The 144,179-nt window shown below is 37.4% G+C and overlaps 1 protein-coding gene across 3 annotated transcripts; it reads left to right on the forward strand.

Moving 5' to 3' along the window:
* Positions 1-12,654: 12,654 nt before the first annotated feature.
* Positions 12,655-89,572, forward strand: TFEC (transcription factor EC). 3 transcript variants are annotated; one of them, XR_003990683.1, is made up of 9 exons: positions 12,655-12,711; positions 38,743-38,994; positions 41,348-41,443; positions 60,008-60,122; positions 60,991-61,047; positions 62,140-62,215; positions 70,391-70,538; positions 71,469-73,718; positions 89,561-89,572. XR_003990683.1 is itself a non-coding variant. In XM_030480445.1 (8 exons), the coding sequence occupies exons 2-8, from the start codon at positions 38,914-38,916 to the stop codon at positions 71,847-71,849; spliced, it is 954 nt and encodes a 317-aa protein (XP_030336305.1). In that variant the 5' UTR covers positions 12,655-12,711; positions 38,743-38,913; the 3' UTR covers positions 71,850-75,811. The 3 variants fall into 3 exon arrangements, 2 of the variants coding, with proteins under 2 accessions (XP_030336305.1, XP_030336306.1); XM_030480445.1 differs by lacking the exon at positions 89,561-89,572 and having other exon boundaries at positions 71,469-75,811; XM_030480446.1 differs by lacking the exon at positions 89,561-89,572 and having other exon boundaries at positions 60,994-61,047; positions 71,469-75,811.
* Positions 89,573-144,179: the final 54,607 nt, after the last annotated feature.

Consider the following 144,179-nt stretch of genomic DNA (forward strand, 5'->3'; position numbering starts at 1 on the left):
CAAATCTACAAAAATGTTTTGTATTCTTATTTGAAATCTTAATACCAAGAGAGGACTCCATGTGTGCAGGCCTATTTTAAGCACAGTTTCTACTGAAAGAAGTGCTGATGGCATATCAGAAGTGATTCCCTCACTGCTGCTCTACAGTTAATGGGCCACTCTTCTGATAACAGCAGTATTGTTTCTAAAAATGTGCTAACCCTCTACAGATAGAAACCTCTTTCTCTGCATTATGCCCATTGATTCAAAAAACAATACTAAAACACTTCTCTGTGGAACATGGATTTGAAAGAAATAAGTCAACTGGAATTTATTCTCAAAAATGGCAAAAGAAAAAGACAATCTACTAGAAGAGGTAGGTTCTTGCCAATCATTTTTTCTCCTTATTATTTAGTAGAACCTAGTAAATATATATATATATCATCCCCCTCCACACATACATATATCTGCCTAAATTATCTTGTATATGTATGTGTGAATGTACGGAAGTGTATGGAAAAGTCAGAAGCTGTGAGGGGTAGCCCATTGTCACTCCATTGTATGACACAGTAAATATGCATATGAGGAGTCAATGTGTGCTGCCTAAGAGTCTAATCTGGCTATTCCTAATGGATCAGCAACAGTTTCATTACAGAAAAAAGGATTCCTTCACATATAGCACCTGGTAGTCAAATAAACAGCATATGATGGCTCTTAATGTATTGCAATACAGTATTCACCACATTTGCACTTTTATTTAAAACAAGAAAGCTAGTGGCTAGAATTGACACACTGGTTATTGTTACAGAAGGTAAATATACAAAATTAAACTCTAGATCAGATATGCCTAGATCAGATGCTTAGATGAGGCACATTAAGCTGAGATTCTCAAAAAGGCCTGCATGACTTAGAAATGTAGTCCCCATGTCATCAATTCATTAATGAGTGCCAAATTATGCAGCAAACAGGCAAATACATAATTTTCTTCATTCAAGGATACCTAGATCTCTCTTATGTGTCAACAACATTCATGTAGTTAGTTAAACTGAACTACACTACCAATTATTTTTTCTACGCTTGTTTCTCTCACAGTTGGAAGATGAAAGTGGATTTTCTTTATAATTCTGTCTTTCCTTTAAAAAATATTATTAGTCTTTTATGCAGTTTCATTGCTGTCATTGTTGGCCATATGCAGCTGTTCAGTTCACTGGTTTTCTTCGCAGCTTTTAAGTTCATCATGCATGTTAGTTTTTTCAGAAAGTATTTCTGAAATACTCACTGAAAAGAGAATTTTCCCAGGTGAAGTAATAAATGGCACCCTTCAAGACTTCAACAGATATAATACACATCTTTAATTCAATGTGTTTCAGTAAGCAAGTTACTATAATTCCTATTATTAGATATCAGCTGGCAACTAGATCATACGAGACACTGACAGTATGTTTAAACACACCCTAATACTTCAGATACTTAAAGGAAGGATTTAAGCTTCCCTTCACCAACTTGAATTCCATTTTAGTGTAGAGTGATTCATACCTGATTTTCAAGTTGTTTTTTTCTTTTTTTTTCTCCAGTATTTTTAATGTCAGTCTTTTACTGTAACACTTTCATTCCTACACACGACCTTGCCTAAAATCTTTTCTACATTTTCTGACTGCTATTTACTACATATTAAAATCACTGAAATTATATTCTCAATCATATCAATTCTTAACTTTCAGTTAATGTTAACATCAGGGAGTTGTTCCACAAGAATTTTTCACATTATGAAAAAATGCAATGGTTTCTCAAAATAATAAGATTTGCTTAAAAAGTATTATTACTTCTGTATCTTCATATCATTGTAATGATGTGGTCTTGTAGCTTTTCTGGGATTCAAAAGATACCATGGTGACTTCGTAACTTCTCTGAAGTCAGTTTAGAGTTTTGTATTTTGGGTAAAAAAACCCTTAAATTTCTATCTAATTAGATTCAATAACTATGTTTGCTTTTCATTTTTGTAAGGAAGTATACTACAGAACTCCAGTTTTCTTTCTGTTATCTCCCATGGGGATAAAGTCTGTGGTGGTTCTTCAGGTTGTGTTTTACTAAATAAACAAGAAACTTTTGAATATGCCACATAGTGAAGCAGTTTACGGGGAGGCTCAGTTTCAAAGCATCATCCATCACTTTCCCAAGGCAGCAGTATCTGATCATTTTCAGCATAGCTTCCTGAAGAAATGTGGCAATTTTTGATGACAGTTGCCACCTGTTTGCTTATCATCAAACTTTCCTTCCACCTTGATAGTTTTTGAACTTGCAGGCCAATTTCAACAGATGTGCCTTGAGGTAACATGGAAATCCACAGGTAGGAAAAAAAAGCATAAATCATACCACAGGGAAGGAAAGCTCTTAAAGACTCTGCAGTCATGAGCAAAGGCAGCTGGTATACGTGGGCTCTCGGGTTTACATGGAGCTCTGGCTCAGGAGCCTGTGTGCTGCAAGCTCCCTTCCCAGACAGCAGATGTGATCAACCCTTGGAAGGCACAGTGCAGTGATCATCAGAATCCAAAACAGGGTAACTGAGAGTCCTGTGAAAGATAATTTGAAGGGAAATATAACAGAAATCCGTAGGAAACAGCACTGTATTGATTTCACTATTCATAGTCTATCTTTTAATATAAAAGATGAAAATTATATTGTGCATATGTAACGTCGTAAGAAAAGGGACAACTGCTACATTTTATTTACCATATTTCTTCAGCTCACACTCATTTTGAGGCTGATAGTCTGGTGTCTATTTTTGTACTGCAGGTTATTAAGGTAGTGTAACAAATCAATGCTTTTGGCTGGTGTGTTGGGTTTTGAACCAGGTTTTGTAAATTAGTTGTGATGTTTACAATGTTCCACATATGAAAATAGACATCCTCTTCCTCCAAAAACTTGAGATGCCTCATTTACTTCATCAGAGTCATGTGCAATGCAGAAAGTTCATGGAAAATGCATAGCAATAATAATAATAATTCCTGTAAATATTATTCAGACAAAGTTCCTAATCAGTCGCAATAAATTAAAAGCAGAATGGTAGGCTTTTGCAACTTTTTAAATAAAATATACTGCTTATTAGCTAAGAGATACAATCTAAAAATAAGATGCAATTGCCAGGGAAAAAGCTCAATTTCTGAATTGCGTTACTGAAAGAAGAGAGATGCATTAATGTGACTAGTTTCAGAATCATGTAATATTCTCGCTGTATTTAGCAGACAGCTAACTTTGGACATCAGCATTTTAAATGAATTTAAGAAGAAGGGTGATATAATCTTTAATGTATCTTATTTATTGTATTACTGAGAAGATATTTAGTTTGTTTCCACTTCGGAAAAACAAGTGGTTTTAGACTAATAATGCTCAGTTTATACAAGGTTGGGATACTCAGGTTGAAGTCCGCCAGGGCAACATAATTTACATACAGTTAAGAATTTTCTCCAAGCAATTTTGTTGCTGTTTGCACTTCAAGTTCAAATCAATTGCTCTTGTACGGAATTAACCCCTATTTTTGTTCTCTGCTGTACTCCATATCTAGTGCAAGTTTAATTTATGTCATGGCTCTTGAAGGTCATTTAGTAAAGTGTTCTGATTTAGGAGTTAAATGTTAGTCTGTAAACTGTAATAAGCCTATTCACATATGAATTTCTGTTCTTCCTGATTAGTTCGGGGGGAAATAATTTACGTTTCATACCACTCTATTTATAGAGAAAGGATTCTGGATGTCCAAACTTAGTTACTACACAGGAGATGGGATTTCTGAAAGACCTCTGCACTGGGCTGCTCCTGTGGAAGTTGTAAGGAATAGCTGTTGACCTCAGCAATAGAGCACTTTCAGAAGCCTCAGCCATGACTGAAAGAGCTTGTAGTCAGAAGTTATTGGATAATTCTGGTTTCTTCAACCAGATCAGTGCCCCAGTGCGCAAAGCATTATACAGACATAGTGAACCACTTCCTTAAGGGCCTTACAGCTAAAAAGGACTTTATTGACAGAAAGCACATCTTAGACTTCTGAAGTCTCAATGTCAAATCCAGCAATACAAAAAAATGTGGAGAGGATAGCAGTAATCATTCAATGCAGATACTTAAATTGCATGTTTTTTTAAGTGCTGTTGGCAATGCCTTGCTTTTCTACACTAAAAAAGTAGTTGGTAATATATTCAAAATAAAGAACTGTTCCCTGAAATAAAGAGCTGTTCTCAGCTCTGGGGCTCACTTAAAGAAATGGGGCTGGGGGTTCTGGAAAGTACTGAAATATTTCTGTAACAATTAAATCCTCCTTAAAAAATGGGACTCTGTGCAAAATATTTTTTGTTGAATTCTTCAGTATAGAAAAGCAGTATTTAGAAATTTGGAAAACTGATGTATAGAAATTATCTGGTGCACAGAGTCTTCAAGTTCTCCCCTGTCTTGCCCCAGAGTGGGTTATTTCATCCCTGCTTGAAATGACATGATGTGGTTCAGGAGAGTGAGGCACCAACCTGTGTGGTCAGATGCCCCCACAACTGGAGATTGTGTGATAGTGCCTTAAATCAACAGCAGTATAAGTAGTCATGCCAACTGTTTTTCAAGTGAGAGAGGAGAAAGCAGTGGGATAAAGCAGCCACCTGCTGAGCTGTGGATAGTCTTCTGTAAGCAGCTCTCTGAGGTTAGATCTTTGAGGACTAGAGCTCCTCCTAGCCTCCTCTACCTGGTGAAGGTGGTCCTCAGCACAGTGTCCGATCACACAATATATGGTGGCTTCCCCTCTTGTGTGAGCATTATCAAGGGATTCAGAAATTGGAGGCCAGTTTATGGATTTGGCATAAATCTGTCTCTCTCTAAGGAATAACTCTTTAGTAATAATTGATCCTTTTGAATTTTTAAATTTATAGTAGTACAAGCCCAACTCTGCACCATTCATTCAAGGTACTTTTCTGCTTAAGAGTTAAATAACATTCTTCTATTCCTATAAACTGTTCTTTGAAGAGAAATGACTTGATATCTGGTTTATCTTAATTATATATTAATGAAACAGAAACCTTATGTTTGGTCTATTTAATGAGGAAAAACTCAAGTCATGGAGCATAAAAGATCCATATTTTACGCATGGACACAACTATGCAAAAATAGATTACTTCATAGAACTCTTTGGGTTTTAGTTTTGATGCTAATGTAGCTTATGAAACCAAATTTGAAATGGAATGCTTAATAACTATGAATTCATAGGTGATGAGGTTTGCATTAGTCCAGTCAACAGGTCAGTCTAAGAAGTAAGGCCAGAGACTGTAATTTGTTTAGACTAACAGAAATGTTTTGCACACCATTCACCTGAAGATGAAGCTTGGGTGGTTCTGAATACATATGCAAAGTATAACTCGTTTCACAGAATGGTGATTAATAACTTTCTGTTCGGACTTTGTATAGGGAAAGAAGCACCATCTTAAGCTTATTTAGATTCTTGTGGCAGAAAAATGAAATCTATAAACAAACTTTCTTTCTTTGATCTTCCTCAACTACCCGATGCTCCTGGGTGTTTTACAAATTCGTATATAAGACTCCTGTAATTATTGAGCTGTTCTTTTGACCTGGTTGCTTGAAGGGTATCAGATTTCTGTTATCTGCAAATGGAGATTAGCAGTCAGATCACCTGAAGTGCTAAAACACTGTTAATTTTTTTAAAACAGATTTATTACAAAATCTCCCCCCTCCCTTCCCCCCTCCACCTTGGACTTCAGTATTCACTTATAACTCATTGCAGTATCTGTTTGGTGTAGTTTGAGGATGACATTCCCTGAGTAAAATTTTACTTAGCGCTCTAATATCTGCAGTACGATGTTATAAACTAACTAGTGTCTCAAAAAAAAAATAAAAAATTACTTAGGTACCTAATATAATGATTTAAAATAATTAGAGCATGTTCTCTGTGGCTGCTGTTTTCTGTTTATTTATTTCAGTGACCACTTTCTTAAAGGACTTCACTGAAACTCAGAGTACTCTCCAAGGACTTAATTTTACATCTTTTCTTTAGCTTCCAGCTTTTCAGACAGAGCCATCGATTTCACAGTTCCCAGTCACATGGCAGTGACTATGAGGACCTAAAATTACTGACATTGCCTACATCGGAACTACTTAAAAAGTAGGGTATACCTAATTGTGAATAGGCATGGTCCTAACTGTGCCCCTTCTGATTTGTGGTCCCAAACTATTGTCCCAAATTCCTAATTTTCGAGGGTTGTAGGAGCAGGAGTGTGGGTATCTGTGGAAGCAGATCAAGAAAAATAGAATTAGTGCCCAAACCCAGGAAACAGACATCTTTCTGATTCTGGGTGAAAATGAAGAGAGTCAAAAGCATGCATTTTCTGGAACTGGAAGCCCTTGAACAGTTTTTGAGTTTGCAAACAGGAGCCTGGGCTTTGACCTCGCAGAACAGAAAGTGTTTATATCCCTTTTTTTTGTATTCACATGATTACAGTTTATTCCTTTTTTGTTATGAAATTTTGGACATGGAAGTATTCCTAGCACTAATATCAACAAAGAAATGTGATATTTTCCTTTTTTTAACTACAAATCTAGTCCTAGAAATTGTCCCTTAATGTATAAAGTGATATCTACCTCTCAATTCAAGAAAGATCCTTTCTGATAAAAATGAAGAGTGGGGAGGCGCAGGGAGAGGAAAAATGACATATTGCAAAATATTTCTTAGTTATGCACATGTAATAAAGGTACTAAACACTATCCTTTTAAATAAAGAGACAAGCATGTGGGGTCGCAAATACCAGCGACCTCCACAAAGAATGAAGAAGACAATTGTAAAACATTATCTTTCCAGTTCACAAATATTCTTCGGTCTCTGTTGTACAAGCCTGAGTGAAAACATTTTAGGCAAAGCTTTAAAAGAACCTGGAGGATTGTACAAAAATGCCAAGAATTGGATTAATTGGCATAATACAAGGTGGCTGGGCACAGTTGGGGAAAGTGTCAGTGTAGGGAGAATCCCCACCAAGTAAGACTGTCTGTGCAATTAGCTATCTGAACTCTAACCCTTCCAGAATAATTAATGAATAACAGAGGGGATCAAGACAAAGACACAAAGTGATTTGGTGGGTGCTAGCAAGTAATACATCAAAGAATGCTGGTAATTGGCCCTGTGGCTTTCATTCTTTGCCCTATTTCTTTCAATTCATTGACTCAAAATAATGGGTTCAGGTTCATTATCAACAGGTTTTAGCTGCAAGAGCACAACACTTCAACAAAGCTATGATTGTAGCAGTGCTGGTGGCTAAGTAAAAAGTTGTAGACTGTAGCACACTCCCTTGAAAGGGAAAGTAGGAGCATAGTCATAGGCTTTGTCTTACATGAAACACTTCGTATTCATGAATTTGCTCTGAGCTTTCTAAGACTTGGTGTTCATTGAGGTTACAATGCTGGAATACAGTTGGTATGGGCAGGTATGTATGACTCTGCTTCAAACCCTATTGTAGCAGCAGTATCTATATTCTGTTCCTTCAGCTGTAAGACATGAAATAGAATTCTTGACATCATGTGTCACATGTACATGACATTATCTGCATACTAATGGAGACAGTTTAGACCCTTTCCTCCTTCCCCCCCTCCTATCCCCTGTTTTAGTGGCATTGCAGGAAAAGGAAAAATGGTTATTTTTAATCTGTAAAAATATATTCCTGATCTGCAGAATTTTACAATTTTACTCAGGGGATTGATTTTTTTTTTTTTTTGGCCAAAATCAGAAATGGAATCTCCACTCTTCTGTTTTCCTGTTGTAAGATGTTGATTTAGCTGCTGAGGATGTACTTAGTTAGTTAGAATAGCTTTTCAGAAAGAATAATAGAAGCAGCAGAATAATAGAGCAGTCATCTTCAATGAGTGAATGATATGTATGAGTGAATGATATGTATGAGTGAATGATGTGCTCTGCTGTTTAATTTTGCCATGATTGTTTTGCCCTATTTACAGGCTATAGCATATGTTGTTTGTTATTTTATTACCATCACATTAAATACAATTGCATTTACAGTTAAAAACTACCCTTTCGTTTAGTATTTGAGAAACTTGAGAATTAGTCGAAATTTTAGAAGCATGCTTATGAGCACAAATGAATGTAAAATTATTTTTCTTTGAAGTTAAGAGACGGAATTTGGGCTCACAGCAAATACGCAAAATGCTGTACCTGTTTTAAACACCAAACTGTGCTCCACATTCTTATGGAAACTTCCCATTATCTCTGTCAAGTCTGTTAGCATGTAGCTGCTGGTGCAGTTATTGGCTGTCTAAGTCTTACAGGTCAGATTCTGATCTCCATTATATGAGTGTCTTTTTGAAATAGCTTGAACAAAATTTATGCAGAATTTCATTTCAAGAAGAGAACTGTATTTTTTAATTATGAAATCATAAAGTAAAATCTTGAATAATAAAGTTAGATAAAAAGTTTCTGATACAACTTGTGGTATTTCATTTTGATCTGAGTCACGCTTCTGAGTATAACAATTGTGTATGAAATAGTCAAATAAAGGCGTGATTTACCAGTGTATAAATACAACTATAAATATGATACGCTCACAGCAACCTTCCCCCCACCTTTAAAAGCACTCATACTATTTGAAATAATATTGTCATAGATCTGTGTTCTTTGTTGTTATCTTCTATCAATCATGCAGATAGATATCTCTATTAAAATATATGCTTTATCTATAATTTTGTCTGTGCCATGGACAAAAGTATTCAGGTTCTGGAAAAGCTTTATTAGCATATATTCCAAGTTGAATAGTTGATTTTTATAAATTCTAAGTAACACTTCTTAGAATTTGCTAAAAATTTTAAATATTTATAGTAGGACACTGCTTAGCACTGGGAACAGCACTACAAGCCTAGTGTGACAAAGCTGTTTGTTAGTCAGAGTGTTTTCTTTCCCCCTTCCCTGATTCCAGCTGGTTTTAGTAAAGGTTTTTAGTGTATATCTCAGCACGACTTAGACAATATATGAAACACTTTGAGACAATTTCAAGATTGTTGTTCTTTTAAGTTTGAATTCTAGTACTTATGGAGGCTTTTTATAGCACTGAGAAAGTCTTTTCAACTGTTCACATTGGGGCATGGATGCCATAAATACGTCATCTTCACAGTAATTAATGTTAAAGATGGCAAGCAAACAGTAAACTGTGATTTATTTTAGTCTTGCCACTGTTTTAGGTTGTTAAAATAAATATTTAAAAACTATTTGTTTTTGAAGAACCATACTCACAGTGCCTTCTGTCACACGTATAATTCAAGATCCTGAGTTAACAAAATATTGGTTGCTCTTGTCCCCAGGGTTCTCACACTTTTTCAGAAAGTTGCTCCTCTCTTTGTATAATTTTACCTTCAAGTGAATAACAAGACTTTGGGGGAGAAGGAAAATCGTTATTGAAAACACACACAGACTTGATCAAAATAACTTTGATGGCTAGAATTGTGAGAACAGTCATTCTCTTCCTTTGACAGGTATTTTTTGGTCTGAGATTTGTGGGCACTAATATTGATTTAGAAAGCTCTGTCGCTCAATTTTAAATGAAATGTAAAACTTTTCCATTTTATCACTTATCAACCTCCACAAAAGAGCAGCTTTTGCAGGGAAAAGCTGTATTCTCACTTTGGGTATCACAATGCATTTATGATGTAGGGCTTATCTAAACAGCTTCCCTTTATGTGACTGGGAAAGAAAGCCTATATTCATTTAGGGTTAAAGTTCTGACTGTAGCAGCCGGATACAAATCTGGATCCTAGGCCGGGATTTGAGATCTGGACCCCCTTGAGGGAATCCTTTCGGGCAGGTACCACCTACTTTTCTCCTCTCTCCTGGAAGCGACAATGGTAGAAGGGTATTCCCTGCTCTCCCTCTCCTGCAAGCATCTGTGCCCCTGGCACCCACTCTTCTCCAGAGAAACAGCTGCAAGCTAAACAAGCCTGGGCAGTTGCTTGGGCCCTTGTTTTCCCAGAATTTTTCCCAGAAACACACAGGGAGTGCATATTTTCTACCCCTGGTGATCGAAATTACTCTTATACACCAGAAATGGATTAGGTTTAATAACAGAACTAACCATATATGGGAAAGGCAGAGGAAGAGAAGCTGAGGGACAGACCTGTCTCTCAAATGTACTCAGTTCCTGTCTTTTAGTGAGAACAGGAACAACTCCAGGCTTTTAAGGGCATTTAACAGATGAGAATTAGAATATACCCCATTGCATTGCTTTCTGATAAAAAGTGCATGAAGGCTGAAAAGGAGAGGGGAGCCTTGGCTGCTGAAGGTCAGTTCCTGTTTCAAAGGCTGACCTCCTTTGAAAAGAGGTCTCCCTGCCTAGTGTTCCCATAGGAAGGGACCAAGGGGCTGGATCCATGCTGGCCTGCGGTCAGGGAAGTGCTGAGCTTCCATTCAAATCACTGTTACCTGAAAAAAAAGGCATTTCAGCATACCCTTAGGTGTCTTTGACTAAACACTGTATGCTTTGTAAAGCATAGAGTCTTCGTTTGGCTGATACTATGTGCTTGAATATTTCAAAGGCTGTAAACTTTGCAAAACCCAGACTCTTTTTAAACATAAATTTTTATCTTCATTTGGTGTGGTTTCATTTGGCCTGTTATCCACTGCACACTGCCTTACCAGGACTACCAATAAAACAAGGCCTACCTGGGTTTGGGAAAGAAAATCATGTATTTCTAAAGGTTTTAAGTGCCAGAAAGGGAAAAGCATAGAATAGCAAGAATCAGACTGAAGGATTGCAATGTGTGTTTCTGAGTTTTCTTCCTAAACTGTGTCATATACTAACTTTATTACCAAGCCTCTCAAAGATGATGATAATTACAAGAGTAAAACCTTTTGAGATTCTTAGGTGAAAGATTTATGTAGTATGGACATATTACAATAATGACATTTTAATGTAATGATTTCTCTAACAGTGAAAAAATCAAATGTCCATAGCTTGGGGAGGGGAGAGAGCTAACCTCTGCTATCAATGTTTGTACTTTGGAGAAAGTACATTTCTTCAACAAAAAGAATAAGTAATTAACTCTGGGACTCAGGAAAAAGGGTGGCAGGATGCTGGAGGGCACAGGGGTGCTGAAGAAAGAGTTCTGATCAGCTATTTCTGATGGAATTCAGTTAGGTGGAAGCCAGAAACAACAGAAAACACTCCAGGAGAATGTATTAGATATTGTATCTGCTAACATGTCACTGGCCAGCTGAGAAGAGTGTGACTAGTCCACCTCTCCCCTAAGGCCAGGCTTTCTATTTCCATCCCCTTGGCCACCCTGACCTCCATGATGCTTTTATATCACTTGCTAGAATTTTCTCTGGCTGGAGGTCCAAATAGATTTTCTGATGAAAAAAACCCCAACTTCCGCGAACATTATCTTGTTTGTGGAGCTCTGAATCCATCTCAGCTTTCCAAGTGCCCTGTAGGGAGCCGGGCTGTCCCTATCTGGAACAGAGCTCAGGTGAACGCAAATGCAGGTGCTATGTTTTTGGGTTTTTTTAAGTTTTACAGTGCTGTGAGAATAGCAATGACATTTTCAGCAGCTTTAAGAGAAAGCAGCTCTGTTTCAGTGTCTGGGGTGGACAAAGTCCAAGTGTTTCATCTCTATCTGATGTTTTTTGTCCCTGTATAACGTTTTGACATACTGGACCTCTTTCTTGCTAGTGAGATCAGAGATTTTCAGTATTATCACTAAAAATTGTGAGCTGCTGTTTGAACCTCAGCCCTCTTTGGCTTTAGTTTTGTGTGATGCACAAGTGTTTTACCTTCTTTCAAATGAAGAATAATTAAAACAGGAAAATACCATGCTAGTTGTAGGTCATCTGTCATTGCTTGTGGATCCCAATTCTTGCTTCTCATGAAGGGCTAGATGAATCTATTACTCTGACATTACACAGAGAATGATACAGTGTGAGAGAAAAAGGGTGCTTCCCAAACAGGAATCAGGGATCTAACTCCCACCTTTGAAAGTATTTGAATGTGAAGATTCAAATATGCCCATAGCACTTACAACAGTTATAAAAAGTGGGCTTAAAAGAGACAAAATCGCCTCCCTCAAGGCTTTAACATATAGGCACCACTTTAAGAAAGAAAAAAAAGCTTAAGGGACTTAGTGTGATTTCAAGTTATTCGTAATTTGGAGAAAATCATTGCATTACAAAAGCCTATCCTGATTACAGAACTTTTTAATCTCAGTCTAAGATAAACATGTCTTCAACACTGCATACACCTAAGTTGCCCTTTTAAATACCCTAAACCTTGATCCATATTCAGGACTTCTTTTCTCGAGTGTCCCTGCTGTGATGAAAGTATCATCTCAGCTCGTATTAATTTTGTCTCAGTACACAGAATCATATTATGCTATAGCTTTTGGAGCAGGTTTTCTCATATATTTCAGAGAATTTTAAAGCTGTTAAAGTAATAGCTAAAATTTCCACCTCACTACCAAAAAACTTTTCATTTGTGAGAGGAAAGTGGTGTTACACAAACTTTGCCCTGAGCAATTGTCTTTAGCAGCCATCGAAAGTCAAATATAGAACCAAATTTCTAGTAGTTCCTTAAGACGAGAGAACCTTGTCCCCACCCTTCATGGGAAGGAAAGCAGGATCTGTGAAACCCCCGGCTGCTTGCTTCACTCAGCATTACTGACCTCCAGCCAGCCGGTCATGTCTGCCACCAGCAGTATGAGTAAGGAGCGAGGGTAAGTACAGGGTCAGGCAAGTACCTGCCTCCAGGGATTGTTCTGCTTCTTGGTAGTGGGGACAGCTAGGTGGCAGGGTCTAACCTGGGCTCAGGGACAACAGGAGAGGGTGCAGGGCCTTGCAGTGGTAGTGGAAGCCCTGGAGAGAACCCGACCACCCATCTCTGCTTGGAGGGCAGGACCCCGCTTCCCAGCAGGGGTGTGTGAGAGCAGCAACTGCACAACAAGGCTTAATCGTGTAGTCATTAATAATTGATTTTAATGCTCGTGTTTTAACTGCCATTGAAGTTGCAGTGTATTTTTGTGGCAGGAACTGGTTGGTTAAAAAGATATTTTCAATGCCATCTGGATTTGGACTGCATTACAATTAAACTATTGTACTTATATAGCCATAGCATTGTACCATAGCTAACTGGGTTTAAGTTAGACCATTAACTTAATAAACTACTTTCTGAGGAGGTAAGAAGATTTCATTTCCCTGTTATATAAAATGAAATTTGTTGTACTACATAAAACAGTACATGCTTTTTACTGCTGTTTTACACAAAGCATCTTTTGAGTTCAGTGGAAGTTTTGCTGACAAATTCAGAGCAAGACTGTATTCAAATGATATTTACATCACACCCCATTTTTCTATTATGCAGCTTACCCCTTCCACTCATCCATTTTATATTTAATTATGAAATTATTTAAAGAACTATGAGGGCTTTAGCAATCATGTATGTACAAATGTTAAGTCCGTGTATAGGCATCTATATTCATTCACAATTAAACTCTCCACCAGAAAAAAACTTGATTCTAAATATAGAGAATTTGTCCCCAGGGGAAAGGAAAATAAAACCAACTGATCTAAGGAAAAAACCAATAACGCCTCTCTGTCCCCCAAACCTATAATTACTATTAGGTATCTAAAGAATTTAATCATACTTGGTCTTTTTGCCTCCACAGTCATGGAAAAATCTCTCAAATCTGAATGTCCAAAATGTGGTTGAATTTTCAAAGCCCGAAAGTGATTTAAAAGCATGGTCTACAATAACATCAGTGGGGACTGGCATTCTTGAGTCACTTTCATGGTTCTCACAAGAATATCCTGAATGTATAATTTCACATCAAAGTCAATACGCTTCCTGCAATGCTGAGGGGAGCAATTGACTTTTGGAGAGCAATACACAAAGGTATTCTAGTACTATCGTGGCAACTGACAGGAACGAGTACTAGTTTAGATACCTAATTTTAAATCAAGGTTAATGAAAAAAATCCATACTTATTTATCCCAGATTGTATTATAAAGCTGCTTGTAGTTAGCTCATCTTTTCTAGGTCATTCTGAAAGTTTGACATCTGGGCTAAGCCAGTTGTCATTGTGCAGAAGCAAGATCTAACATAAAGCAATCGACCCAGTTGTTTTGGACATAATCAGGACAAAACTCCCTAATTTCATCCAAAACTTGTATTCTGGAACCACCATGCATTTGTACAGAAGAAACAGCAAAAAAAGGAAAAAATGGTAACAAGGTTAGAATTGAAGACCTACTAAGTGCTCCCCAACCTCAATAATGCCCAACATTTTTGCTGAGTGGGAGAAGACAAATGTGACCACCAGTCTTGGGGAATAATGCTTCCTAGACACTTAGGTAGTCCACTTCTTAGGGTAACTGGTTATGTTGGATGAATGCAGATGTGAGGGTGTACATAATTGTAAATGCAAATGTATTTAGGAAAATGAAGGTGTAAATTATAAGTTTCTAAACCAGGTCAGTAAAAGGCAAGGTTATCTTTGGGCTGTGATTTGCCCAGGCATGTTGTGTTTTAATCTATCACTCTTAAGTTGCTTCACGTTTATAGAGTTGTACTGCCAGTGCATAAGACTGTAAATTTTCTCTAGCAGTTGTTTTCCCTACCCCAAACAAGAAAGGGAACATCTCTGTGCGGATCCTTTTGCACATAGGCATACAAGTGTTGTCTTACTGGAGTGCTGCAAAGCCACCTTAAAGCAGTAAGTGGTGAGCAAGAGGATCAGGATTTGTTTTGCAGTCATTCTGTTATTTTTGGAGGCTTCTTGAGACTGTACTAGTACATTGCCCATCTAGAAGATAGATAATCCGGGCTGGGTAATGTTGTGGTCACATCTGCGTGTAACTGGCCTTGTTCTAGTGAGACAGATTCTGCTGAGTCGTGCAAGCAGGGGAAGCAGCACGGGGCTGCAGGCTGTTGTCAGCACAAGGCTGGGAACTGAACAAAGTCTTCCTAAAAGCAATAATTATACCATGGTTCAGTAAAGGAGGGCTTGCAAAACCAGGCATAACCAAGAACAAAATAACCTTGCTGAACAAGCAGCTGTACCCATTGAGATCTATTAACTTTTCATCTCAGCAGAGACTATATAGGTGTGTTCAAAACCTGTTGTTTGATGTTTCTTTCAGGAAAAAATAAAGTGTAGGCTAAGGAGAAGTTGCTTCTCAAGTCTCAGGCTACACATGTTGTAGGAGATACTTGTTTTCGTCAGTTTCACCTGATGTTTCACAGCCTCTCTACTTCAGAGGCTGCCCAGTTTACATAAATGGAATCCTCCTTTTCATCTCCCTGATGGCTAGATGTGCTGCAAAGGCTTTAGGGGATGAAGTGAAATATTGCGGCTGAAAATAATTTTTCCCTATTTGGGTGTTTGATGAATTGGGACTTTGAAATGAAGAGTAAATCTGTTCAACTAAAACAAATCCAACCAAATTCAGATAAAAATTTACTTAGACTTGCATTACGTATCTAAATGGACACACAAGCTGCATTAGAGATATTTCATCAGCTCTCATGTCTGTGTCCAGAAGTTATATGTCTTAGCCTGAATTACTAATGCCAGCTTTTCTTCATAACAAATGGAGTAGAGGAGAGAACTCTGGAGACCTTTGTGAAGTTCTCAGCTAGTTAGTCTATGGCTAGTCAAAAAAATCACATCCAGGAGATTTCTCAGGTAGACATGTCAAACTTTGAAGTGTATAAACTTGGGCAAGATGAATTCTGACAGGCAAAAATCCATGGCAAGAAATAGGGCTTGCCTTGAAGAATTTATCATGTATCTGGGAAAGGCAGGCAAAAGGGCAGCAGAGAGGTGGCAGGAATTGGCCAAAGCGACCCGGTCCCTCGGTCATTGCTTGAGAATACACCCTTGCTGTCCCAAGACAAAGTTCTTCACCATATATCTTGGATCTATTTTAATCTAGTGTATATTAGTAATTTTGTCATGCTCTTCTGAACTTCCTTGTTAGGTGAGAGCCTTAAGCAACAGCTGAAAGCCTGAGGGTGGGGTGGGGAAACGGAGAAGGAAGGATGAGAGGAGATTTCTCACACTTTACAGCCTACTCTGAAAAAGGAAGTGCTGAAAGTTTTGCAAGATAATCAGACCCTCAAAAAAAGTTCATCCCGTTTTGCAGCCAGTTTCAGAGCCCATCTAATGGATGCAGTGAGCCATACACAGTTCCATTGCAAAACAGTTCAGCAATGGACTTCATTGCAGCTGCTCACACTTGTACTGATTTGAAAATGGCCAAATAAACAAGGGAAACTTTATTTTTACTGATTATTGTAGTAATTGGTGGTGACAGTGCTGTAAGTGGAAATTCACAATCTGCAGCATACGGGTTATGGTTTGGAAATGTGGAAATCAGTTTTCCACATCACTTTCAGATCACTTTGCAGTTTGTCTTTTCTAAATTTCTATTGGCTAAATGTAATAAATATGCCTGATAAGCATGAAATTATCTAGTTTTGGTTTTTTTTCAGAAGTGCAATTTCTTTCGCTGCATCATAGATGTTATGTGAATGTAAACACAAGGCGTGAGTGGATTATACTGACAATCTTCAATATCAGATGTGTCCCGCACTGGGAAAAAAAAGAGGGAAAGCAGAAAAAAAAGTCAAAATAGTTTCAAAATCAGGCAATTCACCACCCAACTAAAACATGGCTGAGATGTGGCAGTCTCAAAAGATGAGAATTAGGGATTATTTGTAGAATTAAATAAAAGAAAGATGTTGATAAAATTTAGAAACATCAGTATTCCAGATGTTTACTTAAAAAAAATTTAACCTGTGAATCAAGTAAATTTCCCCTCCTCGTTCTGAAATGAGTTTTCTAATGAAAAACATGAATGTTCTTTTTAATCTTAACTTTCCTCAATCTTCAGTCTCTGGGCTTGACATCTATTTTAAAAAAAGGTCTAAAAATAGGGCAGTGAAATGTAATGACTTTGAGCAATAATGGCATGACTCAGACTACTTTTTCTTAGAATCCACTGTCAACTCAGACTAAGGGTGGCCTCTGTTCAGTTTTAATTGCTAACGTTAGGCTATCTTTCTTGCAGAACTTTGGTAAAGACAGCTCAAATTTTTGTTGTATAAATTATGGTGCCATATAAACTTTAATTAAAGAGATCCAGATACTTAGTTACTGTATCTCAGGATTTAATGAAATGAGTTATAGCAAGTCATGATCTCAGCCAATGTGATCAGCATACAAAGATAAGGATTGTTGTTTACCTTACTCATGGGAGAGAACTCCAAAACCATATAACTGGCTGCATCTGTAGCTTATTGGCATTAATGTATTTAATGATGATAAAACAAAGCCTTACCACTGCAGCATGGGAAATTTTCAAGTTCTGGTTTCATAAATGTAGCAGGCTCTTTAGGGTAACATAATTCCTGCTGCTGCTATCTGGGTGCTTGAGAACCCACTCAAAGAGGGATGTCTTGAGGTGGGTGGTGGTAGCTGTGAGGTTGGTGCACAGCAAGAGGAGCTGTTTCGGTCTATTTATTTAGGGAGCCACAGGCAGCTGGGAATGGCTTTGCCGCATGTGTGCCAAATGCCCCCCTGGTGTTTTCTGCTCTCTCTCAGAGTGGATGGTGGTGGAGCTGCTGCTCAGAGTACCCATGAGCTGTTCAGCAAGTGGAAAATAAGTTATTCTTTCTTAGAAGAATCCCTGAGAAAAGGCAGAACCTAAATACTGGCTGTCTTCCTTGAGGATAAATCATTTTGGAAGTGCCCGTGGCTCCCACAGGGAATGTATATGTTACCTTAGTGCCTACGGATATTTGATTGTGCTTTATAATGAAGTCCTTGAAAAAAGATGTCCAACCAATTATGAACAGCAACAGGAATTTTAGTTTATCGTCATAGCTACTAACATAATAGCAAGTTAAAATACTCCTGCTTTTTAATTAAACTTAATTAATAATATTTATCTTTTACTTTGATGATCCTGACTCCTATTAATTCTGCAAAACGCTGAAAGGGTTAAAGATGAACTTTAACACAGTAACTTGAAGGAGGATCTTCCTCTCCTTCAAATCATATTTAAATGATAAAGAAGTTAAAAAGAATCTAACAGGGTTAGATCCAAACTGTAGATTTCCTGTTACACTTAATAATGTAACTTTATACATAATGATAAAACTTAATTCTTGTAAATTCAATTTTTGGAATTACCATAATTATTTATACTAGAAAATAATTGAAACAATTGATTTTCTGTTTGAATATTGTTTAAAGTTGACTATTTTTATGCACAAACATTTTTCTCTCAGTTTTTTTATGGGACTTTAATTTTAAAGATATTTCATGTTAGTTTTATTGACTTACTAATTTTTTCCACATTGCTACTTCTGAATTTATACAATTTCAATTAGATTTTATTTTAAATTTTAGCTGAGGAGAAATTATATTATGTATGTATATTAAGGAGCTGTGTCAAGAGTGTGTGACAATGAGGACAATCAAGATTTCATATTTGGAAAATGTCAACAACTTTATTACATGAAATTAAATAAAATAGCTTCAGAGACATACATATTCAGCAGCTACTGGAAGGCTGGGAGTACCATTGTTTTTTTGCTCCTTTTCATCACACAGGTGCAAGGAAATCTGTCAAGGAAATTAAAAATATTGTATTAACGTTGTTATTTAAGATTTTTGAACATAATTTTGTATGCCTGTGGGATTCCTATCACTACAGATGTGCAGACTTTGTGCAAGTGAGGGTTATTCATAACTGAATATTATGGAACACTGAAGTAAAACATTTTCAGAGAGCTCCTATTCAGATCTTTCTATTTCACTGTCACTAACTTTCATCTGGAAGTTGCCAGTCACTAACTTTCAGCTTAGTGAATCCCATCATTATTTCGATTGTCTATACGGCTGTTCTCACGATCATGTAATTTCTCTTCCTTTTCCTGAATACCTGAAAATTGACACAGTTTGAGGCAAGTGTATAAGTTGGACTACTTTTTCTCATTGTTATATTAGCTTAAGCTGCTAAACTAAGCTTGATTTGTCCAAAAAACATAGAAACTCAAGGTTAAATGACCAAACCAAACTCTGATTAAAGATGTTTATATATATATTTAATTAATGAGACAGGATTAAAACAGATATTCACAATGGTGGAAAAGTGAGAGTGAGCAGGCAACCACGCTCATAATTTGAAGCACACAAACAAGGCAGACTTTCATCTCAGTTTGAGGAGAAAACTAATTTAGGAATATCAGTAATCATAATAGGCCTCACTTTCATTTCAGGATATAAAAAATACATGTTGAAGTCAATAAGATTAAGTAATATAATAATATAGCAACTCAGGTGCATGGATAGTTTTGAGATAGGAGTCACACTGAATTAGGAGTCACTGTGCCTTTGTATGTTTACCGTACCTCCTAGATACTTTTAGAAACCCTATCCCTGTAGATATACTTGTGGGAATGTAAAACTTTACATAACATTCTGGATCTAAACTAGTCCATAATTGAAAAACTTTTTTTTTTTTTGTTGTTGTTCTTGGTCTTACTGAGTGCTACTGTTTCAGAATTCCTACATTTAGAGATGCAGGTCTACAAATGTGCTGTAGTTTTGAAAAATTGGCTGCATATATTAACTAGTCCTTTAGTCATGTAGTCCTATTGTGCAAATGTTGCATAAGGTTGTGTGGATTGTAGAGGTAAGCCCCGGTAATTGAATAACTGGTGTTCTAGGTGGATCCTGAGGCGGCAAGCGTTTGCAGTATCTGCCTGCCTTCTTCCCACAGCTCTTTCACTTTCATGAAAAAAATGACTCACACACATAATTATTTTTTTCTGTTAGAAACGTTGAACAGTTGGTGCCAGCCTACATAATGTTGGCTATTATGATGCCTTCCTTTTCATTATCAAAAGGTTCTAAATATTCATAAAAAGTTGACATTATTTCATTAGCCGTTGTAGGTGTAAGAGTAAGCCTGCAGAACAGAGTATCTCTGCTGGATATCTTCAAGAACTTTTCTAAAACATGGCTTCCCACAAGTACAGGAGACCATATAGCAAGGCAATTAACAGGCACTGAATGTGTATTCCCAGTCTCTCATTCCTGCTTTCTTTCTTGTTAGTTCAGATCTCTATTTATTATTACTTCTTTCATAAATCTGTGAGATCCTAATCAAGCACTCCAATAGATAGACAGAAATGGGTGTTTGTCAAATTTCTCAGTCCTTTTGACTCAGTTTTAACAAAGTGGTGTTTATGTATATTGGATTTTTACTGGTATTACAGAACCAAGGATTTCAAATTTTATTTCAAAATCAGAGTTGAGCTCCAGGAGATCAAAAATTTCCAGCCATGTTCAAAAAGAGAGAAATCTGCCACATTGTAATGCTGGTGGTTATAACTATTGGCTGATTGTGCCTCCTGAGCAACTTGTAATGTGGGGCAGAGCTTGGAATTTTGTTCTGAGCTTGTGAAATATATAGTGTGAGGGGTTTCTGGTATACTGTAGGCTCTTACGAATGGCATGGCTATTGAGTGTCCATGAAGTGCAGCTGCATAGATCAAGCAGGTTGCAGGTGATGGGCTGCCAACATGAAGGGAGGTAGATATAAGTGGTGATGATGGGCTGGAACCCCATTTCATTTCTTGCTTGTGCTCTACTACCACTTCTTTGTGCTGCTATAATGCAATAAATAAATAACAATAAAGTTTAATAGACAGCTTTGGCCTGGTGACATTTTTTAGTATATATGGGTGGAGAGCTTACGATGAGAGAGTTAGGATGTGCAAAAATCATCATGTATTTGGCTCATGGAAGAGCTATTGGAAAGAAAGATCCATAAATCTCAGTGTAGTAAGCATTAATCAGTCTGGGGACCTGAGGCATATAGGCAGATGTCTTGGTTTTCACATGAGCTTCAGAGTTATGCTTTCAAGAATAATAACTACTTTCTGAATTTTGGCCTCCTGACCTGAAAGTCTTCTGCTCTCTGGCCATTCAGGCATTGTTGTCAGCCTCAAATACACCATACCTTCTCTCACATCCTATAATGAAACAGAGAGTGCCTGTATTCAAAAGCAAACAAAAATGACACAGTAAAGATGAATCATCAGATTTTTCCCTAAATTCTGTGCTTTGCAATAAAACTCTTGAGGTTTGTGATTCTGTCCAGTATTTACATGTTCCAATGCTAATTTTTATCCATTGTTTTTCACTTTTGCCTGAATTAGCAGCTGCCTTTGAACTCACAGCCTTCAGATCAACAGAATATTTTGTAAGAGCTGCAAATAGATAGAAAGCTTAGCACCTGTACATCACCCTATACAGAGCCACATGCAGTGCATCACTGAGGGGTGAAGCAGACATGCAGAGTGAGCATAGTGTTGCTGAACATTTGTTCTCCCTTCCTTGCCCTTGGTTTAGTGGTTCCAGAAAATGTAATAATGATCCAGCAGGAATAATTTGCATGATCTAGACCCAGAACATTTTTTACATGTACTCTTTGCAGGAACTAAATGACCAGATCTCTTTTTATGGACATTAATTGTTCCTATCCCTCTCTGTATATCGCCTTGCTGCTATAAAGGGCAGGGTTACTTCTGAATTCTGTGTGATATTGTGACTGAGACTAGGTTTTTAAAATATATATATACACATGCATTTTAAAATATATATACACAGGCCTAAATTTTAATCCCAGCTCTGGCTGAACTAGCTTTATATGAACTCCCAATTATTTATTTGTAAAACTCGTGAATAGTTATTATCTTCCAGCATATGAAGCCTTTTGCATGTTAATGGTAGTGAGCATTAGTGAAATATTGGGAACAGTTGGTGGACTTCCTGGGATCACAAGTCTCATTTTCTGGGTCTGGGGTTAGCTGGGACTGGGAGAGGAGCCATGTCTTCCTTGGGTAGATTCATAGTCTGTAGTTTTTCCTATGGCAGGCTGCAAAAGCCATAAATTTGGACAGAACAGGCAGCTGTGCTCCACACAGGGGTTGGGGTCAGGGTCGAGGTGAAACTGTGCATAATTCATTCAGCTGTGGAGTTTTTTGCATGGTAGTTGTTCTGCTACTTGTGTAAACAAAGCTCTTTAAATGTAAGTTTTAGGGTTAAATAGGAAACAACAAATAACATTTTTCTAATAAGTGGAGTCAACTTAGAGGTTCTTGAAATACTTTTTCAGAAAGATATTTTGTGGACATTGTCCACCACTTCATAACAGACTTTTTTCTGAGCTACTAGAACTATCTACGCTTCTTATTCATTAGGCCAGATCCCAGTACTCTGTTCTTCAACTTTCATATAGGTACAAAAGCGTAAAGGAACAAAAAGCCTGAAATATATATATATTTTTTTGGTGTTGAAGACACTGACTTTAAAAAATATAAAAATGTAACTTGTCGTCAGCCATAAGTGGGCTTGGCTGCCTTTGACTCCAGTGCAGTTGCATTGACTGACACAACCTACAGGCCTGAGTCTGAATTTTGTTTTTTAATATTTCTCTCACAGTTTTGAAAGCAAGCCTGCTCTGTGAGTCTTTCTTTTAAAACAAAGAATGCATGCAAAAACATGTCCTCTATGTTCATCAGACATACTGTTGAATTTGGTAGTCCCATCATTTGTAAGCTATATATATCGTTGCTTTAATGCATTCCCTCACTACTTTGATAAAAGTCTTAAGATGTTGCCACTAGTCTTTGGTGTTTCCTTCTGATGTTACAGTACCTCTTCTTTCTCTTCTCTTCCAAAAAATCTGTTTTGCATAAACATGAGCAGTCAAGACATTTCTAGTTAAGGGTAGAAACATCAAGTTCTATCAATAAAAGGACAAAATGAGAAGGTATAGCCAGACTTTTTTATATTCTTGTCAAGCCCTTATAGATAAAAAAATAGCCTGCATGTGTGTTCTCATTGCAAACATATTAAAGCAAACATATTTCACTAGTTTAGAAAAAAACAAAGCAACCTAGACTGCAGTGAATATTCTTGGGATGCAACAATTCATTTTCTAATAAGCTGTTATGGGAACTCTGGGACAATAAATCTTAGACTGGTAAGAAAATACTTGTATGTTCAGGCTTGAACATAAACTACTAGTCTACTAACAGGGATTAATTGGTTATCATACAAGAGAAAAGACCGAATTTTTATATTTAGCTTCAAAGCTGTATGGCTTATCTTGAAAAGTAAAATTGTGTAGTCTGTTTTTTACTGGGAATAAGTAAGGGTTGATGATGATGATGATTACTAATAGTAGTAGTAGTAGTTGGAGAAGAAGAGTTGTTTCAACAAAAGTTCTCAATGAAAAGGTAGTGCCATTGTCCTAATGGGACTGAAATAATCCTTCCCCCAAAGTTTTTCCAGAGTGAAAAAGATATAATAATATTGATAAATAAATATTGTTATTCACATTTAACAAGAAAAGTAGATTAAATGCTTTGCTCAAGGCCATATAGGAAAAATGTAACAACGGCAGGGATTGAATACACAGAACTCCTGAGTGTCAATCCACTGTAATTTAAATTACTGGCAAGTGGTGTGGAAAGAGTGATTTTCCTATGAATGTCATGACTGTTTTGCTGCATTCGGGAAGAACCCTGTGTAGTGGAGCCACAACATGGTCTGGTGATTAAAGAATGTTAAGCCAAGAAATGCCAGCTTGTCATCTTGTTTCTTCCAAGACATACATATCCTTAGGCTAGTGAAAATTTTATTATCAATTCTCAGTAATGTAAATAAGCATAAAATATTATGTCTTGGTTGCAAAACCAAACTATGGTTCACTTCTTAAGGACTTCTTTCACTGCAGAATGCCCTTGACAAACACTGTTTAAAGCTTCAGTCCTACAAGCAATTGCCCATGTAAATATTTCCCTGAAATCAGTGAAAGCCCTTCGTAAGATAAAGTGAGAAAACTGTAGGGAGTTGCAGGATCGGGGCCTAGAAAGGCATTAGCAAGGATAAAGACATTCTTGTACCAATAAGCAGAGATTAAACAAAACCAAACAATCCTCCCACTTTCACCTTGCCCCCCCTTCATGAGATGGAAGTAAGCAGAGACAAAGTAAGCTCCTACTTAGTGAAAGGGAAATTTGGGAATCGGAAATTAGTAGGTTAAATAAAAACTGTGTAACTGTGGAATCAAAAACTATGCAGAGGAACAGAAAATTGCAAGGAATCAAGTGATTCTTGAGAAGTGTCTTGCATCAGACCTCCCAGATGGTGAGCTTTAAAGGTAGGTTTAGGAAACTAATATCTATGTTCATCTCTCATCCTAAAATATCTCCTAAATCCTAGGACTTTTAGACATCCTATACACTGAAATTGAGATCTGTATACTGGGACTGAGAGAAGAAATGTTTACTATGGAGTTTTCTGTGGCTTTTGCTGAATCCTCAAAAAAAAAAAAAAAATCCTAGGTCCTTCACTTCTCAGTATTTGAAGTATGGTTAGTAATCAAAATTAGCTGTTGCTCATGGCTGCTCTTCCATGGCACACCTTTCGCCTCCTATCCATGGCAGTTTTTGCACAGTGGATGCACCCCCTGCACATTTTGTCATAGAATCTCTTTCAAATAATTTTCTGTATACATCCTTGAAACTCTACTGCTGGTATTGCCTTCTTGTCCATGAGGGAGGATGGACTGGGTTTTGCTTCAGTAAAACAGTTAAAGTTTTAAGTTATTTGCCTACCTATTCACTGTGTGGTTCAGAATTTACTGACTTGAAGAAAACATTAGCAACAAAACAACCAGATCTACTTTGGATCCGTTAGATGATCAAAACCCTTGCTGGGAATATCACCGTTTCTTGTTTTGCTGGTAGTCTTTTGTATGATTCCCAGCCCACATGGGCAAAGGACTTCCTGGCTGATGTAGTCCTCTTCAGCTTCAGGTGTGACAATCAGGATCCTTTGTTCTGCGCAAATACAGAAAGTGAGCTAATCAGGATTTTCTGCATCCAAGCTTGTTTTCATATTGAACACATTCTATTCCATTGTTTTGTTTAATAGTTAAGCATTTCTTCTACATAACCACCCAGGACATTTTCTTGTTTATGTTTATTATGGCAGAACTACTTTGTGCTGCTTACTGTCAGGGCCAGTTTTAGATTTGGTGCCTAAGTAAACTATTCTCTCGAAAACTGGAATATAGTCTAAATTTTTTGCTTATTATTACATTCCAGCGTTGTCTGGTTGTTATTGTTTTGTCTACTCGGCTAATCTAATTGCCTTATCTTGGTTTTCCTTTTCTTCTTTTAAGGTTGTTTAGCTTTCATTATAATGACAGACTCGTCTTTCTTTTCTTTCATAGTTTTATTCTACCTATTTTGTTGGTGAAGTTCTCTGGTTTTGCTCTCCCGTATTCTGGCTAGGAATAGAGGGATACCCAAAATACTCTCTAAGTAGAAACTGAACTTAATGTTCTTTGCAGTGCTTAGTCTTCTGACAGCTTTTTATTGAGCTCTATTTTTTCCTACTTACATTACCAGCCTAATCTAGCCATTTAATCTAACTTCTCTAATTTTTCTTGATCATAGTGTTTTCCTCTTTCATAATCATATTAAAGCCAGTTCCCGTCTTCCACCTATTCATCTTGAGTAGGTATTTCCTGCTCTCCCAACTACTCTGAACATTACCTCAAAACTTTCTAACAAATAAGAGGATAATGCCATCTGCAGATCTCAGGTGACTTGGATATTGTCCATTGGTACTGCTATGCTTAGTTCCTTATTCAAGCTTGCAGGAGTAAAGGGGGTTGGTAATATAATTGAAAAGGACATTTTTTACTTACCTTGTCAAATGCGAATTTCAACTCAGCTGCATTATAAATGTTTTCAAAGAGAGGAAATCTACAATAGTGTAAAGTGTACCTTTGGAAATGAAAATGAAACTTCAGTAGTTGACATGTAAATCTTGCTTTAGGAACTGAAACTGAAGGTTGAATTTAGCTAGGCTGGAGACTCATGGATTAATGTGACAACCTAAATTCTTCTGTTAGAGATTCAGCTGTGGGGAGGGGCAACAGGAATTCTGCACTTCAAATAGTGGGATTTCATAATCTTTAGGGAAGAATATTATTGCCCATTATAGAGACCATCCTGATTGTAACAGTGAGCTGTGCACTTGTGCAGCCATGGTCAAAGAAGGAGGGTCAAGGCAAATGAACAGCTCAGAGACCAGCTCAGAGACCAGCACAGCTGCAGTCTGATGCCACTTTTACCTATGTTGTCCTTTCCGTCAGTTTTCTGTAAGAAAGCCTTTCCCTCTCTGGCAAGCATTTATTCATCCATTAAGTCAGTGGGATGGTCCTGAAAGCCACCAGTATAAGGATAAAATCTGGACTTGACTGACCAAAAAAAGGATGTTACCAAAATATATCTGTCTTACATATATCCTCTGCATACAGCAAAGGAAAAGGTCATGAGCACAAGAAAATCTCAGTAATCTCTGTCGTTAAACAACTTTGAAAGAGTGCTGAATAAATTGGGACTGTGAACTGGGATAATTTTTTGATGTTGAAGATAGTTAGCTCACTGTAGATTATAATACTAAAAGACAGAATTCTGTAACAGAATTCTGCCTCTGTGTTTAGGCTTTGTGGCCATTCGAATGGCAAGAGTGATGACAGACTGAAAAAATTATCGTAGGAAACTGCTAACATGGCCATACTATTATGTTATTGATTTCTTTCAGCATCTATTCTTCAGTTAATATGGCATTTGAGACACAGATAGGGTTTTCTTCCTTAAAAGTGCTGTATCATTTCTTCTTCTGTAACTGAAATTCCAGCCAGAGTTAAGGAAATACCCTTATGAACCACTTCTCCTTTCTCTCCCTCTAACCAATTGGATATACACAAACAGCTACATACATAATTCATGGCCAGATTTGTACTAGTCTTTTCTTGTTTGACCTGCTGTGTTCGGGTACCTGGGCTCTGGGGGATGCTGTTGTGTAGAGATGATCAAACTGATAGATATCCAGCCACTGCTGGTAGGTAACTATACTGGCAAACGAATATTACTGAATTTAACTGTATGATGAAAATCAGGCAAATCAGTTTTTGCTTTATTTTGCATGTGTGACAGAATTACAGTTTCATCTCTCATCTTCTTAAGGCAGACCAAAGAGACTACCATTTGCCTTCTTTCTGTAACATGACCTACTGATTATGCTGATAAATGCTAATTAAATCACTTGATAATTAAATAAATTTGTTAATACTAATAAACTCATAAAATCTTAGTGTAAACATTCACAGTCCACCACTTTGTTACAGTACAAACACTGTGACATGTTTTCCTGCTGAAAGTTCTGTGGCAACATACCGAAGACTTTAAAATACTGTTATTGTTACTGAATATTCTTACTTTCAACTAAAAAAATAATTTTGAAGGCAGACAAATTTCACACAGATACATAGCTATGACAATCATTTTCCTAGGCAATTCTAACCTTGCTTATTTTTGACTTGTACATTCCTTTCCACATTAGGACCATTGCTTTTGAAAGACTTGTTCTGTACAATACAGTTTATGATTAATGCTCTTAATAATGACTTACCAGTAGTAATCTTTAATTCCATATTCACACAGAACTCTCATTTAAGATAAATGGGAGTTTCTCTTCATTAATCCCACTAGAATCAATCGTCATTTGTAAATTAACATGTTTTTATTTAGTGGATATTGGCTGAAAACTGTTGAGTAGCTTGAGCTTACCCTAATATCACTCCTCCAGCTCCTTTTCTGTAGTGTCTACTAAGTGCACAATGTTTATTGTACCTGAATTGAAATGGGAATGCTGGAAAGCACAACTCTATCACTGAAGGACATGCACTTGTTTTTGCCAGGCTGCCTTTTGGTTCTATTTATGGTTGTTTTACAGCAGTTCCTGTTCTAAAGGATTCAAAGGCTGATTTCAGAATTTAAGTAATTATAAAAGGAACTGAATTTTGACCTGTTGTACATTAAAAATGGTATTAATGTCTTTTTTTTCTTTTTTTTCTTTTTTTCCCCCTAATTTTGTTACTGCTGAATGGGACATGTTGAGAAATAAGGTTAGTTTGAGCACACATGAAAAGGCAAGACTGCTTGTTCAGTTCAGTACTGAAAGTACCAAAGCTATTTTTGTGTGATTTCCAGTTAACTGTGAAGTACAGCAAAACATAAGTGTTTGGAGCCTTGCACTCTATAAGTGTTCTCTGAATGAATTCTCAGCTTCCCTTGTCCTCTTTAGCAGATGTTTGCCAGTGTTAGGCTGAAAAATATCTTTTCAGACTCAGACATGCAAAACTATAATTCAGAAAAGACTCCTCAAAATAAATTACACAATTTTAAGTGAAAATTAATATTCATTATAATTTTTGGTAATATTAGGTGTTTTTTTCACTAACAGCTATGCTCTTTGTTTAACTCTTACGTGTAAGAATAGTGAGAAACATAAATCTGATGAAATTATTGATATTTCAAAGACTACATAGTTACTGCACTGTAAATCCACTATTCTTACACTCAAAGCAGAAGTGGAAATGTATTGCCAAAAGAATATACTGGTTTGTTATGTGCGTTTTACTGAAAGTAACATTTGCTGACCCCACAAACAGCATGCCAACAGCATCCCAAAGCAAGAACATGGTCAGACTTACTGCTGCTTACAGCCATTGAAACATATTTGAACACAAAATGGACATGGTGGCTTTAAAAAACTGCTCTTAACAACTGATGTGAAATGTTTTTTGTCACTTTTTTCTCATACAGCTATCCTTGATGTGCCATTCCTGTTTCTGATGGAAACATCACCTACTGCTGTCAGCTAACCCAATCTGCTCTGCTTGTATGAAAGCACGCTTTGTGGCCAGATCCTAAGCTGGCTCAGAATGATGTTGCTGCCTTGATTTCACAAAAATCGCGTTGTGAAGCTGAACCTAAGATGCCTACTTTGAAAGCTTCCCCCCTTGCCCTCTTTATCATTCTGAGGCTGAGGAAAGCAATAGATAGCACATTTCTTAGGCTGAATCTGGTTTTATCTGTGTCTTTACAGAAGCTATAACCCTTCACAGACTTAAAATAACTTGTCGAACAGATAAGCCTCCCTGATGTGACTACCTTACCAAACCACCTTATGCCACTGTCTTTGTTTCCTCTGTTTTTGCAGTGCATGGGCTGGGGGGTGCATACCTCAGTATAGTTTGTTTTCAAAGTGAGGGAGGGCTGAAACACACAAAAAAAGGTTAGGAATAAGCAGTGCTGTCATCTGGTGGTGAATTTGTTACCACTTTAAACAAACTGATTGTTCTTTTCAACCAATGGGTTTCACTTTTTTGAGGAAGTTGATGTAGTCCCCTTGGCGTAGAGTCACGAATCTTTCATATTAGAAATAAAACCATTGGTTTTAGCCAAAATTACTAAACCTTTTGAACTTTATTTTTGAAGAAGAATAGCTAACCAGAGATAGGCTTACTATATTCAGGTCTTTTCCTTCTTTATCTTGTGATACCAAAACATGACAAAGTTATTGGAAAGCATATTATAGATGTTATTATCTGTGTGCAAATGCTACTTGTCCAATGGAATGAAGAAGCAAAGACGTACCCCTCCCTCAGAAATATCAGTATACTCAAACGCCAAACTACTATTTTTCTCTTTTATAATTTTACCATCAGTACTTTTTCCTGCAACATATTTGGTGTCCATATCCTTACACACCAGGAAAATATACCTTTTAGATCTAGCTTCCAGGACTGTTTTGTTGTCTGTAACTGAACAGGAGGGATATTACTGCCATCATTGCATCTCAAATTATACAGTGTCTGCTCACCTGGGAAACCAGAAAAAAATATGTAGGAAACAATGAGAAACTTGTTACTTCATGCTCCCTCTTCAAACTTTTTAAGGCTGACCTCTCTGAGTTCTCTTAACCTTTAAAGTGAGATATAAGTGAGAAAATTACATACATGAAACAATTAGAAATCAAAGAACAAACCAGAATTTTTTGAAACTGTTCAGGGCTTTACTAAAGTAGCCATCACATGAGTATTCTTCTTCTTTTGGTTCATTCATTTTGATTTTCACCCACTTGACTTTCTCATCTACGCATAAAGGTAGTACACTACCTACTGTTTCTCTCCAATATTAGATCTATATTCCAAACTTTACCTATGGATAACAAAATAGACTATATGGATATTCATACTACAGTCATCTTTTGTCTGTTCTAAGCACTTTCATCTGACCTAAATAGTTAAAAATGCTGAGATTAAAATAAAAACCTTCATGTCTTCAAACATTTTCATTATTCCTAATCGCTGTATCAGCCTGTGTTATATGAATCCCATATTTTGGAGTAGATTGCTTTCTGATGCATGATATTTGTCAGAAAATCTTGAATCTCTGAATAAAATGCATCATGCTAGTTATGGATTTCCCATGCACTATAACTGTAATTTGTACAGATCTGTGCTAGTTGTTGCAGTTGACAAGTACAGAAAAACTTTAAATGCTGCTGGTTTTTTTTCTTCTACAAGGACTGAACAAACTGTACTGGTGGAAGTTCATTAGCAGAAGATTTTTAACTAAACCCCAGATTATTGTGCTTTCCATACTCAAAACTGATTTTCCTTGAATACAGTTGTGATACCCTCTTCTCCATTTAATAGCATCTTATTAGCTGACCTAATTTGAATAACTTCTGGAGATAGAGACAAGTAGTTAACTAAAGGTATCAGGACCTAGCTCTTTAAGCATAGCTAGCCATACAGAAAAGTTTCTTTCCATTCTTCAGATGCAAGAGTCACATTCACTGTCCTGTAATAACACTAACAACAAAGAGTAACTGGAACATTAAAGATTTATTGTATTCAGAGATGTCATGAATCAGTGAGAGCATGGACAGGGTCACTGTATGGAGTCAAGGATATTAGCTAGGGTTTCATAATTTGATTGTGGTCGATTCTTATGCTTGTGTGGCCTATTAACTGTAGTGGTTGGTTTTATTCAGTTTAGATTTTCAGCTTAAACTTGAACTTAAATCAAAGGGATAGTTTTTGTAAAAATACTTCCCGTAGTTTGCTTTGCTTAACTTTATAGGCTGTTTTTATAGAGCAATGTTTAAAACTTGAGTCTTTCCTGCCAGTGAAGACCACAAAGTCATCGAGACTCATTGTTATTTTAAAACATGACAAGCTGGCCTTAAGACCTTAGGGATCCTTTCTTCAGAAGTCAAGCTGGTGATGGATAAGGAGCCATCAGAGCTGTGTGTATCTTAACTGCAGGAGTTCAATTAAGAAGCCAAGAGTGTCTCAGGTATAGCAGCACAAATGGAAGTGCTTGCTTTGATAACGTCTCTGTAGCTGCTCAGTGCAGGTAGTTGGCTTCCCCCAACTCATTTCTGATTGCACAAGGAGGTTAGCACAGAGGAATACCTGAAAGGACTGAGCTCCATCAGTGTTCAGTGAGTGCTAGAGAATACCACAATGAGAAAATGCTATCAAAATTTCTGCGTCTGCATGGGGAATTGACAGGAAATGGCTAGCTGTAAGATCTAGCCTCTGACAGCAACAGCCCCGAGAGCTCTGCTGCCTTTTTCTCCCTGACAGAAACGCTGTTCTGCTGCTTATTCTGTGCAGAGAAAGTTTTCTTACCCAGCACCGGTTTCTGCAAAGTCTGTTCTGCATTTTTTTGCTCCCACATTCGTCTTGCTTTTCATAATGTTTGGCAGTGTGATGGAGAATTTCCAATTGCTCCCATCCTACCCCACACTTAACAATTACCAGCTATTTTTAGACATTGAGATACCAAAATACAGAAGCAGCAGTCATTGTTGAAGACATGGTCTTTGTCAAAGAACTTTAAAATATTTCTTCTTCAGTCCCTTCACCCTTGAAAGAACATTCACAAGTTCCTGATGAATATGATGTCAAAGGTTAAATAAGATGAAAAATAGTGCATTAGAGTCACATGAGAATTTTTTCTTAACTTGAAAGCTACTGTAAGGCATGTACTAAACACAGCTGTGAGTTGCCAGACTGGATGTCTTTTGCTTTGTGTTCTTTCTTCATGCATATTAATGGAGAAGGTCTCATCTAGTCAGATCAAAGTTCCAATAAGAAAAATATTCACATTCAAAAATTAATTACTGTGGTTAACTTAAGTAATTAATTGACATAATCACACACTCTTTTACAAACTAAACATTAAAGTGAATAGCTACATTATTTGGTGATAGTTTTTAAGATAGAACAGAAGTGTATAATTGCTAAATTAAATTGAAATTTCATTTTATTATGAAATAATTTCACAAATACGCTTTTCTCAAAGTTTCATGGAAAGCGCAGGACAAGCAAACAACTGATGTTCATTTGTAATAGAAGTTAAAAAGGATTATTTCATCACTAAAAATGCTTTTTTCCTAACCCTTAAAATCTATTTGAAAGTCCTCAGAAATAGAGCTAAAGTAATCTATGCTGCGACTGTGTTTCTTATCTTAAAATGGAAATAGACTTTTTTGGAACTTACAGAACGTTTTAATAATTAAAAAGTTCATAATTAGATGCTTATTTTCTGGTACAGTGGTTGAAAAGAACATGAAGCCCTGTAACTCAAACAGTTTCAAAGATGTGTTTTGTTCAGGACTAATGATGAACGATGTGATCCCATCAGAGTGAGAAATTTTACTTCAGAAGCTATTGAAAACACTGGAACAAATTGGCATCTCATATAAATGGCAAACTGTAATGAAGTCTACTGAGTCTGTCCAGTATACTGTGACCATATTTAAGTGTATTATTTTATAGCAGAGATTAAAATATTTATTAAATACAGAGTGAATTTTCATCAAAGAAAAGGTTGCTATTATAATAGTCAGTTCTCAGATCCAAAAATCCATAAAATTTAAACACAAAAAGAGTTATTAGACTGCTCATTCAAATTCCTCTAAAATCACAGGCTTTGTATTCCATTTATTTTTTATTCTAGTACTCAGCTGTGAGTCCAAGAATGTGTGTGATAAAAGCGTATTTTGGATTTGGCTCTCTTGCATTTCTTCCAGAAAGTCATCAACCCTTAACTTGAAGAAAACAGCAGTTAGACCATTTCCTTTTTAGTATTTCACTGTTTATTCACATAATTTCTGAAATGATCTTGCCCAACATTATCCTGTGGCCATTGGCTCTTGCCACACTTTCTGTGCTAGCTGAAAGACCCTGCCACATTCAGCATCTCGCAGAAATTTCACAATTTTCAATTTGACAACAAGAATACATCTGAGTTTCTTTAAACTTCCACTGAAACACCCTTTTCTTGGTCTTCAATTACTTCCATAGTTCTTTTCTGCATCCTCTCAAATTTTTTAATAGTGTTTTAAAAATGTTTACGGTAGAAATATTTTTAGGATTCCATTAATGATCTCTCTTGAGCCATAAGTAAAAGCAGAGTAAAGCCAGGCTCCTATTCTCTACTTCCTTTATGTTGTTTTCTCTTTCTTGCTATAATATCACCTGGACACTCCTGCTGAGTTGAAGGTTTGTTACAACCCCAAATTCTTTACAGAATCATTGCTTCCAATGTTTTCTCCATTCAGTTTTCTCCATTGCTGCATTCTGTATTTCTTCCTTCAGCATATACAGATGTGTATTTGGCTGAATAAGAACACATTTCATTTCAATGGGATCACTACTCTAAAAAATATTTATTCTTTTTAGTTGGTTTAATTTTTCATTAGACCCAAATCACTGATGGAAATATTGAGTAGTACAAGAATGAAGAGCCCTTCTTTTTGGTGCTGAGCCTTTGGTGATTACTTTCTTATGCATGTTCGTTAGCCAATTCTTAATCCAGTTAAAACATACTTTATTGATATTGTGTAGTGCTATATTTTTAATTAGAATATTGAATGATACTAAGTCAAAAGGCACACAAAAGTTGGAGTGTATTATACCTACATGGTTACCTTTGGCAACCTAACTTAAAATCTCATCAAAGAGCAGAAGTAGATTTGTTTGACAAGGCTTATTTTGCACAGAACTATGTTGACTAGCGTTAATTATATTCCTATGTCTTAATAATTTATTAATTGAATATCTTTTCAGTTTTCCTATTATTTCTCCCAGGACTGATGTTCAGCTAAGCAGCTTGGGAGTACAGGTATCACCTGCTTGCCCTTAGAGGAACATCAATACAAGATGTAGCGTTGCTACTTACTGGAATATCATTGACATTGTTCATGCCTCCTTTAGGTCCCCTAAGTATGCCCTTTTTCGTACTTCTGGCATGCTAGGTATTCTTTTACCAATGGGGAAAAAAAAAAAGAAATCTCATCAGCAAATGTGGAAGTAAAATAGTTTATGTAAATAAACTACTGAAGGTCTAGTTATGCCATTGTGCAACATATTGGAAATGAAAGTAAAAGGAGTGTGAATGTGGGAAAAGATGTTACACAACTCCTCTACCACAGTTTTACAACATGATGATGTATGCTCAAATTAGAAAAAGCAGTTGAAGAAGTTTGAGTATGCATCTGTAATTCTGTTATGTTCTTGTTTGTAGAACTGGCTTGTCAGTGAGTTTTAAAATAGAAATAGGTACAGTCAGTTACATGTGCATTGGGACATTTTTGGATTACAAAATCCATCTGAAAGGATGGATTCATTTCTATTCTAGCTTTATTCTGGTGGAATTATAATGTTTGAGTTGGGGCTGGATGCTTTTGGCTCCCTGCATACTTGATGTTTCTGGTTCTAAATAAGCTTTAATTTCACCATTATTAGGAAAGCCGGAAAACAGACAAAAGCAGTGGTAGGAGGGAATGTTTATTGCTGAACTTTATGCTTTCCTTCACTCCTCAAATAATCTGAAATAATTAACATTCAAAGTACAGGACCACAGCCACTGCAAAAGAATGCCTGGGAGGAGAACCAGCCTTTAATCTCAGCAATTTGTTGCCTGGTTACACGTTAAACACACGATTGTCAGAAGACCCTATATAACTCCAGGAGTACTTGGTAGGAGGGGTCAAGTCAGTGACTGTGTCAAGAGCTAGAGCAAATGGGCCAGTAGGACAACACTAAGTCCTGGACTGAGTCAGCATCTGGATTGCCAGGTGGTCACTTGGTGCCCATTTGCCAGAAATCAGGCACATCAACAAGAAGGTAATCCATCTCACCGCCCCTCCCCCCCGAAAAAAATCCCAACGAAACCAAAACAAACAAACAAACAAAAATCCATGGAGATATTTAATAGAAAGTAGTCTGCTGAGAATAGAAGATATTCTTTATCAAATCACACAGCTCGATCTGTGTCAGAGATAAGAACCCAGGTTCCACAGAGGCTTCTGCTTCTTGGATGCTCAACCCTGAAAACCATGTCAGGGTCTTCTTTTAAAACTGTTGTGCTTTAAACAAATGATTAAATATTCATTGACCCTGAGAGAGGGAGAAAAAAAGAAGGTAACCCTATATACAGACTGTTGTGGCAGTAAAGGGGGTGTCAGCATCAACATTGCAGGCCCTTGGTCCAAAGATGCTTTAATTATCTCATATATAGGAGGACTCCTAGACTGGAGAGATTCAGAGACCCTCATCTTAAAATTTCACATAGCCTCTAACTACATTTTCTTGCAAATTATGGGAACTTCTCCAAAGATGAGGAATTAGAAAATTGCTTTCCAAATACTGCTGGAGAATACTAAACTGAGATTATTGGGCAAAATAAAGATGCTTTTAATTTTTCCTCCTGGAATTTCTAGATTTCTTTTGCTTCCTCAGATGCTCAGGGCCTTGTCCAGTCAAGTTTTGAAATGGAGATTCCACAAGGTCTCTGGGCAACCTGTGCCAGTGTTTAGCCACTCTTTTTACACCATTAAAAAGAAGCTGAAAATCAAGTCAATGTTTAATGTTTGTAACTATGGCAGTAGTTATTTAAAAGAGTTTACTTCATCTAAATTTTTCAGAAAACCTAAACTGAAACTTAGCTTAATACTACTGAGATAAGATAATAGAAGTAATCCAGCATCCAAGTGGAAAATCAACCAACCGTGCTTGGTATTTAACACTGCACTATCTGGTTTCATAGAATTATTAAGTTTTTAATTTCTGCTACTATTTCACATGTTGCGTGAGGAGTTTTAACAGTAATTTCTAATTTTTGAGAGTTTGACTTGCAATCTTAGTATTCCTTTAACATAGTAAGTCTTTCTTTCCGTCCATTTATTATACACTACCAGTATGATTATAAAAAAAGGATTCCAGTTCTACTTTGTACAAAAGTGGTTTGACTTTCAAAAGTGCTTAATTTATTATTAGCATTGACTTCTAAGACTTATTTAGACATATAAAAATTATCAAGGATTGCAATTTAGGTACTTTTTGAAAATCAGGGCATAGATAACCTCAGTGGTTCTGCTTTGTAATGACTGCAACTGGCACAGTAAAGGGATGGAAGGATTTGCAAAACCATAGCAACAGATCCCATCAGCGAAGTGTCAGATTCTTTTCCTGTTTGTGGAAGTTCAGGACAGTACTGGGAGGATATAAGCACTGAAAGAATATAATTAAAAAATAGCGCTCCTGATCAAATTGGGTTTTGACTTAGACAGCAGTAAGTTGATTGATTGATTGTCTTTCACAGATCCTCCGTCTGCCTGATGGGATGGTCTTTCAGTGGTTCACTAGAAAATCAGGCTGCACAGAGATTTCCATCTGCCAGTAGCAATCTGAAGTGCAGAGAAAGCAGGAAACAAACTACTGACTTTTCAGCAACCTTCTGTGGCAGAACCCACTTCCTTACAAAAATTCATTAAAAACAAATTTTAAACCAAGGTCGTATAGACTTTGGACACAGCAAATTTCTTGTGTTTCTTATTTAATTTGAAGACACGGTATTCTGGATTTCATGTTTCAGGTAGGCCTGTAGAGTTTCTAAGACAATAGTTCACTTTGTATGGATTCATTCAGTGAGCCTGGAGGCCAGCACAAGCACAGTGTCTGTGGGTGCTTCTGAAACAGCAGCAGAAAACAAGGGTGCATGGCAAATCCCTGCTCTGGCCATAAAACAGGACGTATTTTCTTTCCCTCAACACATTGCATTTTGCCCAGTATCAACACTCTGGTTAAACTGGCATGCAACAGATTTCATGTTTGAATTCTAATTAAAGAAGCTACTTGAGTTTCTAGCTTTCAATATGAGCATAAGTCTGAAGGATTAAATAGATGCATAAGTATATGAATGATCTTGGACAGTTTTACATGTATTTTTACACATGATAAATCAGAGTTTAAATTAACAGTACATTAATCATTTTCTAAAACTAACACAAAGATCTCAGTTAAGACAAGTAGTATCATGATTTAAGTAAATCCTAAATGCACATGTAGTTTTTAAAACCTTACATAGGATGCATATCTTCCTAACATAAAATGGAAAAATCTAAACAGTGTATTTAAGATTTTGTATCAATATTTTAATGGGATATTATTTAATAACTTTAAGGCTTACATCAAAGTAATTAATATTATATTCATTACTGCATGGCTTAATCTGTTTTATATGACTAGAAAATTAGTTTAAAGAAACATAATTAAAATAATTCTAGACATGCCACCATAACATGATTAAAAGTAAAGTAGGTACTGCAATATTGTAAAAAAATATAGCTAATTTAAATGCAAACCCCTTTTATGGGCTATTTATCTCTGCTTATGTATGTTAGGGGAATTAAAAAGAAGTTTGTATAAATGACTGAATATTTTTTTTTTGAGAAAAAAGGTCTGCAAAGCAAGTCTTGTTATTATTTAACAAATATTAATCATGCTTTACACAGAGGCCACTTGAGAAAAATTTATTATGGAAATTTGTGACCAGTCATGCCATAGGAAGAGGAGAAAGCCACAGGGCTGAAATGACAGTAAGGTTTGTGTATGCAGTGCTCCTCTGGTAGTTAAATTACAAGAATGTGACATTGATCTGAAATGGGAGCTGTTTGAAGTAGCAACTGTCAATCTCTGTATTCAAAGGGTAGCCCAAAGTCGTACTCAATTAGCCATTTTGGCATGATCACTCGGTTTATAATATCCTGCCAACTCAGAAAGTGATCTGTCCTCAAGAGGCACTTCAAGAAGACTTCGCAGTTTGATGATAGTGAACAGTCACCCAGAACTACTGCTTGGACTCTTTATTTTATTGTTTGGGGTTTATTGCAAAAGTACAGCAATGCCTCATTTGACTGACTGTACTTATTACAAGGTGAGCCAAATATGTATTTAGATATGAGTGAATGTCTGCTGATGATGATATTACTTAAATTGGTTGGATTATGTTTTTCTTTATGCATTTGTTTACTCTTTTAAGTAAAAAAGAGTTAATACATGGTGACATTAATTTTAAGGTACAGATATGCTTGTAGATTGATTATAATGATCAGTGATTCAGCAGAGATCATTCTTTAATGAGAAGAGAAAAAATTGTAGCATACTTCTGGTCTTTCCTTAGAATTGTTTATCTTTTCTAATTCTATTTTTCTTTGATAATTATTCAGAAGGTTTGTTCAGCTGTGTTAGGGGAAAACAACACACATATAAGAAATGTGTAAGGTGCAAAACTGAAAAAAAAAAGATTAAAGGCTAATAATAATTCAATCCAAGTGTTATTAAAGCTGAATCTATTGTTTTGACATTTAAGTGATCATACAGGTAAATACTGGTACCAGTTACTTGAAACTTCAGCAATTATTTCCATTCATTCCCAGGTACAAACACACTTGGAAAATCAGTCTAGATACCACATACAGCAAAGCCAGAGGCACCAGGTGAAGCAGTACCTGACCCTCGATACCAAGCTGTCCAGCCAGACGCTCTCCCTGTCCCACTCCCACGCAATCCAGCCTGTGGGAGTGACCTCTATCTTAAGAAACGGACACATGCCTCCCATCAGTGACATTGGCACACCAGAAAGCCCCGCTACCAAGCTGCTGGCCCTTGGAGGAGAACATGAAAATGCGGTAGGGCAGGGCTGGTGAAAGGAATGGGGAAATGGGCTTTGTGTTCTTCTACAAAAACATTACATGACCACCTTGCATTGGCAGTGGGCAAGAGATCGTGGAATCATGGAATGGTTTGGGTTGGAAGCGACCTTAAAGGTTGTCTAGTTCTACCTGTCCTGTTATGGGCAGGGACACCTTCCACTAGACCAGGTTGCTCAAAGCCCCATCCAGCCTGGCCTTGAACACTGCCAGGGATGGGGCTGACTTTTTTTACTTTCATAGGGCCTTTGGTTGCAGCACATGTTCCCTTAATCCTTTTGGATTACATGGGTGATTCCCTTGAATCCCTGTTAATAGCTTTTTACATGATCAGGCTTCTGAATTTCTGCCAGTGAAAATGTACTCTTGCATCTTTTTATCTGTGTGTCATATACTGCAGTTCATTTTTTGAATATGTACTTTGCAATGCAAAACTTTTTTTTCAGATGAGACTTATTTCTGTCTAAAAGTATTAAACTAGCCGAATAACAAAGTTAAATACTAATTACCTTAAAGATGTAACTGAAAGAATCACTCATTCATTTTTCAGTTAGCTGATACATTTATATATGGGTTATCTTGGGTAATTTGGCATAGATATGCTAACTTTAGTACCACCATTGATTTTAATAGAGATAGAGCTATTATACAGTGTCAGATTCTCAGCCACTGTGAGATGTAGATCATTAGGGCCTTTAATACTTCAATAGATTTCAAAAGAGGCTGCTTATTAGGTAAAAGGGGAATTCATATAGAAATGAGAAAAGGATATGCTGTATCATATCTTGGGCTTTAACAGAACAGAAAAATCTTGCAAATACACTGTGACCCGTTTGAATATTTGGATGTTATGCAGCTAAGCATGAGGGAACTGGCAAAAATAAACCTAATACTTCCTGGAGAGCTCGCCTGGGGCCCCTCCATTCCTTCTGCATTGAAAACTGAAATTTTATGTCAGATTTATGGATTACTGAAGCCACTAGTCTGCACAGATTATTATTATAGATGGCCTTTGTGGAGGCCTCTGGGGTCACCTCTGTGCTGGCAAGTGCAGCGTGCTGAAACCATTCTTAGGCTGATTTTGGGAATCATGCCAGGAATAACCAGTGCCTGCCATTGTACCACTCTATGACCTGGAGAGCAAGACGTCTGCTTGTAAACCACTCTCCTGAGCTGTGCCTTGTGATGACTGGGAGAGTTATAGCTGGCACTGGCCAAAATCCTCACAGGCATTTTACCAATGATTTGAATAATCCCATCCCAGAGCCTCACGAAATGAGTGACACAGTGTAATTTCCTACAGCAGATGTGCCCTCTGGCTCAGCCTAGGCTATAGTTATATCAATAAATAACATAGAGCCACACACAGGTTAGTGCAGTGAACTGTAGTCATTCATATTGCCTAATTGCCGGGAATTTCTTGGCATCCTTTTGGTCCTGACAGCACTCTGTTAGGCAGGTCTGGGCACAACTCCTAGGACAGCACATGCCTTGTTTTTAGAGATGGAGAGGAGTGTATGTATAAGCTGTGCTGGGCCACGTGGCCTAAAAGCCTGTGTTGAAAAGTCCCTGGCCTATGTGATACTTTCTTTCATTGCATAGGACCCTCTTGAAAAGCCTCAGAGCACAAGTCAACTGCTCCTGCAAATGGTAGTTAACAGTGACAGGTTCATCATGGGATCTTTCCCAGAGTTGTTTTGTGAATGGAACCAGACTAAAATTATCACTGAAAACTCATGCTGCACTTTGTCTGCAAATTATTCACCACTTCATCCCACCTGTTGCATCTGCTTCAGTAGTTTTGATTCAGCTTAGAACAAAAGTGGGACCAAAAGGCTGCCTGGAGAAGTATCCAGTGTATTGCCAAACCAACACAAACCTCTGCCTCCTGAATCTTGAGAGAGGTGTGTAACACCAGATCTTGAATGACTCATGCTCTTGCAGAACCACAGGTTCCTTTCAGCCTTCCTGCACCAATGCAACAATACACTGTGGGTTTGACACATTTGATGAAGGTGACGGATCACAGTTACTACTTAGCAATGCACTCCTTGTCATCTGATCTTGGTGTTGTAATAAGGGGTTAAAAAAGGGGAATGGACTGGTGTTTGGGGGGAAAGAAATGATTTGCTAAACCACGAGAACTGTTTCCACAAGAAGTAAAAAATGTGAATATTGTGAAAAAGTACCTGAAATATTTGAATTTTAAGATATAAACTTCTGAAATTCAATTAATGTAATAAATAATCAAGATTAATTCTTCTATATTTTCAGAGTAACATTTTTCCCACTATTATTTGTAGTGATTGGTCTTAAAATTTTATTTTGTCAGATGGAAGAGGTGATTGAAGACATAATCAATATGGAATCAAGTTTTAATGATGAAGGGATAGGTTGTTCTGAAACTCCTCTACTAATGCAAAGAACTGTAAGTATTCAGTGGAATTTCATCTTGCTGTTTATGATAGAGAATTGTGTTGAGTGATTTAAGCACATGCCACACTTCAGAGGCTAAAGCAATACTGTCAGTGGATTTTTCTCCTTTCTCTTCAGTTGCTTGTCTCTTTTTTTTTTGTTAAGAAATATTACAGGAAAGGGTTCAAATGTGGTGGGACACAACTATTTTAAGTGGTCTGATTAGCATTTGGTGTTCTAGCACAGCACCATGTGTGGTGCATAACCCATTGGAAGTACTAACTCCCATGCAGTACTGTGGAGAAGAGGAGTCTCTGAACCCTAGAAGGCCTTTTAAAGTCTTAAACATCCTTCTACCTTATCTAAAAAAAATCAAAGCTTTCCCATGTAATAGTTTCTACATTACAGTAGTTTCTCCAGTGCCTTATACTGAAGCAAGGTTGGGCTCTATTTCTTGATTTCATAAAGGCAAGTTGCACTTAGGTGAACAATTTCAAGGGCAAAGAAGAAAAATGTAATTTTTCAGATTAAATGCTTTATAGCAATAAATATAACAAATTGTTAATCCTCTGTCATTACAAAAAGACATTACAGAATTATTACAAAGGTTACTTACATTTCCATATGTGTATCACATTTGCAGAGGAAGAATGGACCTTTTCTGGGCACAACACATAGAGCTAATTATTTGTGAAAATAACACAGTATGAACTTTATACAAGAGATGGTTTTTGTCCTCTCAACTCCCATTTATTGTCAGAACCATTTTCCACAGATTTTGTGCTCAGGGCCTTAAAATGGTTACTGATAAAGGAAAACTTCACTCTGGTGAAAGCAGAAGGATTTTCAAAGGCTTTGACAGTATACAAAATTAATTTCAAAATACAGAGTCAGATGCTTGCTTTTAATCACCCACTGGAAGAACATCTTTTTCTGACTACAGAACATCAATGGCTACAAAAATACCTTAGGAGATTAGATCTCTACACCTCTGTGTTGCCCACTACACAGTCCAGTATTAATGGCAATTAATAATTCCATGGATACCTGGCATTTGCATGCCAGTTACAGAACTAATACAGTCAGACTGATTTATACATAGTACAGAACATAGCAAAGAAATGCTCCCTGGAGACTGAATTAATATTTTGGCTCAAATTAACGAGGCAGGGGGGGATCCTTTCAGGTGTGCTACTGTGGGATGGTGATGAGAGGCATGAATTCTGGGTTTTGGATTGGACTCATACTCCCTCAAAACCTTTTAAAACTGGATGATGTTAATCTATGCTAATTCCAGCCTCATTAGCCTTTATCTTCAGCCATGAAGGACATATCTCTCTGAAATGTACTGAATACCCTACTCTTGACAAGCAAGGAAATATGGAATGACTTTTAGGCCTAGCTGGTATTTTACTTGCAAAGATTTGACCCTCCTGCAAGGCCTGTAGGCCAGGTATTTAGATTTTTGTTTGTGCTGAGGAAATCACCAGGGTGCTAGGAAAGCCAGGGTGTGTATTTCCAGATCTCTCTGTGCAATGCTATGGCAAACTAAAGCCAGCCTTCAACAAGTCGTGAGAACTGCATCAGTGTGGAAGCAATCAAGAAGTGTCTTTGCCTCTTCTGTCTTCTCTTTTGTCAATGTATATTCAAAAATATACAAAAGAAATGGGCATATGGAAGTGTTTTCAGGCATTTAGCTCTTGACTCGCAGTTTTATGACATCTTTCAGGCAACATCCTAAATCTGCCTGTAAAATTTTGGTCATAAGCTGTGCTATAGAGAAAAAGAGGCAGGTAGAATAGAAGTTTTTTAGATCCAGTTTTTCATTACCACACGAAGTGTAATGACATTTTCTTTAGCTGAGTTAAAATGTGTATGTTACAACAGTGTTAGACTAGGAAATATGACCAGGAATGAGAAAGAAGAGGAACTGGGTTTGTGCTGTACTTAAAAAAAGACTCATAATACCTCTTACATACTTCTGCACAAGGTGCCTGGCTATGGTGGCTACCATCAACATAGTGAGACTGTGAAATTACAAGTGAGACCGAGTAGCTCGTGTACCTGGTTGATTCAGTCTTTGCATCCTCTTTATTCTTCTCCAGTGTTTTTTTCCTCCTCCGTATTGTCTTGGATTTGCCTAAACTGTGAAAAAACAAAAAAAAAAAAACCAAAAAAAAGAACAACAACCTAAAAAAAAACCTGATTCTCTTCACTTTCAGAATGTGGTACAAGGCTTGGGTGTTTTTTTCAGCAAAATCTTTTCTTCAACAGGCCAAGTTCATGAAGACATTTTCTTTTCTCAATATATAGTGGCTGAGATAAGGGACTTTGAACTGCTACCTGTTGTATGTTGCAGTGAATTAATGTTTGTTTTAGCTAGATGCACCCATATACCATTTTAATGGCACATTAAATGAGGACATTGAATTCTGTGAGACCACTCATGTGAATAATTGCTCACAGGCTCATTGTCTGACCCTGAATTAAAGAATTACAGTCATGTATTTGTAGAATCAAAGAAGCGAAAACCAGAACATACCTCCATCTCTCATTAAAACAATTACAGCTTCTGAAGAGTAGATTATCTGGCTTTTATTGTGTTTGGACCCAAATTCATAATTTCATAAAACTTTCTGGTTTTGGGTTGGCAACTTAAAAACTGCTCAAAGTAGGGATTTTTCTAGCTGTTTCTATTGCTTTTGACAGCACCACAATGATAGAAACCTTCTTTCTATAATAATTTTTTAGAAGTTCAGATAAAATATGAGTAGGTCCTTCCTGTATACAAGAGGTCTTAGTTCTTCTGAAAATGTTTGTAAACCCAGTTATATCTTTATCCAGAAAAATGAAGCTGAAATAAAATCATAACTATTCTAATGAACTATCATTTGATGACAACTGTTTGTTCACTATGGAGAAGGCAAGATTTAATAAAAAACCCTATTGAATATGACACCAATTTAAAGTCACTTTTCCTTGTCATAATAATTTAGTTTTATGAAACTAACAGATAGTGATGTACTTTTCTATATTACCATAATAGGAGTAACAGGTTTCTTCCTGACCTCATAGGAATAATTACAAAAATGAAACAAAGAAGACATGAGTGAGTTTTAGAAGTGAACTAATGTTATGTATGTGACAGATATTTGAAAAGTAAACATTTTTCATTTTTATCAGATTTTCATTCTTATTCAAAATCCTCACAGTCTATTCAACATTCTGTAGTGAATTTAAGGTTTATTAACTTCCCAACGTTCAGAACATAGGAAATATAGATGTACAGGTCTGTTAATGTAAAACATATATGACACCATCGTTAAAAGTTAAAGGCAAGTTCTAAAAAACTGTGGTCTACATTCTTTTTAATATCTGAAAGAAGAAAGTTTAAGAAGTGTTGTATTAAGGCAGATATGGAAAGCATTAGTCACAGTGAAGAGAGCCGGAAAAGAGCGGAGTTAAAAAATAGGTTCTCTGTGCTTTTCAGGGTGTGATTTGAGAGTGTGTGACCTACCGAACCTCTGCTTGCTTCTAAATGTTGGTGTATTTTGCTAATACATTTATACAGCCCTAGGAGTCACCAGAAAACCTAGTAATTTTGCAAGCACAACAGTGATCTCTATGAAATCTTTCAGCATTTTACCACTACTTTCATTCAGAAATAACTGCAGTAGCCCAGATAACCACTGCACAGCTACTGGGATAATGTCCTCTACTTGACATGCAGTCCACTAAATCATCAAAAGCATTAAGAGATTGATTGGCTTGGAATGCGAGTAACATGAGAGGATATTAATGTTCTGCAAGGGCAGAGGCTTCTTTTACACCATGCTGGATAGGACCAGAAAGAAAATAATTTAATTTTGTGAATATTTCCAAGGATCCTAAGTTTTTTGGTTTTTGTTTTTTGGTTTTTTGTTTTTTTTTTTTTTTTTTTTTTTTTTTTCTGGTGCACCAGAAAACAAAAGCTTTCAGAAGTATTCTTGAAGAAACCTGGAGAGATTGCCCTGTAGCAATTAGATGGCTGGTGGTGAGACCTAAGGAGTAGTGAGTGCAGAGTAGTGCTTGGGGCAGAGCACTACCATAAAACTGGACTTAAAATCACCAGCAGTGGTCCAACTGGTGATATGTTGAGTCAGTTGGCCTCACTGTTGCTGGAGTACTAGATGCTGAATGACTAAACAAAATGGAGCAGTTCCTTCCAGATTGCTTGGGAGCAAATGGAAAGCTTCTCCACAGAGAACCTTTTCATTGAGTTTTTACTGTGTCAAGCACTAAACAGAGCTGAGAAAATAATGTTTCTATGTTGATTTTTTGTTATTTTTAGCAAATATTTGATTTGATTATCCCATTGAATGAGCTTGGCAATGGGAATATTTCCTGAAAGCAGTGGCTTCTGTCCAATAGAAAACACACATTTTATTATGATATATGGGTAAATGTGTTCTGAATAATTATTCTCACTCAGGGAATAGAATAGCCTTGGCAGTCCTGGACAAAGCTGGAGCAAATATCTGTTAAAACAAGGTAATTTTAGAAAAATTCTCCAAAACAGTTTCCAAAATGGTTCTTTCCTTTAAGAGTAAGAAATACCTAAAGATTTGAAACAGCATTAATTCCTCCAACAGTTCCAGCTCAAACTGCATACTGAAATCATTATGCTGCCATTGGTGTTTTGAAGTTCAGATCACCTCAGAGATTTAGAGCTGCCACAAGTACTGAATCTGTTGTTGAGGACTTCGTCTATCTGTGAAGCTAACCAAACTTCTTCAGTCCTCCTCTGAATCTGACTTGATGTATGTGGTATTTATATTCTGGGAAAAGAAGAATTACATCACTAACAAAGAGGAGAAGCGAAAGTACCTGGGCATGCTGAAAGGAAGGATTTTTTTCAGTCATTAGGCAGCAGGGCTGAGCCAGGGTTGCAGCTAGGCATGAGGAATGGCAGCAGAGTGAGTAGAGCAGTACTGTGTGAAGGCATTGCTTTGCAATAAGTCACCTGTGACTTCATTCGCATGACTTCATTTTACACATTCATAGGTCCCTTTTTCATTAAGATTGGGAGCTATGGTCTGCTTCCAGTGTGCTTTGGAGTCAAGTCAGTTGGGATTGCTCCACTTCCGTCACTCTTTCAGGAAAACAGCTTATGGAGAAAATCCTCACTTATCCTGTGGCTCACTTGTATTTGTTGAGTTCCTTTGGCATTTGAAGAAATCTTGTGTTGTACAGGCATGGATTAGAGGTTAGATAAGGACAGGACAGGATAGATGTTTTCCTTCTCTAAATTTCATGATTCTGTTAAGTACAGCTGGTATAAAGTCCTGATTAAACCTGTTAACTCTGCATTTGATTTTATGGAGAAGCTGTCTATTGATAAAAGCACAGTGCACTCTGCCTGTGAAGTCTCACTGCTATTACAAGGTCTTTGAGGTCACAGTTTCTCATCATGGCATTAATAATTTGTATTTGTATTAATTATTTGTCAAATACTGATGGTTACCATCTGGTGCATGACAAAAACTGCTGTCTGTCCCATTTCCAGAAATCATATAGAAAAAAGACATTTAAGTAGGTATCCTCCAATGTATTTTATTCAATAATTGCTGTGATTATTCAGTCATGAAGTAAAACCAGGTTTCTATTAGAGGTGGATATAGCATTGCTGATCTAGGCAGCCCACTGCTGCATAATCATGAGTATTTTTTATTTAGTGAATACCGATGTTGTTTGGCAACCTTTATAAGTTTATAAAATCTGCGAAAGTTCAAAACCATTTTAGAGAAAGGGCGAGAGTAAACATTAACAACCTCATTTGCTTAGGTTGGGTAACTTGAAAAGACTGCACAACATCAATGAAAATGCTTTGTCAATCACATTCTACACTAGATTAGTCTTAAAGTCCAAGGAAGAATCAAAGTTCACCTAAGTATATAAACTTCTGCCTAGCACTCCCTGGTATCCTTTCCAAGTTTAATGAAAAAGAAAACTGAAGGAGAAGAAACAGTCAGTAGCTATTGAGGAAATAATAGACTCCTCAAAAATAAAACTGGTGAGCAAAAATTTTCTTTGTATTTCTTTAACAGTATAAAGGTGCTAGATAGGAGATTGTGTCTTCCAGTTACAGAGAACTAAAAACTAAATGCACAAACTGAGAACTTGTCAGGCCTGTTTTCTGCAGATAGAGGTGTCTTTTGCTATCACTGCCACTGCTGTTTTGAATGTCATGCAGATGCCAGTTGAGAGTTTGTTTTCAGTATTTCACACAATGCAGTAGTTTGAGGATGAAAGTGGCAGAGTACAGCTGTCTTGTGTGCTCTAAGTACTGCAAATAGATTGGGTATGAGTGTTTGCAATTTACCTCCTGCTGTAGAAAAGGTCTTTACAGCATAGAGAATACGATACTTTGGGTCAGAATAACTGTGGTCCACTTTTACATTGCTGCAGCACTCAAAAGCTGTGCAAAATGCTCAACTAGCTCATCTCTGTCTCTAACACTGAAAAAGCACTATGTCTAATAGCCCTGCTCTGTTTTGGGGGTAAACGTCTCTGGCTGAAGGGAGCCCAGACTCAAGCTTCAAGCAACTGGAGTAAATTTTTTCATGACTATGAAATGAAGGAAAAGTGCCTTACTCCTCTTCAGTTTTCTCTTTTGGAAAGGTAAATAGACATAAATGGAAGTATTACTTTAAAATATGCAGTTGTTAGTATGTAAGTACCTCTTACAAACAGGGTCTTTATCTCAGAGCTTAACACACATTGAATAGAGGTAAGAGAAAAAGATACGTAAACCAAGTTTCTAATTCTCCTAATACGTACTCCTCATTAATTCTAAGTCCCTGTGCAGCAGGATCTGCAAGCACATTACTGCTGTTTGGGGCCACCAGGCAGCCTTATCATAAAGCCCTGCTGCACAGCCTCTGCTTCATGTCTCCTGTTGTTATCTGCATACAACAATGCAATGTAAGACCTGAAGTCCTTACTAGGTGACAGATAGTAAAGGAAGCTACATTAAGCTCCTTGGGGTCTGTAGAGTACAGGTTATGATCACTTCTGGAGCTAAACTTGATGAATTTCTGTCAATGGCATTTACATAGGGTAAATAAAAGACTACTTTGCTCAGGGCAACAACAGTGGCACTTACTTCATTCTCCAGGCACAGTCAACCTTCTTCTCCAAGATAAAGCTAACTTGCAGAAAATACAAAGATTTCTTCATGGCCATTTTGAGAAAAAAACCCTCCTGAAAAATAAAACTGCTTCTTTTTTAACACCTCCTTCTCCATCAGCCAAGGCCTTTTATGACCTTCATTATATGTGTACAGTAGTTTATGAAATAGTTAACTATGAGTTTATATTTACACTAGAAATAGACACTTGGGAATATATCTGAAATCAACCACTAGAGAAAGGAATTCTAAGCAAAAAGAAACTCTGCATGGTACGAATTAATCTACCTGAACACACTATGTCACAGAAATCAGTAAATACTTTACTACAACGTATTCAGATGCTTAGGTGATATGTGAAATGTATGAACATATGATATAAATACTGGCAATAGAGATGTTATCATCTATATGTAAGAGAAAATGACCCATATTCTAATCTTGTGAACCCCCCTGGTTTTCATTTGCCCCTCAGCCTCTATTTTTCACTTTTCTTGTGTTTTTGTGCTGATGTTTGTTCATTGTTTTTACAGGAAGAATTTGAATGATTTGATATATGCATTTACATCTGGTAGCCAGAGAAATAGAAGTAAGTTGGATGGAACCACAAATTAGTGCATTAGCTGGTGCTAGTAGTGAAATAATCTCAGTAAAACAGCTATCAGAGCTGTGGTTTAATTGTCATCGTTGGGTTTCAGATCCTGGAGGTTAGTAGGGCAGTACTCTTGTGATGTTTGATTTCCAGCTGCAAGCTGGATGATAACAGTATCACAACACCACTTCTGGTCCATGTCTGTTGCTGGTTTTGTAACCAGAAAAGCCAAGAACAGCTAACAACATATAGTTAAGAGATGATAACTGAAGGAACAGAACTGTCCTGCAAAGCACTGTTTCTCCAGAAAATTCCTTTGCTTGGTCATATTTGATCAGACATTTATCTAGACAATGGACTTTTTGTATATGATTAGGGCAGGAATGTACTGTAACTGGAAATATGAACAGAGTTCATTTTTTCTGATGAATAATGAACCAGCTTGATGACCATTATTTGAAGATAAAAAATGAACCATTTTCATGCATAATATATAGCATGTAATGTAATATATTTGAACATTAAGTCCTTGTTGAGAAGTGCGTAATTAAGAGCGATGTTTAAGATAAATATAGAAGGAGATACAATTCGTTCAAAGGAAAACAAGTCTGAAAAGGGAAGCATTTGCTTTTCTGCTGTTCTCTTTAGATAATAAAAAGAGGAACTGGAACATTTGGGTATTGGTTATTACTAAAGACCACCTATTTTCAAATAGAAGCATTTTGTACTGCAACTAGAAAAGGACCTAAAACATTTAACTGTGAATAGGATCTTCCTGTTCTAGGCTCTAAAACCAGTATACTACAACTTTTTTGGCAATTGACAGTGTAAACGCATCCTTACAAAGAAAAAGGATATCATAGCTTATGTTTAACTTTCTTCAAGCAACACAGCAATTGCAAAGGAAAGCCAGAGATTGAACCCCAGTCTTCTGAGTACATGACTAGTATTGAGCCACAAGATTATGCATCCTGTCTGCAATACTTCTGAATTTGATAAAAAGTCACCAATTTGTTAAAGCACACATTGAAGATACAAGAATTATGCCCATTTTCCCATTGTCAAAAAATGGAAACACCCAGCATACCAGATATTACTATTTAGAAAATGGATTTACAATGACTGGGATATCATACACTTACTGATCAACTCACTATTTGGCCAAATTTAGTTCCCATTTTGAAGTTAATCTGTGAACTTCAGAGACTTAAAAAGGGGTTTTTAACCTGTCATGAATAAGTAGGAAAGGAATGACAAGGAATTAAGTATGTGGTTTTTATGTTTTGTATCCCAGTGATACTGGGATAATGAGCAAGCTTTTACTTGATTTGTAAAAGGAACTGTCAACACAGTTTCAAATAAAGATTTCTACATTTGGGATGCATCTATGGGATAATAGTGTAAAAACTTTGTAAAATCCCTGCTTTGATTTTTTAATTAAAACGAATAAGCAGGAACCACATTGAAATGAATGGGTGCTAGCGTATTTTTTGTGGCTAAGAAGGAGAAATAGCCTCATTTTACAAAACTGTTGTTTGAAGTGATACTGTCAGTTAGGTTCATGAGAACATGATTTAAGTGGGATATATTTATGGGTGGGAAAGGATAAAGTATTGTTTAATAATTCACATGAGAACACTTCATTCTAGATTCAGTCTGAGCAAGTGCTATTTTTTACCAAGCACCAAAAAAAATTTTCTCTTGCAGATATAGTGCTCAACCTTTCAGGTTAGGTAACGACATAGTTTCTTGTGATAAATAGAGCAGCATGCATTATGCTTCCCTGCTATTTCAGTTTGCCAAGTCTGTAGGTTCAGTCCAGGCAATCTGACCACATGTAATGGGGCAAGTGTGATCCACAGAACTGTCTGTACTGCAGAACTACTCTGGATGTATGCCATATTTCTGTTACTGCAGGAAATATAGGCATGTAGACACCTTGGTGAGTTGCATGTCTGCAGTTATTAACCCTGGAAAAGAGGGTAGCAAAGGAAGTTTCTGCAGCTTGCTTTCCACTTGCCGCCTTCTTCGTGGGCTCTTCTGACCTGGGCAGCGTGAAAACCTCTGGTAGCAGCAATCTGGTCCTCACCTGTGTATTTTCGGGTGGGAGGAGGTGTGTCTTGGACCACTAAGGTATGTAAATGTGACTGTGAGGAAACAAGACCCTGGGACAAATGGTAGCTAGAAATAAGCCTCCACTAACAGGCCAGCTAGCAGATAGGACAAGGGGTAATGCGTTTAAACTTAAACAGGGGAAGTTCAGGTTAGATATAAAGAAGTTCTTTACTGTGAGAGTGGCGAGACACAGGAACAGGTTGCCCCGCGAAGTTGTGGCTGCCCCATCCCTGGCAGTGTTCAAGCCCAGACTAGACAGAGCCTTGGGTGACATGGTCTATTGTGAGGTGCCCCAGCCCATGGCAGGGGGGTTGGAACTAGATGATCTTAAGATCCTTTCCAACCCTAACTATTCTATGATTCTATGATGGTCCATCAAGCTGCCTGTCCCCAGGTCCCTCAAGGGAAAGCAGGCTAACTGATGAATTGTTTCAAACTGTCAGGACAGTCCAGATGCCTTTGGTGAAAAGCTCTTACTGTCCTAGGGTTTAGCCATTTTAGGCAACTAGAACATGTCAGGTGTCTGATCTTTGAAAAGGTACATACCCTCCATCAATTCCATAATGAATGACATCCTTTTGGATGTATGGAGAGCTGTTTGCTATTGGAATTAGTCTTTTGAGCTACTCCTGCATATCCGGGGTTTGTTGATTGTAGCCTTCTTTTATGGATGTGTATTAGTAAAATGCAATGCAGATTATATAGAAAGATTTGAATGAGATTCTTTTCAGGTTAAAGGGCAAGCTAAAGAGATGATAAAGATTTTGTTAAAAGAGAAGTTATTAATTAAATGCTCCAAGAATCAATCCTCAGCTTCAGTTTATTTAATATTTTCATTAGTGACCTTGACACAAAAAAAATACCTTTATGCTGATGAAATTTACAGAGGTAGCAAAAGTAGAAACTATTGCCAGTACAAAGGAGGATATCATAGAGGAAGAATGACTATGATGACAGTATAGTATAAATGGAAGGAATGTAATAGTACTGAGTGCAAGGTCATTCATTTAAATACTAATAATAGGAATGTCTGCAGTAAGCTGAGAGCTCATTAACTGGAGGTGACAGAGAAAGATCTGGTTACATTAGTTGCGCAGAGGATGACTATAAGCCATCAAAATGATGGGACTGAAAAAAGAGGATAAATATCGTCTTAGGATCCATCAAGAGAGAGATTTCCAAGAGACAGAAGGAAACATACACTGCAGAATTTACTGGATGCAAAACTTTTAGAATGCTGTAGACAAATAAAGGGGTCCACTCTTCAGTAAAATGAATTCAAAGCAGGAAAGGTAGAGAGAGGCCTGTTAGGACGTATCATAGCATGGGAAATCTGGCTAAAGAGGCATTGCTAGTTCAACTTAGCAAACCAAGGCCTTAAGAGAGCTATGGTCACTCACAGTAATCACATAAGGATGTTGAACAATGAGCTATATAAAATAAAATTTGTCTAGGAATGGTAACAAAAAGAAAGCTTTTTAACAATAAGTTGCAATCATTCCACTCTTGGAGCATACTCCAAATAAAAATATCAGAGATGTGAAACCTAATTGATTTTAGACAGAGCATTATTGGTTTATGGAGTGGATTATGTGATGATATATTAAATGAATGCAATATCCAGGAAATGTTTTCTAGTCCAGCCTGGGCATATTACCGCATTCAGCAGAATTTTTAAATCAAGAAAAGTCTAGCTGACTTTGGAAGAGGGGTGGGGTGTTATTTTCTAGCTGTGCAACATTGACTGTGATAGAGCCGTGATCTTTACAGACTAGAATGTTACTATAAGAAAAACATGTCATAAGAAGATTAGCGAAAATGGAAAAATACTCACATAGTATGTGATCATGTAAGTGACATTATTGTGACATAGAGATGTCTAGTAACTATAGGCGAACAGACACAGACAACCCGTATCAAAATATTTTATCATGTTAAGAATCCTTCTCTTTCGTTCCTGGAAGATATAGAAATGCTATTTGGTTTAAGACTTCCTTGAAGTTACATTATATTTACCAATAGCTGCCACACTATGGGACTTTGAGTAATAAGGCAATGTTTTTCCTATCTTAGTAATGTTTTCCTTTGAAAAAACAGAAAACATAACTTGGTATTAGAGACTGAAAATTGTGATCACAGCTGTCCATTGCTAAACATCCATGCAGGTAATGAACCCTTAATATTTGCCACACAATCCTGCCGGCATAGCAGTTCAGACCCAAGTACTGAATATAATAAGCTCCTCTGTATGAGACCTTTTACTTGTCTTGGACACTGTCAGCAAGCACATGGTCACAGGCTCTTGTGAGGTGCTGCTGCCAGGTCCTTGCGCAGGTACTTCAGCTGAAGTCGTAATCTATAATTGGTCTAAGCTTCAAAGTTGAGCATCTTTCAGGACTGAGCCCCATGAATGGAAATTCTCATGTTCCAGTCTCTGCACACAGGCATTGAAGATCCCATGACAGTTTATACAAAAGGAGGGACATTAACCGCAGTGTCCTTGCCAAATGCTAACTTCGTTAATTATAGTCTGCTTTCTTTAATTCTCCTTGCAGTTTTAATTAGATATGGTATTATTCTCTTCCTGTACCACATTGTCACTGGTTATTCCCACTTAACCATTCGCTGCGTTAAAGGTTGTTAATCTTTTGTCCAAAGCTAGCTGTATTTTTGAAGTAGAAAAAACGGCTAATTCTATACTGCTATTTTTAATATGTGTGTGCTCACCCTTTCTGGGGCCCTTGCATCTACATTCTCAGACACACATACATAAATATGTGTATCATGTATGGAATGGTTGGAAATCTCAGAACAACACAGGTGTGAACTGGTACAGCTCATGACACCTGCAGGATAAATAGGTTATTTCCCAGAACTTTTCATACCCAAATCTTTCCATATCTCTCAGCTGAAAGCAAGAACATGCTTTTGACACAGTGTAATCTGCTGGAGTTTTAACGTGCTTTGGGATTCATCAGGTTTGACAGTCCTGTAAAATTGTAATATCATCATCGTACACATATCGCATAATCATGCACTGCAGATAAATTGTAATTTTAGTAAGATTGCATAATATTTTTGTAAGATTATGTCAATGTACTTATTTATCTTGTAATGTAGAACTGGAAGCTATTTGAAGCGCAAATACTGCAAAAACTTTCCCTGCTTGCATTGTAAGAAATACATTGCATTATGGTATATATGGCATATTCAAACAACTAGACGCATTTTGATACACAATTTATACAATATATATTTTAATTTTATCATTTCAAAATCAATTATTTCCCAGATGTCTACATTTCTAACAGAGTTTCCTGCTTTGACAGACAAAAAAGTATCTGTCTGTCCTAATGTATCAAAATTGGTCAATTTTTATTTTAAGATTGTTCTCAGTGTTCAGTAACAGCAAGGAAATTCCTTGGGATCTTCCATGCTTGACATCAGTGCAGGGCAAATTCAGCATTAACAAAATACATTGATATATGTTTTTTTTTTTTTTTTTTACTTTTAAAACTCTCCCATAATCAGAAATGTGAATATTTTTCAAGAACAACCCAGTCTGGTTTGCTTTCTTCTTATGTGATTTTTAAAATAAGAGTGTATTTGCAAATTTTTACATTCAGAGCACAGTGAGGTTTCGTGAGGGTTACATGCAGGAAAAACCTTGCAACAGTCACCTCAGGCTTTCTTTAGAGTTAAGAAGAAGATGAAGGTGATTCAGCGCAGTCTAAGTGTCCAAGACAGGTCAGATTAATCACCTCCGATTTCTTCTTCTGATCCTGAATCCTGACATTGAGAGGTATTCCTTGTGCACTAATTCATACCAGATTTTTCCGTATGTCACCGTATCTGTAGGAAAGAAGCGACTGTCAAGGTAGTCTAATTTGCTGGTGCTTTATACTCACTTTGCCCTACTGTAAGTGTGAAAATGCTGTGCTGGCTAACTGAGGATGAGGACAGTGTGCCTAATGGAGATCACCAGTGGCTCTGCTCTCTCCACAAAGAAGCCACTTATCCATCACAGTGGCCACTACAATATACCTGACATTTCTGCTAAATACACAGAAGAAAGAAGCACTTGATAGTGTGATTGACACAACTGCTTTTATACTGAGCAGAATCATCCAGACAAATGCTGAAGGGAGACAGCAAACCTAGATCTGGAAGGGATGAAGGGATGAATAATAGAAATCTTTTTCGTGTGTGTCCTTTTTATGGCCAGCTGAGTAAACTGTTTATTGTGTTTTCCAATCCTTCAGCACACTGACGGAGATGATGACAGGCTTAAGGACAGTCAAAACATTCTCTATTCCCCCGAAGTACCTTAACTATGGATTATTAAAAACAGTTCTACTAGTCATACCTGTGATTCTGACACCCAGCAATTAATGTTTTCAAGATAGGTAAACAAGTGAGAATTTTGTAGGCAGTCTGTGACAGAGCTGTTGCATAGGGTTATTCTCTGATGTCGAAGTTCTGGAGAATAATTTAGGACAGTTAACATTAGATCAAATTTCTCTTTAATGGAATGACAGAATGCTGGTTTTGACACTCTTAGTGATTAGAGTCATAGAATCATTCAGGTTGGAAAAGACCTTTAAGATCAAGTCCAACCATTAACCTAGCACTGCCAAGTCCACCACTAAACCATGGCCCAAGTGCCACATCTACACACCTTTTAAATGCCTCCAGGGATGGTCACTCAACCGCTTCCCTAGGCAGCCTGTTCCAAGGCTTGACAACCCTTTTGGTGAAGAAAATTTTCCTAATATCCAACCAAAACCTCCCCTGGAGCAACTTGAGGCCATTTCCTCTGGTCCTATCACTTGCTAAGTAACAGAAGAGGCTGACATCCACCTCGCTACAATCTCCATTCAGGTATCCCCTGAACCTCCTTTTCTCCAGGCTGAGCAACCCCATTTCCCTCAACTATTTCTCATAAGGCTTCTGCTCTAGACCCTCACCAGCTTTGTTGCCCTGCTTTGGTCATGCTCCAGCACCTCAATGTCTATTGTAGTGAGGGGCCCAAAACCGAAGGCATTATCTGAGGTGCAGCCTCACAAGTGCCAAGTACAGGAGGACAATCACTTGCCTAGTCCTGCTGGCCACGCTTTCTGATACCAACTGATACCAACTTCCCTGGACTCCTCTGCCCTTCAGGATTGCCCCCCAAGGAACTATCAACCAGTCTCTTAAACAGGCCAGAATGTGCCCTCCAGAAGTCCAAGGTAACAGTTCTGCTGACTCCCTCTTTATTTCTCCAAGAGTTGAAAAGTCTATCATCTCATGATCACTGTGCCCAAGACAGCCTCCAACCACCACATCACTCACAATTCCTTCTCTGTTCATTAATAACAGGTCCTTCCTTTAGCTGGCTCCATCACCAGCTCTGTCAGGAAGTTATCTTCCACACACTCCAGGAGCCTTCTTTCAGCTGCTTATAGAATATTTTGTCTGCCTTTTCATCCTGTTTGGGTGGCCTGTAACAGACTCCCATCATGATATCTGCCTTGTTGGCCTTCCCCCTAATTCTCATCCATAAACACTCAACCCTATCATCACCATCATTAAGCTCTAGACAATCAAAATTCTCCCTCACATACATGACTACCCCATTGCCTCTACTTCCTTGCCTGTCCTTTCTGGATTAACATTTATGTGAATCATTTTAATTAGTGAGGTTACACAGTTGTAGCCATCAGTAGATTAATGACTTGGGTTTGGGTTTCATTTTCATCATCTCCACATGGAGTTATGACTCTGCTTTCCTAATGACTGATAAAAATTGCCAAATGATCAGTGGAAAAAATGCTGGATACCATCTGTGTGAAAGAAAGATGATACAGGACTTCTAGGAAAATATTTCGTGACTTTTCTGTTCGATGGAAGTATTAGTGCAGCCAGACAGATTCTTTCTTGCAGCCCTGGCTGCGTGGGATGACACTGCTGCAGCAGTTCTGTTGATGAAAGGAGGCATATAAACTCTTATCACTCCAGACAATCACATACGAGTTAGATGGAAGTACATTCATCAGCTGTGTAATTGAATTCAGCTGAAGGTCTACCAGTGGTTTTGAGTTTACTCACCCTCCTTTGAACTCTTACACACTTCTGAACTTTCAGATGTGTTGGTATTATTTTTTCATTACCAGCTAAGCTGGCCATTCATGACCTTTTCTCCTGGATTTGGGTCTTATCGTTTGAATCCACACCTTCGTGAATAGAAATTTAATTGTGTTTCAAGGAGAAAGATGAATTTCAGGTTAGATATAAGGAAGAAGTTCTTTACCATGAGGGTGGTGAGCCACTGGAACAGGTTGCCCAAAGAAGTGATAAATGCTCCATCCCTGGCAGTGTTCAAGGCCAGGTTGGACAGAGCCTTCAGCAACATGATATAGTGTGACGCAACCCTGCCCATGGCAGGGGTGTTGGAACTAGGTCATCTTTAGGTCCTTTTCAACCCTAACCATTCTATGAATATTCTATGAATGTTCTATGAATGAATTACTGCTTGAAAATTAGAGGTAATCATTGACGTATCTTGTGTTGGTCAAACTGTGGTTTAAAATTCCGGGGTTTTTTTTCATTATAGGTGTTGAAATTCTTATGTGCTAAAAAATTACCACAAGTTTCATGCAAGTTATTAAACTCATGTACACAGCTGTGTAAAATATGTAAAACATGACAGATATGCATTTTTCATTGGTTAGATTATTTAATAGGTTATATTATTTTCAGTGGTTGCCATTTCCTGGCATTTCACAAAACCAGTAGCCTAAGCCATGTAACAGCCTTATCCAAAGTCCACTGGAATAAGTGTAGGAGTCACACTGACTCTCAATTTTTTATAGCATCCTGTTTTCATGTAATTTCAATAAGCCAAATTCATTTACATGAATGTAGGAAGTAATTAAATATGTGTCTAGAGCTAATATGAGTTCAGTCTTGTAATATAGTTATACTATCCCTGGAACAAAGAAAATGCAAAGGTAAACCTGCAATGAATTCAGTATTACTTGTCAATTTACCACTTTGGAATGAAACAAAGGTGCTTAAGGTGAGAATGCGCTCAGCATTCAAATCCTGCATATTAAACATAGCTTGTTCTTGAGTAATACTCAACTGGATTCCAATCATTCTTTCAAAAAGTATTTTCATTGAGGAATCGAGTACGTAAGCAGGTTTTCAAAACTGACTTGGTTTGTGATTTCTAATAGTATTGAAGAATGACAGCTCTCCTAAGTAATAAACCTCTACCTTAAAAATGAACATTATTTATGTGTATTAAAAAAAGTACCCTGATTGCTTTAGTTCACTGTAGGTTATACAACTGGGAGAATTTAGCACAATCTGGGTTCTCAGATAATTTAGTAAAAGTATAATCAGAATCTAAAAAGAGATGGTTCCCAGCAGAACTATGGTTGGTGTCTCAGTGGCCTGTCTGAAAAATTCAAGGGAGTTTCAGGATCCATGAGTGCCGAACATATCTGTAAAAACATGTTTTCTTGTCTATGAAAAACAATTTTCTTAAAGAACTCCTAATTTCCTTTCACGCTTTTCTGTTTCACATCAGTATTTTTACCGACAACTTTCATCACTTTTTCTTCCTTTTTTTTTTTTCTTTTTCCTTGGCCAGGTGGCCCCAAACTCACTTTCTGTGTCCTTGTGTGTTGGCTGCAAAAGAAAAATTTTCAGCACAAACATTATATGCATGATAAAATGAAAAAAATATGTTGCTTTTATTGCCTTAGAAGGCAATAAGAATGCAAAATTTTTTTGGTGAATCTTCATTTGGACTCCTTTATACAGTTGTTTGCACATGAAAATACAGAAATATATAAGATAATGATCAATGCTGAAAGGTTGGTTATCTGGTCATAGAAACTGTGCAAAGACTCAACTGTTGTTCTTTACTGAACTTTTACATATTTTACAGTTATTTCAGATACATAAAATTATTCAAGTGAAAATAATATTTGGGTAATTATCTGGAATCCATAGAAATATACTTTAGCCCTACTTCCCTTTAAGCACATTCTATAGATTTATTTAAGTAATATTATATTACATTTGGGATGGTAAAGGTATACATGATCTTATATATTATGGATGTTAAAACTATAAGGTTATCTGGTCTATCCTGACAACAGCACAATTTCTTTCCTTAAAGCAGTTTCTTTGATATTCTGTCCACTCTAATTTTAACTATTGCATCTAACTGGGTCACTTAATCTTTATATCGCTAAACCAGGCGCAGTGTGAAGTAGCAATTTGGAGTTTAGTGATGTGGTTAAAAATTCACTGGTGAGTAGGTCAAAACCAGCAAGGTTATTTTCACTTTCATCCTAATTCATGTTTGAAGTGCATTTGTGGTAATCCTGTTATTGGAAAATAAGGTACAGAAGTAATCGAAAAACAGACACTGGGGGCCATATCCTGCCATCACTCTTCATCTGAAACCCACAGAAATGGCGCTTAGAAAGCTGCTTGTGTACAGTGGCAGACTGCGACCCTTTGCTTTCAATTTTAGTTAATACTACATAAAGGTAAACTTTCCCTTTAGACACATACACACAGCTCCTTCTAAAGAACACCAGACTCATATTCAAAGAAGTTTGCTTTGTGTATTTATGTTTTTTTAATCTTTTAAGTCTTTAACTTATTTTAATAATTTTTCTTTTCTCCCCTTACTCCTCAAGCTATCTAGCAGCATTTTGGATATATATAACAGTGACCAGGGAATGGCACCAGCTAATATGGGTCTCACGAATGCTTCTTGCCCAGCTACTCTACCTGTGAAAAGGGAACTCACAGGTAAAAGAACTCTGAGATTTTAGTATTTTATAATTGCAGAAGAAACAGTGTGTCTCTTAAAAGTTTAATAGATCTTACCCACAAAATACATGTCCATAATTGAATTCCTGAGAATTTTGAGTTTGTAGTTTCATTTAAGGAAAAGAACAAAGAGCAAAGAGAAGTGATTTCTTCTGTCCTTTTTAGCAATTCAGAAAAAGTGTTTGTTCCCTGATTTTTATGAACTTTGTGCTTCTAACAAACCTAATTATTTTGGGAAACATAGTGGATTCTTCCACATTTGGCTCCTGATCAATGGTATAAATAAATTATCATCCATTAAATTTGTTCCAGGGTAGAACAAATGTTTCTTTTAAAGCCTTACAATAAGGCTATTCAAGGTAAATCTATATTAGTGGATTAACAACTTTAAAAGTTACATTCAATTAATCCAAAGAATGCTAACCACCATGTACAGTTTATTAGTGTCGCTCAGTGGAAACAGTGAGTTTGTTCAATATCTTGCAAATCTGATTAACTAACTCTTGCATTATGGGATATACAAATTCATATTCACATTAATATTTTGTAAGTTTTATCCTCATGTAGAATACAGCAAATTGGAGAAGAATACCCCACCATGGAATTTCTATATTCTTAAATAAAAAACGTGCAATAGAAAATTCTTAAGCAACCTGCCAGACTTACTTACTCAAAATCTAGTACTGGTAGAACGTAGATTAGCTTATGATCTTGCATACTAATAAAAAGAGTAATGAAGTAAAAAGACTAGAAGGCTGTTTTTGTGACAAGAGGTCGTTTTGAAAAAGTGAAAGCAGTACTGGAAGAGAACTTCAGGACTGTGTTAATAAATGTTACTTTCTGTCAGAAGCAGATACACGAGCAATGGCAAAGGAGAGACAAAAAAAGGATAACCATAATCTCAGTAAGTATATGTTCACCTTCCACCTATTTAAATGGAATATATGAGGAATACAAAAATAACATAAGTTGGCTACCATGTCTCTGCTCTTCTTCTAGATCAGCAACTTACCAGGGTAATCAAATTGAACTCAGTCTGCAAACACAGACAACCACAGAGCTTTCTTCCCTGAAATTAATTTTTATGACTTTTGACTTTCAAAATACTTGCATATTGTAATTAATTTCTTTCCATATCATCTCCTGCTACTAGTTTTTATTCTAAAGTTGTACACATAACCTGCACAATTTACTTGATGTTGTCTCTAAGAATTACAGTGCAAAACAGATAATAGCAGATGACGAAAAAAAAAACAGTGAAAATCCAGTCTTCACACCTTACTTGCTGGCACATCCAAGTGAGAGGCTGTATCTCTCTATGGATGATGAGAAGGAAAAATATTTACAGAGGCTATCAGACAACTTCTAGACACTTAGTTAAGCACTTAGACTTGGGGAAATCGAGTGTGACCAAAGGAGATCAGCGCAGAACTCACAGCGCTCTGACTTCGCTCTGATACACAAGCCCCCTAACTGCTGTAGGCTGGGATACAGTTCTGTTTCCTCTACGAAGAACAGTGCAGCTATGTACAGATATTAGACATTGCAGTTCTAGAGGATAGTTTCCTGTAGTTTAGGCTTAGAAAATAGTGAAATTCATAGTTCAGTGTCTAAACATTAAAAGTGAGCACTGTTGAAGTCTTGAAGTCATCTGCAAAACTCCACTAAGCTGAAAACTCCCTTGTGTGGAAGCAGAGTGGAAAAAGGATATATAAACATCAGAAAAGAAGAAGAGTTAGCTCATGTTTAGATGATATGTAGCTATTTCATTCTCTAGTCTAGCTGTAAATGGGGGAGAAACCTTTAGGTAGAGTAAGATACAAAAGTTTGCCCTGTGAGTAAGTCAGAGACAGGTAAGAGATCCTGTTGGAACTTTTATTTGAGGAAAAATTTTTCTGCACATTGACTGACTTGTTTTTGTCTAATTAACATGCTTTATGTTGAATTTCTCCAAGAATATTTCACCATAAAAATAGTAACTCTTTCTTTTTAACAGTAGAGAGAAGAAGGAGGTATAATATTAATTACCGAATCAAGGAGCTTGGCACACTTATCCCCAAGTCTAATGATCCGTGAGTTCAACAGCCTTTTCTATAATAATGTTTATAGTTTAAATATGGGGATTTTGGAGGGGGAAGGAAGGGAGGAGTGAAAGATGGAAGGGTGGAGGAAAGACGGTTGCATACACTGGGTATAGGACTGAGTAATGGGAATCAAAATCTTCCATGCCAGGTCACTGGCTCAGATCAGGCTGTTAAAGTAACAAGCCTCTGACAGATTTTTGGTGCCTGTTGGGAAAACTTATGTAAAAGGTTAATAAGATGAAAGTAGTTCTAGGGTGTTTAAGAGACTGTCACATCAAGAAAAAAACCCAAAAACAAGACCAAAAAAAAAAAAATCTAAACAAAACCAAAAAGAAGAAAAAAAGAAGATAATCCAAACAACAGAAAGTCCAGCTCTCTGTTCCTGGGAGCAATCGTGTGGGGTCTCTGCAGAAGGAAGGAGTGATGCTTTCAGCCCTTGACATGTGCCCTCTAGTGGGATAAAACAAAATGCATGTTGCCACTGTCCACCCTTTGCCTAAGGAAAAAAATCAGCTTGAGTCTGTAGACTGACCATTTTTCAGAAGTCCTTCACTCAGTGCAGGGAAAACACCAGTCTTAAAATGCAAGGATAAAAATAATAATTGCTATAATATTATAAATTTATAGTAATGCTGATACTTACAGTAATACAAAAGGCATATTGCTTAAGCCATACCTGCGTTCCTTTAGAGCTTATATTTGTCATCAATATGAAAAAAGCCTATTGCAGGATTAGAAACAAAAATTCAGTGTGATATTTAATGCTGAACTTTAGCCTTACATTTCTCCTGTTACTCAAGGAAGTCTTAAGACCATGCACTAGCATGACTCTAACTCAAATAAAATTGGTTATACAGATTTTGTCTTTATCATTTGCATGTCAATACGGACTTGCATGATACTTCAAATGAAAACATCTATTGATATTTCAACCTTTTTTTTTTTTTTCTTTTTCTTGGGACTAAGAAACTTTTGATTGTATTAAGGATTTCTGCAACAATATAAAGCTGTGTGAGGCTTACATAAGTACAAGGTTGGCATACCAAGCCACTTGGAGTAAAATCATCAGAGAGAAAGTTAACATAACAAATCCATTTTAGAGAACTCTCGAATTTGGCTCCATCTACAGCATCCACCCAAGATTAGACAAATGGTTATGTTCTTGTTATTAATATAGAATTGGGTATTACAGCTGAGTTAAAATAAAAAGGGCTTTAAGTACCTAAATAAAGTTTTGGCCACATGTGATCCATTGCAAAGAGAGTGGTAGAAGACTTTTAGTTTTGCTGGTGCGTCTTTCAGTATTCAAGACCATTTTGGGTAAGTGATTGAAAGATTTCTCAGAGAAACAGTGGATGGCACTGTTGGTTTGCAGCTATAAAGCAATACTGAAAGCAAGTTATACTGCAATTAGAAAGGGACATGAGATATAAATTCCAGTTGTGATTTATGATTGCCTACAGAGGTGTTTCAGTTACACGTTTTGGTGTGGATTCAGGTTTAAGTTGTGAACTTACTGAGAACATTAATACTTAGAGCAATCACATAAGTTCTTAAAATGAATGATCTGGACCTATAATTGTGCTTGAATAAGTGGATGATGGATTTTACCCACAGATTTTTGTGGTGGTGGTGATGAAAAAGCTTCAGGTGTAGAACCTGAAAACATCACCTTTTCTTGTTTTAGTCTGAAAACCCATGACTGAAATAATCAGTGTGACAGCCCCAAAGTGTCTTATGTTTACAAAAGCAGGACGTGAACTTAAGTGTCTCATGTTCTGAGGACTACTGTCTTCAAAAGGCTGGTAATCAGTACCCCTTTTGAAAATAGGTTTATTTAGAAGCTTTCAAGTTGATGTTAAAAAAAAGAGGCATCAGAAGGTGCAGGATACTTTTGAAGAACTAGTTTATAACTTAACTTTGCTATAGCTTGGTGCCAGGTTATACTAATCCAAAGAAGTGTAAACACTTTCTAAAAAATATATATTTGTAGGTTGAAGTACATTAATTTGTTATGTTGTTTTGTTGGCTGAGCAGATCAAAATTATTATTTCTTTCTGGTATGGTCCTGTGTTGCCAAATCATAACTCAGTGTCCTTACCCTCTCTTTCAGTTCTTGCTTTTTCCTTCATAACACCTTACTGTGTCCCAAATCTGCTCCCTTCTTCTTTGATAGAAAGAGGTGTATCATCTCTTACAATACTTTATCTGTAACATTTTACCACACATAGCATTTTCACCTCATATTGATTTTAGAAGATTCTTCTTATAGAGGGAACTTAGCTGTAAAAGGAGAAACCTTACTGATGCTTAGACTAATGACAGTGAAGCAAATCAGCTTTTGTATTGAAGAGCAAATACTACTATAACTAAGCCATTGTGGTTAGCATGCCTGTCCCAGATGGCTTGCTTCAAGATTACATTCAGACTCAGGAACAGAAAAGGACATTTTTGATGCTATTTGGAAACCTTTTATGATTTATATTTCTTAGAAGTGGTGTGTGGGGTTTTTATTTCACTTCTGTTTTGTTAGTTATATAGTGAGCTTGTTTGGCTCCTGCAGAGCTTCCGCAGGGACTTTCTTTTGACTGGCTTAAACCCCTATTCTTTTCACTTTTTTTTTTTTACTTTTTTTTTTATTTTAATGATGAAAAGTGTGGATTACATTGCTTAAATGAATGGGTGTTTCAAGTTCACTTCATCAGCATTAGAAAATGGAGATAAGTTGCAAAGAACTTTGACTCTTTTGTTTAATTTTCAATGCTTAGATATCCAAGTGGTAGATGATTCAGAAATGCAAAACAGTTATACAGAATAATTCAAAAATAGAATAAAAAAATGACCTAAAATACGCAGTCATATTTTGCTGAAAAGCATATAACCTGCTCCTTTAAATACGTCTACCTTTCCATTCATTGTTCCTTTGTGTTCCGCCTTTCAGAATCCACCTTTTAAGTGGTTAACTGGACTTCACGTTGTGATGGAATCTGGAAATGCCTACACAAGAACTGTCTTATGACTAGAATTGTCAGAAATACTAAAAGGAAAAAATATTTCCTTTAAGAATTCCAGTCATTGTACAGAACTGGGATGTTAAGAGAACCACTGAGGATTTGGGCAGAAGTAGTGGGTTGCCCTCACTCTCTCCTCTCTGCTCTCTGCATCTGCCAGTGCCTGACCTTCTCTCTGTTGTTTGTGGACAGATCTGTTAGTGGGCAGCATAGCCATGTTTTTTACAAAGAAAAAGCTTGCATATATATATATCATGCTATTATAAAGTGGAAGCTTGCTGCCTCTTTCCAGAGAATACACTTTGTAATTGTGCAGGTCATCAAAACAAGTACAAAGTCCTACAAAGTATTTCTTTGAGCAAGCATAGCTTATAGCTAATTTCTCAAGAATAGGGAAAGAAATGGTCTACAAACATAGCTTCAACTTCACAAGTGTATTTGTTATCAGTAACTGTTCTGTGGTTGGCAAGCTCTATGACCATCACCCTTTCCCAAACTATGTTTTTGTTAATTAGTTTTAATCTTCGACGATCAGGTGCTCTTATCTACTGGAGTTCAACTTGTGTAAACTAGTGAAGTTCCTTTGTCTTCAGCAAAGTTGCTTAATGGAAATGAGTTGAAGATCAGTCTCATGGTTATGCTTCTTTTCTTCTAAATGAGAAACTCTCCCAGGTGATAGTTATATGTTTTTGTCTGGGCATTTGAGATTTGTAGAGAGATTCAGCTGGTGAAATCAGGAGCAGCTAGGGTTCAGAGACTAATAAAACACAATGTTTGGGTTTTTTACTTATCTGCTATTTTTCCATGCAAATCATGTTATGTGTGGTAGACCTCTCTTAGTTAATCTAGATTTCACATGCATAGCTTGCTAAAAACTTCAAACTGTTGTATTACACACACACAGAGACAGAGACACAGTCTTCATATGCAGAGATCATTGCTGATGACTAGACCTGCAAAACTTCTTACATCACTCAAATTATTGTTTCTCATGTAGAGTTTCCTATGTGTTTCAGTATTTACAGGATGGAGCCTTACATAAAAACCCCCAAGCAAACAAACGAACAAACCCTCCTGCCGCCCCGACCCCAAAACAAGAAAGAAATTAATAGGCAGTGAAAGAGTAAAATGAAAAAAGGGATTCCTGCTGTCTCCAAAGAGAGAGATCTATATCTAACTTTGTAGGTTCCAAACAGTAATGGATGCAACTGTTTGTCTGGTTTTATAAAGTAGTTTCCAATAAAAGGACTAGCAACTGCCAGTAGCTGCTCAGGTTTTAAATGTTCTCAAATGGGTTTGTACGCCTTATTATTTCAAATTTTGTCTCCATCATGTACTGAGCACGCACAAAATATAAATCTTTAAAAAGAAAACCCCACAATTTCATCTTGCCATTTTTATAACTTTTTAGATAATTTTATTTACATCCAATTTAGAATTCAACATTTTCAGAGAAATAACAGAAAACCAACAACTGATCAGGGAATTTCTGAATTCTTCCTATGCACTTGCTGTGCTTGGATTTAATCCATCTTCAAATGCTGAATTAGTTATTTCTTCCCACCATAGATGAATCTGCTTGCCTGTCTGCTTGCTAACCAGAGCTAGATGTATTGCAGACTATTGCTATACAGGCAACTCCCCCATGCTATTCCCCCCATTTGCCTTCATCCTCACTAGCTATACTGCTACTCTTCTAACCCTGCACATCTGCACAGAGCCTCTGTTTCTCCATAGCACTGTGCTGTGACTGCTGTAGGTGCTCTGGAATAGAATGGATGGAGAGTGTCTGTGATGCAGAACCAACACAGACATCTCCAGTATTTTCTTTTGATCCTTGTATAAATAAGAGACGCATAGTGAAAAAGATGTTGACTTCTAAGGTCATCATCTGATCCTTTGCTGTGTTGCCTTCAGATACTAGAAGATTTAACTTCAATATTCCTCATATAATAAGACAACAACCTGTATATGTATATATGAGTAGAGATGTAGAAGATACGCAGGATACATGCATACGTGTACATACACATGCATAAAATAACAGTCTCTTAAATGATAATAGTAGCCACAGCATCCTAGAGCTCCATGATAGTTTTGCCTCTCAAATTTATAAAGATTACTAGAAGAGATGTCTATCCATATGTATCTCATGCAGAAGCTGCGGAGATCCATCTCTCTGGCAATTTGAATCCAGGAATTACCCCTCCAGTGAAGATTAATTTCAACCTATAAGAAAAAAATATCATGACCATATATGTAAAGAATTAAAATATCAAGGTAACAGGAACTGAAAGTAAGCAATATTACAAAGGTTGTCAATTATGTATAACATGAATGAATTCCATCACAAAAAGATTCCAAATACAGAATACATGAATATTCATGAATACAAATTCATGAATATATGGAGTATTCATGTGTAAATCAAAAAAATTAACAAAAAATATCTTTGTCTGAATTTGATTTTGAATTCGTAACCTTTTATAACTGACCTGAAATTTTTTTGTGAAATCAGTCTGAAATATTTGCTAAATACGTGATATATGCATATCTTTGTCCTGCTGTTATATGCCTTAATTATTTCCATTTTGCCAGCTATGGCTTAATTTCAAATTTCATAGTGATATGTTTTTATGTTCAGAAAATCAGTCCAAAACTTCTTTAGTTTTGTCTTAATTACATGCTAGGAGGAGCTGACCCCCTTGCCTAGACAGACTGTGTTTCTCCAAAGTTTCTGCTAAAGGTATTCTTGTTACTGTAGCACTTCTCAAAGTTGCCATGAAAATGTCCTAAATCAGTCCTTTTCACTTGAAATCAAACAAAACCCTACTGTAATTCTGAGCTATATATAGCACATATAGATCATATCTGAGATGGCAGTGGAGATTCCCAGTTTGAAATGTTGTCCTCCTAAATTAAGCTGCTCCTATTTGTCCAGGAGTACTCTGTTGTAGACAGGCACCTCACTGCCTTCAAACTCCACTGCAATGAAGGGTAAATATGGACCTCTCATTATTATACCTAACTTTCCAAAGATGTCTGAAGAAATCAAGATTATAATGTGATGGCAGTCAAAGATTTGCCCAGAAAATAAACATCACATGTACTGAAAACTTTCTTAACCTTTACAGTTTGAATATAGGTATCACACATACGAGCAGAAAGTCCTCTCCTAGAAGGGAGTCCATGGGATGCTGGCAGGAAAATGTTCTGTCATCTCACCTGTGCAAGAAGTACAGGGAGAGTAAGGAGAAAGCAGAGGAACTGCCAAGAGATGGCTCAGCTGTCATGAGGGAGACAGGTTCTGCTCTTGGTTCCCAGACCCACCTCAGCTTTAGTGGTTTTTGACCAGGGAATGTCTAAATGAGGCCACTTCAGCAAGCAGCCTCTGATGTTCTGGCTTTGCAGACAGCAGCGTCTGAGACAATAATATTTTCTCTCTGACCTCCTCAGCTTCTAATCCCAAAAGCTGTGCATTCCTGGCTTGTACCACTGAGACGAGGGGAGGTCCCAGTGTGCTGCCCAAATAGGACAGAGGTGTGAATTCAAGCCCTCTCTGATCAAAAAGCTGGTTCTCCCAGATTTCTAGCAAATGTTTTAAATTCTAGGATGTGGTTTTAACACTGTAATGATTTATCACAATATAATCTTGCATATTCTTCTGAGTATCTTTAAAGCCATCAGCTGCCTAAAGTTTTACCTCTAGTACAATGCATCAGGAAAGGTCAGGTGGTATGGATGCCTACTTCCTGTACCTGCCTGGCTTTTGCCCTGTGCATTCATTGGAAAGACAACTGCCTTGATGAAAATCTAAGGGTGCTTACCCTGGGGGTAAGGTTGCAATGTTCTTTAGGCACTTAATCTGAGAGGTTGAATGGAAAGAATAGACATTTCTGCAATAAATCCACTCCAGATCAGTTTTACTAACCATAGGTGAGCATATGAGTAGGAGCAAGTCTCATTAGTTAGAGCAACCAAGGAATAATCATAAGTGATGATCAACTGGAGTATAATTTATATCTCTTTTTGACTCCATAAATGCCAGTTTATATGTATTTGGAATAGGTACTAAAGAAAAAAAAAAAAAGAGTGGTTACTTGTCACTCCCAACCTCAGATTCTTACTGGTTCAAATAACTTTTTCTTTCTCAGAGTTATTTTATAGGACCAGAACCTCTACCAATCTTCTGCTTGATCTAAGCCATCTTGCAATGAAGTGGATAGTTTGGATAAAATCTTTTGTCTGTATATTTAACACAACAGGCTCATCCTGTATCATAAAATACTGTACTTTATTAGAAATTAAACATTTTCAACAAATTTCATTCTTGTTCCAGGGCCTCCAAGGCCTTACATAAAGGAATACATAGAAAGTTAATAAATGAGTACATGAAAGTCCTTGAACAGATCCATTTGAACTAGTGTATTGTTGTTAGTAAGGCTGCTTGTAAGCTGGAATTAAACCATGATTTCCTGAATGATGGACAGGTGTAATCTTATGGGGTTTTTTGCAAGGCTTTTGTATGGAGTCGGGGTCTGCATGTAGCTGTGGATTTTAACTTGGTTTGTATTGTTTCAAGATTTTTGAACGGGATTCCTGTCATTCCATAGACATTATAGTTATGAAAGTGTGATTTGTCTGGTCTGTCATCAGTGAAGAGTTGCATTCAGCACAGACTATTTTTTTCTCCACAAGCATAAAGGCAACCTCATTAGTAAGTCAGGTAAAAGGAGTAGTATATTCAAAATGAACTTTAAAAATTTAGGCGTAAGTCCTCAGTGATGTATATTTCCTAGTTCATTAATGCAGAAATACTGCACATAGATTTTAATCTTAGAGTTAATAATAAAAGCAATTTTCACTAAAAATATAAAAACTGTAATGGTAGAATCATGATATTGCATTTAGCTCTCCCACAAAAAGTCACTTTATTACTTTCTTTTGACACTTATTTTCATTCTGGGATTAATTTTACTATATAAGGGCTTCTTAACTATTCTATTAAAATTTCCATTCAGAAGCAATAATATCTAAGAGTGAATAATAGTCATGTAAATCATTATTTCATATTAATGTAAAAGATTTTGTAAGTTCTTATGAATTCTGCTGACATGCACAATTGTGAAAAGGTTATCTCTACATTCTGCAGTGATATGCGCTGGAACAAAGGAACTATTTTAAAAGCATCAGTGGAGTACATCAAGTGGCTACAAAAAGAACAACAGAGAGCCAGAGAATTAGAACACAGGCAAAAGAAATTAGAGCATGCTAACAGAAGACTTCTACTCCGAATTCAGGTTTGTATAAGAGCGTTGCCATGAACTACAAAGCTTTCTCAGTACTTATCCCTCATCAAATTTTATTAACCTATATCATTTTCCACCAAATGGCATTTATTAAAAGTAAATTGGTTTTCCCTATTTATTGCTGTGTATATTGGGGAGGGGGTATTTTTACATTTCTAGGAAATTCATTTGATAATTAGACCTTATATAAAGGAATACTTGGAAAGTTAATAAAGTTAATAAAGTATTTGTAGAAACAATTTCCTTATTGTCCTGGTTTCATATGCATTAGAGCCAGAGAAAGACAAAAAAGGAATCAAAAACGTACACTCATGCAGCAAAAAATCAATACTAGACACAAAATTCCCTTCAGTATTTTCATTTTCTCTTTGTAATCATTTCAAATGTTATACTTTCTTGGGTATAGTGTGCCATGTTACATCCGCTTGTGACACGAAACAGCAGAATATAGCCCTGCATGGCTTGAAATGCAAGATTTGAATATAGACACATTTGAAGATGAGATAGACATAAAATCAATCATCTTATATGTGGTGTTTTACATATATATCTATATATCATAAGCATCATCAAGTAAAGTATCTTCTATCTTTCTTTCTCTAAACCACTGTGGATAACTGATTAGAAAGTTGCAACATTTTTCTGTCAACTTTATTTGGCTCAGTATGCAATAGTTTTAGAGAGGCTGTCTTATCTCTTAAGTTCCCATAGGATAGTAGCTTAACAGCAGGACGAGAAATAAAAACACTTGAGTGGCAAATGTTCACAGATTAACGATTTCATATTTTAAAACATAGTCTCACAACTGGAACAAAAGTATCATTAAATTGCATTATGATCTGTATACTTATTGCAGTAGTTCTGAAGACACTGTTTTGTCTTTTTAATTCATTATCTAATTGTTTTTGTTTGAAATATTAGGAACTAGAGATCCAGGCACGAGCACATGGCCTTCCAGTCATGTCTTCCCTCAGTGCTGTTGATTTAGCTGCACAGGTCATCAAGCAACAGTCTTATCCAGAGGAGAACTCTGTAGACTACTCTCAACAAATGCCTCTAGCACATGGGCAAAACTCTGATGTTTGTGATGGATCTACAGCCTTTTCTGATCCGCTTTCACACTTCACAGATTTGTCCTTCAGTGCAGCTTTAAAAGAAGAGCAACGGCTAGAGGAAATTTTACTGGATGATACGGTGTCGCCATTTGGAACAGATCCACTCTTGTCCTCCGCATCCCCAGCTGCATCAAAAGAGAGCAGCAGGAGAAGCAGCTTTAGCACAGACGATGGAGATGATTTATAAAAGCAGAAAGGGCCTCATACTTCTCTAAAAGACCAAGTTGTACTTAACCATGGTGTTTGTGCTTATTTTAAATACTAATAAGGAGAGCCACTGTGAAGATAAGTTACTACATGACAAGGGTTTAAATCAGCCCTTACTTCACAGGAAAATGAGATGGACATGAACTCATATCACTTTGCTCCAAATTTACACCCTCTGTTCACAGATGACATTTGCACAAATCTTTCTTCACTGGGAACGTTTTTACTGTCATTCCATGACTTTTTATAGCACTATGAAAATGGTTACCACAGAAGGAATATGTATGTTACAAAAGTGTATTCAAACTCTCTCTTCAATCTGTTTTCACTTTTCTCTGCTATAAACATGAGTTTTAGTAATTTGCTTATTTCTTTTTTCTATATAACTAAAAATTCTACAAAACATGAAGCAACAGGGAACTATTTAAAGTGGGAACTGTAGAGATTTTACAGGTTTTAAAATCTGAAAAAAACAGATGGTAATGCTTTCACACAAGTGAAGTGAGCATAAAATTTAAACTGTGTAGGCTTCTCTTTAAAAGCAGAAAATCTATTAAACTTTCCATGGAATTCTATTTTTTAAAAATTTCATTTGTAGGAAAAAACTCAGACTTGTAATATATATTTGAATAATACAGAAGAAAAATGGAAACTAACATAATGACAGAGACTCAAATGAACTAAGACATCAATAGAAATTACATTTCAGCAGAATGACTGCATGGATGTACAAGACTCCAAAAAGATACTCCAGGTTACGATTAGCACAATTTAAAACAAGCAGTACTGGTCACAGTGCTATGTCAGCTGCTTATTCCAAGAATATTCAAACTGCGTCCCTTTTTGTGTGGAAGAGATCAGAATTCAGAGGAACAGCTGTGTGCTTCTAGACAATGCTTTCAGTGTCCTTTGGCAGCAATGTTTTTCCAAAGAGACTCTACTTTATCCATACATATGCCTTTTATCCATTTGAAAATGGGGGGAAATTATAAGATTCCCATTTCATACACTTGAAACAAAAAGAATTTAATTTCAGATTTGACTTTGCATTCACTACAGAAAAGCTGAAAAGGAAGACTTTTCAAACTGAAGGAGATATTCAGAAGTGTTGATGCGATGCACTGCTTCTCATAACTAGCTTGCTGGGAGTGGGCGTTCAGAAAACGTGTTTTGATGACTCAGTAAAGGCTTGGTAGTTAGAAGGCAGATAGAAGGCATATCATTTCTATGCATAGTGAAATTCTGGAGAGTGATGTATGTTCCTGGAGGACATTAAGTCCATTCATTCTAATTGTAATATTAATACACGGGAAAACAAGCTGGCACAGGTTTTTCATAACTCTTCCTCAACCAAAGCCAAAAGATCATGTTAGGGAGTTCTCTAACAGTTCAAAATATGTTCCAAAAGTGTGTATTAATTTTGTCACTGAGCCTGCCTCGCACCCCTGAAGTGTCACAGGATTGGAAATAATAAGAAGAGATTAAAGTGGATTGTTTTTTGCATGAACATTTTAAATGCATTTAAACATATTATCCAAGAACAGAACAATTGTTTCTTCCTGTTGCCTCCTCTGTTATTGGTACCTGGGTCTTCTTCACAGTCCTTGTGAGGTTTGTGCTCCTCCAGGGCCATAGCTCATTCCTGACCAACCATGCTAGTGTCATGATAGTTTCTTAATTGGCAATTTAGTAGTAATAAATTACATCTGGATGGCTATGAAAAATGATGGAGTATCCAATTTCACACGAATATATATGTTTTTAGGAAAATCCAGGATTTCTATAAGCCTGTGCAAATTACGTGGGTGTAAACTGAACAGAGCAGTACTGATCTTCGTGTTGCTTATGTGTGGGTTCCCAGACAGGCCAGCATCTGACCCTCAGAACAGACTATGATATGCTTCCACTACATGGTTAGAAATAATAACAACAAACAGGGTTCTCATAATTTTCTCTTTTTTTTGTCGCATAGAGGAAATGGATGGAAAACCAAACGGGTATTAACCAAAGGTAATTGAACATAGGACTGATCAGCATTTTAATTGGTGTGCTTCTGTAAATCAGGCTCATTAAAAGAGGAACCACTTAGTTTTACCAAAGACTAGTTAATATTGACATTTTAATATAAAGTATGATGAGTTAAAAGTAACATTTATGCCCACATTATGTCTAGTGTAGGATGTGTGTTGCCCGTTTCAGCTGATGAGAGGAAGGGATACTTGGTTGATATCAAATGCCATTTGTCCTTGTACTGCAGTTTCTACTACATTAGTTTTAAATACACCAGTGTGGATTGCTCATAATGGAGAAAAAGAAATTAAATATGAATGTATTACATGATTTTCCCATTGAACTTTTACATGGGAGTTAGACCATACTTGTGAACTATATTGACTTTAAATAACATCCTGAATTTCATCACTTTTATAAGCACTGTTGTAAAAAAACCATTATAGCACATCCATTAAATTTTTTAAAGTTGATTTTCATTCTTCTGACAATTGCTCCAGTCTGAAGCGCCAGATTTTTTTTTTTTTTTCTTTGCCGGCATGAGAAACTCAACAAAAGACAATGAATGCTCCTTTTGCAATATACTGTATTGATATACTACTGTATTGCATCTATCACTAAACATATTCAAGCTGTCTTCATTCATAGAAAACTCCCCAATCCCCTTGACCAAAACACTAAATGTATTCATACCTGTAGGTGTGTATTATGGCAATGTTGTTTCACAACCATTATGATTTTTCTAGTAGGAAGTCATCATAATTAGTATTTCAGCTAATAACTATAACGTGTATTACGGCATCACCCTTGAAATTAAATGGTGGTACAGAGTGCAAGAAACAGTAATCTAGGACATTCTAGGTGTGAATAAGTGGTATTAAAAGTATTTAGGAGATGTGTGTGCTGGTAACTCTATTCCAGACTTGGAATAAGCACTCTCTCTCCCATCCTGGGTTTGGTGAGGCTGCTGTGAAGGTGAGAGGACTGTTAGAGCAGAGCAGAGCAAAGCACAGTCCTGTCAGCTTGCAGAGAGGAAAGCAATTTCATGGCTACAGGGCCAAATCCTGATGTCCTTCTTCATGCAGAATTTCTTTGCTGTCCATGCAGGCTTTATTGGACTGAAACGTGGTGCAAGCAAAACATACTTTTTAGCTGTTTCCTACAGAGATCTGTTTAATGAAATCTCATTAAAGAGATGCATAATATGTCTGTGGCTCTGGGTCTGGAGAAGAATTTAAAGACTTACAGAGTTTGACCTCAAGAAGGGCAGGGGGTGAGGGGAACTGGCTATTTTTGTCAAGATGTATTAAATGAGGAGTTCTTGCTTGTTTACAGTAGCACTGTTTCAAAGCTGGGGAACATACTCTTACAGAATACACAAAACAGCGGACTGATACACAAAAGGAAAGGGAGCTGAAGTATCAACATCCTGTTTAATTCATGAAATAGACATAGATGCTATACTAAGAACAGAAAACTAAATAATTTCATCACGCATGGCGCGGATAGTGTGAAAAGCTACAGTAAGTGCGAACAGTTTTAACAAACAAACAGGAACACAGTTGCTTTATATAGTAAAATAACTATAATTCAGTCATTTAATCTTAATAGGAACATTGTTATTATAATACCTCTTGACTTTAATAAGGCTGTATATATGAATGGAGGATGTAAAATTATTGTAATTTAAAATTATGTTGAGTCTTAGATAAGTAAAAGCATTTACATTACTATTATGAGACTGTAGAATATTTTTATAATAATTGCTATTTTTCATTGTTAACCATATAGTATCTTGTTTTCAAAGTCAATGTATGCAGACAGAATGTACTTTATTATGTACTGTACATGCAATCTTTTTAAAATTACATTTTATACATGCTAGTATTTTATATCTCTTATATGAATACAATTAAAGGACTGAAATTAAAACATCTCTTTATATGTCCCTTGTGATACTTCACTATCCGATCCCTCAAAGAATGCCATCACAAGACAATATAATAACATCTGCTAAGAATGTCTGAGATACCTAACAGACAAAACACTTCATAACAGCTAAACATTTAGTCCATTATGCTACATCATGATCCAGTAGCCTCCCATTAATAAAAATAATTGATACATTCTTTAATATGGTCTCCTGCCATCTGCTTATTCCTGCTGCTAAGGCTTTGATTTATGGAAAGTGTTTTCAGAATGTTGCAAAATTGCTAGCAGGCATGATGATATCAGTTAAATCACTAAGAAGCTCCACAAAAACCTTTTAATGTATAATGTACTAGATGTTCCCCAGACAATCTAGGATAAACAGAATATTGTATTTTAAGATGTAAAACATTTTCTAAAGCTGATAATTAGGTAGCATTTGGCACTAAAAGATACTCTTACTTAATGAAGTAAGTAAGGATTCGGACTACATTTTGAATTCCTAATATCAAAAGCACTGCTTTCTTTAGAAGACATTTGGTGCTTTCTGTGCATGAAATAATTCAAAAGTTGTTGAGTAGTAGTATATATTTCAGCTATAGTTTTGTAATAGTTAATTTTTTCATACAAAATATTTCTCATTGTTTTTGTACATCAGATAAACATTCTATTTGTAACAAAGATGTTCTCCAGGCTCTTTATTTCAGGAAATAAGACACCCCCATCAGTATTAAAATGGAATATTATTATAAATGTTATTTAAAGTTCAGTGATTAACCATGGAAAGAAGCTTTGCTTTTTTACATATTTATTATGTACTTAGGATTTGATCATAAAAGGTACTCAGCTTCTTTGTGAAGGACTAAGGGCCCTCAGTTCACGTTGAAGAAAGGCAATGCTAAGCCTGTTGCAGACTCAGGCACTTAATGATTAAATAAACAGCATCAGAAAATAAAATCAAAAATTATTTCAGGGATTTAAATAAGCACTATGTCATACACTGCTTGATTAAAAGTAGTGATAGTTGCAATTGGCAGACAAACAGATTTAATGTCAGCATCATTTGTACTGTCAACCAATAGGAGATTAGTGGAAAATGTATGAAGTTGTGATAATAATCAGACTAAAAGTCTAATTATAAAGGAGGCTGCAGCAGTGAAGTATGCTAAGGCTTATTGGTTAAATCACTGGTACCCATCAAGATAAATATATATCAGTTTCATTAATTGGCAACCACAAGACAAGTGTTCTATATTCAGGGTGGTGATGATTTTGATATAATTCACCACATTGTGGTTAAGTATATGATTCATGTAATAAGAAAAAGGTGCCTCCAGGCTATTGTTCCTAGGATGGATTAAAATTTACATATTGCTTCTCCTTATGTCAAAACATCTGGTGCCTGCAAATGCCAACATTTTGCTAAAAAGTTTCACAAGATAGAAAAAGTGGATTGGAAACATTGTATGTGAATCATTCAAGCATTGTAATGGAATAAGAAGCTGAGTTATGAACAGGCAGATTGAACAATATTATAGTCAAAGAAATTCATATGCTTATGAGTTTGATAGATAACACTTTGTATAAGGAGGGCAAATGCCCCAAATCAGAAGAAATGACATTTTTTTCAAACGTCTTTGAGATATGTCATATCGGTTACTTTCCAAACTGCATTTTCCCCTGAATAAGATCCCTGTACCTAAGTATATGCACTCATGTGCTAAGATCATGGCTAATACATTCATTTCATTGATGCACTTCAGTATGTTGGCAACCCTATCTGCTATTTAGTTACCTCAGAAAATTTCATTACTCCTATTTTGCAGCAGTATATCAGGCTATATAGCAGGGTAGATCTCAAAAGATTTGGATGGCCAGTTATCCTACTCATCTTACTTCCTTGCTGGTCCCACCACCAGCAGAGTCAAACGAACAAAACCTCTCCATGGATTTCTCCCTTGGAGAGGGATGAGGTCTCCTACTCATCCTGCCTCAAATCCAGAGCGTGCTCACCTTGTAACTCCTAACAGGTTCAAAATCTTCAAGTACAAAACTGACATTACACAACCCTGTTGCCTGCAATAGCAAGCAAGGATTTGGCAATGTGCTTGAGCTCCTCTGCAGACCTTTCAGGCTTCCTCCCACTGATCTTGAGGGGATTTGAAGAAGAGAGTAGCCAAAGCTCAGTTCAGACCAAGCAATATCTTTACTACAAACCCTGTGAGTACATTAATTTTGTGAATGGTGGTTAACAAAAGGCTTGATTTTTTTTTTTTTTAAGCATTTTACATAAACATGCATTTTACATTGTATTTACTTGTAATGGACTTGCCTTCGGTTACCAAATGATTCCAATTTATTTGTTTAATAAACAGAATTTGGAAAAAAATCCGTTAGCTAAGTACTTTACATACTCTCCCCGAGTAGGCTGAGTTAAAGGAAATATGCTTGGATTTTTGATTTTTTGGTGGTGGGTTTTTTTTTTTTTTTTGGTGTGGTTTTGTTTTTTGATTGTTGGGTTTTTTTTTTTTCCAAAAATATAAAATATCATTAAGAATTCTTAATATAATGTCTTTTTGTCAATAAGTTGATCTATAGCATGTGCACCTTTCCTCATCATTAGGTGAATGAACCTCACCAAGAAAAAGTCCTGCATGGCTACAGGGCCATTTGGAAGGCAAAGTGAGTACCCAAAGTCACTGCAGAAATACCATTCCATCATTTCCACTGGAAAACTGTTTCTACTGCAGCACAGCTAATATAAACAGCCAGCTAGCTATAAAAACAAACTGACACAGAGAAATTTAGTCTTCCTGCAAAGTAAAGTAAGCATGGTCAACCACAAGCATGGACCAGAGAACTGACTTCTGCAATAAACTCAAGAGATGTTGTCTCCACTTGGGAATTTACACTCTAAATTACACTAAATTTGACTTGCTCTTTTGCAGTGGGTAGAGCATCCTTCGGGCAAGAGAAAGCAAAACCTGAGAGAACTGAGGTTAAGGAGCATGGACAACAAAAGAACATACGCTTTAGTCCCAGAATGTCACAAACGGGGTCTGGCACATCCAAAGGAAAATCTCTGCTCAAGGGCAAAAGTCAGCCTGAAAATCAGGAGTGGATACCAGACTGGGCTCTGGCAGACCCTGTCTCTTCCTGCAGGAAAAGAAAGGTGCTAATTTCAAGGTATGTTCAGCTTCCAGTAAGGTAAGTCATGAGTACCTCTTCTCACTCACCTCTCTCGTATAATCGTCTTCCCTTTCAAAGTATGACAAATTCTGGAGGATAAACCACAGATATTCTTCCCTTCCTTCCTTATTGCTCTTCCTCTTCCGGAGGCTGGTGCACATGTGAGGTGCATCAGCTTCTCCTGCTTATGAGAGACCAGCTACAGCCTCAGCTGAACCTGGCAGATCAGTCAGTGGTGCAACAGGTTGGTTATGCCATTGGCAATGCCAGTGCATTGTTAGTGGCAAGTAAGTATGTGATTATTTAAAAGGCCGGAAATAGTTTTCTACATATCTTGACTCTGAATATTACTTAGTTAGCGTAGGAATAAAATAAACTTATTTGCCCTTTAAGCCTTGCCATTTCAGAAGAACTAACTTAGTTTTGTTGCTCAGGGTATTGAAATCCAGTAAGAAATAGATGTTTGGTTCCCTTAGGCCCCTGAAAACCCAGACTGGATGTTTGTTGTCTCTAAGCACTTTCAGTGTTACCAGGAGGTTGCACGTGGCTTGCTCTTGATGAGTTTACTTGTGGGACCAAGTTCGCTTTACTGAGGGCTTTCTTCTAAACAAGGGAGTTTAAGCTTGAGCTTCCAAAATTCTCCTTTTCATAGGCCAATAAAGATATGGTTATTACTGCTCCTATCAGCCTTATGTCCTATTTTGCCCATGTAGAAAGGCAAAGAAGTGAGTAGATTTCACACAAAAATATTTGCAAAATGTGCCTATTTGGCCTTTTCTCTTCAAAGCCCATTTCCTGAAGCAGGTGTCTAGAGTCTGAATACAGGCCATGTATTACTTTGTTTTGGGGAACTAAGTTCTTAAGTGAATGGAGAGCAAGTGATTTGGGACCATTCACAGACTGTTTCTGTGAGACTGTAACTTTCTTATTCTTTCTGGTTTTGCTTAACTGTATTGTTGAAGTGCTTGTGCTAGATGCTGGTACCAGCCAGAAGATTTAAAAGCAGAGAGGCAGTGATCTGATTGACAGCTATTGCCCAAATCAGACTTATGTATGCACTCTGAAATACGGACGCCTGCTCTGTGTACCGAAATAATTGAGATCCTCAGTGTCCTCCTCAAATTCAATCTGCTGGTGTGTGGAGCTAAGGTGTTACTCAGAGAGTGGCATTAGGAACTGATCTTGTAGAAAACATTACAGTGCTACCATACTTTCCAAAGCTTGGGGACCTGGGTTTCTTTTCTCCTTTATGAAGTAACTTCATAAACATCAGTTTTCTATTCCATTATTGGAGCACATCTGCTAGCAAAAGGCTGTGGACGTCCTGCTCCTATTTAGCATAAGGTCCTAGGGTACCTTTCTTGTCTATAAAATACAGGGATACTTAGGTCTGTATTATAAATAATAATACATGTATGTGGTGCATTATTCTAATGACGTAATTCAGTTTCAAGTTTTTACTGCCATTCATAAACTGCTTCAGCAGACTTCTTGTGATTTATGATACGAATAGAGCCCCTTAAATTACATCCTAGATTCTGCCGTGTATTGCTCTATGAAAAAAAACGGCTTTGTATCCAATATCACTGTTAGAGGAGTCCTAAAGGGAGAATGAACCAAAAGTCAAGTGCCCCTCCTTGAAGGCGAATAGTGTCTTCATAGTGTGCAGTATGTGGAACTGAACACTTGAAAACAATTACTGTAATCCTCAACTTAATTGTTTGCTTTGAAACTATGTGGAGTTTCCTAGCACTGGTTTGAAATAAGCTTATCAGAGTCACAAGAAAGGTGAGACCACCTTTCAGTGTGCTGTACTTTTCTGACCCACAGCTTCTAACTGTGAGAACGTCAGGGCTCAAAATAGCTGCTGTAAAATTTTGGCGTTCTCTAGTCTGACTCTCTAGTCAGACTCTAGTCTGAGTTATTTTAACTCAGGTGCTTTCTTCCTCTGCAATGTGAAAGCCCTCCTTGAGCAGAGGACTCCTGGGGCTAGTGGCTGGAGGGGATCCATCACTGCTTTGGCTCCATCAAAGCCCTTCTGGGGACAGGGAGGTGGTATGGAGGCACTGAACCTTGCTGAGGGACAGCTCATGTAGTTTTCCATCACAGAAATGTTTTTATTCCTGTGTATTACTGCTAAAAATAAACAGAAATGCAGTTGTACTTGCAGAACCAGCCAAACTTCTGATTTCACAAGAGCAAGCATATTCAATTGTTTGCTGTGTTTCAGTAACAAAAGCCATTTGTATTAGACATCAAAGCTGGATTCAGAAGAAACGTTATAACCAGTACACTGGCAAAAATACTTGAAATCTTAATAGCAGTTTTGGTAGGTTATTTTTAGTACTTGTGGGTACCTCTGATTTTTTCAAAGTTATTTAAATGGAGTTTGACCTTGATTGTTACCTCTGAAGAAAACTGGGTTTAGAGCTGTTCTTTTGCAGAAAGTGCAAAAACCAAACTTAGCTGGGTTTATATGTGTAGGGAAACTTGTAGTTTTCAAAGCAGTTCAGAGGAGACCTGAAGAAACTTGTTCTGAACATCCCACAAGTTTGCAAATACTTGGTCTTCGACTTAACTTTGAGTATTAAATGTACTGATACCTGAAGAGCAGGAAATGCAGTGGAGACAAACAAGACAAGACATAGCCCGTGAAAATTTCTCAGCTTTTTAGATAGTCCTCTATCTTACTATAGCTGCACCTTACTATTTATATAGGACAGCACACCAACTCATAAAAATGCAATCTAGATTACTTTTTATCCTGTTCACTGTTTTATTTTCTTTTGTGTGTTTTTTGTTGTTGGGGTTTTTTTTTGTGTGTGTGTGTGTGTGCAATTTAATTCTAGTGTCACTGCGTAATTTCCATGAACAAAAGAAATGGAATGTATACAGTAGAAAATTGATCCTGTTTTAAAACACTCAGACCTGTCAGGTGTCCATTAATCTATATGTATACCATGTAGGAAGTAGAAAGCTATATAAGTTTTCACATTCTTTGTATTTAATATTTACCTGTGGGCACATATAAAAAAATTCTAATAAATCCACAGCTACTTACGATTTACAGAACGGGATGAAGGCTGGTAGTTGATCCTAAACTGACACAAACCAGATATTCTCTTAATGTTACTCCAAGGAATTTTAAACTGACTCTGTTAAAGCCAAGGTTATTTGCCTTGGGGATGCCTAATGGAAGGGTTATTATAACACTGTCCACAAATAGGTGTCTTGAGAGAGGCAGGGCCATAATACTTCATTGACAGCTAAAAGATTGTGCTATTGCTGTATCATAGTCATCTTTGAGGCCAAAGGTCACACCTCTTCCTTAATATTTAAATAAAGATACTTGACTAGAGCAGAAAACAGCTTATTGCCAGTGATGGCTGCTGCTCAATTTACAAGAACCTTTACAAAGTCATGCTAATTTCTGGCCTCCTTAGAATGCATGATAACCTTTCATAAATCCATCTTTTCCAGATGTCCTTGGAAATGACAGTTATAAAACTACAAATGATTTGTAATGCAAAATGGGACTGACAGAGATTAGTTCTCAATGTTCTAAAATGACTAAAGATTATAGCTAACAAAAGACTTAAAATACGTCAAAAAGTATCTGCCAAAACAGCTCATGAGTATCTTAAACATGTTCAGTAACAGATGGAAAATAAGAAATACTCATGATTGTTATATGACAAGTGGCCACTTTCCCTTTCAGGGTCTCAGGGCAGAACTTTGTTTCTGTGGGTCAATGTGGAAGGCAGATTTTTAATTTTTCATTCTTTGAATACAGCATTTTATCTGTCTGTATCATCCTGTTCATAAGCCAGACTGTTTATGAACAAAACGATTGTTTATGAGATCAAATTCTACTTAGACTTATGCTCATCACAGTTCAAATGGATTATAAAGTGTATTTCAATTTAGAAAGTGCTACAGAAAATACATTTGGTTAAAAGAAGAAATACTTTTTTGACATTTAGGGAAAATATCCTTTTCAAAATTTTGAAAGTGTATAAGATCAAGGTCTCTAAATTTCGCTGAAAATAGACATTATAACTTGTATTTACAAATAATTTTGTTTTCTGCTACTCTGCTTTATAATTCAGAAAAAAATACTAATTTTTAAATATGCCTGTATAAGCTATCTATGAATTCTTCAATATTTCCAAAACCCTACAGAATTCAAAAGAAATAATGGATGTTGATAGAGTTGCATAGACATACATTCTTCTAGCTAAGACAAAAAGTATTTTCTAATCCTAAAAATAAAAATTAAGAGGACCACACCCCAAGGCATGTCTGCACCCTTGCACTCAGAAACTCCTGCAGGGGCTCCCTGGCAGAGAAAGCATTAGGGTGATGGCAACAGCTCATAGAACTAGCAGGACCTGCTGTGGGAGAGCATCCTGCATGTGTTCACCGCCCCTTTCTTCTTTGATTTTCTGTACCTAATTTCAATGTGCTTGCTTTCACTTTTGTTCTCAGACCCTTTGTCTAAAAGATTTTTACCCTGGGAAATGTTATTTTTGGAACTTGGAAGCATTCATTGAGTTAATGAAGTATTGATGAAATAAAAAATAAATGTTATCCATCATGCTAAGAAGGTATGTTATTATGAAACACTCATTTTGTTCATCTTTTCATACTTTTAAAGCTACCTGGGAAAATGATAATATATATTAGAACCAATCACATAGCTTAATTGGTCACAAATGTGTTCCCAGCTTTTGTTCATTTGGGAATTATTTCACAGTCCTGGTTTCTGCAGAGGCATTTGTAATTCCCAAGCTTTATATTGATTATCAAAACATTTCAGCCAATTGTCTGTTCACACACATTCTACCACACCTGTACAGCATTTCTTTCATGGCAATGATTGTTTACCAAGATATAATGATGTTGTTTCTGCTTCCAGACTGAATTAGAGAAAGTTATTAATCAGTCACTCCCTAGTTTATGAACAGAAAGTTATTCATGTGGATATTAAGGAATGGCATTAATAAAGAAATCCATTTGAAAAAAACAGTGCTTCAGTCCTTGATCTAATGTCTGTGAGCTACGATCTTATTTTCCTCTTAGCTCTACTTTTTTATTTTCTTAAGAAAGTCTATTTTTGTATTCTGGAGCTTAGACACCAGCTCTGTAATGTCATTTGCCATGATAAGTGAAGAAAGTCAGGGAATAAAGCCATGGTGCTCACTGCACCCCTGTGCAGTAATAAGTTTGCCACATCTTTTCCTTCTGTGGGATATGTTGACCCAAATTGGGACGTTGTTCTCAGCTTCACTATTTGTTCATTCTCATTGAATGTCTTTTCTCCTCTTCCTCTGGGACCTTTCAACTTGCCTCCCCACATAATTTACTGCAAACTACAGCTAGCAACTGAAGCAAATCTCTGCAATCCCACATTCACTCATTGTGGGATGCCCTGAAGCTGTTGGGTCTCTCCTCCCCAGCACCTGAGGCACCTCTGTGCTTGGCACCCAGCATAAGATTTTGCAACAAGATGCACAGGGCTCTAGCTCAAACTCACTGTAACGAGACATAGGGGAATTAAGCACCTCAGGGTAGTGAACCAAGAACCAACTGATCAACACCAGAGAAACCTGCCAGAAAAAGGGCAGAACTTCTACGTTTCTGTGTGTGCATAACTGCTGCACTTTTTCGTTCTTTTTACAGCCCAGCCATTAGCTTTTCCTTGGCATGAGGCATTACTGACATTTAGATGAAAATACAGAACAAGATTTAAGCACCAAGCCTTCCTCAACAAGAGTGGCTAAGTCAATCGAGGGGAGAGACCTAGTTTTGAACTACTTCATTTGCCTTGTTTAATGTCAGGCTTAGCACTTTTTCAATCTGTGTCACTGATGAACACTAAATAAGGCATCAATCTTTTCCCAGTTGATGACTGTTTTCTTGTTTTGTGGGTTTGTTTTGGGTTTTTTAGGTTAGTTGTGGGGTTTTTGTTGGTTTTTTGTTTGTATCTTTGGGTTTTTTGGGTTTGGGGTTTTTTTTTTGGTGGGTTTTTTTTTTTTTTGGGTTGTTTTGTTGGCTTTTTTTAAATTTGGTTTTGTTTCTAATAGGACATGAAACTGTTTCAGTCAGGAGATATTATTAAAAAAATTCAACACTGGATAATAGCCTAGTGTTAAGAGCAGCCTAGCTTCTTTGACAGCAAAAGACCCCAGATCAGGCTTCTCTTTCAGATCAACTGCCATGAGGGTTTCAGACATCCCACAAGAATCCCCAGAGCACTGCTCTTTGAATTACTGTGTACAGTCTTCTTGTCAAGCTCACCTGGCGCAACTTAGATGTGCACTAAAGATACATGCTAAATTGGCACTGGTGGGTTAAGTGGAGGGAGGCATGGATTTTGACAGGATCTGATGCTCTGAGTGACTGAGGACCACCAGGACTTTGGTAGTTATATGTTCATGAAAAGAAACTGTGTGAGTAGGTGTAACCTTTTTTGCAAAGCAGCTATAGCAATGTGAGATGCATCTACAACTCAGTCGTTTGTTGTTACTCTTCAGGTTTCACAGTAGGCCCTCCAATAGTGCACTCTGGTGCAAGGAAAAACAGGTTCATGTGAGTGAAGTGCTGAAGAGGCTGTGGTGAAGGTGAACAGCAAAAGCCTCAGAAACAGAGCAGCTACAAATACCTTGCAAGCAAATATCTCACTACTATGTTGCAAGTATGTGAAGCATGTACGTGGGAGACAGATGAGCAGAGGTTTGTGAATGCCATGAAATGTTGCCAAGGTATTTAAAGAGAAATTTATGTGTCCAGTAACACCAACACAAATTCAATCATTACTGAGATATTCTTTTACATTTACACTGGAATATTTGTGTCTGGTGGTTTGTAATGGTGATAAAAGGGATCAAAATGTTTCCTAGGTGTTTTCCCTGACAATTCAAGTAATGATGATGGTTAACCTAATTCCCAACAAAAAGTATTCTCCTAAACATATTCCTCTCCTGTGAAGGATATAGGAACAGTTTCTCTGCCTCTACAGATGTTTAAGAAAAGTACACTCAGAAAATAGGGAAAAGGCTTCTCTGATATCTTATGTTTACAAAGTCCTATGTGTTTGTCTTATCAGAAAATGAAAAATAAAAAGTGAGAAAAAATATCACAGTGAGAGGATCCTATAGTTTGGGATCCCTTGACTCTAGAAATCAATCTCTGGACTCGTCAGATATATTTGGAGATAAAAAGAAAGGAAGGGAGTATTGGACGGCTACATATGAAATGGTTTTACTCCACCAACCTGTCCTAAACCAATAATTCAATTTCAATAAGAAAATTGAAACCATATGTCTCTCTTCATAGGAATGATTGGTAAACTGTGTTTGGTTAACCATTTTTTTCCTATTCATTTCTAATACGGTACGCTTCTTCAAATTTCTTACCTTTTTGCGGAAATAGCAATGAAGCTTTTAATGTTTAAAAGATCAGCACATACTTTTATGCACAAAGATTGCAGTGCCAAATACATTTCTGCAGCAGACCACCTCCAGCAATAGTCTAAACACTACTTAGAGAGGAGTCCACCTACAGGGGAAAAGGAGCTCAGACACCTATCTGATCAGAGATGATGAGGCAAAGATGATGAAGTTATTCACCAAAGTGGCCCCCCCAGTTCTTCTGCCATCAGCAATATATTCAAGGAACTGATTGATAAGGCTTGCTTTCATGCAATAAATATCTGAAGGATGAGGAAAGAAAGATGCATGCATCGTGTACAAGTAAATGTGATTGGAGCACAAAAGTAGGTGGATGATGGGTGATAACACATTATGTAAACTGTACCATTAACTTGTCTTTTCTTTTCCAGAAAGAAACAAGAAGTAAAAAGAAAAAAAAAAAAAAAAGGGTGAATTCAGAAAAAAGAAATGAAGCTTTTTGTCCCTTTCCAATAACATCATTGGTAACTTTAACTACTTTGTGCTTACTCCTTTCCTAGTGATGTCCTATTGTCTCCTAGAAAATAAAGCTATATGAACAAATTTTATGCTATTAGAGTCTACTGAAAAAGATACTCTCCCAGTATTTATCCCAGCAAAATTCCAGTTGTCCAATTCATGGGCTTGCTGCAATACTAACACACAAGTAAGAAACAGGTTTCCTCAGCAAATTGCTGAGAACTGTTGGTAAAATTCCTGAAAGAACTGTGAATAACCTGTGTGATGAATGGGGTCAAGAAATCTCATCATCTTCATATATCTGAGGAGAGCTTAATTAAGAAATTAAAGGTGTATGAAGGGGATTAAGGCAAAAGCTGAAAATAAAAATAGATCTGCAAAATGTTAGATCTCTCCTATCCTCAAAAGAGATCAATTAAATCTTTACAAGGAAAAAAAAAAGGCACTGAAAAGGTGTCCTGTGTGGCTAGCAAAAGTCTGAAGTGTAATATTTTGGAAATGCCATAATTTAAGGAGAATACAATGTGTAATTTTTATATGCTGCAGAACCCCACAAGTTCACCTCCCTCTCCTGTTAAAAATGCTACCCAACTAGCTTAATACTCACAACTCTTTGACACAGTGTCCTGGATTTTAACACTTTCTACCTATTTTATTTTTCATATCTACACCAGTTCCAAAGTCAATCCTCTCAGTGCTATTATTCTCCATAAATCAGAAAGGAATGATTGATTCCTTTATAAATTATGCGTACTACACAGGAGACTGCTGGTAAACATTGTGATAGTAAACAGGCCTTCTCTTTCTACATATATTTTTGAGAGCCCTGCACAAAGAGTTTAAATTTCTGATGAACTGCTTGCTCCATCTGTAATTAGCATTAACACTAAAAACACTATTCGCTATTCATATTTGCTCATCTCCTTATCTTAGATTAACCACTGTTTAATATGTGGTTAAAATTATTCTGCACATCGTCAACTGATCTATGTGAAACAGCACAGAGAACAAAAGAAGCATAATCTTCCATGAAGCTTCAGACAAGTGAAACTGTACATAATCCAGAGACAGTTTCTTTTTGGTAACCTGCACTTAATACACACTGCATGTCTCCCCTCTCTCTGCCCCTGCATATTTTGAATCTGCTTATTAAAAAAAAACATAACCCTGATTTTTTTTATTTTTTTTTTTTTCCTAGATTTCACACACTTTGGGCCTAATTGTGCAAACTCTTTGCACTGGTAACAATGGTTGATCTGTCCCATAGCCACGACTCTGTGCTAACAACCGTGATGCCAACAGGACCACTTGTGGTAACATTACATCCAGGAAGAAAGAAGACTTTGTGAGATGAGGCTTTGAATAGTGATTGTAGCTGCAAATGACTCGAGACAAATAGTTGCCATTTGGGCTGCTAAGATGAAATAGAAATAGAAAAAATAAACAAGATACTTCCCATAAAGAAGTAAGGGGATGTTAATATACTGAATTATTAAGGTGTGACAGCAAAGGGTACTCTTAGTAAGAACACAAATGGTGTCACTGAATCCCGTTTTTTTCCCAATTACTCACCTAAGTAAAGTCTAGGAGGGCTCAACCAAGAGGTGCAGTAAAACAAAACCAATTTTCTGTACCTTGAAATGTTTTATATTTACTAAGGAAAAACAACAACAACAACGAAGTCACCTGGGATTTAGTGCAACAATTTAATTTGTAACACCGTGTACCCCACTGTAAATTAAAGCCTGAACAACACGGTAAGTTAAAGCCTGAAACTCAGACAGAGGCGGCTCTGCTCGTTTAGCCGAACGGGCCTGAGCAAGACGCCGGTGATCAGAGAAGCGCAGCGCCCTCCCCGCGGAGGCCCCGGCCCCGCCGCGCTCGGAGCCCTCCTCGGCGGGGAGCGGGGAGCGGGGATTGGGGCGCGGCGGCGAGCGGCGCGGGGCGAGGACAATAAGGCCCTTCCCGGGCAGGGCCCGGTGTTCCCGCCACTAGAGGTCTCTCTCGTTACAGCTTTCCGCTCCTGGGCTCGTTAATTATTTTACTCAAAGGAACAATTCTGCCTTTTAGATTGGAACGCCTCACTTTAAGTGGTGTGCTAGAGAAAGATATAATGCCTCCTTAGCTTGTTCTCCTGCTGATGAGTAGATGTTGGGTTGACTGAACGAATCATCCTGGATATTTTAATACACAATGGATATACTTTAGCAAAGAAGTTTGAGCTTTCACCTTGGCTTCCCAAAGGTTGAAAATTTGACCAGATAAAACAACATGCTGTGCTAAAAAGTGCCTTACTGTCGAGAGACAGACAGCATGATACTTCAAACTCTCCTGAGGACACCTAGGATCTCGTATATACTTAGATCCTGTAATTGCAAATGTGAACACTTTTACATTCATTTCTATGTCTTTTTTTGGGGGGGAAAAAAAGGTATATTTTTCTACATGAGTTGACAGTAAAGTTGTAGTGTATAACTACTTCCACTTTGTCATGCAGTTTTCTTTTAATAAAAAATGGGGTATTAACTGTGGTAGTCATCTTTTCCTATAATCTTGTTTTAAAAAAATCCACAAACTCAACACATCAAACTTGTTTGTTTACCATAATCTTGTTGTTTTCAACTCCTGTAAGATGTTGCTTCCCTTATACTTGCTACACAGATGAAACACAACATCATCCAACTTACGTAAAGTTACATTCTTCTGATTAACAAAAGCAAAGGACAGGAAGAAAATTGAAAGAAATGCAAACAGAATCCCAACCCCATAAACAAGGCAAAACATGTTGGAATAAAGTACAGCAAAGAACATTGATATCAGGTAGAAGGCAATCTGAATATCTGTGCGATAAAAAGAATTTTCTAATTTCCAAAGACGGTGGAGGAAAAGAGGTGGAGACCATCTTCTTAGCAGAGGGAGTTGCATGTAGGAGGTAAAGAAGAATGTGCTGAAAATAAATGCCAATATCATGTTGAAGGAAGTCAGAATAAGGGAGGAGGTTCCCCTGTAAAACAGAGAAGTAGGCACTGTGCAACACCGGGAGAAAACGAAGGGGTTTGAATTAGTAGCAGGAGGGTGATACAACCTGGCCAAAATTAGAAGAGGAAAAAAAGCCAGAAAATTATGGAAAAAGTTACTGTAGCAAAAATCACTGTGAATGGAGCAGGAAAGCACTGTAAGGAAACATATGGGCCATAATCATACCAGTCAGCCTGTGCTGAAAGAATTCAAGCTGAAGCCTATTTCCTACTAACAAACTCTGGAGTTACAGCACGAATACATGCTCCCCACAATATCTTACGGGGATTGTTAAAACGATAGTGTAGGTCTGGATTCTGATTTCACTTACGCTACTTTCACTGTAGTGCAGCTGGAAATCTCAGTGGAGTTACCACTTATTTACAGTCCTGTGAGATCACACTCAGTATCTTAAAAATCAACGATGTTCTCAGTATTCCTTTTATGATTCCAAATTACTTGTTCAGTAAGAAAAAATCTTTCTCCTAAAGATTTTACAGGGCTTGATTTTCCATTTCCAACTCCCTGACTGTTCCCACCATTGCAGAGTGAGTATAATTTTGCCTCTTGGCACTCAGTTTGTCTAAACACATAAAGCTATGAAGGTGCAAGGTAGTAGAAAATCACACAGTCATAATTCTTAGTATAATTATGTTATTTAAATGTTTAATAGGCCAAACCTTGGACCATGATACTCCTACTACATGGCTTACGCAGAGCCAGACACCCTGACTACGTCAGACAGGCTGATACATATTGCGAGACCACTGGCCTACTTCAAGGAAGCTGCTGGCACCTGCTGACACACCGTTGTTTTACCTCTGCAGTGGGGAATGGCAATTGTACAGTCGCCAACTTGTATGTTTAAATTCTGTTGTTCAAGTGAAGAAAGATGTAGGTTTTTGAAGACAGAGAGGACAGTGCTTAGGGTAAAACCAGTAGCCTGTAGGAGAGTGAGATCCCCAATCAAAGAGCTTTCCTGCAAGAAGTAAGTGTCTTCTTGACTCAGAGTGGAGAGGTAAGTCCCTCCTTCCCTGACTTGTGTAAATCCTGGGAGGCCAAGAAGTCCTCTAAGCCCAGTAGCTGCAAATATCTTTCCATTATGTAGGAGGAATGTGGGGTAAGAAACTTTCTTCATCCTTTCCTGCATGAGAAGGCCACTTTTGTTTCAAAATCCTGGTAGACATTCAATGCAGTTAATTTCTCCATCCTTTACAGTAGTTCCACACAGATTGTTGTAGCCTGAGGGCTGTCATTACTGCTAGGGCTTACAGAAGGGGAAAGAAAGACCAGATTCATTATTCATTTGTGCTGAAGGGAGAGGGAATGAATCCAGAGAGACAGAGTGGTCACATGCAGAACCCAGTTTTCCCGATTCACAGAGTATCCACTGGACTATGCTGCCTTTGACATGTATCGGAGGTAAGAAATGCATTAAGTACAGTGTCTGCCCAATAAGCTTTGTAGCTCCTACCCATCTTCTGGGGCAGGGCAGCCCCAGTACTGCTTTGGATTAGCGAACGCAAAGTGACAGCTAAGGCTGAGAGCCCTTGCCTCGTCTGTCTGAGGAAGCATCCTGGCCTAGTAAACGATGGGGAAGGGCTGCCGCATCCTTAGCCAGAGCTGGATACAGTTGTAATGGTAATACAGATAGAGCAGCATTTTCTTCAGCTCATGACCCAGAGTACGTGCCCCTTAGTTTCTCCCATAAATCCATTGCTGCTAACTGCTGCATTAAATAGATCCATGACCCCAATATTTTTAGTTCATCTTTTCCTGGACTCTGGCTTGACTATTACTATAAATTAGGAAAATGAGAAAGGACTGTATTATACCTGGAAGTGTCCTTGTTCTGCAGACCCCTCACCTGGCATCAGTAGTAGCTACAGCTTTCAGTTAGCCTACTCCTTCGATTTGCAGGGGGGAGGGAGGAAGTTGGTTGGTTGGGTTTTTTTATTTTTACATTCATGTAGGACAAAAAATACGTGGTGAGTGTGGGAAGTTCACAGGTGATGTTCTTTAGCAGCAGTGGTAGCCAAATTGTTATCCTATGTGACTTCTTTGGGAAGATGTTTCTCTGCATGTAGGACCCCACAATGGTTTTGGTGGAGATTTCTGGGGAAAGTTTGGTGCTTCCTGATCCAAGCTGATAGCCTACTCACTGCTGTACAGACAGGTAGAGTTGCTGGTCTTGCACTGGTTTGGCAGGATCAGGACAGGTATCCATCAATGGCTTATTGAAATATGGGTTAAGCTTTACATTTGCCAGCCTCGAAAAGGGAAAAGCCTATGTATACAGTGACTCCTTTGCCTGGGAAACAGTAGTTGAAATAGGTCACGGGTAATAACCAAAGGTCCGGGATCCATACCCACAGAGAGCTTGAGAACTTGAGAGAGAGTGTCTTTTTTCATCCCATTTGCTGAAAGTATCACAAATTTTTTCACAAAGGTAGATTTTTCATTGTCATTCGTTGTTAATGGAAGCTACCCATTCTGCCTACACAAACTGGAGTATGGCCTTCTGGTCACATAGTTACAAATGTTGCAGCAGATTATGAAGCTTTTGTACTTTGTAACCCTACTTCACCAGGACACACCAGCTATCTGTCAGTTTATGTATAGGTCTGCATAGGTTGTACAGAATAGCATTACAACTGAGTTTCTCCGTGAGTTTAAAGCAACAAAATTCTCATGATAATAGTAATTCTGTCTTAAAGGAAATATTTGGAAATGGCTTCTTTCCTAGTGTGAATTTTACTATGGAGACTCCTTACCCATCACATTTACATCGTTTTCATGTTTGGGATATTACCAGCCTGTTGGGTTGGCCTTAAATTTCAATTTATGAGAAAAGAGAACCAGACAAAAACAACCTTTGAATTGCCATAGAAACATCTTGTTTTGGTCTGATTTCAACCTCAAAAAATATAAAGAATGCCAGTATACTTATTCAAAGTGTGGATGTATGTCTGTGCATTTGGGCCTGAGCTTTCTAAAAACTCTTTGTCAGTAGCCATCTGATACATAAATGGTTTTGTTTACAGCAAAATGCTGGCATAAATAAATAGGAATATTGAACCAGAGCAATTGCCTTTAGCAGCCAGTGCTGTAAATCATACACAAGCTGTCATCATGAGTTGAAACACGTCTGCATATTTAGTACCATGTTTAGCTTGCCTAATCAGAACAATATGCAAACAGTTAGCGCACATGACAGCTTGCCAAGCCAGAAATTATTTACAAGTTGCATTTTGTGTTTCTGGAAATTTTCAACAAAGATTTGAGGAGAGGAGAGGAGAGGAGAGGAGAGGAGAGGAGAGGAGAGGAGAGGAGAGGAGAGGAGAGGAGAGGAGAGGAGAGGAGAGGAGAGGAGAGGAGAGGAGAGGAGAGGAGAGGAGAGGAGAAGGGAAGGGAAGTGGAGGGGAGGGGAGGGCAAGTGGAGGGGAGAGGAGAGGAAGTGGAGGGGAAGGGAGGGAAAGGAAAGGAAAGGAAAGGAAAGGAAAGGAAAGGAAAGGAAAGGAAAGGAAAGGAAAGGAAAGGAAAGGAAAGGAAAGGAAAGGAAAGGAAAGGAAAGGAAAGGAAAGGAAAGGAAAGGAAAGGAAAGGAAAGGAAAGGAAAGGAAAGGAAAAAACATTCTTACATAGTAAGTCGTATGTTGGGTTTAGTAATCAAGCAAATACGTTTTCCTTGACTATGCAATAGTGTGGGCCAGATCCCCAGTTGATATAAATCAGAACAGTCGTTGAAGCTGTTCAGATTTATTCCAGCTATAATTCTCCCTGTTAGATTTTTACTTTCTGTTAAATTCGGAGGAATATAAGCAAACAATTTAAGGCCACATGTATTTTTCAGCTTGGTTCCATTTGACGTACTATGGTACCTTAATAATATTTATTCTGACCCTAACAGTCCTTTCGGCCTGTATGTGGGTATAGCTTTTAAAGAATAAATATGCTGGGGCATATTCTCAGCTGGGTGGACTGGATGTTTGGTTTGAATTGCTGTTACTTCAGTTTGTATTTCCAAGTCTCTCTTTACAAGAAACAGTAAAGTTCCTTTATTTAACTGAGAGTAATAGGAAGCATGGGGTGCCCAAGTTCTCATGAAGGCTTGTTTCTCCCCGTACAGCCCTCACCTTAAACACTGGCCCTGACCAGGCATTAATAGTATATGGATTTACCTGGATGCCCCTTTCATTGCTGTTATGAGAACACTTTATAGTGAAATTACTTTCATGGGCTAAGATTGCGTCTTTATCGCGACTGGGGGACAGTGATAACAAATAAGGGTGGTACTACCAGCAATGCCTGAGGCAAAGCGTGTCTGCATTAGGTTTTGATGACCCTTCAGGGTCTATGTTAGAGGCCTTATTTGCTGCCTGTACCACCAGAAGAATATGGCCCTTGGTTCAGGCAGAGGCTGTTCTCTTGAGAGCCACTTGTAAAGCTGTGTGGGGAAAATGGACAAGAGATGTCCACAATGCCTCCTCTGGCCAAGCAGCAACTGCTGAACAGGGAATGCCAAGACCATCAAATCCAGGAGTGACAGGGTGAATGACATGTACTAGTTCAGCCTTTGGAAGAGCAGCATGTATTCCTCTGCACAGCCACCCAAGTCAACCAGAAGAAAGGAGCATTTGGGCTTCAGGTTCGTCTGCCTGGTGTTGGAACTTGGAGAGAAGTGTGAGTGAGGGAGATGAAAACTTTCCTGCTGTCATCAGCTGGCACAAAGACCAGGAATTCATCACTACACAAAATAATATGATCAAGTACACAATTTCCATCTCTGAAGAAAATTGCAATAACCTCTCTCATTTTCATTTGATAAATCTTCATCTATTTTTATGGACTATTAAGAGCATGGAATTGTAGCACAGATTCCTGCTTTGAGTATTTGCTGTTTACAAATTGAATTTTCTTTTGTTTCTGAGCATGCTGTTCCAGCAGAGAATCCTTTGTAAATGCCTGATTGCTTTGTAGGCCACACACTATTTGATCCTGGTGGTCTATGAAGAACAATAAAAGTAGACTTACAATAACATTCTTTAAATCATGCTTGGCACTTGACCATGAACATGCATGTATTCTGAGGTTTCCATTTATTAAAAATCCAGCACTTTTTATTGAGCAAATTAACAGTTCAGAATCACAAAGAAATACCACAATTACAGCTGATCTTACCTAAAAAAACATGGCGCTAAACCTAACGAGAATGAACTGTTCTGTCTCCATTTTACATATGCTGCCGACATCCATATGTGGTGTTACAAAAAATGTCTTTGGCCTTTTTAGAAAAATCTTAATGTGTATTTAAATGAAAACATAAGTGGGCTACAATCCTCTGAAGTACTTTATTCAATTAACTCTTTTTTTTTCTTTCCTCAATAGAAAAATTTGAATTATTTTATATTGTTTTTCTCCCTGAAAGTCTCTAGTGTGATTACTACAATGATGCCATTTGTGCCACTCCCGATACATTTGTGCCGTATTTTTCATTTATAACTCCTAGATTGAGATTTTTATGATGAAACCATTAGGAGTCCAGTCCTGTAAAAAAAACCTAGACCCAGGTCCTGGAAAAACACATATACATATACTTATTTTGACTGCTGAGAGTAGTCCTGATAGTGAAGTTAAGTGTGGCTGTACATGCAGTACTGTGGCTTTCTCTGTTTCAGTAGCCCTGCTAGCTGCAATGGAACAACTCAGTGCATAGAGTTAGGGTTGGGCATACTGTGTAGGTTCAAGGCTGAAGTTTTCTGTGGATGGAGTGATAGGATTTTAGTTCAAATGCAGCTGATCTTAAGAAAAAAAAAAATGCAAGCAAATTGTTTCAGCTGTTATTATGTCACGTAAATGAAAGATATAGGACTGGTGTGATATTAGATGCCTTTTTTACCTTATGAAACAAAAAAAAATATTTTTAAATTAAATTTTGCAGGCCATTAGTCTTTAAAAAGCACAAAAGTGTTGAGGGCTATTTTGAAAATGCCAGATAACTAATATTTTTCCTAACTGGTCATTCCTACACACATACACCCACAACCTAATTTTAAAAATAATAAATTTCATAACTGCTCACAGATTGTTCTGTATGTGCAGCAGCCAAACAGAAACAGATTTAATGGAGCAGTTGTAGTCTATTGGGGTCAAAAATCTCCTGTCTACAGGAATTTAAATATGCATTTAAATAATAGTCCACAATAATTCAAAGAACTCCTATGCTGTATAGAAGAAATAGAATAGTTGATACTAGTAAGTCAGCCAGGTTATCATAAAGATATTTGGAGGGGTCTGTAGCATATGGATTCATAGAGTAGGGAATGATGCCATGGATAGCAGTGGCCCTTAGTTACCCAGGCTGTCCACTTGGCTAGCAGAGAGGTGATTCAGCAGCCAGACTTTGAGCCTCTCGCTCACATTCCTTTGTGGTTATTCATTCACACAATAAGTCCTATTAAAACCAAAGGGACTCCTCAGGAGAATAGTATTTCTCGCCTGTGGGCAATGGGTCTTGATTTGACTCCAAGTGAGATGTAGCAACACTGTGCTGACCAGCTGTGGTAAAGTGTTTTGGCAAACTGGCATATAGTTTTGGCAAATGGGACATGCTGAAAGGCATCCACTACAGTACACCACTTCCAAAGTAGCACATGCTTTATCATCTCTGTTTACTGAAAAGACTGTCTTCAGTGGGACAAATGTACCAAAAAGGAGGTCATAATACTTGCCAGCATTTTGGGATATGTTTTTTGTACTTTAGCAGTCCTGTTTTCTCATATTTTCTCCTTCTTGGTATATTATACTATTTAATGACATCTGTGAGCTTCTATGTGTATTCAAGTCCTGAGCTTGTTAATGTAAACTCATACAAACATTTCCTTGATCATAAAGGCAGTAGTCACAGCAGTAAAGTTATTAATGAGTTTAAACTCATAAAGAACTGTGCCTGTAGGATTAGTGCCTTAATTACATTTCCTTTTTTTTTTTTTTGTTGTTTGTTTAATACTTAAAATTGATTTAAGTATTTTTTGTCATTATGATTAAATACAGGTGAAGAGAAGCATTTTTGGATACTTATCTTCCTTTCATCTTTATTAAAGCTTTTCTGTTATTGAACTGGAAAAATATTAAACTTTTAACCTGAGACAGCAGGTTGAAGTATGACGGTGTAATACAGATGGGAAGCACAGGAAGACTTCGATAAAAGAAAATGAACTGCAAAGAGGCTCAAGCTGACGAAGTTGACAATGCTGTAATACTACCTTTGACTCAGAATCGAGCTGTTTGTTTTTGCAATGAACACAAGTTTCCATTATAACATTTGCCTGCATGAAAAACTATGGCAAGACTTTGGTTTCCATGGTGACACTTCTCTTTTTCATACATATTTATCACTAAAAAGCAGGAAGCCCACCCTTTTCTCTCTGAGAATGTTACTTTTAGCACTTAATAATTGAAGACAAAGCTGATTTATTTTTTATGTCAGCGTGAATTACACACATTCCCCTTTCGGTGAAAACTCCTGCAGTATTGCACTCATTTATTGTAAGTAAGTAGTTTATTCCACACACTACTTCAGGAAAACATTTCCAGGTCTTAAAACCGGAAAGCGACCTGCCTTTCCTCCCCTCAGATTTCAATTGGCACCACAGGGTATCAGGGCTAAGCTTTCAAACTATTTCAGAGCACATACTGCTCTACACACAAAGAATTCAGCTTCATTAATATGAAATGCAAGAGATGCAACATTTCTGGTTCTTGCCAGTGACCAGAGAGCACTTGGAAAAGTGAAAAATTTTACGAAATTAACCTTTCTAGGAACAGAAATGCTGTGGATTTACCTGGCTCTCAATGTTTTACATTTACACTGCAACACTGCTATTTTCATCTCTTCCACAAAAGAGCTGGAGCTAGTAAATAAGCTAGGATGGCCTCTGTGTTAGTTTTCCTATTCTTCAAATACATACTTCAGCTGGCAATTTGCTAACATTTCTCAAGTGAAAAAAGTTAGAAACTCAATCCAAAACAATTTTTCCATTCTCAGGTTCCCAAGCTGATGCTTTTTATTAGCAGAGCTTTGTATGGTAAAGGAAAGATACCCTGGTGAAATATGTTGTCTAATTAGTTTTGAATCTAAAAACACCAAGGATATGTGACATAATTAAATTACAAATGCTACTTCAACCTAAACAATTCTTTCAGAAATTGTGATAACATCAGAATGATACCTTCAGAAATGTATGAAGTGACAATGAGCAAGGTCTGTACACTATAAATACTATCTGGAGCGGGTCAGTCAGCCTTAGTGTGTCCTTAATATTTACAGTATTCTATGTGTTTCCCAGTGTTTCCCAGCATAACTGAAAAAAGGACCCTGTAAATCCATTGCAAACTGGTGCCATAAATCCAAGCTGAGATGTTTGGCCAAACTGATGTAATAGGCTGTGATTTGGGATACCATCGCCATGCAGTTACAGTCATGAGCATGGTATAAGAATACAGGCATTTTTTAATTTAATGGCTGGGAGTCATTACAGCATTACTCAAAAGTCAATGAGCATCATAAGTGCAATGCAACTGGAGATAAGTATCAGCAAAATGAGGATTAAAAGATAGGAAAAGTTGTTACATGTGAAAAATTATGGGTATTTCCATCACTTTTCTTTCTGGCCTAAACCTAGGCTACCTACCTGGCTGGCAGAGCTGAGCTGAGCAATGACGTAGCCACCACCAGCACAAGAGCTGCAGTGATGTGCATGCTGGGGGCTCCTTACCACGGTGAGAGGGAGCATGGACAGCATATCAAGTTCTCTGGCCAAGGGCCTGTTCCACCATCTCATGTCAACTACTTCAGATCTCTAAGGATGGGAGTTACATGTTGATGAGAGGAAAGCAGCAACGCAGTGCGGACATGTCTGCATTGCACAGATGGAACTGTGATGCCTGCACGGACGTGAAGAGAGATGGACATCTTTGTTTTTTATCCCTGAACATCTCTTTCCAGGTGTAGGATGCTGGGGGGGAGGTGTTCTCTGTGAGTGGACTTTCTGAGGACCGTGTTCCCTGATGGTGCAGCTTCTCTGAGACACTGTGGATTCCCCTTGTTTGGGTGGTCAGATATTCTCATTTCTCATTTAAGAAATTTTTTCATTTGGGATTTTTTTTTTTTTTTATTTGTAGGGGGATGAGCAGAACATGTTATGCATCTAGGAGTAAAGAAATAAAAACTATTAGAAAAATAGAACAGTCATTAGATATACATTACAGCAAATGGACAGATAGATAGCTAAATAGATGCACATACACATATATGTACTTCCCACCTATATTAGTGGCAATGTATTGGTGGGCAATGAAGCAGTAAGAAATATCAATAAACTTATTAATACAGGACAAACCAAACGCATGTATATACATATGTAGTTTCGCATAAAATGTGAAGTCAGCACTTGAGTTTTTTGAAACCAGTATCTAGGCTAAATTTTATAAAATATTTTTGAACTATTCAATGTTCTTAGTTTAACTCTCTCCATCCTTTGTTTTCATATAACCCAATAAAGACAATTAATTTTTTTTAGGTAACTTGGTCACTCACACCACATGCAGCTGGTTCAGCCTAGGCCTTGGTCTTTTCTTCTGGATTTATTTATCTTCCATTGTAGAGCAGAGGTGGTCTTTCATATATGCACTAATAATGTTTAGATTTCTAAAATGGAACACAGACTTTCACTAGAGGTAAAAGACCACAAGGTCAAGGAAACTCGGAGATTAGATCTTCTGCTTAAGCAGACTGCAATGTAGTAAAACTTTGGAGATCTTGATTGGTAATGCTAACACCCTCCTTCAGAGCCAGAGGCCAAGGCCTTTTGTGCACCAGCATTTTTGTTAAAATTGCCTTCTAAAATTTCTTTTAATTACCCACTCACACCAGTGAAACCTCAAGCAAGCTAACTAGCAATTGGGAGCATTAGCATGTTTCAGCTTAATGCTATATCCTCAGCATGATCCAGCCCTGGTAGGAAGGGATGCTGATCTGCCAGCCACCCCACTCACACTTCTTACCCGCTGCTAACGGAAGTGTATTGGTGGCAATGAAACAACAAGACATGTTAATAAACCCACTAGTAGTATAGGCAGGTCAAACACGTGATGGTGACTTTTAGTAGAACAAATGTACCTATCAACAGCTTTGAAATAAAGAAAGTGAAATTCAGCATCTTGTAGACAGGACTGTTTGGGTAGCAATGTCCCTAAACAATTAAGTCTGACATGCTGCAGAAAATCTCTAGAGACAGGTTAACTCATGAGTTTTGAATTAATTGGTGGTTACATTTAATTCATTCAGATATGGTGATACAAAATTAGTAAAAATACTTGAGTTAATGTTCAAGCAGATTTTCCTAGAAAAAGCTTTTTGCCATGCATGAACATTGAGCATCATCCCCATGATGTGCATGTTGTTTCCATAAGCAGTCTAATCATACCTTTTGTTTTCCCCTCAGCCTCCTTAGTATGCTTCAGGGTGGAAACATGTAGGCCTTGCTCAGCCCAGTTTAGATTTTATTCCTGTGCCTAAGTCAAGAAGTTAACTTTCTCTCAGTTGTGTCTGCAACAGTTTAAAATTATAAGAGAGGCAGAGTAAATGGGAGAGGCAGCATCTGTTATCAGAGAATCTAAGACAGTTGAAAGATGATGTAGAATAATTTATGCTATTTTTACTTGCTTTCTGTTGTCTAAAAAACCCTCATGGAAATACAAAAAAAAAAAAATCAGCAGAAAAAAATTTGCCTAAATCATCAGCTTTTTGACTGAAGTATTTTGACATTTTTGATCTGAAATACTGTTTCTAGTTTGTCAGCCGGAAACAAATGTTTGTTTTGGGCAATATCAATCTGCTTTATATTTTAAGTGCCTCATGGGAACAGTAGTTCTCAGACTCTTACACCCTCCTTGTTCCCTTGGTCATGCTTCACAGTCAGACTCTCATGGTCAGCAGTGGCCACTCCCTATCAATGAATTAGTACAATGCTCAAGGGAGAGAATATGTAAATTCCCCTACTTGCAAAAAGCCCCTGTTGCTGGGTTTTGTGCAGGAATTTTTGTTGCAATGCTGAGAAAGCAAAACATTTCATTTCCTGTGGGTAAGTCTGCAAAACTAGTGGCCAGTTACCCTGCAACTCCCTTCTCTTTCTTTGCAGAAAGGTCCTTCTTTGTCTTACAAGGTGCCATGTGTTTTATCTGGTCCCTTTATATCCCTGAAATCCCAAAGCACCTTTCTTTTGTACTGAAGTGCAGGTAAGGGATACTGTGTATGGATGTTCCAGCTGTATAATTCTATACAGATCACAGAGGTGTCATCCAAACTTGTAGCAATTTATTGGCTAAACAAGAGAAAGTGGCTTCTGTAAATAGTGAATGAAATGGAGACTATTAACCTTCCTGGAACCAAGTCTGTAGGTGCAGAATGTGTGCAGCCCACCAGATATGAGAAAGATAAGACTGATGCCTGAGCAGAATCTGAGGCATTTATTTAGTTGCAACCATGACGAAAATGGAGCCAAAATCAGTCACTGTAAACCCAGACAACTTCATGCTAGAGTTGTGATTCCAGCCAGTTTCTAAAAATAACATGAAAGCTATGGTGAAAACTGATAAAAGCTTGGAAATACCAAGCAACAGCTGGTCACCGGGCTTGATTCACTGCTATGTTAAAGCCCCTTTAAACATCTTTGGCAAGGCAAAGGGTCTTTAAAGTGAGTGTGAATTATATGGTTAAATACTTGCAGCTGATTTATCATAACTTGTGTTGATGTATAAGGTTATGGAAATATATGTTGTCTAGTCCTATTTTCCTGAGCTGTGCAGGTCTAAGGAACTTATGTGTTTGCAGCATAGCTGCAGCTGGAATACACAGAATGTAGCGTGATGTGGGAGGCTCAATCTTGAAACAAAAGTTCACACTTCTCAGTATATGAAGTTGTAATATACCAAATTATATCAACATTTAAATTAAATTATTTATAGTAAGTAAAAATTAAAAATGTTCATAAAAAATTTAGACCTCATTCTATGTAGGTTTCTGTATCTGGCTACAACAGTAAGTACAATTACAGAAGTAAAATTTAAGACATATGTCATACTCTTCAGAGAACTCTTTTTTAAAGATAGTAAAAACCTAAAGTTCACTCTGTTAATGCCATCTAATTATATTATCTCACCTTAGTTTTAACGCCATTATGCAAAATGCCCAGACACTGTTTTTCTCTGGGTTACAGCTAATCCAGCTGAATCTGTTTCAAAAAGCTGTAATTGGTGATTTTCTAGATCAAGGGTCTTACTCAGATCAATGACAATAGCTTGTGTATATTGATTACTAACCATGCGTATGAAAATATCACTTGTTACCTCGGGAATGATAGTGGAATGGACAAGCTAACTCCAAATTGGAAGGGGACCAATGTGTTGCATGTAGATAAAAAGAAGCATGTTACCTGAGAGAACATCAATTTTTCACAGACTGTGGGCAAAACACAAAAGGAAAAGGAATTAACTAGGTCAGACACTTCATTACTGAGGTCTTGTATTATTTTCTTCTAGCAACAGAGTGAAGCAAGTTTATTTTTCAGTCACAAAGAAGGAGGAAATTCTCTAAACCATGCTGAAATATATGGGGCATATACATTAAAAGTGAAGATGATTGCTGTGGTATTACAATCATACTCAATGGTTTAGAAACAGAGACTAGTGTTACGGTCTAGTAATAAGTACTCCTGGGCAGACACGCTAACCCACTCAGGAGTAAACCCACTTATGTGCACGTGAACATCCCAAATGCGTTCAGGCCTCCAGGAGAAGCTCACTTCTCCCCCTTCCCTCAGATACGTGAAATTAGGAGTAAAGTATACCATAGAATTATAGAATGATTTGGGAAGGATCTTAAAGACCACTACTTCCAACCCCCTGCCATGGACAGGGACACCTTCTACTAGACCAGGTTTCTCAAAGCCCCGTCCAACCTGGCCTTGAACACTGCCAGTGATGGGACATTTACAACTTCTCGGGGCAACCTGTCGCAGTGCCTAATCACCCTCACAGTAAAGAATTTCTTCCTAATACCTAATCTAAACTGTCTTCAACCTGATCTTCTGCTACAGCGAGTGGTTCTTTATTCTCCCAGCCTCTGCCTTTGCCTTTGCCACTTGAAAAGTGTGGCAGGAGCACTTGCCAGTGAGGAATGAGGCAAAATATTTGTTGGGTAACTCAGACTTCTCCATACCCTGGGTAACTAGGTCTCCTGCTTCCTTCCAAAAAGGGCCCACATTTTCCCTAGTCTTCCTTTTATCACTGAAGTACCTATAGAAGCTTTCCTTGTTGCCCTGGATGTCCCTGGCCAGATTTAATTCTATCAGGGCTTTAGTTTTTCTAACCTGATCGCTGTCTGCTTGGACAATTTCTTTGCATTCCTCCCAGGCTACCTGTCCTTGCTTCTGCCTGCTGTGGGCTTCTTTTCTGTGCTTGAGTTTGTCCAGGACCTCCTTTTTCATCCACACAAGCCTTCTGCCATTTTTTCCTGACTTTTACTTGTTGGGATACATCACTCCTGAGCTTGGAAGAGGTGGTCCGTGAATATTAACTGGCTTTCTTGTGCCCCTCTTCTCTCCAGAGCTTTAGCTCATGGTACTCTACCAAGCATTTACCTGAAAAGGACAAAGTCCTCTCTCCTGCAGTCCAGGGTAGCAAGCTTGCTCTGTGCCTTCCTGACTGCCTGAAGGATCTCAAACTCCACCATTTCGTGGTCACTGCAGCCAAGGCTGTCATTGAGCTTCACATTCCCCTCCACCTCTCCTTGCTGGTGAGAACAAGATCCACCATAGCACCTGTCCTAGTTGGCTGCTCTACCACTTGGAGAAGGACGTTACCATCAATGCATTCCAGGAACCTCCTGGATTGCTCATGCCCTGCTGTGTTGTCCCTCCAACACATATTGGGGTCGCTGAAGTCCCCCATGAGGACCAGGGCTTCTGAATGTGAGGATGCTCTTATCTGTTTATAGAAGGCCCCATCCGCTTGGTCCTCCTGATCAGGACCTCCTGTAGCAGACTCCCAGTCTGCCACCTATCCCTGTCCTCCCTTTAATCTTGACCCATAAACTCTCGATCGGCTCCTCATCTATTCCCAGGCAGACCTTCATGCACTCCAGCTGGTCACTGACATAAAGAGCAACACACCCTCCTCACCCTCCTCTTCTCCCCTGCTAGTCCTTCCTGAAGAGCTTGTACCTTTCCTTTCCAACACTCCAGTCACAGGAGCCATCCCACCACATCTCTGTGACGCCAACCCTGCAGTCTAGGAACTTTTGATTATTATGAATATGGTAGGAATATCATATTCAAAAAGTACACTAAATTTAAAAAGTATGTCATATTGGAATCGTATTCACAAACATGCTTCCTTACAAGCACATATTTCAGAGTATTTCCTCCCTTTCTCTGGGCTTGGCACCAAGGTGGATTAGCAGATCGTGGCAGATCAGCCTTTTTGCTGTTAAGTGTGCAACAGAAGAAAGATTCAGTCCACAGCTCAGCAGCGTTTACTGCAGTTTCAGGGAGGACGGGATGTTCTACAAGGGAAGGAGACATAAGGGACAAAGCACATGTTGTACAGAGCTGCTCTGCTGAAGTGCAGAGCAAACCAGAGGCAGAGGAAATGGGTTTGCCAAGTAGAGGAGCTGAAGATGTCCTGGAGCAATGGTGGAGAATCCTCTATTTCTGCAGACAGGTCCATACTGCCAGCTGGCTCTGGGCTGTCACTGGAAAAGCCCACTGCTTCCTCTGTAGTGAAAAGGAGAGGAGAGAGGAGAAACCTCCTTTACCTGGGGAATGTTCTGATGGAAACACGCCAAAGGCAAATTCTGTAATGTTTTGGGACCGTGGCCTTTTGACTGTCTTGGTTGTCCTTTCCGGTGTGCAGACGGCAAACACCCATGTGTTAGGCTATGCTACTAGAAGCAGGAGAAAGTGATTCTTCCTTCTTTTCTGGCACTAATCTGAGTACTATTCTACAGGGATTTAGCTCATCCCCGAAAATCACAATTACCTAATGCACTCTAGACCTACCTAGTGGGATGCGTAGGAAGTTACTCAAGTCTAAAGTAACACAACTTTTATGAGGTGCTTTAATGTTGAGAAAAAATAAGGCAGGTGTAATCAGAGAAAAAGAGTGGTGAACTGAAGAAGAGTCTAAATTGTTAGCCTGTTTTTCATTGATTTTCTATCATCTGATCTCCACCCTGTGAAATGTCCATAACATTTCTTTCACATTGTGGTGTTGTGAAATGTATGGGATATATTGGCAAAGATACCTTTTCTGATTTTAACGTGAGTATTCCATTTTTTTCCACTCCAAATAGAGAAGGGGAAGGGAAGGGAAGGGAAAGGAAGGGAAGGGAAGGGAAGGGAAGGGAAGGGAAGGGAAGGGAAGGGAAGGGAAGGGAAGGGAAGGGAAGGGAAGAGAATCTTTCCAGAGTGAAATTAGAAATATTGACTGTTCTCTGAGCCAAATGTACAGGATAAAAAAGAAAATATTTTCTGAATTCCACATTTTCATTTGATTTGAAATTATGGGGTTTATTAAAATCAGGAGAAATTACATATTTTGAGTCATATTAGCTTGAAGGATTTCCAGTCTATGAGCTTATATAATCTTAAACAGCCTGTATCTCTTCTCAGATCTGCTTTTGACAGTGACAGACTAAATAGAGAAAACAAATGAATACAGGTTTTCTACTTTATTAGGGAAGAGTACCATGTAGCCCCAGAGTTTGCAGATTATTCACTACCACTTCAAATAAACAATTTTCCACAGTGATACTTCCCTAAAATATTTTTGGATGGATGAAACAAGTCAGCTACATTCATCCACTCTTGAAGAGCATGAGAAGTTGAAAACACAAGTACTACTGTGGCTCAGAGTATTTATAGCTTAAAGTAAACATTTGGTTCCAATGTTAATCCTTCATTTGTTTTCAAAAATTGAAGAAAGTCGTAAAATAACTCAGAAGAATTTGGAATCTGGGTGTATATAAGGAGTGAGATCCTCATCAGAAAAGCGAGAAGAGTTGATATTAGTCAGCTAAACTGGATTCATGCTGTTTTCTGCTTATGCTGCCTTTCTTGTTCCTTTGCTTCCAAACGTGAGACACATGTTAGCTTTCTGCTTTGTTTCAAGCAAAATGATTAAATATAGATGCTGGCTAGCTTGCAGAAAGGAAAGATTGTCTCAGAGAATTAGCACCCTTATTATATGGTTCAGATTTTAAATAAAAATTAACAAATAAGACTGTCACGCTATTGTATATGAACCACAGGGCAATTTTTAGATGTATAAACACTGATTAGCATTTCACTTCTATTTGTGAATTTAATTAGGTATTTTCAGAAATTTTAAATATTGTTTCAGTAGAACTCCTGTATTTAAAGCTTTTATATGAAGGTCACATGGGCAAATCTTGTTTTGCCAGGTGGACTCTCTACAGTGTACAGAGTCTTGATAAAAACCAGCTGCAATTGCCTGATACTGGTTAAGACTCAAAAATCAGACTGTGCAAACAAACATATCTCGGCCCTAGATACTTGCCACATCTGCCAACAATTAATTGTATATCAGGACTAGAAAGGGGCACAGAATAAGCAAGATCTGATTTCAGAATAAGCAAATAAACAAGGACCTCTGCATCATTATTGATCAAGTAGATGTGGAATTACCAAAGTTGTAGGCTTAGGTTCAGAGCTGTCAATCCTTGAGGTTTAGCTGAAAGTATTAGGTAACAAAAGACCTGATTGACAAATACTTTGCAGATGCTTGGGGAGCATGTTATCCCACCTGCTTCCCTGCTCAAGAGTGCCACCCAAACACTCAGCCAGGGTGCTTCTGGGGAACAGATGCTAAGGGTGAACTGGCTATGGGAGCAGAAAGAGCCACTTTGAAGAGTCGTCTCTGAAGAGCTTCTTATCACAATTGTTGGTCTTTCTACAGATAGTGGTATCAGTACACCACTGGTGTCATGAAATATCCGTCTGTTCAGAATTAAGCAAGAATCTGAAACAAATGAATACAAACATTTTGGACTGAAAGGTAGTTTTTAAACCAAAGTGTTTTATGAGGATTGAAGGAGGGAGGGAAGCTGAGACTCAGTGAAAATGCTGAAGTTTCCTGGCTTGCAAAGTTAAGTTGCTATGTAAAGAAACCATGAATCCTTACTCTCATCTTGCAAGCAAACTGTTTCAAGTCTTGAAGATTTTCCAAAATATTTTGACCTGTTTCTGGAAAGCATGAAAATGAAACAATGTTGAGCTTATGTAACAAAGCATTTAATGACAGTAAAATTGACAAATAATAGGTTACGTTTACTTTACTATGTAGACAAAGCAAGTCTTTCTGATATCATGTTTCACTTGAAAGATTGTATTCAATTAAAATCAAAGCAGGAAAAGAATTTTATTACCTGCATGTAACATGGGATATGATATAATGACCTTCATTCAAACTTCCAATCATTAAAATTCTCTAACTGGTGACCAGGGAGGACTTCAGATTCGGGTCCAACAGCTGCAAAATATGAATAAAAGCTATAGCTTAATTGAATCAGTGATTCTAAATCTTAATACAAAAATGGCATGAGAAAATCAAGCATGTGGAAAAATAAGTTTTTTCTCTAATGTATTACTTTTTATTTTGAATATTTTTTCAGCTGAGTTGTGCTGGATAAAAGATAGTAAGACACTGTCAGGTCTTTCTGAAACCCCGATTTTATTCTTCCTAATGAACCCTCTGATGTTTCGCAACGGCAGTAACCTGACAACAACAAAGAGTGAACCACAGCTCCCTTGCACAATGCAATTTCTATAGTGGACCAGGTCAAGAGGTCAATTATGCCAGAACAAATCAAGATCAAATATCCTTCTGAGGCCTGATCCGAATCGCATATGAGAAAAGGCATTTTTGTGTCTATGGAATGGGAATTAATAAGCATGTTTTTTTCATTACTAGATTGATAATGGTCATATAGTCACATTGTCTAGGACCCTGATGGCATATTCCACTGAAATCATCTTCAAGATTTCCACTGATTCTGGCCAGCTTTCAGTCAGGCTTGCAGACAGCAAACAGGCAGAGGTGAGTAGAGTATAAGTTATTTTTCCTAAGCTTTGGGGAAATCAATTTTTTTCAGAGTATTCCTGAATTAGGACACAGGCCTTAAAGGGGCCTCAAAAATAATTTCCTGTCCTATTGTACAATGTCAGAGGCAATGCAGAAGCTCATAGTGACCCGTTTAGATTTTATGGGATAACCAGGTTTAAGGATTGCAATCATTTGTTTTCTCATGGATCAGAAAGAAGAACATGTCCCGGTCAATAATACTGCAGTCATGTCCAGAAAGAAAACTAACAACTTTCCTCAGAAACACAAGTTTCAGAAAGGAAGACATGATACCTCTCCTTCACACCTCAGGTTGCTGTGTTCAAAGTTCAGAGCTCACAAGGAGATGAAACAGTGTACACCCGAATTCTCATCGTCTGTCACATTGCCTTAAAAACTCACACATATACAATGGTATATTTTGTTTGAGTTAATTAAAAAACACTCTTTTAATCTTATTAACTATATTTAACCAACCCAGTTGAAAATTGCTTAAAAAGTCAGAAATTAGAAAGGAGCTCATTAAAAAGTGAATTAGCATTTCATTGATTTGAGTTTAATATGATTACATTCATACAGTACGGAAAAATTACCACTTTATTAGAAGTCATTTGTGTATTTAACTGCTGTATGAATTCGCCTTTGATGTAGTGGAATAGTATTTATATCAACTCTTAAGTATTATAGGGTAATTAGTCTTGCTCTGTACTGCTTCTAAACAGTGAATTATTAGGTGCATGTGATATGATACAAGTCTTATGATTTGTGTCCCAAAGTCTCCATGAATCTATTGGGATATGTCTCTGTAGTGGCTTATCCTAATTCCAAGGAAATTCAGGAAAAGTCTCACAAACCTAAACTTAAAAGCCTAGGTTTTCTCTCTAACCAATTAAAGAACCTAGAAACTGTCTGCAAGAAGCTTGGTGTGATGTTTCTTCTTGGAAACACATTGTGGCTGAGCGACAGTGTGCTCAGAAGCTGTCCTAACACCTGAATGCCCCAGGAAAACAGAAATATTCTCTGACTTTTGTGTCCTAAAATAAAAGTACAGTAAGAAAAAAAAATGGTATAAATATATATTGCATATATCTAGAGGACGTAGCAGCCTTCCAATATCTGAAGGAGACCTACAAGGATGCTGGAGAGGGACTCTTCATCAGGGATTGTAGTGCTAGAACAAGAGGTAATAGGTTCAAACTTAGGCAGGGGAAGTTCAGGTTAGATAAAAGAAAGAAGTTCTTTACTGTGAGGGTGGTGAGGCACTGGAAAAAGTTGCCCAAAGAAGTGGTAAATGCTCCATCCCCAGCAGTGTTCAAGGCCAGGTTGGACAGAGCCTTGGGCAACATGGTGTAATGTGAGGCGTCCCTGCCCATGGCAGGGGCTTGGAACTAGATTATCTTAAGGTCCTTTCCAACCCAAACCATTCTATTATTCTGTGATTCTATGATTCTATGATTTTATGATTGTATGATTCTATGATTCTGCGATTCTATGGTATGTGTTCAGCTTTGCATTCTGGTCCTTCCTGATGCTTAGAATTGGAATATTTTTAAAAGATATTTCAGAGTCATCGGCTCTTCTCTTATTCAGGAATCCAAGTGGTGCTAGAGCAAAGTGCTCCAGACTGATATAAATGTACCTTTCAAAGTGGAGCCAGGATTCTCCCTTGAGTCTCCATCTTGCATCTCAAGGCTACAACATCTTTCTGTGCATTTAAATGGAAGGAAGGAAGGAAGGAAGGAAGGAAGGAAGGAAGGAAGGAAGGAAGGAAGGAAGGAAGGAAGGAAGGAAGGAAGGAAGGAAGGAAGGAAGGAAGGAAGGAAGGAAGGAAGGAAGGAAGGAAGGAAGGAAGGAAGGAAGGAAGGAAGGAAGGAAGGAAGGAAGGAAGGAAGGAAGGAAGGAAGGAAGGAAGGAAGGAAGGAAGGAAGGAAGGAAGGAAGGAAGGAAGGAAGGAGTGGAAATGAGGAATGAAAAAAGGTAGGGAAGGTGGAACAGAAAGAGGGAGGGAAGGAAATTAAAAAAAACTTTTCACAATACTTCTGTTCTTTGAACTACTGGGAAAAGATTCAATAGATTCTGCAGATTCTCTTCTGCAGATTGTCTGTCTAAAAATCCATATTATTATGAATGACACAAACAGAAAACAACTTCTAGTACATAGATTTTTGTATACTTTTGCCTTTGAACAGTTTTCCAGTGGCTTGAAGGGATATTCCCTTTCATGTCTGTGATTAGGGACTTTGAATGGTGCTTGACAGAGACTCTTGAACTTAGGCGAAGTTCATGCAGAAGAGCACACTTCCCAGAAAATCTTCCAAATGCATGTTTTAGTCTTAATTTGCAGAGGATTGGGACACTAGAAGCTGATCTCCATGCTAGTTCTCTTTTTGTTTCCCTTAAAATATAATCTAAACATTGCCAGATTTCATTTGCACCATATTAAATTTACCATGTGCCTACTTTATAAAGAAGTGTGATTGGGAATGGTAACTCATTCCCACAAGCCATGAAAAAAATTGAATTTTTAAAAACTTTCAGTCCTCAGCAACATCTATCCAGTTTCAGAAAGACAATTTACAGGGGAAACCTCAAAACTGTTATTTCACATCAGAGCCAACATTTCCTTTTTCTTTCCAGGACCTATATTTTTAAAAGCAAGTAGAAGCATGATCAGCTGTAATTACTCTCATATTCTGCATTTCAGCTAAGTTTGGTATTATTTTGAATAGCGTTTTTGTCCCACTCTTGCAAGAGGAAGAGAAAGCACCAGGGTTATTATCTAACAAGGTGAATCTACCTCCTAGATTCTGTAAAACTTCTATCGGTCAGTCTAGGCACATATGGCTCTTATGTCTCTGAGCATCCCTTTTAGATATCTAAAAAGAAGAAAAGATCCCCAGCTTCTGTTGTCCTTTTTTTTCCAGTCCTGAAGCGGTTGATGAGTTTGTGTGTCTGTCTGTGTGCATTATTCAGCTGTGGATGTATAGCTGTGTAAAATAATGGGTTCATCAAGGACAGTTGAATTGGAAAAGTATGTGCACTTTCTTCTAAAACCAACATTTATTTCCATGATTATTGTGAATCCTGTGATCACAGGATCTCTCATGATACCTTAAGAGCTCAGTTTCCAGTGCTTACAACCTCTGTTCTGAAGGGAGAAGCAGAATCACTCAGAAATCTATCGCCAAATTCCTGGAGGAGTTTGTGACTCTCAGGATGGGCATTTATCATTGAATTTTGTATTTTTGAGGAGTGCCAGTTGTGTTCACAAGGAACTGCCTTACCTAAAAGATGGGCTGCTGCCTTTTTTAGCAAGAGACTGTTTATGGAGAAACCGTGTCATTTTCTGCCTGGCTCTTAAGGGTTAGAATAGCAAAGCCTACGGAGTTACTGTGTGCCCTATTCCAAGGCAGGTTCAAACTCGAGGTTTAACACGAGGTTCAAATTTCTGGTAATAATAAATGGCATACATATGTATATATAATACTATAAAAATGTTAAGTCACCAGTGGTGAGTATTCTGAGAATCAAGATTAACTAACTCAAAGGCATATTCCTTTAGTAGTGAGATATGCTACAGAAGAAGCAAATGCTTTTGTCTTTCTATGAGTTTCTCTCTCTCTTGGTAACACTATCAAGTACAACAAGAAGAAAAAATCTATGTGCAAAGAATTAAAAGCTGTCTCCACACACACGCACGCACTTCTTCACTGTCCAAAGCATTTTTTCCTATTTAAATATGGAAAAGCAAAGCTCTGAATACATTATAAAAGAAGGTACTGAAAGAAGATTAATAAAATGTGTGCCATCTTTTACATTCATGGCTTCTGTTACTGGGGGACCTGGAAAGACTGTAGTGCACACCCCTGTCATCTTTTCCCTAGACATAAAATAGTAAGGAAAGCATAGATTAGAACTGAACATGCTTCAATTCTTGTCACTTGCATACAAATGTATGTGGATGACATAGCACTGCTTAGAGTAAATCTGTTACAGAGATAACTCTCCTGTCTCATACTGATTTCAGTTCTACTTGTTACTGGTTTAGTGAAAATAGATGTGCGTTAAATGGAAATAAGACAAGGTCATGGGTTTGGAGCATCAGTGAAATTCATCAGCCTAAGTCCATCTTCCAATATCTTCTCTGACTTATACTAAAACTTTGCTTTTTTAGATGACTTCTGTGAAGAATTCTTATAGTGTTCTAGGAGTATACTCCTGTATGATATTCAGAGCTCCTTAACAGGGAAATTATAGTACCTGTCAAATTGATGTTCAAACACTACTATGCTTCTGTGGGATGGGTTTCACTTGCTTTGTTATTTTTTGTTTCCAAAGGGAAAGACATATTTGTATAAAGTTGAGCTAAAGGTATTTATTATCACAGTATGTTAAGCAAAACAACCACCATATATAAAGACTGACTATTGCATGAATATTTTGCAATCAATTTACAGTCTCAGAATGAAACATCCTTTTTTTCTCTTTTAAATTCTTTGCAAAACCTTTGTAATAATATTGTTTTCTGAAAAGCAAATGCTGAAAATTACTAGTGTGATAAGGTACTATTAATGTAACTAAAAGCAAAATGAGTCACATGTTTAGCTCTTTCTTCAGTTGTGGGCTGCTTTGTTTAGGGCATGGATCAGAGCTGACTGCTGTGTCTGTGCAACCAGCTCTCTGAAGTTGTCCTCTTGTCTTTGGAAGCCTCACGACTTTTTCAGCTTGGCTGAGCTGGAGGTAAAAATCTTTGCAGGTTGGTGCTTGGGCAGTTAAATGACTGCATTTCACCAAGACGTGGTGAAGAAGTAGTAATGGTGGATATTAAAAGTTCATTGCTCAAATTACAGTGCTCCTGGTTCTGAATTTGCTTTGCTTGTTCTGGAACTGTCTCCTCCTATGTGTCTGATTTGAGACTCAGGAGGTTTTGTTCTGCTCTTCAATCTCATTAGCATAAGTATGGAGTCATTTGAGCAACCTGGAGCTTTATTTTAAAGATACAGGCTGTTTAATGCTGTCTAATTCTTTTATTCTTCTAAAAGGCATTAACGAGGCTTCACATTTGGAAAATGTACAAAATTAAGAGGTATTGCAAGTAAGTATGAGGACAGAAAAATAATATGGGGTCTGTGGAAGGTGGAAATATACAGTGAAAATAAGTTCACATAGGTGAGAATCAAAGCAGAAAAATACGAAATAGCATATTATGAGATGAAGATAATATGAAACTGAATTATTCACCAGGAGGATAATACTTGAAAAATTGCTGGGTCGCAAGGACCTTCTGTGAGGTAGTACAGCAAACTGGTTGAACTTACAACGTGGCACAACGAAAAAAATCCAAAGCATAGTTGTTGCAGTGAAACTATTTTTGACAGCAGAAAATCCTTATTTGCCCTTTTGCGTCTGCCGAACATCTTGAGGCAAAGTCACTGTCTCTTATTGAGTGTTTTGTTCTATCCCAATTAAAACCTAAGATTTTTCACAAAAGAGGAACTTTTTAGTACTCTACATAAGGGAAGGAATAAAACATGTATCATTGTTCTTCCTGACAGCATGTACAGATACTGGACTTCTGAGAGTTTTTAACTGCTTTGTTTGCTTATGCAACAAAGGTCTAATCAAGGATTGCTTGAAGATAAAAGTGCTAGTTTGTCACTTTCTAAAGTCCAGTCTGAATCAGCATAAAGCAGATTGTTTTAACCTCATTATTTTGGTGCTTTGAATATAAAGGGCAACATACAGCCAGCCCAGCATGATCCCTCTATAATCTTTGTATAATATCTAACAAATCTTAGAGATGACCTTATAGTATCGATTTGTTAATTTGAATTTACTTTTTCTATTTTAATCTTAACGGGGAAAATGGTCCTGCCAACTGATTTAGTTTTGCCAGACCTGATCTGATTTACAGCTGCAGTCAGATGAGAGATTTTCCTGACACAAGAAAAAGTGAATACTTCCCTTCAATATGATTCATTTGGGCCTGCAATGGAGAAGTAGAAATCGGGTCAGCAATAAAAAATGTCAAGCTGTTTCAAATACAAGAGTCTATGAAAGCAATGATCAAAATGAGGTCACTGAGTTATCTGATTCTGAAAACAATTGTATTTGTCTGCATGCACTGGAGCTCGAGGGTCATAGATACTGAGATAAGAGGAGGAATGAATATGCCTGGAGTCCATGAGAAGCACTTGAACTTGTAGGTGCTGTGATCTTTGATTTTGGAATATTCTCCTTGAAAGTGATACTTCAAGGATTGACGTCAGAACTTCTAACCAAAATGACTGATTGTTTCTTTGACAAAATTCTGTTTATTTCTCCTTCCACAAGCATTACTTCTGAGAATTTCTTTATGGGTCTTGTCAAGAATGCAGTTATTTGTGAGGCGTCCATGGGTGCTGTTCAAACTCCAGTTTGAACACTCTGTGAGCAATGCTTTTTCTAAAGTCTTAAATAGTCTGAAAAGCACTGTGGAAAAAAAAAAAAAGTATGTTAATTAAACACTCAAAAACCCACATTTTCAGTCTTTTAATTCTTCAGCAAAGCAAGTGAAAATGTCTGTCATGGCTGTCATGACTCATGTACTCCATTATTTTTAAAATGGTGTGTGACTTCTGACATTGTGGCACTTCCATGCTTCTGTGAGTGGGTAGGTGGGAGAGAAATTTAACTACCTTTACTGAGTTTTAGCTGTTAACTTTTCATGAGACACTTTCCTCTTGTATTGTGAATGCAGGGACAACTGAGAAATCTCACCATTTGGCTTTGATTTGTCAATAGTCCTACAGCAAAGTGAAACACAGCTGTTCCCATTGGAGCGGTTCCTGCATGCAGGGATAGTCTTCTTCAGACGACAGCAGTGGAAAAGGTTGGGGCAAGTGTTCCCAATACCATAGCCCCAGGTTTTCCACTCATTGATGAAAGGCAGGGAAGCATGTGTTATGTATGGAGCCGCTGTATATCTTCTCTGAATATGTCACCTTTTAAAATACAAAAGTGCTTTCTGTACATAAAGGAAAATGCCTTGAGAAAGCACACAGGCTCCCTGAACCAGGTCTTCCTGACTGTTCACATTTTGGATCCTGTTTGTGTTCCTCAGCACAGCTGCAAATGATGCACATGTTGGCAAATCAGACCTTCAAAACATGAGTTGAAGGAAGTAATGATGCATGAATGGGCCAGTGGCATGAACTTTTGTGGTTACACAGGAATTTGTTACCCTTTGGTAACTTGTTTGTATGTCTAGGAACTTAATCTTTCATTTCAACTATTTTAATTTAAAGACACTCTTCTGAGCTCCATATTATTATCTAAAACTAAGAGCAGAACTGGCGTCCCAGTGCCCATTAAATGTAGAATGTTTTTGGTTGTTTTTTTTTTTTTCTCGTGGGGACTGTAATGAGGTATTACTTATCCTTCAGATGGGTCAGTGTAAAGATAGGTGATCATTTCCCTGGACCTAATTTTGGGCCCAATTGGAAGCCAATTAAAAGGCCAAACCTGATCTTGATTTTTTTGTTTTATTTTCTTAGTATAACTTTGATGATTCTAGTGGAGTGGTTCCTAATTTAAATGAGAAAGGAATGAAGTCAAGAGTTCCGCTAGAGGAAATATATTGGAATCACCCAGCTTGTTAGCCACTTTCTCTATTCTGAAGCCCTTGCCTTCTCTCACTTCTAAACTGCTTGTCTTTATTCTAAGTCCTTCTTTCAACAGTCATGGCTTTGGGAAGAAAGAGCTATCCAGACTTGTTTGCCAAGATTCCTCAACTTTCATGGAATTGATTTGCTTTATCGCATACCAGAACAGAAAAATAAGTAAATTGAATGTGTTATTAGGTGATCAAAGAATGAAGCTTAAAATACTATTGCTAGGCTACTTGCAGGTCACCTCCAAAGGACAGGAACAAGCACTTTAAGAAGGAGCACATGAAGTGCAGTGATTACCTTAGTGAATATAAAGTCTTTTACTACAACACATTCTTCCTTTTTATTTAATTTTCAGTGTGTTAAACAGCCTTAATTCCAGTGGAGGTGACCTACTCTGGGCAAAATAGTGTAACCACTGCTTTTAGACATGAAAATTAAGAGTTTAGATTAGAAGAAAGAACCACTTCCATCAATACTAAAAAACATATTAATTGAAGATGTTGGTATTTTCATAAAATCATATCTGATACTTTTGTGATCTAGAGAAGAATAGCTCTAGTGTGACTTTTACTAGCCTTGAATGTCTCAAGTAATCCAGGGCATTTCAACCAGCAGTAGACACATGTATGGTGGCAACTATGATAAGTCTTACCAAAGACACGCCTACATCAGTGAGAGAGATATATAGACTTACACAGGAATTCATTACACTCATGTAATTGCAGCTTCAATTGAAAACACAAGATCTTTTCACTTGGTCATTTACAGATGGTTTCCAGGCCCTCTCTAGACCCAGGTATACCTTAGGACAGGTGTTTCATCATCTGGTAAGAGAAGAATATAATTTATACCACCTCTCAGGCACACCAGCATGCCATAAAAATATTGACCAGGTGTTTTAAGTTCCAGTGGCTCTTAGAAATCAGCATTTACAGGCATGAGAATATCGTATATTACTGTAATCTACTTTCTATTACTGACATTTCTGCTCATGATAAAGAGGCTTCCCAACAACTCCCCAAATTAGGGATGAAACTTTATCAAACAGCTTGCTTATGTGTCTTATTTTTTATGTTGATTAGCTTCATATTATGCTGTGTGAAATCTGCCACATTGTATTAATCTGCCACATTGTATTAAGGGGATATGCAAAAAGTAGTATACTTCTGCAAACTTTCTGTTCATACAAGTACACTGTAGGAATCAATGGTATCCCCTTCAAGATTCCCAATATTTTTAACCTATGGCCTGTGAATGTGACCTAGGTTCTTCTTTGCCAAGTAGAAGAGTCTTAAAATTCATCTGGCTGGAAATTCACACCCCATTCAAGCAGGAAACTTGAAAGGATCCTTATTCCTCTAAATATACCTGGTAAGTGGTCTCATGGAAAAGGCAGAATCCATTCTTTCATTTTCTTCTTTGAAAAAGAAAGTATTCCCTGAAATGGCCATAAGATTGTATGCCACTTCAAACCTCATATGGAGTCCATGGACAAAACTATAGACCAGCTACACTCTCTAATCAAAGAAAACCTGTGCTTGAAACAACAAAACGAAAAAAGGGTAAACTACACCTACCTATAGGTGTAGTTACAGCAATTCAGCCCCAAATTATATTGAGTTTGGCACAGCATCCTTAAGGGAGAGATTCCAGAGATTTCAAAGGGTGTCAAATCAGAAACCTTACTGAAGATTTTCTACTATTTGTGTGAAATATTTAAAAAAAAAAAAAAAAAAAAAGAAAAAAAATTATTGCAAAAAACTTTTAAAACCCCATTATTTTTAATAAGCAGAGATCCCAGAGGAAGAATTCATGTGGAGTAAAGAACCAAATTAGTTTAAAGTTTACGAGCTTCTGTAGAGTTAGTTTGCTTTCTATTCTATATACAGTGAAATTATAGTAAGATTGCATTTGTTATAATTAGTATTGTTTGTCACTGAAGCTTATTTTTAGACAAAATGTATTATTCGAAAAACCAACCTAAATGTCATCTTCTGACACATAAACGTCCTTCTCTAATCATTAAATGTGAATGTGCATATGACAGTACCAAATAATAATAGTCAACTACTTTTCATGATACTTTTACACCCAGCACATGCTATATGGATTACTTTTACTACTAATAATCCTCACAAAGATGTTCACATGCTGCCTCTTAATGTATACTTATTTATTGTATTCAAATTTTATAAAATTGTTTAAAAATAAGTCTAGGTACCCAAGGCATAAAATAAAAATGTCATTTAATAAAATTTCATATGATATGACAATATTAAAAAAGATTGTAAAAAATTATAATCTTGTATCTATCAAGTAGAGTTAGCCGAAAGAATATCACAAGTTATAACAAAGTAAGCTAAAAAAAAAAAATAAATTCCTATTTTCATTCAAACTTTCATTTGTTATCTTAAGCTTTATCTCAGGAATGCATTATTTCTTCTGTTTTTTATTTATGTCCCAATTTTTAAGCACTAAAAAAATTAAAATTTTGCTTTCCCCCAATGAGTTACAGCCATCCTTTATGCTACGTATTTTGAACTCTTAGATATACTGTATTTTGATTGAATTGACATTCCACCTTTGTCTGAAAGGTTATTGAGGCTGTCAACAAGAAAAGGACTAGAATTACCAGCCAATCAAGTTACAGAATACTTAAAAGGTCAAAGTAGTACAGCGCACTAACATAATTCACAGAATATATGAGGCATTAAAATCCTAATACCTCATTCTCTTAACAAAGGTTGTAATGAGAGAAAGAAATGGCACAACATGAATTCATTCACATGACAGCGATTATAACAAGAACCTGAAATGCAATAAACTTAACCCATTCTTGTTGCTAAGCTAGGACCGTTACTTAGGTTTGTTTCAAGCTACCTCAAAAATTACATGGCAGCTAAACATCAAGATACTGGGTAGCAAGTTTTGTTTATACATTACCTCAAATTAATTGTTAATCATGATTTTGAATTTGTTGTCTATGGTACACTATGTTAAAAAAAAACCCAACCCAACTGTCCTGGATGAGTGGTACTTTCTTGCCAGCTGGGGTTAAAATGTGACACCAACTCAAAACAGACATTATTACTGAGTGACCTTTTAAATGTTGCTTTTCTGTTCAGCAAGGAATTTCTTGATATCACAAGTGGAGAAATATTATATCTGTTTCTATTTTGCTAGTAAGTAAATGAAAGTTGTGTTGTCTAACCAGCTACTCTATACAATAGCAACTTAAAAATGCCACTTACAAACGCAGACATGGCAGATTTTTTGCAGAGGAAAATTCATGTATTGCAAGGTTTCACAGGAATGTGACTTGCTTTTATAGAATTCTTTAATATCTGTGTCACTGCAGTTATTAGGACATGTAAAATCTTAACAAGTCTCTTTTTCCTGATAGAACATTCAGCTTTAGATCACAAATCTTGTCAAGGCAAAGAAGGCTGGCAATGACAAGCAACCCAATCCTTAACTTTCCAGCATTTTGGGGAGGGGAGCGCTATGGTAAAAAACGTTTTTATTTTAATTTCTTTTCCTCAGTGCAAGGTGTAGCATAATCCTTTAAGTAGTACTATCTACAGAAAGGAAATAAAAACAGATTTAACCTACAGACCTTTGGTTAACTTCTTCCTAAACTAAATATAAAATGTTACCTCATCTTGCTTGGATTAAAAGGGGAGAGGGGAAACTCCCCCCATTGCCACACATTCCCTTATTGAGAATCTCTTCTATATAAAAAGAAGAGTCTGCATATAAAAGACAATCCAGAGACATCTTTGAAGGTTCTCTTTCAAAGCATCTCTACTTCCCTGAGTGTCTGGGGATTTCTGTTATTAATTGAAGTTAATTTTCTAGGATATCAGTTTGCCATGCACGTGGGAAAGATTGATAGCCTCTTCGATTCTCAAGAGTGTTGAAAATGACACTGTTCCATCACCGGGTGTCTTCACTTTTATCATCACAAATCAAATTATAAACATCGGGGCAACCTTGCTGGAATCTGGCTTCGGGAGATTTCCATAAGATTAATTAGGCGGCCAAAGCAAAGATGGTAAAATCTAAGGGAGGGGAGGAGGCCGGGGGAAGTGGGGGAGAGAGGCACCATTCGTTCCTTGTAGAATGGGAAGTCAATTCAACAATGGGTAATTAGCGTGGGCCATGGATTCTCAAAGGCACTGAGGACACTGGACTCTTTCTCTCACTCTGATGTTTAGTGCGGTATTGTGGACCCCTCATTTAATTAGTGCACTTTGATACCCACAGGAGCTTGAAGCTCCAGGGCATGCTAAACACAGACTGACACCAGCAAGCTTCTGCCTCCTTCCAGTCTAATTAGAGACACAATGAGCTGCAAAGACAATGTTTTACTCCAAGATTTCTTCTGCAGATACCTCTGGCAGGAAACAATCGTTTATTTTGTGTCTATATTGGTATTCAGATTAAATTGTTAGCATGCAAAAGATGAGCTAAGGGCACATATCTATTAAAAATGCTTAGCAGAGTTCAGAAATGATGGAAGCAATTTGTGGAAAAAAAATGTATTTTCCCCTTTGGAATTCCTTTTTTTTTTTTTTTTTTTTTTGTTCTCTTGTCTAATTAGAAGTAAATTATTTGAGTAAGAAAACCTAAATAGGCTGGACTCCAAAGCATCTGTTATGAAATTATATTTCCCCCTTTGCATTAATAATTTCTATCTCTCAGACAAGAGATTTTTTAACTTAATTGTTTGCAAAAGTGGAAGGGAGGGGAAAAAAAAAAAAAAGGAGAAATAAACCAACAAGTGCTTCTGTTCCAATTGTCTGTTGAAATGAACACCCACCTACCTGAACAGGTCATTGTGCAGAGAAAATGTTACTCACATTTACAGCTCTTTAAAGAAGCAACTGCCAAAAGTTTGTGGCAGTGATTCTGTGTGTGTGGTGTATATATATATTTATAAAGTTACTTGTGATGGACAGTTCTATGCTGATTGGAAGAATATAAATATCCCAGGGGAAACTGCGTATTGAAAATTAATCTCAGCATACACAAAACACTTGTATGTGCTGCTTAACAATAGGTTGGAGAACTGGTACTCCTAAAAATTCAACATCTTCTATATTTATAGTATCATTATTTTCCTCTTTCTCAGGTAATTAAAGAGAAACAAACTAACATGTATCAATATGTTGACTCATACTAGAATGCTACTCTGGTGGTTAAATTATGGTTATCTGGACAGATCTACAGTATAATAAGTGGTTATAAGGGAAGAGTGAATGCATGTGAAAACAGGAAAAGGAAACCTAAAAAAAAAAAATTTCTATTGAAATTTTAGGTCAAGATCTATGAATCTACCCAACTGTGGACAGGTTGGGCTGAGGGAGAGCCAGGGGATCAGTCTTAGCCTGTTGTCAGGTATAAGACTCTTGTTGATGCTCTTACCTGTGCTTAATTCAGTGACCAATTGCAAGCTGCTTCTGATGCCTAGGGTTCACAGAAGAGTTACAGAGGTCCTGCTACCCTCCTATATTCCTCTGCAAAACCTGTTGCAATAGAGTCTTCAACAGCCCCACAATCTGTAACCGTTTAGATATCAAAAATGAGCTAAAGGCACATATCTATTAAAATGCCCAAAGAGTTCTGGTCAGTAGAGCTAAATCCAACTGGGGGCTTGTCTGTTCACAAGTGATGTTCCCCAGGGCTAAGTGTAGGGGCCAGTTCTGTTCAAGAACTTTATCAGTAATCTGGATAAGGGCATCAAGTGCACCCTCAGTAAGTTTGAAGACAACACCAAGTTGGACAGGAGCGTTGGTCTGCTTGAGGGAAGGAAGGCTCAACAGATAGATCCGGCTAGGGCCAGTTGCAAGAGGTTCAACAAGGATCAGTGCTGGGTCCTGCACTTGTGTCACAACAACCCCATGCAATGCTGCGGGCTTGGGGAAGAGTGCCTGCAAAGCTGCCCAGTGGAAAAAGACCTGGAGGTGCTGACTGACGGACCTGAACATGAGCAGCTTGTGCCCAAGCAGCCAAGAAGGCCAATGGCACCATGTCCTCTATCAGAAATAGTGTGTCCAGCAGGGCCAGGACAGTGATTGTCTCCCTGTACTGGGCACTGGTGAGGCTGCACCTTGAAACCTGTGTTCAGTTCTGGGCCCCTCACTGCAAGAGAGATATTGCGGTGCTGGAGCGGGTCCAAAGAACAATGAAGGTGAAGGGTCTGGAGCACAAGTCCTGTAGGAGTGGCTGAGGGAACTGGGGTGGTTTAACCTGGAGAAAAGGAAGCTCAGGGGGGACCTTATTGCTCTCTACAAATACCCGAAAGAAGGATGAAGAGAGGAAGTGGCTGGTCTCTTGTCTCAAGTAACAAGTTAAAAGATGAGAAGAAACAGCCTCAAGTTGCACTGGGGGAGGTCTCAACTGGATATCAGGAAAAATTTCTTCACAGAGAGAGTTGTCAAGCCTTGGAACAGGCTGCCCAGGGAAGTGGTTGAGTCACCATCCCTGCAGGTATTTAAAAGATGTGTAGGTGTGGCACTAGGGACATGGTTTAGTGATGGACTTGGCAGTGCTAGGTTAACTGCTAGACATGATGAGCTTAAAGATTTTTTCTAACTTAAACGATTCTGTGATTCTACTATCAACATGTCATAAAGTCTAGCGGAGGGAAAAGCAGACTCTGGCTTTGACCTAATATTTCCTGGCCAAATTTGGACAGATTTCTGGTCAGAATAACCAGAGCACTGAACAGAGATTTTGCCTCAGCTGGGACTTCCATCCCAAACTCAGAGGCTGGTAGCTAAACATAAGCAACACATTTACTATAAAACATTTGATTAGTAAAACTTACAATGCTTGCTTCATTTCACAGATATCTAAGCAAAATATCTCAAGCAAGTTTGTGATGATCCAATACTGCATACTGAGGTAAGCTGGAAACCATATATCAAAGTGGAATATGTAGAAATATTCCAGGAAAAGAGTTAAGTAAACTTGGTTTTATGGTAGTAACTGCTATATTAGGTTCAAGTCACAGGCTTAAGTTGTGGCCTGCCATCACTCATGGCACTGAGTGTCAGCAGTCTCATGTATGCTTTTGGCACTTTATATCACCTAGCACTTTCCCAGATATGTCCAGACATTACATGGGGAAGACGATAGGTCAGAGACCACTCACAAACTTTGTACTCTCCAAACTGCTACATGTTTTGACACACTAAGGTGTGCAAAGAAATCACAGTTTGGGGCTAACAACCCACCAGTCAGACAGGCTGCAGAGAAAAAACTTGCATTATTTAATGAACTTTTAACTGAGGAAAACACTCCCCAAATAATCATCATGTCTCATGGCTGTGACATTCAGTGACCCCAGAGGACATCCAAAAGCTATGTAGTGGAAGTGGAGTCAGCAGGCACCATTAGACCTAAGGACCTGTGGACAGGCCCTGGTCCATACTGTTTTCTCTTTCTGACTGAGACATGGAGAGGACAGGACATGATCTATCCATTACAAAGGCTGTGAAAAATTACTCCAGTTCCTAGTGAAGATTGCTGTCTCTGTCACTTGACATACCTTTTCTCGTATGGAAACTATCAGATAGGATTGTTTTTCGACAGTGTTGAAGTGTGTGTTTCTTCTTAGGCACATATTGTGTTCAGGACCACCTGGCTGGCTTACCATTGTGGGAGGGAGTTCCCAAAGGATGTCACCAAAGATATAACCACATGAAAGTGTTAATTTTCCTTTGAGATATTATTTCAATTATCTTCTTTACTTGCAATCCACTCTGGTACTCCTGGCCCTGGAGAACTTGCAGCAGACAAGGCTGAGCAGCTCTGGTATTGGGGTTGTGACTGATGATCTTTGAGGGCCTTCCCTAAAGAGGCTAAACTATGCTACTTCCAGTTGTCCATCTCATAGACCAGGGTTTCTCCAAAGACCAAGAAGGGGTCACAGGAAGACTGAAGTGTGAAATAGATAGGAAAGGGCAAATTAATTTTCCTTTGCACTGTGTCCAGCATAAGATGGACTTGACAGCAAATGGCAGTAAATCCTTCTGTACTCCAGAACTCATCTTTCAGAGCCCCAGCTACAGACATAGGGCTATTACGAAACATCTAAATTTGTGGGTTTTTTTCAAATGAGATGAAATTTTACCACTCTGTTTCCATCTTTGAACTGAGAAAGAAATAGCTGTGACTATATGCAGTGGATGTCTTCTAGTAATAATCCTTTACTGTAGCTAGACTTACTTTAAAAGCATGATCTGTTCTCCCCAAGGCTACTTATTCCCTATCTGAAACATTAAAGTAACTGCTGAATAATTAGCCGTTGATACCTTGGAAATTAATGTTTAAAATGCAGAGGAAAAAAAAATTGTACATTTTCTTCAAGGAAAAAAAAAAATCAAGCTTGAAGTTGAAAGAAACTGCATAATCCTTTCAAACGTCCCCCACTTCCCAAGAAAACAAAACAGAGGATAGTATTACTGCTTACCATATATACCAAGCTTTTTGTTATTTTTGGTGCATTTCTGAAAGCTATAAAGCAATTAATCAGGAAGGACTGGGATTTCGATGTATATTGTCCATATGCTGGTTTTTGACGAAACGTGCCTGATACACAAAAACTACAACAGGTGGGGGGACTAGAAAAGAATAGAGCAAGTGAGCAATAATTAGGTTTTAAATATTTGATATTATTGAGAAATAATTAAGTTTTAAAGAATAGGCATAAGTAGTAGTCAACAATGAAACCCAAGCAGCTTTCTCAGGTGCACATGGGCTTTTCAGCTATTCATTCCTGTGTAATTAAAGCTGTCATTTTGAATACAACTGTCTGAAAAAAAAACATCAATGGAATCTTGGATTCCTGAGTATGCACAGCTTCAGAGCCTTTGCTGTTTCTTCTTGGTTTGCACAGTCACAGGAAAATTAAAACAACATATAGTTGGAATCTGTAAAATCACCTCAAATTTCTAGTGCCTCTTCTTGGGAATACCGTAAATTATGGTGTGGAGACTGGAATGAGTAGCTGTGGTTGGAAGCTGGAACTTCATAAATTGGTTTTCTCACTAGAGAAAATCTTCATGTAACTACGTCCTTTGGGTCTATTAGTAAAAGCCAGGTCTGAAAATTCCAGCTCCTAAGCAGAGAAATATCCCAAAAGCAGGGTTCTCGGGGTGTTCCAACAGCTTGTACTTGCCAGCAGTAGCTGGAGTTGTGGGAGAGAAAAGACCTTATCACTTCATACTATGATGTACAAAGGGCAATTCCGAGACATATAGTTGTCCAATATGACTAACTAGGCTAGGATCAGTAACTGGTCATTTTCAAGATTTGGTCAAAGATGAATGTGGACCAAAACCAGGAACCCCTTAATTATGTAAACTTGCTATTAAAAATGTTCTAAATCATCTCTGAAGAAACTAACTGACCGGTGCTGTGGGGCTGCTGCATTACTTTAGGTATTAGTAAATTAATATTCAAAGAACAGTACCAGCAAGAACCAAAGATACAAGAGGAAAAAGCGCATGCTCTTATTGCTTGTTCCTTATTGTTTCTCTTATTTCCATATGACTATTTTCTCTGACCCCCTCTTTTTCTTTTCCCTTCTATCTGTTCTTTTCGTTTAGAAATTCATTGCATTCCCTCTTGAATTCAACGATGCTTCTAGCTTCAGGGGCCCTTTATAGTAACTTATTCCATACACTTCTAATCCTTCTGTGTAAAATAGTTTTGCTGTAGCATTTCTTTTCTTGTTCCCAACTTTCTAATTTTTAGATCATGTCTTCTAGCTTCTATGGTCTTGCAAGTGTAAAGAGCTTGCTTGGATCAATTTTATCAGTCCTTTTCATAATTTTTAAAACTTCAATTGGGTTACATGAAGTCTCTTCTTTTCCACTGAGAATATGCTCAACTTTCTAGGTCTTTCCTCATAACTTAAATCGTTGATATCTGGTATCATTTGTATAATTGCTCTACACTGCTCCCCTGAAGAGCAATTAGACCTTTAAAAAGATATATTGGCCAGCACTGTATAAATTATTCAAGGTAAGGGTCTGAGAAGTAAAAATTATTCTTAAATAAGAATAATTCTGATTCTCTTGATTTAGACAGAAATTCCTCTACCATTGCTATTCAAATTCCAATTCAATTTGCTATATTTTTAATTTCAGCTACATAATGGGATGAAAAATGATAAAAATTTATTTCTTATGTATAATAGGTAAAATGATGGGGGAGAAACACTTTGCTGTTATAAAGATGGTATAGCAAGGAAAAGGAAAGGCAAATTAGAGAACAAAAAAGTTATAACCCATTTGTACATGATACTAAGCACTTATCTGCCTTTCCCAATCCTTCAGTGGGTCACATAAAAAGAACAAAAAGTGACCAAATTACAAAACCACAGAAAGAGTGCACTTCTAGAGCTTGGCACTGTCTGTACCCCATCATGGTTGTCCATTGCATTTCACCTTAGCTATAGAGACAAATAATTGTGTTCAAACCTGGCTTTAGTCATTGCACTGACACAAATTCTTCTCTGTTAGAAAGCAAAACCAGTATCTTTTCCAGTAAGCATGTTTTGGGTTTTTTCCTTTTTTCCTCTGTCTTTATCTGTGAGGCTTAGACTTGCTCACAGCCATCCTTATTTTACACGTCACCAGTGACAGGGACTGTATCTCTTAGCACAGTGGCACACTTACATATTTCTTATTTGTCAAATAGAAACACAAGAATCTCACTTTAAATAACCACACATGCTACAATGCTGTCCCAAAGTAGAACGTACATTTTAAAAAGCTTATTCACACCTTTTTCCTAAGTTAAAATTGTTCAAAGCCTTTAAAAACACTTCTGCTAATCACCATTTTCTAAAATATGATTATTATCTAAAATAAGGTAAAATACTTATTTTTCAAAGCCCTTCATTGACCCAAATTTCTTTAGAACACTGAAGAGGTCGGATGGCCTTAGAGGACTTCACTCAAACATTTTATGCATTCATAAGCTCTTTATTATTTTCATATTTATGGGAGATGACGAAAACTGATCTTTAAATGTCTCCCTCAGATGCCTGGAAAATGTTTCAGTACAAATTCAGTAAGCCATTGATCAGCTAACAGTGTAATACTGTGAATATTGCCGTTGTCCTGCTAGTTCAACTGGCTCATTGAGATATTGTTGTAGATAATGGCCTGAGCAATCAATAGTATTGGCATTGATGTTTTGTGCCACTCCCTAATATGGGATGTTTTTTATTAGTTTCAGGGTTGTGTTCTTGTATCCCTACTATCTAATGGACCTATTTTTATGCTACAATAAATCAGTTTATCTCCAGGAACACAGAAAGGTATTTGTCATATAAAACTATTGAGAATATTTGCAACTAAATAAACCGTATCTTGTCTAGATATATCTGTACAGAAACTACTCATGTCAGAGGGATGGGTGCTCTGCCCTGTAGTAGAATCTAAGCCAGGATCTGTAGGCTCCTTTATACCATCCTGTGAAGAAAGCATTGTAGTGATTATCCCAGGGAGATAAAAGGATATGTAATGAAAGAATTCCCCAGAGAACAGTGAAAAGCATTGCAAAACAATTCCCCCTGTAGTCCTAAACATTTCCCAAATGAATTTTTTCACTTAAAAATAGGACAAATTCATTAAAATAAAACTGTTTTCAGGAAACTGAAATCTTTTTGGTAGGATGATATTGTTACTATTTCTGTATCAACCACACTCTTATTTACTGCCTTCATATATGAAGTTCCATCTTTTATTTTCCTACAAGTAATCTAGGGTTTTTATTAGCTGCAAGTTATTTGTTACCCACAGGCTGCATACAACCAGCCTAGCTACACTGATAAATTTTCTCATCCCTCCCCCAAAATCATGATTAGTTTGTCACCCTATGCTTGCCATTATAAAAGTCCCAGCAATTTGTTATCATGCAAACCAAGAATCTTTCCTCTTTTATGCCACTGACGTCTACCAACAGCGATGATACTGTCTTACAGCACATTCTACATATATGCATCTGTTCTGTCACAGTTAACTTTATTCCTGGCAGAAAAGTCAGGGGAAGAAAAAGCCCACCTAAAAAAGTGTTTTCTAATGCATCTTTATTTGCTGGGCTGTTTATCTGCACTGCCGTCACTGTTGTTCGCTCACCATTCTGCGATTTGCTATGCTCTGTCAGTCAAGGTTTACCACAAGCTCTGCAAAGTCCTGTTCATGCTGCACATTTCCTTTTGCTTATCATTCTCTTAAACCGTCTTTTTACATATCTCACATCTCTTTTTCCTCTTCCTCTTCTTCCTCTCTATAGGTCATTCTCCGCTTTCTCCCATTGACCTCCTTGCTGCTTCTCATTTTTTGCATTTAGAATTAACCATGTTTCATTGATAAATCTCTTACAGTCATTTATCCTCTTGAGGACCTCTGCTTCTCTTCCCACCTTCTCCACATTCAACTTAATTGTTAAACACCTGTCACATATACAGTCCTCTCTGTCTCTCATTGTTCACAGGTGAATGCCAACCACATCTCCAGCTGCTGATGGCAGTACTATACTCATTTCAGAACACTCTGGTTTTCATACAAAAGCAGACACAAGACAAACTGATGGACACTTTCTGTTAGCATGATACAACAATTTTATATAAATCATGCAAGTAAAAGAAAACCATATGAATCTGGTGGTGAAAATGAACTTGGAGTGACTGGCACAACACTGTCCATCTGCATGTGAAGTTCTTTATTGGGTGCACAGCCCAGTTTAAGAATGCCTAGGTTGGCACCCAGACATAGACAGAACTTTTCCATAAAGCTCTATAATGAATGAAACAATGAAGGTTTTCAATTCCATGAACCTACATAAGCAGCTCAAAACCAACTACATTCCTATGAAACTCTGTTGAGACGAAACTGGTGGAAATCATGACTAGGTTTAACAGGAGAAAATTCAGTTATAAGATTTGTGAATATATTATTTGACGTATCTGAATTTTGGAATGTCCAAAGTTGAACATTTTTTTATCCTCCTGTGCTGACCTAAATCATCACTTCTAGGAATAGACACGTGATGAGATACATGTATGAGCTTTATCCATTAGAGGTCTTTCTTCTTACTTTCCTTGAAGACCTCGTGATATCATAGCAGTGTGTGAAGATGTATTGTTAAGATACATGTGCTAATAAAAGGAATTATCATAGAATCACAGAATCATAGAATAGTGTGGGTTGGAAGGGACCTTCAAAGGTCATCTAGTCCAACCCCGCTGCAATGATCAGGGACATCTTCAACTAGATCAGGTTGCTCAGAACCACATCCAGCCTGGCCCTGAATGTGTCTGGCGATGGAGCATTCACCACCTCTCTGGGCAACCTATGCAAGTGTTTTACCACCCTCATTGTACCTTTTTTTTTTTTTTTATGTCTTCATATCCAGCCTGAATCACTCTTCTTTTAGTTTAAAACCATTATCTTACTGGGTTCTGTTCACATTCATCCAGAATACAGAATCAGCTCTTCTATTACCATTTCCAAAGGTGTTGTTCTAATATTCCCTGTTGGCTGGAAACACAGAAACTTTAACATAGTTGAGTCTACTCTGACCTAGGAAATTCTCCATCTGGCTAGTTACTAAAATTTTACTGTCCTTTCCAAGTAGCACATAGGGTCAACCTAGTAGGAAATATCTGTTCTGTGAAATTTTCCTCCCCAGACCTAATTTTTTTTTTTTTTTGATTGTCCTTAATCTAGTCTTTTACTAGTTGAACCGTTTTCTCTTTTGACACACAAAAAAAATAGACATGACAGGCTAATTTTATAAGTAAGTCAGACATATTTTACCACTACTTTGTGTATTGTATCTTAATATTTTTCTACTCTATGTTTTTTATTAGCTGGTTCTATAATATTTTCATCAAGAATCCAAAGAATTACTCCTACCAAGTACTGTAGTCTGTCCTTTTAATATTGCTTATTAATGCTGCAGTTTGGAGTTGTGCCTCAGTAAGGGTGAATCCAGTTGTGATGTACAACTGATAGCCCCTGCCCACCAAACAAGGTCTTAGTAGAGGAGAAAAGAGAAGAACCAGTGCTTCCATGTCAAAAAAACTCCAAAGTTTTGCTGTGTAAAAAAGAATGATAACAAGGATGGGCAAGAATTTGTTTCAGTATTCACTTTCCCCTCCAGATTATTCACAACTGTATTGAAAAATGCTGGTTCTAGTTCTGATCTCTGAAGTACCACTAATAAATAGCCTCATTTCACTGAGAACTCAACATTTATTCCTACTTTTGCATTCCCATTTTCAAAGCAGTTTTTAATACATGGCAGTACTGTATTTCTAACCCTGTGGTTATCAAGTTTCTTAACTGACTCTTATGAGGTACTTTATCCGAAGGCTTTTGAGAATCAAATGTCAATTTGTTTTACTTGTTCAAATTTTAAGAGAGTGTTTAGAATTTGTGATGTTTTTATTACAATTTAGATGGTTTCATTATGTTGCAGGCAAACTGAACTGCCTTATAGAGAGACTCTTTTAAAATTAATATTATATAATTTCTATTAACTATTTTTATTTATTGTGGCATATTACATTGAGGGAATGACCTTTATCCCTTCAGTACATTTCTCATTGTCTGATATTTGCCTAGGACTAAATCACGGAACATCATTGTCAAAAGTAACTGAAAGGGTAGTGAGAAGTGATATGAAAACTCAGCCAATGACAGTGTCAACCTCTTGGTCTGCCAACACCTAGGAAATAAATGCAATATACTCATAGAAGAGACTAATATGGAAGATATTACTGGGCTATCTGCAGCCTTTGAAATTTTCAAAGAATATCTTGTATATGCTGCTAAGACATGACATCACATTCAAAGAAGGGAAATTTATATTCAAAAAATCACTCTAGAACAAGGAAGTTGTTGACAAGAAGAATAAGAAGGACAAACTCCTGTGGAAAATAATTTGCTTTGTGTAGTATTTATTTTTAGAGTAATTAATTTTAGAGTAATTAGAGTTCCCTATGCAACTTGTCCAACAAAAGTGCCCTGGACTATTTAAACAAAAAAATTGGTTATGAGAGCTGGGTTTTTGTTATTCTTTTAAATTAGTATTCTGTGCCTGTTGATCTGCCATCAGAGGACAAAAAAAACCCTCAGATTCGTGCAGTCAAGAAAAATTTTAGAGTGCTTAAGTTCAAGTAATTAAGGTTCCTGGAAAACGAATTATAAACGCTACCTTTTCAAGCTGAGAGGGCTTATATACACAGTAGACATCCATTCTTTTTTCCTACGACTTAGGATTCTGGATAGATAGATAGATAGATAGATAGATAGATAGATAGATAGATGGATGAATGGATGGATGGGTGGATTGGCTTGACTTTTAAACTTCTGTTGATTCTTTCTCTTGCTTTCTTCTTTCTCTTTCTTCTCATTCTTTGTTCTTTCATTCTTTCATTCTTCTTCAATTTCCTCCCCATCTTTCTCACGTTCCTTCTCTTTGGCCCTTTCTTTTACTTTCTTTCTCTTTTCCCTTCTCTTCTTCACAGAGAGTATATCTGAGGTTTAATGGTGTTCTTGTAGTTCCAATTCAAAATATAGAATACTCCCACCACCACCACCAAACAACAGACTATTTCAAAGAAAGTTTGGGAAAAGGCCTTTTTCACTATGTTTTAGGACATAGAATTTCCAGTGAAATCTCTTCCCTCCCTTCCCTCTCCCCCTGTACTTTTTCTCCCTTCAGACCATTCCACTGTTCTTGGAAGAGATATTTCAAAAGATCCAAGTTAAATATTAGAAATACTTTGCTTCTTCACTTAATTGCTCACTTTTAATTTGCTGAGCTTTCCTGCTGGCATGTAAAACTAGAGTTAACTGTGTGGTAAGATGCCATTTATGTTAAGGTGTAACAAACTTGAATACTGTGTTCAGTTTTGGAGCCCTCACTACAAGACAGACATTGAGGTGCTGGAGTGTGTCCAAAGAAAGATAATGAAGCTGGTGAAGGATCTAGAACACAAAACCTATGAGGAAGAGCTGAAGGAACTGGGGTTGTTTAGCCTGGAGAAGAGAAGGCTCAGGGGGGACCTTATCACTCTCTACAACGACCTGAAAGGAGGCTGTAGTGAAGTGGGGATCAGTCTCTTCTCCCAAGCAACAAGTGATAGGACTAGAGGAAACAGCCTCAAGTTGCGCCAGAGGAGGTTTAGGTTGGATATCAGGAAAAATTTCTTCACAGAGAGGGTTGTCAAGCATTGGAACAGGCTGCCCAGAGAAGTGGTTGAGTCACCATCCCTGGAAGTATTTAAAAAATATGTAGATGTGGCACTTAGGGACATGGTTTAGTAGTGGTCTTGGCAGTGCTAGGTTAACAGTGATCTTAAAGGTCTTTTCCAACTTAAACAATTCTATGATTCTATGATTTTTTGAGAGGCCATGTATTTAAAGGTGTGTAAGTGCATAAATATTTCAGTAGACCATACAAGAATTTCCAAAATTATAGAAACAGCACTTACGCTTCTCATTATTTGGATGCCTTTGAAAATATTACCCAACGCTTTTAATTAACATATCAGAACCATCATAGGCTTTTGAACATACACTTGAGTTATTCCTTTCTCCTAGCTCTTCTGTGCCATGTAGCACTGCACAATAACTACCTTCTATGCAGTTTCCTATGCTACCATGAGGTCTACCTCTGAGGGATAGTATGGATTTTTAAGTATATAAGAATACCTTTTTAATAAAGCTTCTTGCCAGTTCTGATTCCGGTGTGACTATGGGAGAGAAGCCTGTCCTCTTTAAGTACAACAATTGCACATTTGAATTTTCAGAAAATATGTATTATTATATTAAATTTAATGAGTGACAAGAAATGAATCTTGATTTGAGAAATATTTTCTCAGTTACGCGATATGCTATTAATAGTAATGGGTCTTTTTATGCTTAGTCATTGTGCATATGTGTCATAAGATCTATGATGTTCTTTTAATGTTATACTCCAAAAAGAAAAAGACAGTGTAAGAGGTGGAAGATTCATCATCCTTATTTCACTAAAAACAGGGTCCTTGGACATGTTCAACAATTTGCTATGGTCAAGTAGAATAAATCATGATATGCACTGATCTCTAGCATTTGCTGTTGTTTTTGCTAATATGTTAGTAGCCTTTCCCTCATTACTCCCTGGATTTTGTCAGAAGGTGAAACCAATCAGCTGCTGAGAACGCAGCATTCAGGCCCACCCTGAGGAGCTCTGCACCACAAGTCCTTACAAAACGCTGTGCCAGAAACACAGCGCACCACCAAGGAATTGTTAGCAAATTTAGCTCTTTGGGTCTGAACAACTTTGGTGTCGGACCTTCTTGAGGTTTGGCTGATTAATATGCTTATTTTGCATGACAAATAACTTTTCTGAGATAAAATGGGAAATTATTTTAAGCTAGCTTATCCTCAGAGCCTCTTGATCTGGCACCAAAGCTCCTTTTTCATCTTTGCTTAATACGTATGCTCATTTCACACACACAAAACACTGAGGTGTCTATTGATTTCAGCGGCAGCTGCATACCTCAGCATATGTCTTAGAAGTACCTATGTTCTTACCAGGATGCTTATTCATGCTTGGTTCTTTTAATTTGAAAGAGCCTTACAGTGCTTGAATTGGTCAAATTGCTCCAAAATAAGTGGACTCTGACTTGGAGTGAGAAGAGCACTCCAGTGTTGCAGGGACAGAGGCTTTAGAAAGAGCTAAAGAGAGATTCTGCACCTGACACAGAGCCACAAAGCCCCAGGAAACTCTCTCTTATGGAGAAAATAGAGGGCTGTAAAAAAGCGAGTTGCGAGCTAGGGATAGTGACTTTGTCATTGTGCTCAGGAGCTTAACAAAAATTCAGTTTCTTTTATTAGTATACAGTGTGATCCAGAATTAAGGCACTACTATGCAGTGCAAGTTTCATCCAGGAGATTCTGGGGCCTTCTGTCTTAGCCTGTGATACTCTGAAATTCTGAAATTGTCTCTGTGAATATGCATCCCGTTTACAAAAATGACTGAAGGCACACAGGCATTTAACAAACACTGATTTTTTAGGGAAAAGAGGATTGCTCTGATTAAAACAGAAGAGAAAACCTTACAGCAACTTGGGGAACAATCACCTGTCATCTTAGAACAGGGCATACAATAGACAATCTGCTTCAAGCCCTCTGTCACTTCCCCCAAATTTAAATTCAAAGGTAAAATATAACGTTATTCCTTCTTGCTGCATAAAGACTTCTTTCTACTCATAACAAAAATAAGAAAAGATGGTTATTACATGTATTACTTTAGCAATTTTAATCTATACTTTCCATTTTTTCTTCCATATCTAGTGGGCTATTGTATGTCCAGTGGTTTCAAAGTAGATACCACTTAACATATAATGCAAGAAACATATATTGTGCCAAGATCATTCAGTTTTTATTACAACTTTTTCCTTCCAATTTTCTACTTATAATGAGTGCATAAAAGACCCCTTTTCACCCTATTGTTTTTAGTTTAAAAGCCACTTTATTCTTAATAAAAGGAATAATAAGTGCCAGTTGTAAAATACTCTGTCAATCACTTCAGCACTTACAATTGTGTAACACCTTTCTTTAGGACCTCTTAGAGTGCTTTAGAAAAGATAAAAACAAATAAAATAAAATTACAATTACATTTAAATGCAAAATTAAACTAATCTGTTTTAGATCACTTGAATTTTGTTACTGAAGGTTGAAAGGAGACAATGTGCCCCTGAACACTCTGCAAGTAGCTGAAAGCTGCAGTAGCCTTGTCCAGGCTGATCTTTGAATGAGCTTTTCCAGAAGACCCTCATTAAAAGCAGCCTAAACTGTAGCAGAAAACATCTTTTCTTGTGATTCTCCATAGCTGAAATTCTTCATCTTACTTTATATCCATTTTCTTATTTTTCTGCTACATGTTGTTTCATCTGTGTGCACTTTTGGTGGTGGAAGAATTAACTCTTGAGATAAAAAGGTAAAACTTGGATTCTTCAATAAAACCCATATTCAGGTTAATTGGAAGGGGTGAGGAGTGAAAACTCGGTGGGATGAAAGCTCAGTATAATAAGGTTTATGTTTACGTTGCGTACTATGGATATTTAATTTAGGTTTTGAGATGACTGTGATTTATAAATTCAGGAAAACAAAAAATGAGTCAGAATGAACATTATCCAATGATTGAAAATGCTGGCTCCCTTTATAGTCACTAGTTAAACATGTTTTGAGACGGCTAAATTAGATACCCTTAGGTATCTAATGTCTTTTCAAAAGGATCAGTACAGCTAGTTTTCTTACAAGCCATACTGTGGGTACTGAGAAATGCGCGTCAGTGGTTCATGATGTGGTTACCCTTTTTTTGCAGTTATTTTAGGTAGCAGAGCTCTCATTGCAAGGAGATCATAATCCATAGATTTCTGAAACTATTTGTTAAATGTGCAAAGGTTAGGTGACTAAACATAGTCATACAGGTGACAAAACAACTGTGCTTTTTGTGGTTTTATTTTGTTTTTACTAGCAGACAAATCAGCTCCTCAAGATATGCTGCTTTCTTCTCTAAGGGCACTTTCACATTACAAAGAAGTGACAATCCTCTTAATTTAATGGTAAGAAACTTGATGAAACAGATTATACCCATTTTCTTTCTCATGCCTTAAAATTCAACAAGTCTGAGGGGAATCTTTCACTGGTCTTTTGATGAAACACATAAAACATCAAGGAAAGTTATTAAAACTCATGCACTGTTGGAACAGGAAGAAGCTATCTAGTCAAATCCCATGAGCCAGCCCATGCAATGACGGCTGTATGGTTGATTATCTGCAGTAACCAGAAATAAATAGTGAGATGTTGATAAGTTGATAAGTTGATAAGTCTCCAGTTGTTAAGAACTGACAGTATTTGGAGGACGAGTAAATGAAACTGATCCTAACCTACTAGCAACAAAAAATTAAACAGAGCCAAAGAATGGAGTCCAGCCGACTTGGCCTCATGCTATATGAGATATCCTGGGACTTTCTGTCTGACTCCAGTGTTCAAGATGGCACAGGTATGCCCTAGGTCATGTGGAAAATTTTGCCATCAGAATGTCTTGAGACACCTCAAAAACCAGCTTATCCCTATATTTAGGCAACAGAATGGAGCTATTAACTCATGGGAGTTTCCACCTCTAGGTATCTACATTAGATAGCTTTGTTTAGGTATCTTGGTGGTGCCTTGGGAGCTTAATTCAGTTGCCTAAACAGTGATGCATGTTACTTCAAGCATTTTCATATGGCACTGAGGCCTACATTTATACAACTGAAAGAAGTCCTACGTTTCTGTTGATTATGATGGCAACCTGGAAACCTAACTTCTATGCTGTGGGCACTGAATGCTGATTTAGGTGTCCTCATCTCAAAAAGAGGAAGACTCTCAGTAGCGAAGACATACTATCGGGGGAGAGGGAAGTGTGCTGGAGGTATGGCCAGGCACATGCTTCCAAGCTCTGGGATGTGACCCCCACTGTGTCGCTGACAGGGTATCCTTCAACAGCTTCTCCTCCCCTCAGCTGCGCAGTCTCATTCCCACATGATAATCCCTGCTGTGCCAGCACAACCAGCCGTGTGGCTCTGAAGTAAATAAGAAAGGGAACTGATCCATTTCTGATTCATCATTTTTTACTGGGTCTGTTCACCATGCAGCTGTACAAACAGTGGTGCCAGCATGGGGAAGGGGAGGAGGGAGTGAACGAATGGTGGACAGCGGGAACCAAATCTAAGAAGGCTTAAGCAGCCCTGCCACTGCATGTGTAAGCACAGCCTCTGTGGCTCTCTGATCACGCTTCTGCTCTAAATGATTTCCTTTTGAAACTTTCGTTTTGCCTGTTTACCTACTGAGGCAGATCAGTCACTTCGCACCTGTGTTTGCTTCCTGCATTTCTGCCCCTGTTTTTTCTCATGGTCAGTGACTGAGTAGTACCATTACTCTGGCAGTGATAAAAAATTGTCATTAGAATTCCTCCAAAAAAAGAGCCAGTTAATGCTCTCTATTTGGCATATGTTGGGGGTTTGCTGTTGTTATTCTTTACCATCATTTTTTTCTTTCGTAGAGTTGGTGTTTAAGGTAGCTGTTGCATGGGGAATGCACAGTCTCTCCATTGTAAGGTGTCAGCACGGGGATGAAATCACCTTCTATCTTCCATGTAAATGTGCTCATCGTGTCATTAGTTCATTTTCATTATTTCCTTTGGCTTCTGAAAGAGACTAATTGTCCATACTAACATAGTGAGCCTGTAAGAAGACGCAAATTAATTTATGACTTATTGCAGTGGAACATTTGGAAACATATACAGGACTCTTACAGCAGGAGTCGATGAGTTTTAAATGTGTTTAAAAGTAAGCATCCACTTAATTCCTTTGTAAACAGGATATTAGCAAAAAGCACTAATGCCCACTGTTTATTCAGCACTAGTGCATCAAAATTTGAATTCTTTCAGATCTTGCCTATACAAAATGTGGTACCAAAACTTGCCTCAAGATTTAATGAACTGCAGTAGATTAGGAACTAAAATTTCCTGCAGAAATATTGTCTATTTTTAAAGTGGGGGAATTAAATGCTCTACAAGCTCTTTAACCAGAAAAAGGTTAAAAAATGTCTTTAAGGATATTTTTAAAGATTGCAACGTTCTTCTACATGTATGTTTACTATTCCAGAAATACTTTGGAGTTGTGAAATTACATATCTTAAAAATATTCAGTGTGCAAACTGATAGTCTGCTTATTTTTAAATAACAATTTTCTCTATGTACGGCAATCTTCAGATTAGACCTTGTATGAAACAAAGGAGGTAAAAGCTGATGAGAAAAGTCAGCCAGTGGAGAAGATAAGTAATGATTTGAAAAAAAATAAACATGTGGTACAGATATAAAAAACTCAAACTCCAAACCCTAGGATACTTATTACAACAAAGAGCCAACATAATACTTTAAAGATGCATCTGCACTGTTTTTAACATAGAGACATAAAAGATTATTTTCTTTTTAAAAATACTATATCATATTTGTAATTCTATACAACTTCACTGTATTAAGTAAAATTTTTAAAACTTGAAACATGCCATTTTTATTAATGATCCATTTTAAAACCACCAAACATTTTGATGTCAATTACTAAAACCAGGTTTAACGCTGTCAAAAAACATTACTGCTAAAAACAGTCATCATCTCGGTGTTTTCATCTGCAAAGCATTACGGTTTATAAAACAATTTTAACTTGGAATACGTAAGTCTCTATATGAAGGTTGCCATATGTTAAAAAATTTATTTGTGCGTTTGATTTTTAAATTGCTTTGAAAAACAGACAGTTGAGGTTTATAGAAAGGAATCTTTCTTTTAGGAAATAAATGTCTCAAAAGTACAGGGCACCAGCAGTAAAAACATTCTTACCACAAATCAGAAACACATTGAGAAGTGTTTGTCAAGTACACCTTCTGAAACCAGAATTTGTTTCTATTTGCTGGAAAATTGAAAAATCTGTTGTATCTTGGCACGCTTGTTTGGCCGTGTCCCAGACTGTTCAGGCAGTAGTGGTATTATTGTACAATAAGGCTTTCAGGACTTGTAAAGCTTTCAAGTTTCTCTTCCATTTAATTTCTAAAATGCAATGTACCTGCCAATGGTCTGCACAGAACCAGGCAACACTGTTGTTTTATGAAGTGAAAAGCAAAAGTATGTATTCCATGATGTTTTATTTTTAATAAATTTGAGGTATTTTTAAGAAACGAAGTCAATTAATCAGCGTCTCAGCTTCTGCATGGCACCAAGCCAGAAGTCACCAAGCAGACAGCTGAAGATTAGAGATTGTTTTTGCAAGGCTAATTTAAGCTGAACTTAGATGGATTCAAGATTTATAAGCACTACAAAGTCTTGACTGGAGCAAAGTTCAGCTAAGTAATCCACAGCTCACTCTGCAGACAAAGTGCTGCAGCCCCAACTTCCCTGTGATTCAGTCTACAGCCAATGAGAATTTTCGAAACAGGCAGAAGGAGTGAGTTTCACTGTTTCACTTCAAAGGTCTCCTAATAACTGAGAGGATTATACTCTTTTAACCAGTTAAGAAGGTTAGATAATTTTGAGTGAGTAGCTTTACATCCATCAATAAGTTTAAAGTATCATATGCATGTACATCCTTTAACTCCTTAAGGGTTGCAGCGCAACAATGCACCTGCTTTGTAACCACATCCAAACTGCTAAATAAATGACAGCTATTTTTAAATTGCTTTATTGAAATGAAGTTATTGTTAAGAAGATTAATTAAAATCCTTTACTGAAACATTAAGTAAAATTAAGACCCTTTATACTGCTTCTAATAGACTTCCTTCTTTCCCCACTAAATAAATATATAATGCCCATTTAAAATCATTCTAATGTGAGCTGTGCAGACTTTGATGTTAGTACCTTTTACCTTTAGCATGCTAATGCCATATGTATATTTTATCAAATTACAAAGAAATTTCAAATGCTCAGTCCCAGTGACAAAGGTACTGCTGAAGTAAAAAATCTGAGGATTGTCAAACCAAAATGAAAAAGGTACATGCAGGAAATGGCTATAAATTTCTTCTTTTTACAGGGGAAGACAGGAAATTATACATCATAATAGTAAAAGAACTATCCTTTATCATATCAAGTGGTTCTTCTTAAGTTCTTTTTGTTCACATTTGCCATTATTAGTGCAGTCAGAGAGCCCGGTTAATAAAGAATTACTTCTGCATTATATGATTGTACCTCAAATCTTCTGCAAAGAAGTCAGGGTAACACATGTGCTGTGAATTCCTAAAGAATGGCTGACAATTTATTGTGAGTTTTACATAGCCTATATTAGCATTAGCCTACCAAACTACCCCTAAAACTTAGTTCCCTAAAAAAGAATGAAGAAGTGAAGAAAAGACCATATAGAATTTCATACACTGAATCAAAAAAATCCATTAATATTATTATTAAAAATAAAAACAGTTGTCATAATACAGTTGTCATAATACTTTTTGCCTAAATAAAATATCTGAGAAAATTTGGAAAGGTAATTACAATTTTGCTTGCTAGAAGGACCACCTGTATCTCCTATCTACCCAGCAAGATATAATACAAATGGACTTAATTTCTCAAATGGAAAGTTGAAGGGGTGGGAAATGAGTCAAATCTGCTATGGTGACTTTTAGAAATTACTGAATACAAGAAAAATTTTCTCTTGAAATGTCTTGAGACACTGCAACCTGCTTTCATCAGTATCAGAAGCTTTCTTAATAATCTCATATACATGAAATAAATAGTGAAAAACATTTCTGAAAAATGGCAACTATGATTTTAAAAATCAGAATATTAAAAATATCTGATGGAACATATTACCAGCTTTCGTTAGCCATCAAAAAAGAATGGAAAGATGTTGATTTTTTGTTTGCTTTGTACATATAAGCTTTCAGGGCACTGACATCTTATTGACGTGTGTTAGTGAAAACCTAATAGATATTTGACTGAGAACTATGACCATATAGTAAATCAAATAAAACTTTAAAAGGTAATTTCATTAGAAACTCAGCTTTGCATTTTTTTAAACACTCAGAGCTACCCTTTAGCTGCTACAAAAATTACATACTGGGAAGGTGAAAAAAAGGTTTCATGTTCCTGCTTAGAAAAAGTGGTTTTGTACTGTGCTATGGTTCCAAAAATGTGATCAGAGCTACATATTTGAAACAACTTTGACAGTAATTGCATAAAAGATGTTTGCAAGTATTTATATTAAATATCTTCTTGCAATTAGACTTGTGAAGTCGTGCTCTGTTTTATTTATTCCCTCACTTACTCTATGAATCTTGCATTTTTTACTTTAGTGTCGTCTTCTATCTAAGTGTTTAAGGTGCCTTTGCGGATTTTTGTCGTCAGTCTTTCATTGCTCCCAAGTTTTCTGTAGTTTACTGAAATAAATATGTTGAAGATTGTGAGACACAATGATTTGCAGCCTTATTATGGGTAGACAGTAGCCCTGGATGATTTCCATCGATCTAATAGAGGATGCAGTTCAGTGAAATTAGGCAGATTTTTGCCTGGTCTGGCCCTTTGCTGGACTGACACCTTTTCATTTTGAAGTGTACTTGTTTGTGTTGAAGCTTAGGGTATATTTCTTGGGGCCTGCTTTTTGAGGGATATGTTTTACCCTGGAGAAGTTGATCATATTTTACATGTTTTGATAATTAGATGTGTCTCTTTCCAGAGCCTTTAAAGGGAATTTGAGGTTTCATTTTCCTTAATAATGTGCACAAAAATAAACTGAGTTGCTAGCTGGGTAAATGGGGTGTATGGGGAAAACAACAAAAAAGACAAATAAAATTGGCTGGGTGGATAAATCTGGAAGTGGTGACTTAATATGCATAGCTTAATGCATCATAAGTGCCACTGGCTATATTTGTTTAATTTCGTTATTGTTTTCCACATGGTTATTTATGTGTTTTTCAGTTTAACCAGGACAAAAAGAGCACTTCATGTATTGAGAATTCAGCTACAATGGCTGGGTCAGTTGTTGGTACGTGCTGAAGGATCTCCTCTGCACAGGATGCACAATGGGATGTGGCACCTCAAGGGTGCACTTCAATCACTCCTAAAGAGGGGAGTTTTAAACTGGGTGAATGGGAGTCCCTGTGAGCAGCCCTAATACATTTTGTCTATCAGAGAAGTGGATAATGTGGTTTTTCATCTGAGGTTTCTTAGGCATTCCGAAGTGTTGCTTTTTTATCAGTAGGTGGTTCAGCCTGCTTGGTATTGAGGCTGCTTTGTTAACAAATGCCTGACTGCATCACACAAGTAGTGTGGGTTTTGTATTATTAACGCAGTCCTTCATGGTGCTAAGCAAGACAGCCAGTGGGAACTGGTAATGCTGAGCACTTCACGAGACGTGCTCAGCACCTTCCAGCACCGAGCCCTAAATAATGGTCTGGAATTAAAGCAGCATATTAAATTTCACAGTCGTCTTCATAATCAGCTAGGGGCAAAGGTCATGATATATCCACCAATGCCTTGACAGTAGCAAAGCTTCATCTATATGTATGAAAAGCAACAAAATGTGTTTTAAGAAATGTACTTAAAAAATCGATCTAAGGACTGTAAAAGCACTCAGAAGTCTTTTAATATGCATTCTTTTTCAAAACTGGTTCTACAAAACATAGATAGATAAGAACAGAATGTGTATAATAATTCATCTATGGCATATTAATCTGAAACAAGAAAGTTTCTAATCTTTTTAAAGCAAATGAAACAAAGAATTTTAATCTATGGGAGACGAATGTCAATCCTTTCGCAAGGAATTGAGATTATACTGTAGTATATAATCAGTGATAACTTCAATGCTCTAGATAATGTTCTTTCCATAAAAAATACTTTTATATTTAGGATGAACAGGTGGGCAAATAATCAATTACAGGCATACAATATGCACACTTTCCTGGTGTTAATGTTATGTTTATAATTTCATGATAAAACAGTAGCAGGATTTTTCTGGTAATTAGGATATTTTCAGGTAATTTCTGTGGTGACAATTCTGCAGTCCTTTTGTAGGTAAAACTCTCACTGACACCAATAAAAGTGTTTTTAAGAAAGATATTACAAGGGATTTAAATATAACTATATAAGTTTATATCACCTAAAATCATAGTAATAAAAATCACCTCAGTCCTTCTGGGAGATGGGAAATGGTCTGTTATATAAACTCAGTCTGGAGCAAGTACCCCTTACATATGACCCAGTTGCTGACCAGGACCAGAAATGGACAGAGTCGTGGAGGAATTGGTCCCAATGTATGTGATGACAGTACAATCCTGATCAGCCACATATGTACTCATTCCAAGTTGCTGACTACACTGCTGAAATGCAGTATAGCATTTTGAGCTCTTAAGTGCTATTCCAAATTTGATACCAGACATGGAGTCTCCCTCTCTGGAGACATTCAAAACCCACCTGGACACGTTCCTGTGTAACCTCCTCCAGGTGACCCTGCCTTGGCAGCAGGGGTTGGACTAGGTGATCTTCAGAGGTCCCTTCCAACCCTAATGATTCTGTGATGGACTGTGGCCAATGGTAAGAGATTCAACAAGGCTCAGTGCCAGGTCATGCAATTGGGCCACAACAACCCCATGCAAAGCTACAGGATTGGGGAAGAGTGGCTAGAAAGCTGCTTGACAGAAAAGGACCTGGGGGTGCTGATTGACAGAGCTGAACATGAGAAGCTTGTGCCCAGGCAGCCAAGAAGGCCAATGGCATCCTGGCCTGTATCAGAAATAGTGTAGCCAGCAAGGACAGAGAAGCACTCAGCGCTAGTGAGGCCACACCTTGAATCCTGTGTTCAGCTCTAGGCCCCCCACTATAAGCAAGACATTGCTGGAGCAGGTCCAGAAAAGGGCAACAAAGCTGGTGAAGGATCTGGAGCACAAGTCCTATAAGGAGCGGTTGAGGGAACTGGGGTTGGTTAGCCTGGAGAAGAGAAGGCTCAGAGAGGACCTTATCGCTCTCTACAACTACCTGAAAGGAGTTTGGAGTAAGATGGGGGTCAGTCTCTTCTCCCAAGTAACAAGTGATAGGACAAGAGGTAACAGCCCCAAGCTGCCCCAAGGGAGATTTAGATTGGATATTAGGAAAATTTTTTTACAGAGGGGGTGGTCAGGCATTGGAACAGGCTGCCCAGGGAAGTGGTGGAGTCGCCATCCCTGGAAGTGTTCAAAAATCATATAGATTAGGCCCTCAGTGATATGGTTTTGTGGTGGACTTGGCAGTCCTGGGGTAATGGTTGGACTTGATCTTAAAGGTCTTTTCCAACCTAGGTGATTCTATGATTCTGTGATGCTATGATTCTGTGAAATGAATGGGGAATGAGAAAAAGTATCGTTACCCTTTTTGAAAAACATATCTCAATTCCTTTTATAATGTTACATGGTGAACCATAAAAAAAAAAAAAAAAAAAAAAAGAAAATCTTTAAAAAGGGGCTATAAGCTTTTTCCACCCAAAATAAAATTCTTGGGTATTGTACAATATACGTGAAAACCTTTTCAAATGTTGTGAATGTTTTTCTCTCTAGCTTTTATCTTTTTCACCTGTCTCAAGCGCTGTGGCTACATTACATCAGGTGAGGCTGAGTTCACCTAGAGGGTTCACTGATGCCTGGGACAGCTGAGTATTTCATACCCATCCATCCCTACAAACAATCAACAAAAATTTAAAACAGAAAGAAAACCTGCTGCTGCCATTCAGCAAGAAGTCTATTACGAATCCCTAGGTGGCATGGAAAGCATTTAGACTCCTTTCATTCACATGTCAGGTAAAGACTTT

This window comes from Strigops habroptila, chromosome 3 (genome assembly GCF_004027225.2).
Source record: "Strigops habroptila isolate Jane chromosome 3, bStrHab1.2.pri, whole genome shotgun sequence".
Lineage (NCBI taxonomy): Eukaryota > Metazoa > Chordata > Aves > Psittaciformes > Psittacidae > Strigops > Strigops habroptila.

What these genes read in the sequence shown, in the direction of transcription:
- TFEC (XM_030480445.1), top strand. Translation starts at nt 38,914, where the DNA reads ATGCCTCCCATCAGTGACATTGGCACACCAGAAAGCCCCGCTACCAAG. An exon ending in CTCTACTAATGCAAAGAACT is followed by an intron (nt 41,444 to 60,007) that starts GTAAGTATTCAG and finishes TTACTCCTCAAG; the next exon opens with CTATCTAGCAGCATTTTGGA. An exon ending in ATCCCCAAGTCTAATGATCC is followed by an intron (nt 62,216 to 70,390) that starts GTGAGTTCAACA and finishes TACATTCTGCAG; the next exon opens with TGATATGCGCTGGAACAAAG.